Below are 110,983 nucleotides of genomic sequence, written 5' to 3'. Positions count from 1 at the left end.
GTCTATTGATTGTGTTATATCAGATTGAATAAGCATCTGAGACCAATTTCAACAACCATCCATAACCAGTGGTCAGTTTAAAAATCCAACCAAAGTAAAATGTTAATCTTCCTTCGATATGTAATAATACGGGATTTTGTCAAACGTTCAGTTACATTACTGACGTATTGATATCCAACGAACGAAATCTCCAAGAAGATATATCAGATTATAATTCACAGAACAGAAAAAAAATTCAAAAATTAATTCATTTAACAAAAAGACCTCATCATATTTGGTGTAAATGGGGCGTGTAAATGAGGCACAGCAAAAATCAGATGGAACTGAAAATACTATAAAAGTTATTCTCATGGTACTCCAAACGGACCATATTCAAAGACAGGATATCTCAAGTCAGTGTGACAAATGTCACAACTCTCCAATTCATTAAGGTGCATCGTGTTGGAAGACACCAGCCATTTTCCATCGGACTCTCCCGTCCAATAGTGGTTACATATTTAAAATTGTCGCATCGTGAACCAGTACGTAAAATGGAACTCCGCAAGGCACAAAAATATATGAACATTTTCCACGTGAAGAAGAAGATACAAGAAAAACAATTGTTAAAAAGTTCGGAAATGGGATATAAGGTTTCAATAGTTGATTAAGTTCGTGATAGACTATGTCAACAGCTATTTATATGATCCAATCACAAAATCATTCAACCGTCTCCGTGGCCTAGTGGTTAAGCGTCCGCCTACGGAGCGGGAGGTCGTGGGTTCGCTCCCTGGCCGTGTCATACCAAAAGACGTTAAAAGTTGGTACAAGTAGCTCCCTTGCCTGGCGCTCGGCATTTAAAGGGTAGTGCTTGAAAAAGTGGTGTACTCAGTACTGGTTAAACCCAGGAAAGTTGTACCCCGTGTATCGGTGCTTTACAACGAGCACGTAAAAGAACCAAGGGGTCTCTTCGAAAAAGAGCTAGGGTATCGCACCCGGACTTCCTTGTATCCCACCACTGTCTCTTCAGCGTGCTGTCCCTTCAGCAAAAAACAAAGGACCCCGTTGGAAATAAGTGCTTGCACTTTCACGGGTTATCCTTGACCGCAAGGTCTAAAGAAATACATGCATAGATACATACAACCGCCCAGGGAACCATCCCAGTGGCCCAGGGGCTTTTCGAAAATCACAATGGCTTTGCACGACAACAGTTTCCAGATAGATATCACGCTGGCTTCCAACAAGTACAGCAATCATCATATCACCCTAAATCAACAACAGCACTTCCCCCGTTCATGAGCGCGGGTACCCCTATAGGGAGCAGGACTTTTCAACCCCAAGACTTTTCAACCACTTCTCAAAACGAAGACTTTTCAACCCCTACCTGTTTGGACTTTTCAACCCCCAAATCAAAGATATTTCAACCCCTAGTTGAAATATTTTGATAGCCATATTGAAGACTTTTCAACCCCTATGTTGGATGAAATTTACAAAGGCTTTGCCTTGATTTACTAAGCACTTGATGGTTAGGTTTTTTATCAAAATAATATTCCGAACATTAACAATGGTACGGTAAAGTAAGATTTTGGTGCCTGGTTACTCCGAACATGCAATTGTTGTATTATTCTGAAGGATATTACATATTTCAGCGAATTCACATATATTATGTACAATGTTGTTACCATACTTGTGTTCTTTAAATAACAAATTTGAATAATTGCAAAAGAAAATGAATGCAAAGAAGAATTTACGGAACATTCTCCTTTTTGTGCCTGTAGAATGCCAATAAAAACCTGAACTTGAACATTTATAAAACTTTTATTGCTTAAACAGTGGAAACTTTTTTTTGTAGTACCATATTGCTATTTCAGTACAATTTGATTTTAATTCTTGATAATGTATTATCTAAAAATTCAGAGTTTGCGGGTATAAATAAATAAAATATATTTTTGTTTGGTTTTAAATCCTGAAAATCATACACAAAATGTATCAAGCTGCCCATAGTTTGGAATGATGGCCATGATATTAAAGTGGATTATACTTTGTAGTGATCAGACTTGTTTTAGGGACGGGGCTAAATTTTGGGATTTTAACGTGAACTATTTGGAATACAATCGTGAAAGTATACCATAAGAAAGAGTTTTTCATGGACTTTACATAAACCAAAGATGGATTTAAAATGACTGGGAAAAATAGAAGAAATAAGAAGAAAAGGTAATAGGAATGTAAATGTACCCTTGGAAGATTTTAAAAATCATTTCGAGCAGATGTTTGCGGATATTACCCATGAAATAAATGAGGAGGCTGAAAGTTTTAATGACAACCATGATTTCAATGATTTTAGTACTGTTTTTGGTGATCTAGATCACCAAATAACATACGATGAGGTTTGTAAAGCTATAAAATTGCTTAAGAAGAATAAATCACATGGAGAAGATAAATTGCTAAATGAGTATTTTATAGAAGCATGTGACATATTGGGAGGATATATTACAGAAATTTTTAAAATTATTTTAAACTCTGGGAATTTTCCAGTCGACTGGACTAAGGGTATAATCGTACCATTACATAAGAAAGGTGATAAATCGGATGTTAAAAATTATACAGGTATAACATTGTTAAGCAATTTTGCAAAGTTTTTTACATGTGTACTTTATCAGCGAATAACTAAATGGTGTGAAGAAAATAATGTAATTTCTGATGCACAGTTTGGTTTTAGAAGAGGCAGGTCTACAGTCGATGCAGGGTATATTCTTCAGTCAATTGTGCAAAAATACAATAATTAGACAATATTGTGTCAAGAAATCTTAGAATTGCTATCACAAAAATACGTATATGTTCGCATAATTTAAGAGTTCTGAGTTCATACTGGCAGATATGATAGATTAGAACGGCACTTACGTCTTTGTCAAGTATGTGACTCGAACGAAGTAGAAGACGAATTTCATTTTATATTTAAGTGTACACCTTATGTCCAATTAAGACAAACTTATATTAAAGGTTATTATAGAATAAGACCTAGTATGTTTAAAGTTGTGCAACTTCTTAATACACAAAATACATCTGAAACATTTAGGTTAAGCAAATATATATCGGAAGCATTTAAGGTGCGTTCTACTTTATTAATGAATCAATAATTATAAGCCTTGATACACATTTTTATCTCAAGCAGTAGTATGCTTTGTTAACATTTGTAACCATTGGTTACTATTTATGTTGATATATACTATGTGAGTCTGTTTTATTGTTAGAAATTGATCAATTGATATCATTTGTTCCAACATAAACTAGTATATAAAAAGCAAACTATTGGTTATTGTATTGTATACTATTTTAGTTTGATTGATTCGTGTTTTCTATTCCAGTTCATCCTTAAAAATAGATTAATTATAATACTGATTTAATATTTCACACTACATTGTATAATTGTAATTGTAATTTATTAAATATGTATATGAAACACAAAAAATGTATAGTTTACGTGTAATAAAATTCTGTTCTGTTCTGTTCTGATATTAGAACCTTAATTAACTGTCACTTTCAAGTTACTATAATCTCAATTAAAGGTGTTATGAAGCCCCTTAATCCCTTAAGGAATTTATGACCATGTCACACATGTTGCCCATTAATGAATGTGCGACCTTCATTCCATTCTTTAATTGCATATGGCAGATTTCACGTTTTGGTGACCAAAAAGTTCCCGGCGAATATTGAGTTTTAAAATTTAATGCAGTTTTGTGATTTCAACATAATCTTTTACAGCAATTTCTTATCTATCATATTTTAGAACATTTGCAATGATTTATTCATGCATTTTTATAAAAAAAAAAAAAATTGTATCACCATACCATTTGTGCTAGTGTTACAATATTGCCGGTAAAAACTTGTTTTTTTTTTTTAATATTTTGATCCAAAGAAGTATTTTGTCTTGCACTAAATGGTTCATTTATCTATAAAACAGATTGTACAGACAAAAAATAAAGATTGTTTCGTTTTTCTCAAATAAATTTATTGAAACAAACCCTAAATGGACAACAAGACAGAAAATGTTTTCTGCAAACATAGGTTTTCTTTTTATATCAGATCAGATAAGCTATAAACATAAATGTTTTGTTGTGGTAATATAAATGTCTCTAGTATGGTGCAATTATCATTACCTTTGATATTAAACATATATATTATAAATTGTTAATTGCGAGTATGTGCTAGTGTTACCACAAGACAGAATGAGTAACATTAGCAGTATGTCACATTAGCAGTTGGACAGAATGTTTCACAACAAAATAAAATACAGACCTACCACAGACTGTTTGAGCATGATACAGTATAAAACAAACTATATAAATGTTTAATAAACACAGTCAATTGATAATCACAAAAAAATCATAATAATCATACAAGATTTGACGAAGTTGCAGTGTGACAGACGTACACATTTTATGAGCTTCTACAGTTGAAAATAGTTTCTTTGACTCCTCATTTAGTTTAAATGTTGTTATAATGTTTTACTCATTTGAGATTTTAATAACCTGTTGTTACAATATAATTCTATTGCTTCTCGTATAGTTCCTACTAGTTTTGTTCATGCTGATTTATAAATACACTGCTAACCTAAGTTTATATGGTGTCAGACTGAATGACGAATCCTGGAAACACTGTTCCCGCAGCAGTTTGATTAAACAATCTCCAAAAAACCAACAATAGAACTAAAGATCAGACTGTGTGTCTTAAAGGCCTAGTTTAAGCCTTTTAAAAGTGACCCTCCCCCTTTTAAGGCCTGATTTAAGGAATATTTGGCATGATAATCCCCTGCTGTACATCTCCTTCTAATCACACTGGTTTGACAGTAGGGGCCAATTTCCTGTGTTTACCGGTAGGTTTATCGGCTCAGGACCATTAAGGGTCCATTTCTATCTTAAAATATCCCATACTGCGCAGCAGGATACTCAGATCGGAGATCTGATAAGACAATTAGGCAATTATGCACCAATCAATTGTAACCACGGCCCCCCAGGTCTGGGGTATACTGGGGATAGCCGGGGAAAAGGGCCGTGTTTTTACTTTCCAGGTGGCCCCGCATGGCCGTGTGAGTGCGGTGGTTTTGTCTTAGTGCCAAGATAGCGGAGATATTGACTTATATAGAGTCTCTGGGGTGCGAGGGGCATTTGGCCGGGGTTTTACTATCAGTTCGTCCCCGCAGGGCGGGGATTTTACCCGGGGTTTGCTGGACCGAAAGTCAAAGTCCCCGCTATTCCCCGGACCTGGGGGGGGGGGCGTGGTTACAATTGACTGGTGCATTAGATTAAGATCCATTTACAGAGGTTGTGTACATATACACAGTGTCATAAGAGATTGATCAGAAATCTTTACCCCGAACTGTATATGCCTACAGAGTGACATGAACACTGATCAAAAGATCTTATCATAAAAAAGGCAAACAAACATCCAGAACTTTAAAACCTGTAACAAGAACCACCCCACCTGCAGTAACCTTGCATATAATCCAACCCGACACAGCAAAGGACAATTCTTATAAAATAATGTTTAATGTAAGTAAATTGCAACAGTCAAACAATTCAGACGATTTACACATCATCTTCTTGTCTTCAAGGGTATGGTTCAGAAAGAGATAATAAAATTATTAAATACTTTCTGTTGAGATATGAGAGTGTTCTAAGTTATATATGTCTGCCTCTAACACAAGAAGTCGTGGGTTTGGTTTGATCCCCACCAGGGGTACTTTCTCATTGCCTCACAAAACTAACACAATACGTAATGTTTTCTACCAAGGGAGCAGATTTGAGAGATTAAATTCACAGAGCTGTCTTCACCATCTTACAAACTAAAACAAAACACTCGAACGTAAATGCCATAAATTCAAACATTTTAAATTTTTAGCAACAGATCATTTTAGATACTACTTTTACTAACACTTCTTATTGTTTTGCTACATTCAAAAAACAGTTTTGTTTGAAATACTACAAGAATACAACGTCAGTTTATTATCTGTAAATCTATTCATCAGACTCCTTCCACATGGAACAACATTTAGTTTGTCAACTTGCGCCACAATACCACTGGTCATAATGCACCAGTCAATTGTAACCACACACCCTAGGTCCAGGGGTGGGGTTCAGGGAAAATAGAAAAAGTCTTATCAGATCTCCAATCTGATAAGACCTGCTGTGCAGTTTTCAATGTTTTATTATGAAAATGGACCTAAACTAGGCCTTTAACTAATTTATCGTTATCACTGGCATTCAGTTAATTATACCCCCCAAAACAAAGTTTGGGGGGGGGGTATACTGTAATCGGGTTGTCCGTCTGTCCGTCTGTCTGTCCGTCCGTTTTTTTTTGTCCGGGATTCATCTTTGTCGTTATTGAACAAATCTTTTTCAAACTTTCAGATATTAATGGCCATGATGTAAACTTGCGCATCTGTGAAATTGGTACGGGTCACATGACCCTGACCAGAGTTATCTCCCCTTGATGTGTTAAAGTAGGCAAAATAAGCCCTGTCCGGGATTCATCTTTGTTATTATTCAACAAATCTTTATCAAACTTTCAGAAATTAATGGCCATGTTGTAAACTTTCGCCTCTGTGAATTTGGTACAGGTCACATGACCCTGACTGGAGTTATCTCCCCTTGATGTGTTAAAGTAGGCAAAATAAGCCCTGTCCGGGATTCATCTTTGTTATTATTCAACAAATCTTTATCAAACTTTCAGAAATTAATGGCCATGTTGTAAACTTTCGCCTCTGTGAATTTGGTACAGGTCACATGACCCTGACTGGAGTTATCTCCCCTTGTAGGCAAAATTAGCTTTGTCCGGCCTAACTCCAGGGCAAACAACCTAGACATGGAGGGGTGGGGGGTATTCGTTAGCCTATGGCTTACAGTTCTAGTTTAATCTGGGACAGTTTGAAATTGAATAAAAACAGTCACTAGATTGAACAGTTTTAGAAGCACAGAAACAATGTTCTTAAACTTTTATATACTCTGAGGGGGGGGGGGGTTCAAACAGGAATCCAAAAGTAACACCAGGGGAGATGTCCTATTGTCCAATAGCACACATTGTTCTGTCCAAAATGTAACACTAGCATTCAGGTGACTAAAATAAGGTAAAGATACAATATATAACACAAGTTTGTGTCAAAAATAAGATTTGTCAAATAAGAAACACAATGAATCACAAAATGAGCATACAAATATTGACTTTCATCTCAAGCATTCTCTCTTGGTGATGTCAAACTCTGCTTCTGTCCTATGTAACATTAGGGGAAATGGATCACAAAAAAAACAAAACATAAATATGTGTTTTATAAAAAAAGAAGGTTTCTGTCCAATGTAACATTTGCAGTTATGTCCATTTGTCACGTTATCATCTATATTTCTGTCCATTTTATAACGTTTGCATTCTTAATCCTGTCCAATAAATAACGATATCAAACACAAAAGCGGTATGAATTCAATATAAACTACGTACCTAATGAATGAATACTTACAAACGATAGTTTACAGACGACATTGTTATGTTCGAATAATTGACTCTGGGAAAGTCATCAAATTTCAACGATTTTCTTGCTTTATTAAGCGCTTGTCATAATGCTAGCGTGACATAATGTTAACGTTACATCGAAGGACAGAATGAGCCAAACTTGGATTAAGTTTTTATCAACGGTATTCACCACTATTTTTATCATTTCAATGTCAACTGTGAACCAGTCCAATATAAAAGTAATCGCTACCCGGATGTTAACCCTCAGTCGGTGTAAATTATTCACGAATAGAAAAGGTGCTATCGTCATGCTAAAATGGGACAGAATCGATTTTGCGTAACATTAACACATTTTTAGACCTAAAAAACTTGGTCGGGAATGACCAATTTCTTGTTACATGCAATACTGTTTTTATCCGACACGTAGTCTTTGTTTTCAGTGATTTAATAAAGGTGTGGTTAGGCTTAGAACAGTTAGCAGTGGATCATGTCTGCTAATGTTACACAACAATTCGAGGACAGATTACCGTAACGTTATCACCATGCGCAATTACCGAAAATTTAAGTATATTACGAACGAAATGCAATCATTTTAGATATATTATTGTTTTAATTAACATTTCTTGCAAACATTATTCAACAGACAAGAATAAAATACATACCAGATGTTACTGAAAAGCATCCTCAAAAAAGTGGTATATTGGTACCGGGAAGATTTTCTGACTTTTTTGTCCTAAATATCGGCATATTTTTACATTTTTTTACCTTATTTAACACAATATTTTCATTATTTTAATACAAATCACTTCTATTAGGTGTTCTTATTGGGTTGGGAAAGGCAATTGCTGTATATATGACGTTGACATGCAATAACAATAAATGAAAGCAAATGGGCTAAATAATTGCCTTTTTTGTGAAATCTGCCATATATGAAAAGACAATACAATGCTTATACCATTTGTTTTACATATATACCACTTTATAATAGAATGTCCTTATTTTTTTAAACTGAGAAATAAAAAAAAACGTTAATAAAATCTTATGTTACACTAATGTAATTTGAAAGCATTTGGAACTCAATCTATAATTCATTTTTAACATATTTGAACTCAATGTATACTTTTGCATTTCTTAAACATTGTTTGCTAAATCATGATATTATGAAGAATTTTATTTAAAGTTCCAACTCATTTTATTGTCTTTTTTATTGATGACAAAATGTTTAAAAAAAAAGTGTTTAAAAAAAACTAAAAGAAAAACAAACGCTGTTTCAATTAATTGATGGAGCAGTACCATGCACATAATATATTGTGTGAGGATTTCCTCAGGGAGATAGGGAAGATTTATGGCTAAGTGTTTTCGTACGTACATTTTTACCTGTAGTATGTTATGTTCAACCATGATATTCACGTCTTAATTTAGTCCAAATAATTTTACGTTGACGGATTTTTTTTACGATTTTTCATATGGCAATCGGGATTCCGGTTTAAAGCATATTGCGTCCATAAAATATCATAAAAACAAGAAATATTACTAGATAATGTTGTTTTATATTAGTTCCGTACACAAAAATAAATATCCAACGAATAATTATGAGTTTGGTGGTGTTTTCTTCATTTCATTCTGTCAAAACATAACGCAAGGCTGCAGTTCACATATTTACAACAATCGGAGCACTTCGGTCATGGCCGAATTGTTACGATTGTATCATTCGGAATTCCTCGGCCATTATTTTCAAAAACAACCTCGGATGTATGCCGGTACATCTGTTGAAGTAGTCCGTATTTTTTTTGAATAAAAGCATTAATTAAATGTAGTGTTTAAGAGTTGTATTCATTGCTCTCAGTTTAAATTGATTGCCAGTGAAGTGTATTATTGCAAACATAATTATGATTCCCAAGAGTTAAGTCATAAATTTTAACTACTAAATAAGATTACTACGCGATCTATTTGCAGCGGACTTAAACGTACCACTTTTTAAGTATGTAAACCGACCATATACATCCGAGGTTGTTTTTGAAAATAATGGCCGAGGAGTTCCGAATGACGATTGTATTTACGAGGTCTATCACGAAGCTTGTCGGAGGTGGCCGAGTTATTACGATTGGGTCGAGTTGTTCCGCTTGGCATAATTGTTGTCTGTGTCAGTCAAGTTTCGTTTCATTGGAAAGGTAGATCATGTGTTTAATGCTTGTTTTGTGCAAAATAGCTTTATACTTACATGGTAAAATATGAATATAAACCTTTATTATCCATTTCAAAAATAAAATACTTTGCTAAATACAATTTCAATATTTTTCAAACACACCCAGTTTTTGCAAAAACCCGTTTGGACGTTAGGGATTGGAAGAATCCCGTATAACACGTATATTATTTTAGACTAGTCTTGATTAGGTTGAAAGATGTGCATCGAATAATGCAAGATAAGTAGATACAAAAATTTGGCAATGCTGGAATTATCAATATAAGTATCTTCCATGGCCGAGAGTGTAGGATATAGAGGATATTTATTTATTTCAGTGTAAAATCGTATCTTATTTCACGAGTGTCATAGAAAAACATATTTTCACGAGTGGCGAATATATAATAGCAGATAACGTAGATGTCATTTTTTTTATTTCCGGTTTGTTGAGAAAAAGTTCTCTGATTAGTGATGTTTTTTAAAGTTAATTATTCGCTCGGTTTTTAGTGAGAAGATTTTATGAACAGTAATTAATGAAGTTTTATTAGTGCATCTATGTTCCAAAAAATAACGAAAACACTTCTATTTACATACATAACCAAATTACTACGCCGCTATTTATTGAATGAAAATGTGAAAGGTCGAATGTTAGCAAAATATTTGCGGATACTCATTGGCTATAAAAACTTTTTTTCTTTATAGTTTAAGAGTGTGTTTCATGCTACATGGATATTCTAATAAAGAGTTGGTTGTTAATTTCCAAATATATGTTTATTCAAACTTATGTAACATTTCTTTAAATTATAAAGCTGCACCCTCACAGATTGACATTTTGCCGTGACAACATTTTTTTTTGCCTTTGAACGAGCCATTTATGCAAAAATGGATGAAAACCATATAAGACTGGTGACAAAAAATTGGATCGCAGATTTTTACATTTAACTTCAAAAATTGATATTTTATGCATTTTTCTAAATCGTTAGTAACGGTATATAAAACAGTAATTTTCGAACGGAATTATGAAAAACTGCGATCTGATCTTTTGTCAGCAATCTTTTAACATGTTTTAACATTGATTTGCAGATATCTATGCAAAAATTTACTCTTTCCAAGACAAAAAATTGTAAAAACGGTAAATCTGTGAGCGTGCAGCTTTAAATACTAATGATTTTATTTGCCAACATTTTGTTGTTCGAAGTGAAGTGTTCCGTTTTGATCAAGGGGAAGTAACTTCTATGAATTTAAAAGAATTTCTGGAAGTTGATGTTTTCACTCCCTATTTTTACCTATTTGTTGTAATTTCTCTGATAAAACTCCATTTTTCATTGAAAATCTTGAAAGAAAGGTTCATCCCAACCTGGGCGAGTTTTCAAAGAACACCCTGAGTGAGGGTTGGGATGAACCTATCTTACACGAGCAGCTATATGGTAGATGCCTTAATTTTTTGCTCTTCAACTCAACTGAAATCGGACGAAAAACGACCTATTTTGCAATATCGTTGAAGAACAATAGCCCCCCCCCCCTATTTTGTATCCAAAATTCACATATCGTTGGGCCGGATACCTTAAAGGTTCATACAAAATGGTACGTGTTGCTAGTACATCATTTCCGCGACGGTCTTAAAAACGTATTTCCTTAAAACTTACTTTACATATTCTTGCCTAAGGCTTAGGCTAGTCTGATGTTTCTTTCTACTATTCTATAAACTGGTTAAAGTATTCTTAAATTTCAAGATTAGGAAGTAAGTGACTGCAAAATGGGATTAACACTTGATCCCTCTTATCCTTGCGGGTCAGTCGGGTTTATCGCATTATCGTGTAACATTTCGATAAGCTGATAAGTATCATCTAAGGAAATGGATACCCAGTAAGGCTAAGTCTAATGCACCATAAACTGAAACTGATCAAAGAAAATCGTTGAGGATTTTGTTATTTCGACGGAAACATTTTAAGTCGAACAAGTAGGAATATATAGTACTATCCGTCCTGATTAAATCAAAGGAATAGGTTTAATTCAATTGACAGTGGAAATACAACAATAGTTAGAGGACTGTTCCGTCTAAATCGTTTATTCATGCATTCAGTTTTAATATAATTTGCCGAATTGTTATAAAAATTACAACATACTATACAAACGAATGCGGTGAGCGGTAGATACATGAAACAGCTCGCCACTGCTACAGTTCACGTGAATCATTGTGGAGTTGTAAACCTGGGCTCCCCACTGTGGCTGGAAACTCCTTGCTTGATTTATCTTTCTCTTATCTCCATGGTTTAAGTTAATTATGACAGTTGTAGTTCAACACCATACAAACGTTGTGGCATTTTAACTGCCCTTTTACTCAGTTTTTGTTACGACTTTCGGTGGGCCAATGTGGCCAATGTGTTCACGGGAATTATCTTTCATGCTCATAAAACAACAGTGAAGCAGCGTTCTACCTTGATGTGTTAAAGGAAGTAATGCAGGGAGTTCACTAGCTAAGCGATTTGTACCTTGGAGGTTGTGTTGATATTTGGATATAAGTGTTAGGCCTATGGAAGACTCAGGGTCCGTATTTATGTAGCATGAAAAAAAATTGTGTAGTATTTCCACTATTACTTCCTCTTAAATGAAAATGGAACTAAATATATTATGGATTTTTCTTCTTTGTTTAATGCAACGTGGAGCGCATGCAGAATACAAAGTTGTTGGAGAGACCACAGGTAATCTTTGCAATATAATCTTAAAACGTTATGCTATGTATAGATACCTATCAATATACTACTGATACTATTGATGCAATTTATTTAAATAAATTGGTTATAATAGTTAAACCATGCCTTTTTTCAGAACATTTTTATCAGTGCCCTTGCTAGGCCTAAATAGCAGGATGGGGAACCCCGCTGCCCGCTGTCTTTTTACTGCACCCTCTATGCCCTTTTGTTTGACCGAGTCAAATTTCACAAATAAGAATGAAAATAATAAATATACATATATTTGACATTAAAATAAAGGTAAAAGCTCAGGTGTTCATGCTCAATAAGAACATTGGCCCTTGCAAGTGCCCCATTAAGGCTCATTCAATGCGCATTAAAATTGCCCTTTATGACCTAGCACCCTGCTCTTTTCATAAACTGGCTGGAACACTGTGTATACATACGGAACTCTCAATATGTAATGAGTTGTATCTATATGTATATTGTTATGGTACTTGATATTTGTCCAATATGTTGTGTTGATATGTGTTGATGAAGGAAAGTACGACCCACAGCACTCTGCGAATCAGCGTCCCCGTTGACCGTTCGTGTATATGATAATATATGAGTTGCTGGATCTTAAAAGTTTTGAGTCTCAAAAACTACTTGTTAATATTGATATAGATTGATAGGCAAGCTTTATTTTCCAATGATTTGCTAAATGTAAATGTTGAAGCTTGCAGGCATATTCATCGAGCATACAGATATTTCATTCTGCACATTCCACGTGTCTGGTCAATCTGTGCACAGGCCTGTGTATTCCTAATTTGATTTCCAGACATCCAAAGATATTCACTTCGAAACTAAACCATATGGCCCAAACGTTGATTAGTTTGGTTTCTATATTCAGATCTTACGAATTGTAGCACACATTGGCTCATGTAACTGACTTATTTTAATTTATTTTTAAAATATTTCTCTGTATTTGGACTCTATTATACTGAAAAATACGTGAAATTTTAAGTACCATCTCAAATTGCTTATAAAATGAAGAATTGAATAGATAATTGATTAAACCGACAACCATGTGTCAGTGAACGTTTAAAATATCAATATTCTATGGGTTGTTTCAGTTTACCATGGACCAGATTTATAGGTCCGTGAGTTTACTAAGTCTAATTTTACTGATCAGGTGACAGTCTAGTATTACGTAGCCTGGAGCAATAAGAGTTATGTACCTTAGTTTAATTTACGCCATAGTTAACCAGTGTTTCGGTGTTTTGATGTCTGATATCACGGACCTATAATATAAGTCATATAAATTTTATATCCCTGCTGTTATTATAAATTTTAAACACTTCTCCCACATTGATCTTTTATGCCGACCAGGCACTCCTGCCTTTTACTACTGACACCAGTAAGGTTAGCTACAATAATAAGCGATCAGGGATACTTTTTATTCATTTTGACATTTCTTATGTATCCTAGTCTAAGATAATAGACGTGTTATACGGGATTCTTCCAATACATTACGTCTAAACGGGTTTGTGCAAAAACCGGGGGGGGGGGGAAGAACATTGTATTTGGTGTGAAGTATTTTATGTTTAAAATGGATAATACTGGTTGAGAAGCAGTTTTCGACGGAAAGCAGTTTCCGACAAATCACTTTTTCACGTAACTTCTTTAGATCTTCATAAAGAAGGTACTGTAATTCAACAATGTGGTAACTAGGCAATCAAAAGTTGAAATTCTTACCGAGACACGTAAGTAACTTTTATCATTATTTAATGTTTATTTTTCATTTTGTACACAAACTTGCACATGGGGGATCGGCACGCACAGCGTATTGCGCATGCGTGTGAACCTAATTTGCATATCTATGAATAGCTAAGGTTTTCCTTAATTGACTTATACAAACGATGATCATTGTGTACATATTTGTGAACACTGGTGTCATGCTTGTTTCGCACCTACATTCACTTAAATGTATACAAACAGGGTTCGAATTTAGACTCGCATACTCGCAAAATGCGAACGACATTTGCAAATTGCGAGTGACTTTTATTCAAGCTCGCAAAATTCTGCGAGTGGCTTTTTCTAGACCACAAAATGTTAAAAGGAAAGTAGAATAAACATGAACTTAATTCCGCTATGTAGTCGAGTGTAAACAGCATATAAGTGGCATGTTTACACTACCGGTATAAAGAAGACAGTACGGAGTCACGCTCTAGTAGGTTTTCAAAAATAGAACAAATACGGAAAAGGCCGAGTTTTATCTCGAATCTTTCCGGGATGCTCCGAGGCGTGCATAATACAAAGTAAATACGAATGACGTAATCACCTAGCTCAATCATTGGCTAAATTTAGTGCTTTTGCGCACTATATGTAAACCCCATCATCCTTTGAATATAATTCCGCCCAACTGTCAAAATGAATAGACTTCGTTGATCGATGTATTTCATGGTCCAAAGTATCCACGCTACATTTACTGTTGCTTTTTTATTTTAAATTTATTATTTTATTGTTTTTAATACTTATAGACTTAATAAAATCTGTAGCGTGCTTGTCAAATGGGTATTAAATTACCCGATGGCGAGGGTAAATATACAAAGTGAACAATGTCAAATTATTGGACAGCTTTGTTATCAAAAAGCTGCCAGCATCAGACGAGTCTTTCCATACCCCCCAAATAGAATAAGCCATCAACAAGTTCTAGTAGTCGAGTCACTCAAGATTGATACTTTTCAATATTCATAATATGTCTTAGGTGTTAATTTCTACATTAATTAGACAATATTATAAGGGAATAAAGCAAATAATAAAATTGCAAGTTGATTTGTCATTTTGCGAGTTGCCTCAAAATGCACTCACAAAATTTTGCGAGTGCTCCTCAAAGTTAAATTCGAACCCTGACAACACAAGTTTCCATCAGAAATGAATAAAAAAAATCATTGATATTCAGTCTCTGCCTCTTCGTAAATGCTGAAGAATTAAATAACATTTCTCTTATTACAGTCTTATATCTAGTTTATTAAATAAACGGATAATAAAAAGACACAACAGGCACGTTAAATATGCCCTGCATTCAAATTGTCGGAAACTGCTTCTCATCACAAGCTAATCAGAACAATGTAAGTACCCTCTTTGCGCCCCTATTAGATACACTATATGTGACGTCACACATGTAAGAAATATATCGACAATAGCAGCTTGAATGTGAACAATTTTAGTAGATATTTAAACACGTATAAATAATTCAATAAAAACGTTTAAAAACTGGCGGAAACTGCTTCTCAACCAGTAAAGGTTTAAATTCATATTTTACCATGTAAGTGCAAAGCTATTTTGCACAAAACAAGCATTAAATGCATTAAAACACTTGATTTACCTTTCCATTTAAACGAAACTTGACTGACACAGACAACAATTATGCCAAACGGAACAAATAAACCCAATTGTAATAACTAGGCCACCTCCAACAAGCTTCAAGAGAGACCTCGTAAATACGTAACAACCCAGCCATGGCCGAAGTGTTCCTAATGTTGTAAAACTGTGAACTGCAGTCTTACAAGTGTCCTTTATGTATATATCGTTATGTTTTGACAGAATCAAATGAAGAAAACCCCATCAAACTCATAATTATTCATTGGTTATTTATTTTTGGTGTATGGAACTAATATAAAATAACATTATCTAGTAATATTTCTTTATTTATAATATTTTATGGACCAAATATGCTTTAACCCGGAATCCTGATCGGAATAACTACCCACTTTTGGTACAAAACAATTTGTTTGTGAAGGATTTGCCTTATAAATCCAAAATTGAAAAAAAATTATTGGTCTAGTACAATTATTTGGACTATTATGTATTTCTGTCTCGAGTCTGCCATAGTAAAACAATCGTCAAAGACTCGTTGGCGGCCATTTCGATGGAGTACCAGTAAGGTATATTTGGTAGAAAAACAGTGCCAGGTGTTTTCAATGTTGAAAATTGACGAGTGTTTCGGTGTTTCAATGACTGATATGATGAACAGTTATGTTGACGGGACCCAATTTAATGGTTAAAATAATCAGCTCAAATTTTTTACAGAAACCATTTTAAAGCTACAGAAAAAGAAACGCACATTAAACAACACTACATCTACATTAGTAGGCCTAATTTGAAAAAATGTACCAACTTTATTCTGACTAGTATCAGAAGAAATCAGCAGAGATATAACCCTAGACTAAGCAAATAATATAGTCATGTGTGTAGCTGACTATACGCAAATATGCACTTGCGTACTGAAATTTGGACAGGTCGAAGTTTTTGTCATACCAATTTGTCATGTCCAAAACCCCGAATTTGAAATAAAAACTGAATGGGGGGTAAAGGGGTTAAGCATTGATCTGCGTAATCCAAAATTGGCCCCAGCTTTGTGCCTCATAGTGTCTAGTATTTTCCGCTTGTGGCACACAGTTTACTAAAAATATTACTTACAATCCAAAAAAAGTTAATTGGCTGAAATGTACCACATGGTAATAAGATCCTTGCATGGGACTGGTGGGGTCAGTTTTCAAATTTAGGAAATGACCTGACTCAAGTTGGTGGAATCTTCACTATTGGTCTTAATTGGATCTAAGATTAATGTAGCCAATTGGATTGAGTTGTGTAAATAACCTATAACTACATAAAAAAATAAATAAACTTAATTAAGTATGACCACAGGATTGACTAAATTTGATATTGAATACCACCTATGATCAATCAATGTTTTCAACATTATAAATAGATTCTTCATCTACTGAAGACTTACCATTTGAGTTAACCCAGCAGCTGGCTATTAACCACAAACACTACTTACCACATATGTTATTTAATTAATATATGCAAGAAAATAATTACTAGTACAATTTGGAATCACAGGTCTAGATCCACATTTTAACAGGTAGTTTAGTATTCAGCCAACATAGATATAACTTAAATCTAATTGTAGACTCTGAAAGTTTTGATTGGACTGTATAATTGATTGACCAATAGACAGAATGGAATCACTGAGGCATGTCTAAGGATAAGACATATAAAAACTACTGACCCTGACCTCCACAGCATTTTCAGAAAGGTGTTTTGAATCATGGGTGTACATGTAGATTCACTTATTAACACATACTTTCTTCTTGGACCTGTACATCATTTTAAGAAAAGGTAAGATTTATCCTAGAACGCTTCTTTGGGATATATTTTCCTTAAAGAATAACCCCAAGGTCACGGAAGAATAACCCCCAGATTACATAAGCAGGATGGGCCGTAACATCTTATTTGGCTTAGCTACACCCCTTGAAATGTTGGGGATAGTTTCATTAAATGAAAAAATACATGTTGATAAAATATTAGAATAAGCAAAATTCTTGGCAATCTCCCAGTGATCTTGAACACCAGCACCATTGCAAACACTAATGAAATAAAACAAAATGTTTTAGGTCAAGTTGAAAAAAGAATTTCAAAAGTTTAATTATCAAATATTATGATCAAATTTATGATTTTTTTATCACATAAAATGCAAATGGAGCATTTATATTTTAGGGTAATTTACATCATTAACCCAGAAATGATATATTGCATATCCAGTTCAGAGTGATGGCATCAGCTGAGTCTGAAGGGCTACACCTGATAATGTCTGTCATAACACCAATTTTGATAATCTTCTAGCGGATAATGATTAACATGAAACATCTTAAGTGGCACTTACATAGCATGTACCTGTCATATTTTATTTATGGGTGATGAAGATTCTGATTTTTTTGTTACAAGCAATCATTCAAACCAATAGCTGAGTTCAAGAAATTTAACCTGTCTTTAAAAAGTATTGTATGATATCCATAACTAGGAAAAAAAACATGCTATTTTTTTTTTGGTTTAAGGCATACATATGAATTATTGTGTACATAATATTAATGAAATCATTTTTATTTTTTTCAGATGTCGATTTGCTGAAGAAGTCACCTTATTCACAGAAGGTACACATAAAGAATGGTCTACGATACAAAGTGTGGACATTTGATGAAAACAGTATTGAACCAACAGTGTTCAAAAACTTACATAAAGTATTTAACAAAAGAACTAGAGAATTGACATTAGAAGCTGCCGGCTTCTCAAATAAACAGTCATATTCTACGTTGTTTGGATTTTATTTAACATACAAACAACTGCCATTGCTTGAAGTAAATTTAGACATAAGAAAAAGAAAAGTTATATTACGTTACCAAGGAGCTACGTCTTTTCAACGGGTTACTTTGCCAGTTGAAGAGCTACGAGATTGGCGTTTATTGTCCTTCGCTGTGAATAGAACCCACTTCTCAGTAACTTCAGGGTGTGCAGTAGAAAGATCAGTGAGACTTAATCAGAAAGTTACGAAAATCCCTAAAAGAGCATTTCTAGTAATCGGAAGTGACAAATCTGGAGGGAACAGATTTGGTGTAAGTAAAAATCTTAAACTTTAAAGTTTATGAAACCAGGCAAGGATTGTTGTAGCTTTGATATTGTTGTTGTCATTGGTATCCTCAATCTTTTGTAGAATATGGAGCATTTACGAGAAGACCCCCGGAAATTTATGGGGATTTTTTTATTTATATCTATTCATAAAAACTGTAAAGATTTCTTATCTTTGAGTTTTGAAAGGTAAATCTTTGTAAATGAAGAAAAAAAGACTTTTCAATTTATTTTCTCACAAAACAAAGTTATTCTTTTTCTATCGACATATGAGATGTATCATCAGTGTTATTTATTGTTGATATCAATCATGCTAGATATATTTATGTCTGTGCACCAGGGATCGCTCCTGAAGGCTGTATTGCACCCAAGGTACCTGCAGAAGACAGAACTCAGCTGTTTTAACCAAGGTAATTCATTCCGGTGTCAAGACCTATGAACATAATTAAAATATAATTCTAGACTTTAGTCAATTAATGGTACGATATTACTGTGGTGTCACATTATTGTTCTAATTTTTAAATTTTATATATTGCGCAACATAAAATTTGTCAAAAGTATCCACTGACAGTTGCTCAATAATAAAACAAGGCTAATGTCATTTAATATACCCGTCATACTACAAAGAATAGGCAATTAAGGATCAGCTTTTTGATAAGTCTCTTATCAAGTTATTTTTGAACCTAAAAGAAATATGAACACATTAAGGGAAATAATATAAGCACACCAAATGATATGTATGGATGAAGATTTTAATGAAGATTATTAGTTCTAGAAGAAAAAATTATATCAATTAAAAATTAAAACATGCAGTCAAGATCAGTAAAAAAGCTGAACTTACTAAATGAATGTTTCAGCATTTTCTGACATTACTGTAGGAGTCAGTCCTGTTTCTCTTGTGTGTTATTAAATCTTGGTCATAAATTCTTACATCTGTTTTAAGTTACACATAAATTTGTAACTGTTACTCAAATATGAGTTAAGTATGCTTCACAAATCATAAAAAACTGCTCCCTGCTTAGCGGAGAATTAGAGGGTAATGATGTGGTTAGCCGCAGACCATTGAAGTAATCATCCTTGCTATAAAGCCAATCTCCAGGTAATACAGAACAGTACACAAACACAGGAAGGAAACAGGAATAAGATAATCAGTTTCTGCAGTCTTGATTTTGTACGGAAATGGCAAATTCGCTGGTTTTGTATTTTAAGCAAATGCTAGGACTTAGATGTTTTTTATGTACTTGATACTTATTGTCGAAATTCTTGTGTTTCTATTTCCTGTTATGTTTTTTATGTACTTGATACTTATTGTCGAAATTCTTGTGTTTCTATTTCCTGTTAAGTGTTGTTTTTGTCTGGCATTTTTTATTATTCAAGAATAACGACATAAGAACTAAATGTTGTTATTCTATTATTCTAAATGGTAATTGTGCAGTTAAACTAGGATAACAATTATATTTCCTTTAACAACAATGTTTCAACATTATTAAATGGTTTTTAAAAGTAAACTTTAAGAAATAATAGTTTTAATACAAAATCTTGAATCTCTTTATTTCCTTTAAAATTTAAGCTTTCAGAAGAAAAGACAAGAAGCTCTTTAAAGAACCAAAAAAGATCCTTTATTGAAATGGCTCAGGGATACAAAACCCTTATGCCAAACTGTAAAGGTTTTTTCAATACAATATTCCTAACTCAGTTCATTTGACTTAAATGTTCTTTCTTTCAATGTGCATGTGTATTACAGTTGAGGTGGGAGGTGGTTATGAGACTGGATACGTGAACGATGAGGCTGTACACGCGGACCGAATCCTTCTTCTGGAACAACAAATCACTCTCCTTAACAACCTTGTCAACAAACTCAAGGCACAGGTATACAGTTGTCACGGTAACAGTCATGGATTGCAGTAGAAAAGTGATCTTTATCAGTAGATGTCTTCAATGGATCCTGTTTTCCAGAATGATAAAACTATTGATCATTGTTATCAACTATTTAGCACAGGACACATTTTAGAAGGAAATCATACATTGGAAGACCTAGTTAAATTTAGTTAAATATGAAACCATTCTTATCATTGTTGCAAATTACACTATTGAATTGTCTCTGATGCACAGCACATCTAAAATAACCTAAAAATAAGAGATTAGTGTATACACAATGCATTTTATAAAATAAAGGTTTCTTTCTCTCCACAGAATGTTGAGCTCACTGCCCAGGTTGGGGATCTTCAGGAACAGTGTGGAAGCGAAGATCCGTGTAATGGGGAGTGTGAGTGGGGAGGACGCGTATATGACCAAGGAGAAACATGGAGCCCAGACACCTGCACTGTGTGTGTTTGTAAGGTATGTAGGTGTTGAGTGGGTGTGGCAGGGCTGGGTATATGTCCAAGGAGATACATGGAGCCCAGACACCCGCACTGTCTGTGTTTGTAAGGTAGGTTTGGATGTTTGTGGCTGGGCTGGGTATTATACCGTATATGACTTAAGGGAAACATGGAGTCCAGACACCTGCACTGTCTGTGTTTGTAAGGTAGGTTTGGATTTGTGTGGCTGGGCCGGGTATCTGACCTAGGGGAAACATGGAGTCCAGACACCTGGACTGTCTGTGTTTGTAAGGTAGGTTTGGATTTGTGTGGCTGGGCCGGGTATCTGACATAGGGGAAACATGGAGTCCAGACACCTGCACTGTCTGTGTTTGTAAGGTAGGTTTGGATTTGTGTGGCTGGGCCGGGTATATGACCTAGGGGAAACATGGAGTCCAGACACCTGCACTGTCTGTGTTTGTAAGGTAGGTTTGGATTTGTGTGGCTGGGCCGGGTATATGACCTAGGGGAAACATGGAGTCCAGACACCTGGACTGTCTGTGTTTGTAAGGTTGGTAGGGGTGAGATTTTTTTTTAATATTTCTGTCTACCGGTAAGTGGTGCTCAAGGACAAGAATAATATTAAAGAAATATTGCTTTTTTATCATTACTTACATATCTTTAAACACAGGTGTTACATTTTAGTAGAAATGATGGTGCAGATTTTTACATATGATTGGTTTATGATTACATAATTGTACATTATAACTTTCTTTTCAAACTTAACTTTCAATGATTTATCATATTTAAAAAAAAAACCAGGATAGTTTAACGAGTATTACAACTTCTCTTTTCATTTAAAGATTTATCATATTTAAAATTTAATGAGTAAAGTATTTTATTCTTTTACAGAACCGTTTCCCAGACTGCCTGGTGAGAACTGATGTGCCATCATGTCAAAGTAAGTTTAAAGAGTTAGTCTAAGACCACATTGTAAGTTGTCATTTACTGACTCTATTAACTTTCATTATGTATTATATTGGTTTGTATCCAGGGGCAGATCCATGATTTTGTGTAAGTGGGGGTGCAACTTTGGCCATGTTCCACATCACCCAGAACCAAATGAAATCATTGTAAAACTTTTACACTAATATATATATGTTTTTGCTACAGCCCTATTTGTGAACAGCATTACTACATATTTAGGTCAAACTAAGTTCATTTACTTCTGACAATGTTCTTCGTGTTAGTTCAGAACCTTCTTCGCTTCAAAATAATGGCTCCAAACATTGACATTAAACTCAAAAACAGCAGAAAACACTTCTGTTACAGTATTATGGGGTTTGTTCATTAGGTTCCAAATGACATATAAAACATAGGTAGAACTTTATGGTCCCTTCGTGTGCTAACCCCACAATTAAATGTTGTACCTTTGCAGCCCCATGTATGACCAGTCCATGTCAGAACTACGGTCAGTGTGTGTCCGTGAACCAGTCCAGTGTTGTTGCTGATGACTTCCTGTGCGTGTGTCCATCTCCGTATGACGGGCAGTACTGTGAGCAAAAGGAGAACCCATGTGTGTGGCCCCAGAACCCGGGTATCTGTGACCAGAACCTTCTCCGCTACTACTATGATATGGACCTGCAGGACTGCCTGCCCTTCAACTACACTGGTTAGTTGATAACTTAATAATTCTAGTGCCAGTTAGGCTTATTTTACGCTTTAAATGACAGACCTTAAAACACTTAATTTCAATATTTAAGACTTCCAATACATGGGGTATAACTTATAAAGGCTGTTGCTAAGTAAGAATAAAGTATATACATGTATGCACATATTGTGCAGAATGGCTGTGTCAAAGATTGGAATCAATGCGGCAATACAGTCCACAATTAAACATACGTCTATGATTCCCCAACAGGTTGTGGAGGTAATGTGAACAATTATGAGAGCCTGGAGGAGTGTCGGGCACTGACCCTGATTGGGGCGTGCTGTTTCCGTAGTTACTCCATCCGGACAGAGGATGTTCTCATCAGCTCACAACAGGAAGTCTTCGGCTGCAAGGTAATTAAAACTAAATCACCTCATGACCACTTTCTGTAGCATGTATTTTATTTTTATTTTTTCTTTGGCATATTATTTAGTCATTTTCAAGCCAGGTTAAGATGTTGAATAGAAACAGTTTCAAAAGTGTATGTCTGATAGTCTTTTGCCTGTCAGCCAAATGGTTTAAAGTGGTTCCCTGATCATGGTAATATTTTGCCATCAAATAATAGACAAAAGAACATGTAGTGGTTTCAACCCAGACCCATATCAACTTGGAGCTCTATTCACCATTCACCATGGAGCTAATAGTTAACCACAAGTAAGTTATGAACTGTTCTATTTGTGACACTGTTCATACATCACTTCCAGGAGATAAGCCTATCCGAGTGTCAGATGACACACAGACAGCTGGTTGGAGACAAGAGGATTGAGGTGATCTCGTTCTTTCCAAACATCACATGCCAGACGGCCGGGTGTGGGCAGCGAGTGAGTGCTGAGTGTCGGATAGATGACCGCACATACAAGGTCGGGGAACGTGCGATACTTGGCTGTCAGGAGTGCACTTGTGAGCGGTCAGGGCAGTTTGTTTGCAGGTAAGAACCCGACAATCACAAGGTCAATACCTAATAGTAGAATTTATCTTTCTTAATTTATGTTAGACAGTGTTTAATAATTCATAGCATCTTGTCCATTTAGCCACTTAGGTGTCCTTTTTTGACTGATTGATCGAGTTTAAATGATTTTTCAGAGAGCCTCTTTTTTCTTTGCAATTATTTTTTCCTTAAAGGCTGTCATTTTATGCACATAATTTCTACAGACAAGTAGTATCTGTAGAAGGACATGCATTAAATTTTATTTAATTGGTGAGCGTTACTGGATTTGTAATTCATTAATTAATGAACGCAATGATTGCAGTCAATTCAGTGAGGTAACCGTTTCTTTTTCCAGCTGTGTACAGCGTGCAGTACGGAAGGAGATTCGATCGATGTCAGCTACAGAATTGGCACAGTTTCAAGCCGCGATCCAGGAGCTTCGTCTTGTTGGCCCTGACAACCCCTGGGACGAATTCCGTGATCTCTATATGCGGCACACCATGCACTCGAATGGTGGGCCTTACTTCCTGCCCTGGCACCGTCTGTTCCTACGAAAACTTGAACAGAAGCTACAGCAGATTGATTGCAGTATTACTCTCCCATATTTTGACTTCTCGACAGATGTGGGTAGTTTTGAAGAAGCAATTATTTGGCAACCAAATTACTTTGGAGGGAATGGTGTTATAGACAGCTGCGTTCCAGATCATCAGTTTGGGTTGCCCGGTTCATGGAGACCTTGCATCAAGAGAAACTTCAACACAAAGGTCAAGTTACCATCTTTACTAGAGCTATCACTAGCTCTTGCCAGTGAGGATTACACTGAGATGAGCATGTGTCTGGAGTCATACGTCTCGTACATTCACACATACATTGGAGGGGACATGTCGACAAGAGCCGCTCCTTACGATCCCATCTTCTACTCCATCCATGCATACATTGATATGCTGTACTGGCAGTGGCAGCAAAAGCCAGGAAACAAGTTCAAGTACCCTCCAGCATTTGGGAACATTCCCATGGTGCCCTTCAACGTGCCACCCAGTGCCATCTTTGACCTGGAAAACGACCTTTGTGTCACCTACCTCTGGCCGGGACAAGGTGGGTATAGTTTACCGGGTGCCTGTTCCACAGACATTTTGAAATTTAAATGACTTCAATTTAAAATATTTTATTTTTCCAATAAATAGCCATATTACTGTAGTCACTCAAAAGTTAATGAACATATTTTGTGTCAGTTGGCATCTTCTTTCTCTCTTTCTTGCCTTGTTTCTAATTAAAAAGTCTATTCCATCCAGTATGAAGTTGAATTGGCAATAAAAAAATGTCTGTTATGACAAATCAAAATGTTGAATTGTAAGATTTAGTTTTCAGCAATGATGTTAGGCAATTGTTACTTTTTAATGTTATCAAAATTCCTGACATTTTGTCCTCAACATATTTATCTCAGGTTCCCAGTGCAACTACACGAGTGACAGTGATGATGGGGACCGTGACAGAGGGGACGTTATTCCTGAGGGGGCCACAGACTTCACTGGAGGATTTAACTCCCTTGGTTACGATGCCAAGGGATATGACCGCAGAGAGTTTAATAAATATGGATACAAGAAAAATGGTAACTTATTTCCTTTTATATTCTGTATAAACATGTAGCTTATGTTCTTTTTCAGAAAATTATACTCGATGACAGGTCGTAGTGTAAGTGTTGTGACCAAATATTAATAATCAATGCCATTTTTTTTTAAATGTTACTGGTGGCCAAGAATATCTACATTTCATGCCCTTGTGCCAAATTATTGTAACTTGGTTTGTTTGAATCTAGCTGAACATTTTAAATCCTGCATTGTAATTTGCAAACTTTCCCACTCACGAATTGGTATTGATAATAAAGTATACTTTTTATTTATTTTTTATTCTATGTGTCAATTTTTACGTACTATATTTTATTCATGTATTAATCATCTGCTTCCCTTGCAGGATACAATCGTGATGGATATGATGTTGACGGTTATGACACTGATGGTTACAGCCGGTTTGGTTATGATCGTGATGGTTACAGTCGCTATGGTTACGACATAGAGGGTTGGAATAAGGATAACATGCAGGATTTGTCGGGAAGATATGACGCGTACGGTTACGATGTTGAATGCCTTGATATAAGAGGTAGAGTTGAATTGAATAAAATCAATGCTATAATGCATTGAATTTTAAATATAGAGTCATTCTTAAAAAAAAAAAATGGTTTTACCATCAAATTTCTTACGTTCCCGGCAAGGGAAAAAATCCATTCAATTTTGATCCATCTCCATCCCCCGAATATTCTTACAACATACAGTCGAAACTCGATGGCTCGATATTCTAGGGACCGGCAAAAGTTTTTCGAGCCTCGAGAATATCGAGCCAAGCAGGATTGCTTACAGAATGTTATTTTTTCATTTGTTACATAAAGTCTTATTTACCTCGTTTGTTATTGGCTACGCAAGAGAAGGAAGAGTATTTATTGGGCATATTTACGCACCCTAAATTTCGTAATATGACTTATTCGATTATTAGAAAATATCATTTTATTTTTTTATTTATAATAAAAATACAGTTATGCGAAATAAGCAATTGGAAACAGTGGGTAACACAAACATAGCTCAAAATGCATAGTAATTTAGGGATGGATAACAATTAGAGACAGAACTTAAAGTGATGGCATGTTTATTCAAACTGTTAAACCATTTAAATTTGATAATAATTATAATATCAGTCAAGCAATTTTAATCGATTAGCGCCTTCTGCTAAATGAAGCCAATCAAACAAATCAAGGTGTGAGATTCTTAACTGAACCCGCGAAAATGACATAAGTAAATAAAAATCGGTCTTTTTGATTTGGTTCGAGCCAACGAGGATATCGAGCCATGAGATATCGAGCCAACGAGTTTCGACTGTATATATATATATATACTTTATACAGCGCTTTCAGACTAGTTTAGATAAAATGCTAAAAAAGTAGAATACTGAAAAAAATGCACACACAGGAGCATTTTATGACAATCTGAAAATCCCCCTGGTTGAGAACAAAATCGTCTGGTTTCCTGGGCCAAATCCCATTGGAAGCCTTCGAGAAATATCGTTTGGCATGTACGAAAAGTGATGAATTAAAATAAACAATTTAGATAGGCAATACTTTTATATTGATTTAGTAAAAACAAGCTCAAATAACAATACAAATCTGAAATAGAAATTGAATTAACATAATATAGACGTTAGAAATGTGTAAAACAGAATTCAAATAAAAATTGTGCTTGATAATAATTCCTGAATTAAAATTGATAACGCAAAAAAAGTGTGTTTAGTCTTTTTATCTGGCAGTACTAATTAACCAAGCCTGGATTATTTTGCAGGCTACACTAGGGCTGGTTATGACAGGTATGGGTTTAACAGTCTAGGGTATGACAGAGAGAGATGTAATATATTCTACAAGGGCCCGTTCGCCCCACTCCAGTCTCGGCAGATATGGGACATCCTGCTACGCCAACCCAAAGCCTTCCTGATGAGCCTGTCCCGCACTTGCCCCGGGCTCGAGCCTCTCCCCGTCAACTGGCTACAACAGTACTGGATCACTGATATCAAGGACGTCTCTGGTAAAAGGAAAAATAAGAATTAATTTAATAGCCCTTGTAATAACATAGATTGCTTTTATTTTACGAGGTTTGTTCTTGGTGATTTTTGGTTTGGGCCAATTTTACAAGGTTTTTAACTTCTTGATGCCATTATTTAATCAACTAGCTAGGTTTTACATTCGAGACGTAATTGATTCACAGAAAATCACTAAAACTAAACCTAAACGAATGTTCAACAATCTCTATTACCTAAAGCTAAAATATTGGCTATAACTTGGTTTAAGATATTTACGAATGGAGTCATATTAGCAAAAGACACAAGTTAAAAATGTTCACAGACAGTAGTCATGTTAGCAACAGACACTTGTTAAAAATGTTCACAGACAGTAGTCATGTTAGCAATAGAAACACATGTTAAAAATGTTCACAGACAGTAGGCATGTTAGCAATAGAAACACATGTTAAAAATGTTCACAGACAGTAGTCATGTAAGCAATAGACACACATGTTAAAAATGTTCACAGACAGTAGGCATGTTAGCAATAGACACACATGTTAAAAATGTTCACAGACAGTAGGCATGTTAGCAATAGACACACATGTTAAAAATGTTCACAGACAGTAGTCATGTAAGCAATAGAAACACATGTTAAAAATGTTCAGAGACAGTAGGCATGTTAGCAATAGAAACACATGTTAAAAATGTTCACAGGCAGTAGGCATGTTAGCAATAGAAACACATGTTAAAAATGTTCACAGACAGTAGGCATGTTAGCAATAGAAACACATGTTAAAAATGTTCACAGACAGTAGTCATGTTAGCAATAGAAACACATGTTAAAAATGTTCACAGGCAGTAGGCATGTTAGCAATAGATACACATGTTAAAAATGTTCACAGACAGTAGTCATGTTAGCAATAGTAACACATGTTAAAAATGTTCACAGACAGTAGTCATGTTAGCAACAGACACTTGTTAAAAATGTTCACAGAAAGTAGTCATGTTAGCAATAGAAACACATGTTAAAAATGTTCACAGACAGTAGGCATGTTAGCAATAGACACTTGTTAAAAATGTTCACAGACAGTAGTCATGTAAGCAATAGACACACATGTTAAAAATGTTCACAGACAGTAGGCATGTTAGCAATAGACACACATGTTAAAAATGTTCACAGACAGTAGTCATGTAAGCAATAGACACATGTTAAAAATGTTCACAGACAGTAGGCATGTTAGCAATAGACACTTGTTAAAAATGTTCACAGACAGTAGTCATGTTAGCAATAGACACACATGTTAAAAATGTTCACAGACAGTAGTCATGTAAGCAATAGACACATGTTAAAAATGTTCACAGACAGTAGTCATGTAAGCAATAGACACATGTTAAAAATGTTCACAGACAGTAGGCATGTTAGCAATAGAAACACATGTTAAAAATGTTCACAGACAGTAGTCATGTAAGCAATAGACACATGTTAAAAATGTTCACAGACAGTAGGCATGTTAGCATTAGAAACACATGTTAAAAATGTTCACAGACAGTAGTCATGTAAGCAATAGACACATGTTAAAAATGTTCACAGACAGTAGTCATGTTAGCAATAGACACACATGTTAAAAATGTTCACAGACAGTAGGCATGTTAGCAATAGACACACATGTTAAAAATGTTCAAAGACAGTAGGCATGTTAGCAATAGACACACATGTTAAAAATGTTCACAGACAGTAGGCATGTTAGCAATAGACACACATGTTAAAAATGTTCACAGACAGTAGTCATGTAAGCAATAGAAACACATGTTAAAAATGTTCAGAGACAGTAGGCATGTTAGCAATAGAAACACATGTTAAAAATGTTCACAGGCAGTAGGCATGTTAGCAATAGAAACACATGTTAAAAATGTTCACAGACAGTAGGCATGTTAGCAATAGAAACACATGTTAAAAATGTTCACAGACAGTAGTCATGTTAGCAATAGAAACACATGTTAAAAATGTTCACAGACAGTAGGCATGTTAGCAATAGAAACACATGTTAAAAATGTTCACAGACAGTAGTCATGTTAGCGATAGACACACATGTTAAAAATGTTCACAGACAGTAGGCATGTTAGCAATAGAAACACATGTTAAAAATGTTCACAGACAGTAGTCATGTTAGAAATGTTCACAGACAGTAGGCATGTTAGCAATAGACACACATGTTAAAAATGTTCACAGACAGTAGGCATGTTAGCAATAGACACACATGTTAAAAATGTTCACAGACAGTAGTCATGTAAGCAATAGAAACACATGTTAAAAATGTTCAGAGACAGTAGGCATGTTAGCAATAGAAACACATGTTAAAAATGTTCACAGGCAGTAGGCATGTTAGCAATAGAAACACATGTTAAAAATGTTCACAGACAGTAGGCATGTTAGCAATAGAAACACATGTTAAAAATGTTCACAGACAGTAGGCATGTTAGCAATAGAAACACATGTTAAAAATGTTCACAGACAGTAGTCATGTTAGCAATAGAAACACATGTTAAAAATGTTCACAGGCAGTAGGCATGTTAGCAATAGATACACATGTTAAAAATGTTCACAGACAGTAGTCATGTTAGCAATAGAAACACGTGTTAAAAATGTTCACAGACAGTAGGCATGTTAAAAATAGAAACACGTGTTAAAAATGTTCACAGGCAGTAGTCATGTTAGCAATAGAAACACATGTTAAAAATGTTCACAGGCAGTAGGCATGTTAGCAATAGACACACATGTTAAAAATGTTCACAGACAGTAGGCATGTTAGCAATAGACACACATGTTAAAAATGTTCACAGACAGTAGGCATGTTAGCAATAGAAACACATGTTAAAAATGTTCACAGACAGTAGTCATGTTAGCAATAGAAACACATGTTAAAAATGTTCACAGGCAGTAGGCATGTTAGCAATAGACACACATGTTAAAAATGTTCACAGACAGTAGTCATGTAAGCAATAGACACATGTTAAAAATGTTCACAGACAGTAGGCATGTTAGCAATAGAAACACATGTTAAAAATGTTCACAGACAGTAGTCATGTTAGCAATAGAAACACATGTTAAAAATGTTCACAGACAGTAGTCATGTTAGCAATAGAAACACATGTTAAAAATGTTCACAGACAGTAGTCATGTTAGCAATAGACACATGTTAAAAATGTCCACGGACAGAAGTCATGTTTGCAATGGACATACATTCTAAAAATGTCTCTTCTCTCTGGATACACAATTCTTTATTTATGCACCTTGATTAACAGAGTAAAAGAAATTATCATAATCATCCATATGAGGTTCTTTTATCAACTGTTTTCTTTTAAACAGCAAATTCATTTCAAAAAACATTACATTGGACGACCTGTAAATAATTCTATGTTTTGCAGATATGGTGACAGAAGATCGTAGCTCCAGTCATGTCAAGAATTCTGCCAGGTTCTGTTTTGACATTGATGACTTTGTCACACCATGTCAGTGTGATGCCGACATAGGTGTGTGCACAGTAAACCCATGTCAGACAGAGACCTGCCCCTCGTACCCTGAAGCCTCGTGTAGACTTGACTTCTGTGGCTCATGCAGTGCTCGCTGGCTCGTCAACGGGAAATATGTGGACTGCTATGAAAAGAGAGGTATACCTTAATGCTGTCTTTAGTAATGCTACATGTAATCTGGTAATGTGTTTATGTTCCAATTTTGGGTTTTGCCTCTAAAATTTACTGAAAATTAACATTTGAAACGCCAATGGCTATAAATAAAACTGTTAAACAATCAGCAAAATGACATCCCACTTTTCATTGATCAGTTGCTGTCTGTGTGTATCGAAGATTTCTTTGTGCAAAGTTTTATGCATACTGTTTGTATTAAGTGACATACAATTCTGTCGGGTTTTTTTAGGTTTCTCTGTGTAAATTGGGGATAAATTCCAGCTGACAGTCAGTTACATGCCATTTGATTTAAATAATATATTTCTTTGACTGTTTTCTTAATGAAGATGAAGTTCACACAATTTAAACGGATTACAGATTTCTGTTTGCCGAACCCATGTGAGAATGGGGGTACATGTCAGCAGTCCATCTGGCCCTCAGAGCCCCAGCTGACTACGTGTCTATGCCCGCCCGGCTTTGACGGTCACTACTGCCAGTATACTGCCCTTGATGTCTGTGAACTGCCCCGCAGTACAGGTGGCCTACTTTAGAATGTTTGTTGTTGATGTTAAGATTTAGATTAGTTTAGTTTAATAAACACCATGAAATTCATACTTAACTAATTGTGATGACGGCAGATGTAAGCCATATATGATACTCAAGCCTCTTTTCTGAACAGTTGAGTCAAGGTCAAGATAGATATTATGAAAGAATACAGAAATTAATCTATGCTAATCTATGCTAAGCTAATTTTATGGTTTTAAGTTGATTTGTTAACATTTCTTTACAAAGATTACATTGTGTGTATTGCTTCAGTTTACAATAAGTTTTGATGAAGATTCCAATGCTAATAGATTTTACCCACTATCAGGGGACTGTTCTAAACAAGAGACCCGCTGGTTCTTTGACCGACAAACCCAGACATGCAAGTCCTTCATATACACGGGTTGCCGTGGCAATGCTAACAACTTCCGATCGAAGGGAGGGTGCGAGGCCCGATGCAGGATTGGGGCTTGTTGTTACCGGTACCCAAAACAAGATGGTGCCCTGATTGGCTATGATCTGGATGGATATGACATGTGAGTTACAATATGCAAAGTTGGTTGATTTTATTTTGAGTAATTTTTTTGTTAAATAGGATTTCTATTAAATAAGGCAGCCTTCCATTTATTCCTTGTGTAAAAATAATGGTATTTTGATAACATGTATGATGTATAAACTCGGTTTTAATTTGACCATCATTTTGTTTCATCTTGCGTTACTGATATTAGGTTAACCCTTAGTATTGGGCAAGTACTGTTGAAAAGCTTTTACTTAAAAATGCACTAAAAAAACGGTTGCTAAATATAAGGTTTTGGGTCAAGCTAGAGAGAAGATTAAATCATACATTTGAACATTTCCAAAGTTGCCTTTCATCTACGTTTTTGCAGGTACGGGTTTGACGTAGATGATCGGAACAGGCGTGGCGATGTGAGGCTTGAGTACACTGGAATCAAAACAGGGACAGGCAGATTTGGGTCTTCCAGATACGACTGGCTTGGTAGCAAACATTCACCTAAACTCTAGATACATTTAGCTTAAATCAGAATTTCTTATGATTGTACCTTATTTAGTTTTGTAGTTTCAATACTTTAGTTTTTCTTGGTACATTTTTACCTTCCTCAACAGAGAATTACACTTTTTGAAGACGAACATGGACTTTTTGTCGAAACTTGTTTCAACTGAACATTTTCCTGAAAAAAAAGATAAATGATTTAAAAGTATTACTGTAAGTCTTTACATATTTGCTCAAACACCACTATAATATATATTTAAAGGAGATTGCGTTGTTTTTCTGTACCAGGATTTGACCGTAATGGCTACGACATAGCAGGTTATGACCGTTGGGGACTAGACAAGGGAGGTTACTCAAGGGACGGGTATAACCTCACGGGGTATGATCAATCTGGGGAATATGACGGCATGGTTGACTATGACAAGAATAACTATGATGCGGAGGGCTACAATAGGTAAATACATGAACTATTTACAAGTTAAGATGGTGTTTTGCAACAGGAACTGTTATACTACTTTTTGCAAATAAGCTAAGCAAAATGTGATCACCATCTATTAAACAAAGCATGGTCTCCATTTGGCACCGAAGAAGTAGTTAACATGTACCTCCTCAATGGCGTCTAGGACAGTCAGTTTCATCTCTTCAAAGAATTTCATTTTTCACCTAGTTATTATTTTGAGTTTATTTAAAAGCCAATTTCTGGATAAATGCAAAGTGTACATGGATTTTTTGGTGGGTAACTGGCCCTTCTCTTCCCATAGTTAATGATTTGTGAAATAATACGCCAAATCCCTTATGGCAGCAGATGGTTTTTCTTTAATGTATGAAATCAATTGAGTGACCACGGTGCTTTTACCAGTAATTCTAAATTTACTTGGTGGTTTTTGGCGATGCAGAAGCCTCGATAAGTGAGCTTTAAATCCTTGAAAACCCAAGTTAATTTGCAGACAGTATTTAAGGCATGATATTCCAATCATTTGTATTAGAGTGACAAATAGTTCTGTTATTTGAGGCCATATTTATACATATATAAAAACATTATAATACGATGATCAGATCTAAGCTTTGTCCAAAGAGTTGGTAATAGAGGTTTTTACTGCACCTTCACTCATTCATTCCTGAGCTGAGCCCTGAGTGGATTTTTTTATGATGGTGACGTATGTTCCAATAGAACGTACCGTAGTTATTTCTTATTTTATTCATCAGTTTATGTATGTATATAATATGTTATATATATATATATATGTTATTTTATATTGTATAAAAAATTGTCTTTCATCATACAGGGCAGGTTATTCATGCTCAGGTTCTGACCGTTCAGGCCTGAATGCCTGGGGCGTGTACACAGAGTACACGTACCGGTGTCGGACAGCGACCTTGGCACAGTGCCAGGGTATAGAGGACGGGCGCACTAGAGTCATCAAGTTCTCCCGCGGGCAGCAGTGTGATGATGTAGCTTGTGAAGAGCAATGTGGCTGCTCATATAATGACAAAACATACAGGTAGGCAAAAAACATGCTTGGTTTCACCAAATATAAATCAAATGTGATATTTTATATTTTACATGTGACTATTATTACACATGATGGGTCTGGACATAATTAATTTATTCATTCAAAGCCTTACGTAAGAAGATCAGGATGCAAATGATGGTGTGTGCATGTCTTTAACAAAAATATATGAGACCCTTAATAATCAATGCTTGTTAATCTAAGTTGTTTTTGGTTTGTTTTCTCTAGGTTTGGGGAGACGTTTATGGGCGGTTGCGAGCTTTGTAAATGTACATACTCAGGTAAGATATTCTCCAGATATACTTGTATGTTTGTGAGTTTGATGACCATGAAAGCGGTTCATAAAATTACATCTTTCTGTATAAGATAAAAGAAAATATATATTTTCTTCAGCTTTGAAGATGTGGATGGCAGTGGAGTCAATTTCTTTATTATTCAATCTTAAAGCGGCCATGTTAAAAATGTAAACAATTTTTGGTATGAAACATGTCCACTATGAGAAAATGCACATATATACCAAGTTTGATTACCGTATTCTGGCTAAGCTTATTAGTAAAACTGACTTGGAAAAATGATGACGTTAACAAAACAAAAGAATCTTGATTTTTTTTCTATGACTAGAACAAATATTTGCCATGTATCCATAAATTCATAACACTTAATATTGATAGGTGCAGTGGAATGCTCTTGTAGTGTTATAAACCGCAGAAAAGAGATACGGGACATGAGCAAAGAAGAGCTGAAGATGTACCAACACACCATCAGAGAACTGAACAAGATGGAATTACCCTCCAAGTGGTATACGTTCAGCCAGATGTATGCTGACTACAAAGCCCAGGCAGTAGGAAACTCTGCCTCACTTCTCTGGAACCGATTCTTCTTACGAGAGGTTGAGAGGAGGCTACAGGAGAATGGTGAATGTTCCATCAGAATACCGTATTATGATTGGACAGTGAATGCTGGAGATCAACAGAGGGCTCGGGTTTGGTCGGCAGAGATATTTGGCGGGAATGGACAAGGCATTAATGACTGTGTGCAGTACCATCCGTTCAAGGACTATTACCCACCTAGCTGGGTGCCCTGTCTGAGGAGGAAGTTTAACACCGATCAGCCTCTACCAGATACCATAGACATACAGAACGCTCTTAATGAGCCAGATTATGACAAGTTTAGGCTTAATATGGAACTGTTTCTGGCAATGTTTAAATCCTGGGTTGGCGGGCACATGGATTCAGACAGAAGCCCTTATGATCCATTGTACTTGTCAGTGGCTGCTTTCATTGACAGATTATTCTGGGACTGGCAAAATAAACATGAAGGTGCGTTCCTTAACTACCCACAAAAGCTGAGGTATATTCCCATGATGCCCTTCAGAGTAACTCCAGATGATGTTATGGACAGTAAGAAACAGCTGTGTGTCACATACTTCCCATTGTCTGAGGGTGGTGCCTGTGAAATTACCCAGCCAAACCTTGGGTACAACTCTATGGGGTATGACAGGCATGGGTTTGATCGTGAAGGATACGATATTGAGGGCTATAATGTGTACGGAGTGAACAGAAATGGTGATCAGGACTCTAGGGGTATTTATAATGTGTATGGATTTGACAGGCAAGGTTACAGGAGAAATGGTTATGACTCAATGGGTCTTGATAAGTTTGGGTTTTCTGAAGATGACTACAACATTGATGGCTATGATTCCAATGGCTATGACAAATTTGGCTATGATAGATATGGATTTGATCGCTCTGGTGTGACTCCCTTTGGTTTTCACAGAAATGGGACACTTCTTGCATATAAACCACCGACAACTTTTGATAGCTATGGCTTCAATAGGTATGGCCTTGACCGATATGGACAGAATCGTTCGAGGTATGACATTTATGGATTTAATACAAGAGGCTATGATGGAAACAACTGTAATCGCTACTTCCTGGGGCCGATGTTGATCCTGATCAAGCGTTGGGCCGAACTGGAAGTGGATAACGTGGATGATAAAACTATCCGTATAATCACAAGGATCTGTCCTGCACTCCAGAATCTGCCCGAATGGAGGTAAGTCTAAGATTTTCATGATTTCATAAACAATCTCAAAGTAAATCACCATATAAAGCCATTTTCCATGAACTAATCAGTTAAAATTTGCTAAGAAATAAAAATTATTTGTGTTTAGCGAATTCCACATGTATATGCATAGAAAATAAACATATAATGAAAACGGCTTTGCCTTACTGAAAGTAAACCAAGGGTTTGGAGTTTAGATATAGTGAAAACAAACCTCTTATATGTCTTGCAGACTTCTACTCTAATGCATATTGTTTGAACTAAAGTTTTAAGGAAGGAGACCAATTATCACACAGTTAAAGCTCCTTAACATTTGTTTTCTTCCAGGTACACTGTTAACTGGTTGCGGCGTGACTCCCAGCTTCCCCTGATTGAGGGGATTGTGGGACGGGCCCAGGAGCGGGCACAGGGCAAGGTACCGGCCATGAGGGAAACCAGTGTGACCAGTGAAGGGCTCTGGCTGCCTCTTGCACCTGACAGGAGGTGGGTGGATAAGGGAGATTATAAATCAGTTAAAATTGCAAGATTTACTTTAAACAATGTTTGCTTGAAGCCCAATAGAAATGTAAAGATTTATTTCCGATGCTCATGTTTAAATATTTATCACTGTGTGTTTTGATTTCTCAATAAAGCAACAATTTTTTTATTTTTTTTGTGGATGTGATGCCACCATGATGAAGTGTTTAATTAACAGTAAATATATTACGTTATTGCACTTATACTGTTTTAGCCTGTGTTTTGTGACATACTACTACACTGAGTGTCCATTCGGCGTGGCCCCATTGGAATGTAGTGAGAAGCTCTGTCAGGACCGCAGGTGTCCAGGTATGGAATATACACTTAAAGTTAAGACTATTTATGACACCATTACATTTTCAAATAGTCAAAAGTAGGGTACCAGGAATATTTTATCACAGATTTTTAATGAAATGCTTGTTACTTCCAAACATAATTTTTTTCTTAAATGTATGTATTTACTGAGGCAAAACTATCATAATATATTAAATGGAAACATTGAGCTTAAAAGGTTTAACACTGGGTGAAGTATAAATTCCATATCCAGGTTTTTTCAAATGTTTTATCTTATACAGTATAGACCTATATTGACTATCATTCCCATCTCAGGGTTCCCCGATGCAGTGTGTCGCGTGAACCGATGTGGCGGATGTAAGCATGAGTGGTACAATGGGCTCACGGGAAATCTGGTCCCATGTACAGGGTGTGTGGATCGTGCGGGTGTGGAGCGGCTCCAGGGAACAAGCTGGGCCTCCTCAGACTGTGAGACTTGCTCGTGCCAGGTATACAGTCATGAAGCTAGGACATGTGCTTATCTAAGGCTTATCATTGTAGAAAACTAATCTTTCTTTTGTACTACCGGTATATTATATGGAATAAGTATCTAGAGATGAGTGTTAAAGTAGTGTGTAATTCGTAAAAAAACTCACATTAGCTGGTGACTTTTTGGGTAAGCAAATTAACAAAAACATATTAATACTGACTTTTTTTTTAAATGATAGACATCAATAAAAGAGTGACTAAAATGGTTACCTTAATTGAAACTGGAAGTGTATGAAACTGTTGGACATTCAATTTTGCCTTACTGAAATTGTTGAGACACACAAATTGTTCATGATTGATGTTTACCTTTCAGGAAGGGCTCGTAACATGTGTGGAGACGAGCTGTCCTCCTGTCACCTGTAGCCACCCGGTCAAAATACCCGGCAGATGCTGTCTCCAGTGCAATGGTAGGCCTGCTTTCTACTGTCTGTAATGTTCCAGTTTATGTTCTTGTGTTAGAAGAGGTCAAGTAAAACACTCCAAGAAACCTACCATTTACAAAATGTAGTTCAAAATTTATTCATTTGTCAACAATTGTGAAGAAAGTTATTTTAATTTATTCTAAGTCACTCTTGTTGGCACTATGTTGCATGAGTATGGTCTTGAGAAGTGGAAGAAATATGAGTGCTCAGAGAAAAATACTTGTTCGGCTTGGTGACCACCAACCAAACTCTCAAACTCCAAGGCTGCATACCTGGGACACCATGGTGAGAGGCTAGTGCACTAACCACTACACTATCAATACAACCTACCATATGATCTGGGACATTTGATCAATTCAACCCCTTATATTCTCTCAAACATTAACAAAATTTCAGCAGTAAAGAATGTTAAGAATGCATAGTATTTCAGGTTTGCACCCTGAATTAGTATTTTAATAATTTTGCTACTAATATTGTTATCTATTATTACTATTTCAGACTGTGAATATGATGGAATCCTTGTGCGAGATGCTCAGACATTCACCCCGAATGAAGCTATGTGTAACCGATGCACGTGCAGTGAGGGGTCAGTGACCTGTGCGCACGTGGACTGTCCCAACCTGGGCACATGCTCCTCCCAGACGACCCTGGAGGGGGAGTGCTGCCCGACATGCCTCGACTGCGGGGATCGACAAAATGGAGACTCCTGGCGAGAAACTGCATGTCAGCAGTGCACATGTGTGGTATGTTTAATTTGTGTTTTTAATCAAAAAATATAATTAATTGTCATTCATTATTTGCTATCCAAGCCATAGGTTTATCATTAAATAAAGCTTAGTGTTTTCACATACATGTATTCTAGGATCAAATTTACTGCAATGCCACATTTTCTGACATGCTGTTACATTGACAAAATATTTGACAGGATTTGCCTGGTGATTTGACACAGGCTGTAACATATTAAATTTAAATTTGTTGACTTTTCTACCATTGTCAGTTTGGAAGTGTGGAATGTGAACGTATCCAGTGTATCCCGCCCGACTGCAGCCATCCACGCGTCCCGCCGGGAGAGTGCTGTGCCACATGTGATGGTATGCAGATAAAACAATCTCCTGTTACTTGCATATTGTAATATTGGAGAATACTAATTAAAAACTTTTCATTTATAAACGCAAGAAGATTGAATTTTTTTTTTTCCAGGAGTATTATTTCAAAATGATACATTAAACACTAGCCTAATTCATCAAGATAACTGAAGTTTATTTAGTTTCCAAATAGTGTCAGAGTCATTATTGTTGATTGTTACATTGAATAAGACCAAGACTTTAGAAATGCATTCATTTTATTTTACAACAGATTGTAGGGTAGATGGCCGTGACTTAATGGAGGATCAATCCTACATGCAGGACCAATGTACTCAGTGCCTGTGTAGGGACGGAAATGTACGGTGTGACCCGACCCCCTGCCCGCGCTCCACATGTCTTAACCCCATCACACCCCCAGGGGAATGCTGCCCCAGATGTGATAATGGTTAGTGCTGGTAAAAGTGTAGTACTGGGGAAATGGTGTAAACAGTACATGTACTAGTTAAAACCTGGGAAGTTTTATCCCGTGTATCGGTGCTTTATACTGAGCACGTTTAAGAACAAAGCGGTTTCTTTTCAAAAAGCTAGGGTATCCCACCTGACTCTCTTGTATCTTAGTCTGATACCATCCAGTCTTTTTATATCTGGATTTGACAGGGAATTGCAGTCACTTCCATCTTGTGGCATTTAAACACAATTTAAATTGTGATGGCATCATGGCAGGGCCAAGCCATTATTCAGCCAATATGGGTAGGCAGACCTTGATAAACTCAATTAAACTAACAAGTATTGGCATTTTATTCTCTGTGCTTTGGTATCTTACGTGCTTGGATGCTGAAAATGGTGAAACTCCATGATGAAACATGAAATATTGTTTAATCATAGATCGGAATGTGTGCATGTTACTAATTTTAATAGCAATTTTACTGTGTTTTAAAAGCCACCTGTATTATATATTCTGATTCAGCATGCCAGTACCTGGGTAGGGTATACCAGCACAGTCAGTCATTCGAGTCTCCAGAGGATCGATGTATGACTTGCACGTGCGACAATACAGTGGTGCGCTGTGTGCCAGTCGCGTGTCTGCGGATGGACCTGCCCTGTCAACGTCCTATTACCCTCCCTGGCCAGTGCTGCCCCACACAGTGCCCCAGTAAGCAAGCCTCATTTAAAAAAACACCATATTATTAAGGTTTTAAATTCTTAAAGGGACTCATGGTTTGTAAAATGCACTTCATTTATTACGAATAAAGTGTGTCAAATCATTAGGGGTGTTAAAACTAAGATACTGACAGCTGAAACCCTGCAGCAAATGTTCATATTTGCTCAAATATCGTTTTTCAAGACCACAATTTTCAAATGCGTTACTCACAGCTTTCAGTGATTCATTGTTGCCTGATTGGTTGATTGACTTATCGGGATGTTATCAATGTATTGTAAAAAGGTCAAAATATCTTTTGCTGTTGTATTTAAGTCCTTGTAACCTAGTGGTTATGGCGTTGGTTTTCTATTTATTCTTGGCATGGGTTCGCACCCCACTAAAACCAAAATATTTTTTTGTACTAAGTTGTATTTTTTCTGCAATTTCAATATCATACAGTAAAATAATAATAAAATAAGTGTTTTTGAATGAATTATTCTGAAAGCTAACTTTTGGACCAAAAATATGAGCAAGTGCCTTTAAATTACTGTTTTTAAAGTTAAATATTTTACATTTGTCGATGGGTCAAAAACAGCTTTGGATAATAACTACTAGTATTCATGCTTTTAAAGTTTTAAATAAAACAGTTTGTTTGCCTAATTGATTTGCTGGAAATGTATGATACAGGTATTTGACTTTTCGCCACAGTTAATCAGGTCAGTGATGTGCCTTGAAATGTTTATTGCTGTAGTTTTGTACTGGTCACCTTGAGTGTTCCTGTCCTGGGTTTGATTATCAGAGTGTTTTCTCATTGACTCTGAAGAAGAATCAAAACATGTTTTACTTATAATCATAATAAATCCAAAACTTTTAATTCTGTATGTGTTTTAAGCATTAGTATCAGCATACATGTATAAGTATCATCGTAATAAAATTATGTAAGCGGTAAAACGTGTGTTTCTTGCAGCGTGTTTTGCTGAGGGTCGAGAATATGAGACTGGGGAGAGGTGGACATCATTGCTGGACCCGTGTGAGACGTGCTTGTGTGACGAGGGGGTCCCCTCCTGCACCCGCCAGGATCGTTGCCCTAGGGAGTGTCAGCACGGAATCACAATGCCTGGACAGTGCTGCTCTGACTGTACTGGTGAGGGAAATGTGATGTTATTTAACTATACTAAGGGGTTACTTCTTGACATAGATGTTATGATCTACCTACTCAAGCAGGTACTCTGTTAAGGTATTTTTTAAAAGACACATAGATTTGACTTTGCTTTAAGTTAGGAATGAACTGTGTGGTAATATTTCCCTTGTTACAATAAAACTGATAAAAATAAAAGTAATTCATATTCTCTTTTACTTTCAGACTGTATATATCTGGGGTTGAGTGTGCGGGATGGTCAGACATTTGTTCGCCCTGGGGACAACTGCCAGCAGTGCATGTGTAATGGGGGAGAGGTCATTATCTATAAATAATATTACTTTAATTGGCATGATTTTTATGAGAACTAACAGATTTACTGCATAAGAAAGTTTACAATTAACCCAAACACTATGACTACAAGAAGCTACCACTAAATAGTACTTGGTTTAAATATATTCATGAAAATTTCATATTTCTTTCAATAAAGAATTTGAAAATACATAAAGCATTCACAGTAACAGCTATATCTGTTTGAAAACTATCATTAGTTTGCTTTCAATTTCAAAGAAAACAAGTCAACTCTTTCACAAATATGAAACCTTATAGGTGACATGTCGTTCCTTGGGGCCATGTCCCCGTCTGCCGTGCAGAGTAACAGAGACCCCTCCTGGAGCCTGTTGTGCACAGTGTGTTAGTAAGTAACATTTTCTCTTGTTTATCAGTTGCATGTTGGTATCAGATTCATAAGTTGCAGCTTTAAATAAGATACAGCGTTACAGAAACCAGCCCCAAAACCTGTTTATTAACTCACTGATATAGGGAATAACTAAGTTAGTACATTGTATACAAGTTATTAATAAGGCTCTAGTATCCTTTTCAATTTGCTGATAATTACTTTTATGATTTTTAGCCTGCAGTTACGAGGGACGTGGCTATCGCCATGGTGATGTTGTGTTCTCTGATGACTGTTCCACCTGTACATGCATGGACGGTGAGTTTTCATATTCAAAAAATTATGAGTATTGTTTCTGGGTGACCCCTATTTTGAAGGTTAAAGGTCAAGGTTATTGACAAATATTTGAGGGAAACCTCAAAAGGTTCTACAAAAGTTGTGTGTAGTTGGCATTATTTTCAAATGTTTGTTGTTTTAAGTTTCTTCCTTATAATATATAATTCAGTTCTTCACTGTTGTTGTTTTTTATAATTTTGATATGAATGTTTATTTTATGTCCGACATTCTAAGTCTCAATTCTTGATTTACGTTTTAAGGTTAGGAACTTCGGAAATATATTACCAAATGAACTTACCATCTTCCGCTAATGAGTTATGTAACACAGAAGAACTTTTAGCTTAGTCACTTATTAAAAATATATTTTCAAAAAAATTGAATGTAAATGTGTTACATATTATTTTAAATGGTTGTTTTATGTAAATGATTCATGTAGGTGAAGTTGACTGTGAGCGTGTGCAGTGCCCAGCGGTTTCATGTCGTGCTCCTGTCAGTGTCCCGGGGGAGTGTTGCCCTGTGTGTCGCCAGTGTGACTACCGGGGGCGGAGCTACGAGGATGGAGAGAGGTTCACACCCTTCAGGGAACCATGTCTACAGTGTGTCTGTGAGGTAAATCGATGAAGACATTACAGGGGTGGAGGAAAGGGGGTGGTGCTAAACAGTAATAATTTTTAAATATAAAAATGAATCTAAAATCCATAAAAAAATTTTTTATATAATTTGTTGAAAATAGAGATTATGTGGGGCAAAAAAATTAAACCTTTGCAATGGGGAACAAACTTAACACATTTATAGATGTGGACATTGTTATATGCATAATTCTTGCAGTAAAAGAGTCCTTTATGCTTCAAAATTAACTGAAATATCAGATTCTATGGAGTTTTATCCTTTAATGTTTAAATCATATGTTCTTCACTCGGAATAAAATCAGAGGGGTATTATTTGTTCACTTGCTGTGCCATTGTTAAGGGATGTTTTAATCTTTATATCCTTTCATTAATTGAAGGGCGGTGAGGTGAACTGCACCAGTCGAGAAAATGAGTGCCCCCTGTCACGATGCACACACCCACTCCGATCCTACACTGAGTGCTGCCCCAGCTGCAATGGGTGCACATACCTACGTAAACGCTTCCGTAACGGCCAGAAGTTTGTCCCACCAGGGAATGACAACTGTAAAGTGTGCAGATGCTTTGTAAGTCTGAATTTGTAAATCATTAGTCCCATCACTCAGGCTACAAGATTTCTTGAATTTTGTTCCTTTGTCGACTGAGCAAAAACAGACAAGCATTCTCTGTATCCTTCATAGCCAAGTTGAGCTTATCTGTTTTATAAATAATAAGAGTCAGGATATTGTGATAGCCTTGGTTTCATTGATGTCGGCGTCATTGTGCAAAAACAATAACATTGGCCCTATCTAAAAGGCTGTTCAGGATATTCAGCTCAAACTTGGTACACATGTTGCCAGAGATAGTATGCACAGCTTTATCAAGGCCAGTAACTCTAGTTTTAATAATTGTTGACTTATTCATCTTGTTTGAATGGGAAAAAGCACCAGACAAGTGTTGGCATTCACTCTGAAGCCCTTTTGTCAATGCCTACCTCACCAAGATTGTACTTGCAGGCCGGTTCAGTTGAGTGCAGCACAATGGGTTGCCCGCCGGTAAACTGTGATAATGCCGTGCTGGTAAAGGGCCAGTGTTGTCCAGTGTGCCCAATGGGATGTAACGTGATGGGTATCGAGTACAGGGATGGACAGACATTCAACGACTTCATGGACAGGTGTCAAGTCTGTACTTGCATGGTAGGTACTGCTTGTGTTATGTAATTCAACTTTTCATATTGTTAAATTAAACAGTTTAAGAAAATTTAAAATACACATTTACAAAGTATTACATGATTATTAGGGATGGCAACAAGTAGTAAAATTAATACTCGAGTACTCGGACGATCGTTCGATCGAGTACTCGGGTACTCGATTACTCGGAAATATTGAATATGTGTTCGCAAAGACAAGATTGTGAATACATGTATCGTTAATGACGTATATTGTGCGTTGGTCGTATTATTGGTCATTTTCACCATTAAAGTAAACTTCCATTACGTATTTTAACAAAAAATGATATAAAAAGAAAACAAATGTTGTTTCAGGCTTTTAATTTGTCTTATTCGTTTCATTTTATACAAGTATGCACTGCAGAAATGAATAACAATCAGAATTACAATGAACGAAAATTAATAGCATACATAAAAATAGTGAACAAAATTCAATACGAAGTTCAATTGTTGTTTACTTACACTTATTATTTTTTAAATGATAGTTTTTCGTACTCTGCAATTGTTGTTTATCTCATTAATATTCATAATTCTTGATTTAAAATATCAACCAATCAATTGTGATAATCATTGCAAAAATACTTAAAATAAGTATCGCAACAAATGTCAACTAATTGATTGAGGTCAATTGTGTACACAGCGGGGATTAAAGGGACGGTGAATTGTCCTATTGGCAACTAACCAGATCTGATATTTTTTTCTGTAAATCGTGTATTTGGTGGATTTTATAGATTTTTTTCCGAGTACTCGAGTAGTGATTTGGTACTCGAGTACTCGGACGTTCGATCGAGTACTCGAGTACTCGGGTACTCGTTGCCATCCCTAATGATTATACAAAATATTTAGATGAATATGATGATATATGGTATACACATAATATTTATGATGAATACAAAAATTATGAAACTGATGAAATTAGATAATTTCAGAGGCCTAAAAGCTCTAATGAATTTAAGGTTATTTATGTCATTCATTCCATGTATTGAATTGCAATAAATTATGTCAATAATTTCCCCATCTTCACCATTTAGATGGGGCAAATCCGGTGTATGGCCATGATGTCTTGTTCCCCTGTCACGTGCACCCATCCGGCCAACCGTCCTGGCAACTGTTGTCCATCCTGTACAATGTGCGAGTTGAACAGCGTGCAGTACAGGAACGGCGAGGTGTTCACGAGCCCACACAGCGTCTGTCAGGAGTGCACATGCAGGGTAAGCCAAACAAGAGGTTCTCTCTATGAATTTTGACATCAAGCATTTTAGATAACTTTAAGATAACTGTTTTTGATTGTCTAGGAAACATAATAAAGCAATTGAATAAAGCTTTTCAAACTGCTGGAACAAATTTTGGTCCAATTTTTATCAGAAAAGGAAACAATAAGAAAATATCATTGGTACCTTGAGGACAAAACATGTATATTTTCGTGCAATGTTGAAACAACTGTTTTTTATCGGTCATAAAATAAACCAGCAATTGATTTGATTTGAGAATCAATAAATGCCGTAAAAAGAAAATCCATCATTCAATACATTTACAGGATGGTTCAATCACATGTGAACGTAAGCGTGTTCTGTGTGCAGAAGTGAACTGCCTCGATCCAGTTCTTGACCCGGACACCTGCTGTCCCCGTTGTCAGGCCCAGACCTGCATGTATGCTGGGCGCCAGTACGGGCAGGGGCAGGTGGTGCCCGCCTCCCGGAATGCGTGCGAGGAGTGTAGTTGTGTTGGTGGGATGATTGACTGTGCCCGCAAGGAGTGCCTTCCTGTGACATGTAGAAACCCGGGCCGGGAAGCATGCTGTGAGACCTGCCAGTGTAAGTAGCTGTAAAAACAGTTATTCTTTTAGCATGATGTTGTTAATGTAACTTTATTTATTAACTCTGAGAATATTTCCAGTGACAAGCATTTGTTAACAATTGACAATTTACATGTAGATCTAGTAACATTTTCTTAAAAAACAATGTATATAAGCATAAAAGTGTTTACCCTATTTGGCAAACTAAAAACATGAATAACCCAAAAGTGTCAGGCCATGAGATTAGCACACAGATGTTACCTGGTTGTCTTGTGTTTGAATGTGAATTTGTATTACGGTACATATCAGGTAGTTATAGCTAGTTTGTGGCTATGGTTCAAGTCATAAATCCAGCCAAAAAAACTCTGACAGAATTTATTGACTTAATGTTTGCTTTTACTTATTCACAGTCTGTGAGTACAACTCTATGCGGTTTGAGCTGGGTGAGCTGTTCCCGAGTCCGGCTGATGCGTGCGAGGATTGTGTTTGCCAGGCAGGCTCTGTTGAGTGTCTACGACGAGTGTGTGCCATCCCAAACTGTAGTAACCCCACCTACATGCCCGGGGAGTGCTGCCCAGTCTGCTTAGGTATGATTTTGATACATATTGAGCATCTTAATATTGCATGGGTGACATTTTGCATTTTTAAACACCATTTCATCATCATACCTCATCCTGTCAGGGATTGAACGCTTGGCCATCTAAACACCTTTACTGACCCATAACCATACCTTGCCATGTCTGGGATTGGACGCTTCATCATTTTAATACCTGAAGAAAACTCACTTGTCTGGTTTGGTCACACACACCTGGGCCTGGACTCACACCGGTGACACCCTGGTTAAAAGTGAGTGTGTTGGACACTCATCATTATACCTTGCTCTATTTTCAGATTGCACATACCAGGGTTTGCAGTTTTCTGAGGGAGAAGATTTCTATAATCCCTCGCGACCCTGTGAGCGCTGCAATTGCATGTCGGGAAAAGTGGCCTGTGATGATCGGATGTGTCCATAGGCTAAAAACAATTCATCTGGAATGGTCATGATGCATTCATGCCATGCAGAATTGCAGCTCACTTTAGTAAATATGCACTGGTGGGAAAAATTTAAACTTATTAATTTTTACATGTTTCTTTAAAAAAGAAATCCCACTATAATGTGTTTTGAAATAATTTCTCATGTACATGAAAATATATTAAATATTGATGAAAAAAGACCATGTATTCTTATACCGTGCTCTTTCCATGTTAAAATAAACTATTAGACTTAAAAAGAACTCACATTTGTCAATAATGAATTACAAAATTCATGTATGCTATGTACGTTTTTTGTGTTTTAGATGAGTTTTGCAGATGATGCCTTTATTTTCACTGTTGTTATTATTATAACAAAGCAATGTTATCGAGAGTGAGACGTTTGCATATTAAGGGCCAGTTAACCATCATTACACACACACACATAGAGGAGAATTCATCTATTACTTTTTATCATTAGTGTATGCAGATATACACCTATGTATTTTCTGTATCACTGTATTTGTATGCCCATATGTGTAACCTTGTGAATACTCATTGTCTGCATGTCATGGTATTGCTGTACATTTATCTAAGTTATGTTGTAAATTGTTGTTTGAACATAGATTCTGATTGTTGTTGTTTTTTTCAATGTAGCATAATTCATAAATGTATATATTAAATCATTTCAAATTTGATTGCAAGTTGCATGTAATTTTGGATTTGGTTCTTAACTTAATTAATATACCCTTGTTCTGTACCATATAGAAATAAACAAATAAATATTATTTGTAATAAAATAATTCATTCAATTTCATTATTTTATAAATCATCTGGCCCCAATTTCTCGAAACTTCTTAAGTTTGACAGGCTTAAGTAGCTTATTTCAATTAGATAAAATATATACTGAAATTGAATTTTGATAAATGAAAAATGGTTCATTAGATCATCATAAATATAACTCCTATGCGAAGAATAAAACCTCTTTAAGAAGTTAATATTATGCAAATTATTAAAGAACAAAAATAGTGAGTTTAGCTTAGTCCTGTTATAATGGACTTACGAAGTTTCGAGAAATTGGGGCCTGATCTGGGAGAAGGGTTGTTATTGGTCCCAGATTTGATTCATAAAAGAAATAAAGAAGTATGTTAGAACAGCACAAGTGCCAAAATTGAAATAAATAGTTGATAGACTTCAAAGAGAAGGTATTCCATCCTTCATTAGGATGCCTTGTAGGGTTTCGCTTAAGCAATATGTGCGTTGAAAATTATATGTACAAATAGTATGTGTATTTTATAAACTTTAGGTTTTTCCATTCCAGAGGAGAAAAAAATGACTTTTAATTGAATATATCAATATGCAGTTGCAATTATTGAGTGTTTAATATAACTTTGAGAATTTATCTACTTCTTTTACTTAAAAGAAGATTGATATAATCTTAATCAGCAAACTAATCCTATTCCAATGATAACAATATCACATGGGGTTACCTGGCAACAGACTATATCATTGTAGTCAATGGGACTAGGAAAAGCATAGCTTAATGATGGATAGCGTACCTTTTCTTCCAATACAAGTCGTGTAATGTATGCATGAATTGAACTATGATGGAGTGTGACCAGTAACACTTGATACCTCATACATGTTTGTATTCCATATGTTTTGTACTTTTGTATTTTTGTATTCTATGTATTGTACATTTTAAAATAAACCTGTGGGAAGAATGTTGCATTCGTTGTTACATGCGAGTAACCCGCCACACAAACAGACATACCGACGTACATATTGACAGATGACGGACATACACACCGTCGGTCGGACGCTCTCGTACAGACAGACAGACAAACACTGGCTTGGACAAAAAATGTCGCAACTGTAGACACATGGCCTGAGGCCCAAATACTCAGAAAAGCCATATACAAGTAGGATTGGCAGTCTGAATAATAATCAATTATTCTTTCCGCAAATCGTTACTAGCTTAATGTGAACACAATATTTGTTTCAATGAAAAAGCATCATCAAAAGTTAAAATAAATGCTATCAGATATTAAATCAAATTAGGCCTGGATTTTTAAATATCTTTGAAAGTGTATCTACCAGTTGCGGTTAGGTATTTCTTCATAAAATAACGCAAAATAACTAGATATCAATGTAGTTTGAAAAAAAGTTGCAAACATTTCAAATGTGTAATGCAGTCCCCTTAAAATATATACAAAAATGCCCAGCTAATGGCATTGCATAATAAATATTAATTGACAATTAGACGTTAAATATATATCAAAATGCAGAGTAGGGAAAATAATTCCGGGCCTTTGAATTGACACAGTTGGTTGAGCATCTGACTTGCAAGTGTGTGTGGGGGTGGGGGTGGGGGAGTGGCTTTTCACAGTGTGTGTTATGCACCAGTCAATTGTAACCACGCCCCCTCCCCCGGGAAATAGGCCTTGTTTTTACCTCCCAGATGGCCCCACAGTCCCGGGTGAATGCGGTGGTTTTGTCCGTCTTCGCGCCAAAAATAGCGTGGAATGGGCCTTACCTAGGGTCGCTTGGGTGCGAGGGCATTTGGCGGGGGATTTATCAGCAGTTCATTCCCGGGCTGGGCTAGTCCCCGCTATTCCAAGGACCTGGGTGGGGGCGTGTATAACTGACTGGTGCATTAGGGACTGAGAGTTGGCCGGATGAGTCACATTGGTTATAAATTGTGCAAGGGTTGGGAATTCTTGGACGAATTCTAGCACGCGGGAGTTTATGGCACGGTGGTGATTCGCACACCTCAGAGAGAATGTGAGCAATCCAGAGAAGGTTTAATAGCTCATCTGATGGAGCATCTGAGTTGAAAGCAGAGGGGTCCTGGGGTCGTTCATCGGACTGGTCGTAAACTTTTATGAACTGGTAACATAATTGTGTCCAATATGTGAAATGAAAATGAGCTTCAATTAATAACCTATGTTCAACTATTAAGTTTAAGTAAGTCATAGGCATCTTCATTCAAGATCATTCCTGAAGAGTCACTCATAGTTGCATATTAAAAAGTTGTATTGTAATACTTTCAATTTGCACAGATAATTGAAATACCAAAGATGACAAATCGTAATCGTCTTAATTTATGGGGCCAGGCTTAGGGTACTGTACCAGTATACTGTATCTTTATAGTCAGTCTGCGTTATCTTAATAAATGCTAGCAAAATATAATAGCCCATAAAAATCATTTCAATGGCAAGAATTCCCATTTTTATGTTATAATACACTGGGTGGCGAGGATGGCCTTTTATAACCTTCAACACGACCAAATTGACTGAACATACTGTATAGAATCCAATACAGTGCGTGTGGTTGTATGGAGAAGAACGTCAGAATAACTCGCAACTTTTTGTCATACTTCAGCGTAATTTAAAACCATTTATTCGCACGATGTAATAATATGGACATCTGATATATGGATTAATTAATTTACGAAAGAATTGGTGCGAATCAGGACTTACACACATAAATGGTAATGTACATATATTTCGGAATACCTACTCGTTTCGGATACAGTACAGATGCGAACCGTACTGTAATTAAAATGCGGCGAATCGTTAGTCGCTGGGTCCATGGGCCGACATACCGGTATACACGGTATAGCCTAATGTTTGGTCTGTAAATAGCTGTTTTGGTCTGAATTATACGTAGCTGTGTATTGTACAATTGTGTGTGGGTAACATCATTGACGCTTTTTGTTTTGTTTTTTAAGGGAACATAATGAATCTCCAAATGTTAAAAAAGTTATTTAACGTACTTTATTTTTGGCTAGGTAAGAACCAGCGTTTAGCTGTTTGCTCATTTCGTTGCGGTTGCGGGTTAAATTCCCACACGGGACACACTTTTACTCCCAAGTTTACTCTGTTGTCTAATTTAAAGTGACTCGCTCATGTTTTTGGACCGTTTTTGTCGGTAATGCATTTGAAAACACTTATTTTATCATTATTTTACTCTATGATATCGAAATTGTAGAAAAAAAATACAGTTATATATCATAAAAAAAGTATTTTGGTTTTAGTGGGGTTTGAACCCACGCCGGTCAAGTCAAGAATAAAGAAGAAAACATCCGTCGAGACCACACAGCCTGCGGGACTTTAACAAAAGTAATGGATATGTTGACCTGTTAAAGATATATTGATAACATCACGTGATAATGTCAATCAACCAATCACGCAACACCACAGCCGTAATTAATTTTCAATTGCGTTACTAATGCTATTGAAAATTGTGGTCTTCAAAGACAATATTTGAGCAAATATCAACATTTGTTGAAGGGTTCCAGCTTTTTGTAATTTTTTTTTAACACTCCTTATGATTTGCCACACTTTATTTCGTAATTAAAAAAAAATGCAATTTTACAAACCATGAGCGAGTTACTTTAAGTCAAGAGTGTCTGGAACAGCCTGAAAGGTTTAGGGTGTCATTAGTGTAGTGTGTGATGGTAAGAACCAGCCACCCAGTTAACTCAGTTGATTAGAGCACTTTGCTAGTGTTCCAGCAGTCATGGTATCAAGCCCCACACCGTCAACACTTTTCATCCCATGTTAACTTAAGTATTGATGAAAAGATTTGGATTTATTAACCTAAAATCAGAATCAATGTTATATCACACATTTGTGCTGTACATGACCAAGAGCTCTTTATAAATATTAAATCATTGTTACAGGACTCGACAGATATACCTTCTACCATACCAGTCAATGAAAACATTGTAAGTGACAAACCAGTCTGCATCCACTGGTTCAGGCATGGTCTGCGTCTTCATGACAATCCCGCCCTTCTTGATGCAGTAGAGGACTGTGGCGAGTTGTATCCAATCTTCATTTTTGATGGTGAAGTGGCAGGTATAAAGTCTATGTGAAGCATATTTTTATAATAATGTGCATAAATTAGTTTAGTTATAAAAGATTAATTTTTATTTTGATAAACAAAGTAGGTAATTATTGAATGCAGTTGTGATCTGATTTATTTTCCTATCGATTGTCCTTAAATAAAATCAGCCAAATAACCACTTCAATAAGAAAAATGAATGTTTAAGCTAACTGTGAATCTTTTGTTAAGATATCATGAACCAAATGTGTATGGTATTGCGTTTGGTGATTCCAGTTTACTGAATCTTTGTCATGTCTGCAGGCACTCGTACAGCAGGTTATAACCGGATGCGTTTCCTATTGGAGAGCCTGCATGACCTGGATGACCACTTCAGCAATGAGGGTGGACGTCTGTTCGTCTTCACGGGAAATGTGCTAACAACACTATCTAATCTGTTCAAGGTGAATACTCAATACTTTTTCTTCTTGAAATTTAACTTCACCTAAAAAAATCTGGATTCTCGCTTGAACTTTACAAAGTCAATTAATAAAGTATTAGTCCAGCCTGCTTTGTAACCAATATATAAAACAACATGAATACCAACGCTGGTCAGCTTTTCAGGCAAAACAAGGGGCATAACTCTAAAAATTAGTAAAGTCAGAGTTATGGGCCTGGCCTTCCTAAGGTTGTGCATATTGTCTTTAGCAACATGCAACAATTTCATTTGAATTTCTTGAATGGGTTTTGAGCTATGGACAAGGTTAAAAAAATACACATCAATGATACCTCTGACATAGCCTTGGCGGCTATGACAACACCTCAACATTTTTTCTTCCAAAAATGGACAAGCTAAAAATGACAGATGATATCCGATTTGTTAATTTAAAACTTCAATTGAACATTAGCCATTTCCACTGATCAACAACTGACAACTGAATAATCTGATAATTGCCAGTTAAAGCTGAATTGTATTACCAATACTAACAGGAATGGTCAGTTTCAAAGCTGACGTTTGATGCGGACGTGGAAGCGATCTGGCACGAGAGGGACACTCAGGTGCGGCGTCTCTGTGAGGAGTACAATGTTGAATGTGTCGAGAAGGTCTCGCATGTACTCTGGGATCCTGAAGAGTAAGCAAAAAGATAAAGTTCCTACCCAGTAAAAGAAATACAGTGAAAGCTACCATTACTCATTACTATATTCAATATCAGCCTGTTTTAGAACTAAACATTTGCCATTTACCCTAGTTTGAATCTTTGTTATGAATATGAAGTATCTGATACTCAGTTATGTACATTTTGGTTATTATTTTGGTATCATTTAAAAAAAATTGCAAATTGAGCCCTTTGAAGTACAGAAACTTCCATTGTTTTGTACATAACTACCTAAGGTTCTCTTTTTCATAATCATAAGAGATTTTTGTCTGACAATTCAGATGTTTCAGAAATTGCCTTTTGTAGTCTATGATATTTACATTTTTTTTATCATAAATTAAAGATGGTGAACATTCTTTTAAAATAGTTTTGTTAATTATACATGTATTAAAAACTCTGGAATAACCGCTTATTGCATCTCTTGATATATATTTTTATAAGACTAAATATTCTATTTCTGACATTGAAATATCCATAAAAAATGTTAAACTTTTGCATTATGTTTGTATCAGCCTTTGTGGCCATCTTCTCCATCCTAACCTTGAATATCAAAGTAACAGTTTATGAAAAGAAGTGCAAATAATTAGAGACACTGTTGGCTCGGCTATGTCATGGACACACATCAAGGTTTTGCAACAGCATTGTGACATTTCAGGACAAAAATCTCAATATTTTTGCAAGATGAAAATTTCGAGAGGTTCTTCAGACCAAAAACGAATTGTTCATTATGAATTGGTTATAGTTTAAAATATGGATGCGTAAATGATGTGTCTCAGACACTACAACAGAACTGTTGGTGATGTTAAAAGATGGATAAATTATATATATATATATTTATTGTGTATACACTGACTATATTTTTCCTTTGTACAAATTCATTATAATCTGAAAGAAATACTATCTTAGAAAGTATATAAAATATATAAGTCTCTACTTGATTTCTCATATTTTCTGAATTCATTTTTCAGCAAAAAATTTGCCACATAGAAATGTTTATTTTGACTTGTTGTCTGATAACCATAGATATGTTTCTTGCATGAGTTATTAAACTCTTTTTTTCGAGCACAACAGCATAATGTTGAAAATACCATCTTTTTTGGGTACTAACCAAGCAGATGGAAACAAATAATATCAGAATGCAATATACCATAAGATAAGTTAGAACATCGCCTGGACCTATGATCAAAACCATTTAAACATAAACTTGAGATATACTTCTGTAAAACATGATGGAAATCAATAAATGGCTCAAAATACTGTGAAAATGGTGACAAGCATGTTAATATATTTCATGTTATAAGCAGAGTTAACTTGAGTATGAGCATGCTAGAGGTAAACACTTACATAAAGGCGGAAGACTTCATGAGGAATTAAGTACAATTTTTCCTGCAAACTGTGAACTGGACATCTTTATTTTCTCCATCACTGGAGGTATTCATCATTGATTATTTCTCTCGACCACACAGGGAGACTAGAGCTTCAAAAGTGCTATCTCAAGTTTTTGATTGAGATGAAGGAAATGAAAAGTATATACAATGTTAATGTTGATCTTTGAGAAATCATAAAATGTTTTTTATTCAGAATTTTAAAGAACAACGGTGGCACTCCCCCACTGACCTACTCCCTGTTCAATCTAGTAGCGACGGCGGTAGGTGACCCCCCGAGGCCGGTAGATGCCCCTGACCTATCAAAAGTCACTTTCAACGTTAAAAGCGACCATGAAAAATTGTTCGGCATTCCTGATTCCGCCTCACTTGGTAAGTAATAAGACAACATGTATAATACAATTGATTTTAATTATGTCTCCGACGGTGGACCTTTTTAAATTGCACCGTCCATCAGTGCGTCCATCTTAATTTTTTGTGTCCGGACTGTAACGCTCTCTTGTATGGTCAGATTTTACGAAAACTTGCTACATGTGTTAACATACCAAGATGACGTGTTGGGTGCAAGACCCGTGTCCCTACCTCTAAGGTTAAGGTCACACTTAGTGTTTGTTATCTATGGAATGTTGCATATAATGACAAAGAGTATAGGGGGTTGTGTCTGTGCTGTAATTTTCTCTTTTATGGACAGATTTTGAAATAACGTACTACATGTGTTCGACATACCAAGACAATGTGTTGGGTGCATGACCCATGTCCTGACCTCTAAAGTCAAGGTCAAATTCGTTCAATTCACTTAACACTTCACACAGTAGTTCAGGACCATCCTGTATCATAAATACAAATTATGGCCCTTATTGATTGCCTTAGGAACTTAGATTTAGTGCATATTGTGTCCGGTTAAAGTTTTAGAGCAAGTTAAGATTTTTATTAATAACTTCTATACCCTTTATTCATTTAATACTTCACACAATTATTGACAACCATCTTACAATTATTGAACAATTATTGAACATGACTCCATATTAACACTATATACAAATAATGGCCCTTGATTGACCCCTTTTTTAGTATTTTTTTTAACTTTTTTTTGACATGCAAATTTTTATATTTTTAACCAAGTTTTCACAAGTGAGACCTGCTTATTGGAATGATGTGGGAGAATGACTTATTTGGATGTGCCAGCGGGAGGGCAACGTCAAACACACCTATGGTATCTATTTTAGTAAGGTTTGACATATAGTGACCAAACTTGGTATATAGGAAGAGTTTATGGATACCTTTCATGGGATGGTGTTTGGGACATATGGACAAGGTCACTGTTACTAAAAATAGATAACAATTTCGTAATGAATACATAAAGTTATTGTTGACAAATTGTGAGCAGACTTGGTATGTAAGAAGATTTTATGTGGGACTTTCATGGAATTGCATTTGGGGTCCATAGGGTCAAAATCAGAGTCTCTTTAGCTAGAAACAGAAAAACAGATGAAACTGAATTTGACAACAAAGGCTTAAGTACTTCTGTCAATTATTGAAAAGATGATAATTGTGCATTGTGGCGTTTCTTGTTTACGTTTTAATTCATTTTTTTTATTGCTTTTGACAGGCACATATCACATCATTATTGTACATATTTCTTAGACAAAGCAGCATAAAGTTGAGTGTGCTGTCCTACAACAGCTCTTGTTTACTGTAGGCTTGACTGTTTTTATTATTTCCTGAAGGCCTGTCTTTCTAACTTATTTCTTGTAGGTGTGTTTGCTGAGAGTGAAGAACAGAATCAGCGCTTTAATATCTGGACAGGTGGTGAGTCAAAGGCTCTGGAACTGTTCCGGTACAGAATGAAGGTTGAGGAGATGGTGAGTGTATACAATGGTGTGTAAATGAGGCATGTGTTCATCTCTGACTCGTGCATTACTGGGGTGGTGGTTACAGGATCTGCTACTTATGTATGTGAATATTTGATGCCTGGTGACCCCATATTGTTTTTAAAGGCCTATTTTTAGGAATGTTTGGCGTGATAATCCTCTGCTGTGCATCTTCTGCTAATTGCACTGCTGTCACAGAAGGGGCCAATTTCCTGTGTATTCGTTTGGCTCACGGCCATTTAGGGTCCATTTTTATAATAAAACCTACCAAACTGCACAGCAGGATACTCAGATCGCAGATCTGATAAGAGAGATCAAGGCAAGTAGATTAAGATCAATACACAGAGGTTGTGTACTGTACACAGATTTGGGGGGGGGGGTCACTTATAGAAGGCTTAAACTAGGCATTTAAGTGAAATGCAGTTTTGAGATTTATCTTCTTAGCAGAGCTTATAAATACAAAATTAAATATCTAAAGTGTTATTTCGGATGAATACATGGATGAAAGTGCATTTAATAGCTCAATATGTTTTTCTATAATGATTAGTAACACATTATGAAAAGACATTACAATAGGCAGAACATTTTCCATTGCAGGCGTTCAGTTGTGGTAATGTGATGCCGAACCAGGCATTTCCAAACATTGCGGGGCCTCCACTCAGTATGAGTGCCCATCTGAGGTTCGGATGTCTCTCCATACGTAAATTATACTGGGGCCTCAGGGATGCTTATCTGAAGGTAATTTTTCAGTTGATCTATGAATCATTGACAAATGCATATATTTTATATTGTCATTAAAAGTAACTAGTTGTTCAGCAAGGATTCCATTGTCAATTTAATGGTGCAAAATATAGGTCGATACATGAAAAGTAAGACTAATGATCAAAAAAAAGTGTATGATTTTGTGTATAGATAAAATAATATTAAAGATTAGATATGTTTGCGATTTTTTTAACTGTGGAATTTGTGGACACATAGCTGCTAATTTAAAACAAACAAAAAACATTTATAAAGGCTAATATTTTTTTATCTGTACACAATCACACACTTTTTTGTTTTCCTGAACACAACTGGCCAAAATTCTTAAAATTGTGAATATTTTAATGCTGGTTCATCATTCTGTATTCAATAGACTAAATATCTGGCATGGAATATATTTATTTAAGTTACCTGAGCAAAAATAAGATAAGTCCATTTAAATTTTGCTCACCTCTTGTACATAAAAAATGTTTAAATCACAAAAGTTTGGATGCCAACCATTAGTGTCGAACATGAGAATTTTTTTTGGTGTTGACTGCAAATTCATGACCAGCACATATGTTTTATCCTGCATAATTAGCTGCTTATCAGCCACACACTTTCGTTAAGTTAGATAGGCTGCCTTTTTTAGTAATAAGTCTGTTTAATTATTTAATCTATCAGCTAAACCCAGGGAAGGCATTCACAGTATCTGCGATCGGTCAGCTGATGTGGCGGGAGTACTTCTACATGATGTCTGTGAACAACAAGAACTACGACAAGATGGAAAACAACCCAATATGCCTGAACATTCCCTGGTATGAGGATAAGGAAAAACTGAGGAGATGGGAACAGGTACATTACTAGCTTGTCTGCTGTTTGCTTTAGGTTTTGCTTTCAAAAAAACAACAACACCCCCATGACTGTCAAAGCCTCAAGTTGAGAAATCTGAGACTTTGTAATTGTGTTAACACTTTGAGGCCATACAAAATTGTTTCTATGTTTAGCCTCCCGATCAAGGCTTTTTGGTTTCCCAATCGAAAAAACCCCATCACATTTTAAATGATCAACGATCTTCCCAAACGTTTTAATTTCCTTTTACTATTATTCTGAGTACAGAACACAAGTGCAAACAACGTGCTTCATATTTTGTACTAGTATTCTTGGCATTTGATATCAGAAAATGATGTGTTCTGTGTGATTCCAATGATCACTACACTTTAATAAAGATTTTTTGGGGCTCATTTTTGCGCAGGAAATCTATCTTACAAATGAGAATGGTCCAAAATGGACGAAAGCATCTTTGGTGTCTATATTTCATGGAGGATGTCCCACAATTTTAACAGGCAAACCAAGGACATCCATGGTTTTTACTAATAGATGTTACCAGGTACTATAACAAAAATAACCAAACACATTCTGTTCCAGGGAGAGACAGGTTACCCATGGATTGATGCGATCATGAAGCAGCTGAAAAACGAGGGCTGGATTCACCATGTGTGTCGTCACGCGACATCCACGTTCCTAACCCGCGGGGATCTCGGACTCTCTTGGGAGGATGGACTAAAGGTGGGTACTACATATGTTATAGAGTTTTTCTGTGCTATGTAGTATTTCCTGTGTTATATGCTGTAAATCACTGTGTCCTGGACACTAGTATAGGTATGACGCAGGCAAAAAAATACAATTAAAATTTGGGGAGAATCGAAGGCAAAACAAGGCAAAGGTTATTCTAAACCATGCAATTTTAAATAGGTAGTGCTCAAAGCATGTTTCTTGCTTGATTACAGCTAGCTTTTCTTGTGGTGTACATGGAAGGACTTTCTCCATTGTAGGAAACAAGTAAGGTAGGCACTAAAATGTACCTAGAATGACTGTTTTTTCATGGTGTACCATGATAACCTCTTGAGAATGGTATGATTTGTTAAGCAAAATCCTTTTTTTGTACGTGTTTATTCTCAACATGTTAACTCCTTCAGCGAAGTATTAATGATGTGGCAAAAAAGTGTGAAAAAAACAATCCTATCATTGCAACAGTTTGTGCTATTGGTATGTTTCTCTGCTTTAAAGGCAGAGGGCATTTTTCACACCATTGACAGTGCACAATGATGCTACTTCACAGTATTCATGTTTATTTATTATTTTAATACTGAATAATATTACATAAATGATCTCATACAATAACAAAACTGTAATATTATTACCATTTTTTGCCAAAACAACTCAATTGAGGCCATGTGAGTTATGTCCCATTATAATTTAAAGTCAACAAACTAATATTTTTTTCCACTTATTTGTCTGAAGAGCCTAAAATAATCATCAAAATAAATTGTCCGAAGCCTCATACTATACCGTAGATCTGACACAGGCATTATTTATGGGAATATTTAGGGAAAAAATGTGTCTTATACACAGTGATTTCCGGTAGTACTTCCTGTGTTGTTCATACGTTAGTGTTGACACATAACATACACTTGAGTCATCCTCACTAGCATGGAGCTCTGGGTCTCCTAGGAGGAGTAGGCGTCTTACTCAATTAAATTTTGAAGACAAACTGTCTGGGTTTTGCCACTGCCATAGACAAGCTGTTCATGGCACAGTCTAGCAAAAATGCTTTCATGGCCTAGCTGTCAATAGGCCTGTCCTAACAATTTGTCAGAATTCTGCACAACGTCTGACAAAATGAATTTAAAACAAAATATGCTTTGTTTATGTTCAAACTTATAGAGTATCAGGGGAGCTTTCCACCATTTCTTATGATGGCTTATCCGTATCAATTTGTTGTTACAAATTTATTGTTTTTAATGTACATTTTGAACATATTTTATGCGTTCTGTACATTTAGGTGTTTGACAAGTACCTGATTGATGCTGATTGGTCAGTTAATGCTGGAAACTGGATGTGGATGTCTAGTTCCGCATTTGAGAAAGTTCTCCAGTGTCCAAAGTGTTTTTGCCCTGTGCGGTATGGACGCAAGATGGACTCTGATGGCGTCTATGTCAGGTGGGTGAGTTTTCAAATGCTTGTTTTGATCAGGTCATGCAAGTTTTACAGTCACCTGCTACTGCAATTCATTCATTTTATGTTTGCCACTCTGATAGGATTTGCTTTGTTTTTTAATTCTTTTGCCGGAAAAATGTGTCATCATTTCATCAGTTAAATAAGGCTCTGGGTTATCTTATTAATTGTATGATAAAAATGTGTGTTTTTTTATTATATGATTAAGATCAATTTTCTACTGTTTTCACAACATGTTTATATCAACACATAGCTAACTTCGGGAAAACTTACTTAAAGTTAATTGATGGTGCCGTTTGTTTGGGGGGATAGGGGGGGAGTGTCAGGGTGGACAGGATTGGACAGACTGAGATTTCATAATTTAAGCAACCCTGGCCATTTTGTTTTATGAAAATATCCTCATAATTAAATTTTATTATAATTAAATGACATGGATGGCTGATAAGTCAGCCTTCAGCTTACATGTAAAATAATGGTAATAAAAATCCTCGACATACATCACATGCTCGTTGTGATGGTTTTGTCCATTTATTACCTTTTTGAGCCTTGGATGGCTTCCAAATCATTTGTAGTATTAAACATTTTAATGATAATAACATTTCCTGCTAGATGTAACTTGCTAGTAGTTAATATCCTAATTTAGTCATATTTCCCTACAGACGTTACCTGCCAGTGTTGAAGGACATGCCCATACGTTACCTTTTTGAGCCTTGGAAGGCCCCAAGGTCGGTCCAGGAGAAGGCTGGCTGTATTATTGGCGTAGACTACCCGGAGCCCATGGTGGACCACAGAAAGGCTTCCAAGGATTGCTACAACATGATGAGCGAGGTCAAGATGAAACTGGCAGCCTCAGGCAAAGGTACTGCTAATTCATACATGCATATCCGCATATCCCCCAGTTGGGTGTGGGGGAAATCCCCATGAATTTCAAACTGTCCCCCTTCCTCCCGGTGGGAGATAAAAATCCCCTGGATATAAACTAAATACACATATATATAAAAAAAAATGAAGAGGCAATAATGACATAGTCACACCACAGTATGTGAGTGCTGCTGAATGTTAACAGACAAAGGAGAAATGACTTTATAAATTCCATTGAATTGTTTATAATAGGTTTGATAAATGCCAAAAGGAAACTTTTACAAGAAGTGATTGTGTAGTAATGATCAAAGGCAAAGAAATATTACAATTTGGGAAATGGAAGAAATTAATAATATTTATTCCATTCTCTTATTGTCTGAACGTCATCATAGCTGTGCAGAGTTTTTAAGGAAGGAAGGTAAACCAATTAAATTGTCTTGAAAACATAATTTTCTATGAATTTTTTTGTTCTGCAAGTGCATTACAGAATGACATGACCGTGTATGGTAAGAATATGATAAAATATGATATATAAAAATGTTACAGTTTAAGGTTTTCATAGCAATAAATATATGTGAATACATTTCGTATTTACATTTATAATTACTTTTGAAATTTGCCAACTTAGACCAGCAAAAAAAAAATCCGCCTGAATTTTTAGCCTTTTTGAAAAAACAAACAGAATGGTCTCCAGAAATACAGTATATATGCTAATTTCAATATTTTCTGATCATCTACACTGGTTTAAGTCACAAAAAGTAAGTTTACGTTTACATTAAAAGGTGTATTTAAATGAAATATCCAATACAGAATATGAAATATATTAGAGAAAAGGTTCATTATTTTTAGGCAACCATTTATCGTAATTCTATTTGGATAGTCACCCACTTGTCTTTTAACATACGTCTGTCAAGGATGCTATCTTTTGGGCCCTTATCACATAATGTGATGGCTCTACTTGTATTCATCTTTTTAGAACTATTGGAGCCCAACCTCCATCGTAATACTAAGAAGACTGACATTATTGACATCTGAAATACGTTTTGCAGAATTAGAGCACTGTGGTCCAGCCAACTCTGACGAGGTTAGCAAGTTTGTCTGGCTGCCCGGGACACACAAAGGAAACTGCTCCTCGGGCAATGAGGAGCTAAGCGAAGCAATACTCTGTGACGGACTCATGGGAATGAGCCCACAGATGAAACGGGGGCCTGGCAGGTGTGGCGGGGATGATTCCAACTAAATAGAGGTTACCTGTATTGCTACTGCAGTGAGCTCCGGAATGTTGAGAGAGAATTGCTGGGTGTTTGATGAAGGTTGCGATGGAGAGTTTTTAAAAACAGAATTGGATTAAGTTGTGAAATTAGGGTGCAAATATTTTTAAAATGATGTTTATTGCAGACAACATTTCATGATCTCTCTTTAATTATTACTCAGGGAAAATATCTGTACATCTCCTTTAGTTAACTCTTTATTGACATTTCCGTCTTCTGGTGATTGGCAACATATTTGGCTATCTTTTACATTTTCACTTCATTTCCAGTATGACATCATTCCATCATTATACATCTATCCAATGTCTTAACATTTTACATTAGAACTCCTTTATTCAAATTTTGAAAAAGCCTCTTTGTTGAAACATTAATAAAGAGTTAACTGCAGAATTTGGATAAATAATCTATTTCAATTTATTATAATTTACTTATTCCTAATTGTGATAAACTTAGTGAATGCAATCATGCAAATTTTCTTGGGTTTGAAAGTTAGCCGTATGGTTTTCATACAGCATGAAGCAACGAAAAATGTGATAGTTACATAAGTATTATATCTTCTGTTTAAACGATTATTGCTCTTTTCATTTTTATTTTGTATGTTGTTGTTGTTTTGAATTAAAGTGGAGATATTGTCATGGAAAGGGGATATTGTCACCTTGTTAACATGTGCGCAGCCATAGAATCTCTTGGTCATATTGTTATAGAATTATCATCCCTATGCCTATACTAAAGATTTTGTAATTCAATCTTGATTATATTTCAGTTTTTGAAGACACAGCTTCAAAAACAACAATTGTTTCATAAATATGCTTTATGATAATTATGTATCAGTTATCATTAATATTTTGAATTTTATGTGATATTTCATATGCAAGCTTATTAAATTTTTTACAGTTTTACCTATTTTGTCACATAATTATGCAATGCTGCTGAGTTTGGTCAAATGACCACGGGAAAATATAGTAATACGTATTTCTCAATAGCAAGGTGATTTGGCCTTTTATGATCTTTTTTTTTAAATTTCAAACACATGAAATTGGTGAACGGAAGAAAACATAAAATATTATTGCAACAAAATATAATTTCATTTTCTTACATCTTATTAAATCTGATGGGGCATTCTGCAATATTTCATTTCACTGAGGATATCACGCTTCTTTACATATTTCGAAAGCATTTATTACATTTTAACCCATAATGTAGGGTGTAATTTAAAATTATATTGTTATGTACTATATGTATATTCTTTGTTGTACACGTGCCTTGGCCGTTATTGAATAAAATTGAAACTGTTATCTATTATCATCTGGACCGAATTTTAGCTCAACTATTCCAAGAATAAGGAGAGCTAAACTACTCACCCTGGCGTCGGCATCACACCTTGGTTAAGGTTTTGCATGTAAGCACCTTTAAGTCATTATCTCAGTAAATACATCAGTTATTGCATTGTAACTTTGGATATGTATTGCCAACTATCTTACTTACTAAATTAATGAAGTTAGATAACAATTATTTGAATATAATGCAAATAATAAGCCTTTATTATTAGACCTAGAAATTCTGGTTAAGGTTTTGCGTGTAAGCACACATCTCAGCAACTACTCATTGCTCTACTGTATTGCATTGATACTTACAATGGTACTCAACCATCCAACCTACTAAATTAACCAAGTTAGATAACTCAAATTGGCATTTAATTTAATTGCCCTTTATTATTCGACATAGAAATTCGCAAGTAAATCACATTATAATGTGACTGTGATATCAGCAAGCCATATTGTGATGTAAAATGTTTGCAGCCGCCGGAGGGCCAGGCAACGTAGGTGGAGAATTTTACCAGTCGCAGCAATTACAGATACAAATATAAGATCCCACCGACCAAACAAAGTTTTTAACAGTGGTTGAATTTGACCTTTTCTAGCCCAGCACTTGATAGTGCTAGTCAAGTACGACACACCAGCACTGCCGAATACAGGGTGATTTCCAGTCAGATTATCTATTCTTAATTCAAAGTGTTCCAAGCTTCGGAGAACCGATATTTATTTGGCTAGCTGCTACAAACGCTTCACGTCATGAACGGTTAGCAATATGACGAAGGCACTGTTGTTTCTTGCAAGCACAGAATTGTGCTAGCGATCATTCATACCAGCACAACCAAGTACCCACTAGCAACCCCAGCAAAGTTTGAATGCATGTTACATTAGCAAATATGAAAGCGCTATTGTTTCGTGCAAGCACAGTTGGCTAGTATATATACCAACATAACCAAGTACCCGCCGGAAACTCAGCCATGGTGATGTAATGCTTTTTACAGCACGACGACGGTGCTGCTGTTATATGCAAGCACATGATTGTGCTAGTGGTCAAATATACAAGCACAACCAAGTACCCACTAGCAACCGCAGCAAAGATGGCATCGACGATGGCGCTGTCGTTTCTTGCAAGCACATGCTTGTGCTAGTGGTAAATTTCATACCAGCACAACCAAGTACCCACTAGCAACCACAGCCATGATAGAAGTAAGGCTTTTATATAGACTTCGCAACGACGAGGGCGCTGTGGTTTTGTGCAAGCACATGCTTGTGCTAGTGGTAAATTGCATACCAGCACAACCAAGTACCCACTAGCTACCATAGCCATGATAGAAGTAATGCTTTTATATAGACTTAGCAACGACGAGGGCGCTGTGGTTTTGTGCAAGCACATGCTTGTGCTAGTGGTAAATTGCATACCAGCACAACCAAGTACCCACTAGCTACCATAGCCATGATAGAAGTAATGCTTTTATATAGACTTAGCAACGACGAGGGCGCTGTGGTTTTGTGCAAGCACATGCTTGTGCTAGTGGTAAATTGCATACCAGCACAACCAAGTACCCACTAGCTACCATAGCCATGATAGAAGTAATGCTTTTATATAGACTTAGCAACGACGAGGGCGCTGTGGTTTTGTGCAAGCACATGCTTGTGCTAGTGGTAAATTGCATACCAGCACAACCAAGTACCCACCAGAAGCCAGAGCCATGATAGGTGTTACGTTTTTTATGTACTCGACGATGGCGCTGTTGTTTCATGCAAGCACATAATTGTGCTAGTGATAAATTTCATACAAGCACAACCAAGTACAAACTAGAAACTGCAGATATAGCAGCATTAATGTTACTGACTAGGCAACGACGTGGGTGATGTTGATCCTTGCAAGCACAGGATTGTGCTAGTGTTGTTTTTTCATACCAGCACAAACAAGTACCCACAAGTTACACACTAATTACATTCCTTAATTATTTGTCATATTTTGTCATTCATTAATTAAATAGCCTAGTTTTAAATATATTTCATTTCATGTACGAGCATTGTACGATATTAAACACATCGCTCTCCATAGGTGATTCGGGATCCTCGGATAAATAGAGCATGTGTTCATACTCATTGCAAGCACTGGATTGTGCTGTTTTAAACACCAGAACAAGCACAACTCGGTACCAGCAACGAAAGTGAACACAGTTATATATTGCTGTTCTAAAATGCCAATATCCCAGCATCAAAAAGTGCTAGTAGATGAAAAACAGATGCCCATAATAATACTGGTAAATCGGCATTTTCGAATCGACAACCCCCGCGTCCGGAGAAATCTGAAGTATAGAAAGACTTGCTGTACTAAAATACCAATATCCCTGCATCAAAAAGTGCTAGTAGCAGTAATACACTAGCCCATGATGATACCGGGAAATTGGCATTTTATTTTTTACTTCGTTTTGACAATTCCAAATCGGTGTCATGGCATTCTTTAGAGGAGATTTTTGTAAAAAAATGTGTCTATCCCAGCATCAAAAAGTGCTAGTAGCAGTACAACACTAGCCCATGATAATACTGGGAAACCTACATTTTATTTTTATTTTTCTGTTAAAACTTGACCTCATATTTTAAATCAAATCCATTATATGTCCTTTGAAGATATAAAATGTCCCTGTCCCAGCATCAAAAAGTGCTAGTAGCAGAGAATACCAACGCATGATGATACTGGGAAACCGGCATTCTCTTTTTCTGCTACACCGTATTAATAATAAATCCAGGTCCGTATTTTGTTTAATAAATACTTCAGATATAAAATGCCACTCTCCCAGCATCAAAAAGTGCTAGTAACAGATAACACTAGCCCATAATGATACTGGGGGTCTTGCATTTATTTTTTTAAATATTTCTGAAACCGTGGTCTTGAAAATCCCATCTCCATATTTAGATGATAATAGTATCCACATTAGTGTCAGAAAAGACTTGGTGCAGGGACTCTCTCGCCCCGCACCAGGACGTTTCCCGACCAACGAAGGTACTGTTAAAGACAACATTCCTTAAAGATGAATTAAGGCACTTTCCTGCAAGCACATGCTTGTGCTGGTTATAAATCCAACTAGCATCAAACAAGTACCCGCAAAAACGGTGACACATGTTAAAAGATTGTATTTCCTTTAGTCGAATGTTCCTATTCCCTGCAAGCACATGATTGTGCTAGTACAAATTTAAGACCAGCACAACCAAGTACATACAGACAATTAAAACCGAGTTTGAGTCCGCAAACGCAAACAAATAAATGAAACCAGTATAAATATTTTTCTTTCCTTTTTTTTAAATCCATTAGATAATCTTTGTATCCCGAAACAACAAGTCCGATAAAGCACGGCAGCTGAGAACTTTACGTTACTTAGATAATATATTATAATCCACTAAAGCAGCCATTTGAGCGATTTGATAAGGTCCGAGATTTCTTGGGTTTATATACACATCTCAAACATGTCGCAGTACTGACAGTTGACAGGTTTCTGAGTTCCTACTCAGACCCAATACCCTTAACACAGGAAAAAGGTAGCAACTGCCAATTTGTGCGCTATTGTTTGCTTGTTAATTGTCAATTAAGGGGCCATTGTCTCCCAATATACATATCGCACACAGCGGACAAACTGTCAAGACCCGGGATGTGAATTCGAAGGGCCTGACCAATTCTCAAGTTAATTGTCACACCATAACGAGTATTAGGGGTCATAAAGGGCCATTTTTGACCCCTGTAAGAGTGGTGTTTATTGTTTTCTCAGGACATGTGGGAAATTGCCTATATGTTAATTGATTGCTTAATTGACATGTAGTTAATTGGTCAGATGAACATTTTAATGGAGAATAAAACTTTTTTAAATCTGTTAAAACCTTCCGTTTTATTTTTTTTCTTACGGTCTTCTTAAACGACATCGAAATATTTTCACTAGAATTATATTTTACTATTAACGCTTAAATTGGTTCTAAATATATCAATTTGATTTTAGCAGGAATATTAAAGTTTCAATAACATCTTTTATTGAAGGTGTTTTATAACTTATTATATTTAAAGAAACAAACATCAAACTATATTCATTCATGCAGTTTTAAAGAAAATGTGCAAGGTATTTCGAATATTATATAATTGTTTAATACACTGCTTATTTGTGTTTAAACATAAAGTTTTGCTATATCTTATTCCTAATTGTTTTAATTTGAATACTTTCTAAAACTGAGGACATCCCTTTGTTGTTGATTTCAGTTATAATTATCGTTAAGATGACAAAATATGCCACAAAATATTAGGAAGACGTCAAACCCACAACAAAACCCGCATTGAACAACTTGAAAAGTCCCCCCATTCAATACGCCCTACGTAAGCAAACTCAGAAAAAAAAAACTTCAACATAAATTTGAAAATTAAAAAAACAACACTTTTGACGTTTGTGACTTGTATATGAATAACGGATTGTTGATGTAACGACAGAGATAATTTTTACGTTACGGGCCCATTAAGTTTAAATACAGTCGAACCCCGTTGGCTCGAACTTGCTTGGCTCGACTTTCTCGTTGGCTCGAGCTGGATATAAAGGACGGATTTCTTTTTACTCAAACAAAGCATTTCCGCATGGCTCGATTTTTTCTCGAGGTTTCAGGTATTCTCGCCGATCCCTCAGAAGATAATCGTCCAAACCAGGGCCTCGAGCTCTCAGATGAATTAATTTTGGAGTTTGTCCATCTTTGCAAAACTTGGTAGTGGGTAATTTGTCCTATATTCAAAATATTTCGACCCCGGCAGGACTCGAACCTGCAATTTTCTGATTCGAAGTCTTATCCATTAGGCCACGAGGCCGGTTCATGATATCCGATATCAAGTGAGTTCCTTAACTTTCGGTAGTAAAACACCCAGTCGACACTCGCATGTGATAGCAAATAAAAGGCACACGCTTTTGATATTAAATTAATTCGCGCACAGTAAATGCATGGATAAGTGGTAGCAAATATGCGCTCATGACTGTATTGGTATAGTGTGTCTTGAAAGTATTAGTGGAAAGTAAAGGAACACACAAAACGACCCCAAAAGATTAAGCGCCCAACGAGGGACTCGAACCCTCGACCCTCAGATGTCTGAGTTTAATTCAAACGTAAAAGTCTGATGCTCTACCGACTGAGCTAGCCGGGCTCTATTAAATCGGTATCGATTAGATAACAAATTATATTGTCACGTAACGTAAATTGTATCACGAATAAAGTTCAAAATCAAATAGTGTTACAGGTGTTTGAGGCTGAAATCCCCCCATACGTTTTTTAACCTTTTTTGTCACTTTCGACGGTTATCTAGCACAAAGGTCTTATATCTTGTATACTATGCACTTTTGCGCTCTAAATTCATCAACCATACAAAAAATAGACTAAATGCGCAAGGAGTTTGTCCATCTTTGCAAAACTTGGTTGTGGGTAATTTGTCCTATATTCAAAATATTTCGACCCCGGCAGGACTCGAACCTGCAATCTTCTGATTCGAAGTCAGACGCCTTATCCATTAGGCCACGAGGCCGGTTCATGATATCCGATATCAAGTGAGTTCCTTAACTTTCGGTAGTAAAACACCCAGTCGACACTCGCATGTGATAGCAAATAAAAGGCACACGCTTTTGATATTAAATTAATTCGCGCACAGTAAATGCATGGATAAGTGGTAGCAAATATGCGCGCATGACTGTATTGGTATAGTGTGTCTTGAAAGTATTAGTGGAAAGTAAAGGAACACACAAAACGACCCCAAAAGATTAAGCGCCCAACGAGGGACTCGAACCCTCGACCCTCAGATGTCTGAGTTTAATTCAAACGTAAAAGTCTGATGCTCTACCGACTGAGCTAGCCGGGCTCTATTAAATCGGTATCGATTAGATAACAAATTATATTGTCACGTAACGTAAATTGTATCACGAATAAAGTTCAAAATCAAATAGTGTTACAGGTGTTTGAGGCTGAAATCCCCCCATACGTTTTTTAACCTTTTTTGTCACTTTCGACGGTTATCTAGCACAAAGGTCTTATATCTTGTATACTATGCACTTTTGCGCTCTAAATTCATCAACCATACAAAAAATAGACTAAATGCGCAAGGAGTTTGTCCATCTTTGCAAAACTTGGTTGTGGGTAATTTGTCCTATATTCAAAATATTTCGACCCCGGCAGGACTCGAACCTGCAATCTTCTGATTCGAAGTCAGACGCCTTATCCATTAGGCCACGAGGCCGGTTCATGATATCCGATATCAAGTGAGTTCCTTAACTTTCGGTAGTAAAACACCCAGTCGACACTCGCATGTGATAGCAAATAAAAGGCACACGCTTTTGATATTAAATTAATTCGCACACAGTAAATGCATGGATAAGTGGTAGCAAATATGCGCGCATGACTGTATTGGTATAGTGTGTCTTGAAAGTATTAGTGGAAAGTAAAGGAACACACAAAACGACCCCAAAAGATTGAGCGCCCAACGAGGGACTCGAACCCTCGACCCTCAGATGTCTGAGTTTAATTCAAACGTAAAAGTCTGATGCTCTACCGACTGAGCTAGCCGGGCTCTATAAAATCGGTATCGATTAGATAACAAATTATATTGTCACGTAACGTAAATTGTATCACGAATAAAGTTCAAAATCAAATAGTGTTCCAGGTGTTTGAGGCTGAAATCCCCCCATACGTTTTTTTAACCTTTTTTGTCACTTTCGACGGTTATCTTGCAAAAAGGTCGTATATCTTGTATACTATGTACTTTTGCGCTCTAAATTCATCAACCATAAAAAAATAGACTAAATGCACAAGGAGTTTGTCCATCTTTGCAAAACTTGGTTGTGGGTAATTTGTCCTATATTCAAAATATTTCGACCCCGACAGGACTCGAACCTGCAATCTTCTGATTCGAAGTCAGACGCCTTATCCATTAGGCCACGAGGCCGGTTCATGATATCCGATATCAAGTGAGTTCCTTAACTTTCGGTAGTAAAACACCCAGTCGACACTTGCATGTGATAGCAAATAAAAGGCACACGCTTTTGATATTAAATTAATTCGCGCACAGTAAATGCATGGATAAGTGGTAGCAAATATGCGCGCATGACTGTATTGGTATAGTGTGTCTTGAAAGTATTAGTGGAAAGTAAAGGAACACACAAAACGACCCCAAAAGATTGAGCGCCCAACGAGGGACTCGAACCCTCGACCCTCAGATGTCTGAGTTTAATTCAAACGTAAAAGTCTGATGCTCTACCGACTGAGCTAGCCGGGCTCTATAAAATCGGTATCGATTAGATAACAAATTATATTGTCACGTAACGTAAATTGTATCACGAATAAAGTTCAAAATGAAATAGTGTTACAGGTGTTTGAGGCTGAAATCCCCCCATACGTTCTTTAACCTTTTTTGTCACTTTCGACGGTTATCTAGCACAAAGGTCGTATATCTTGTATACTATGTACTTTTGCGCTCTAAATTCATCAACCATAAAAAAATAGACTAAATGCGCAAGGAGTTTGTCCATCTTTGCAAAACTTGGTTGTGGGTAATTTGTCCTATTTTCAAAATATTCCGACCCCGGCAGGACTCGAACCTGCAATCTTCTGATTCGAAGTCAGACGCCTTATCCATTAGGCCACGAGGCCGGTTCATGATATCCGATATCAAGTGAGTTCCTTAACTTTCGGTAGTAAAACGCCCAGTCGACACTCGCATGTGATAGCAAATAAAAGGCACACGCTTTTGATATTAAATTAATTCGCGCACAGTAAATGCATGGATAAGTGGTAGCAAATATGCGCGCATGACTGTATTGGTATAGTGTGTCTTGAAAGTATTAGTGGAAAGTAAAGGAACACACAAAACGACCCCAAAAGACTGAGCGCCCAACGAGGGACTCGAACCCTCGACCCTCAGATGTCTGAGTTTAATTCAAACGTAAAAGTCTGATGCTCTACCGACTGAGCTAGCCGGGCTCTATAAAAGCGGTATCGATTAGATAACAAATTATATTGTCATGTAACGTAAATTGTATCACCAATAAAGTTAAAAATCAAATAGTGTTACAGGTGTTTGAGGCTGAAATCCCCCCCATACGTTTTTAAACCTTTTTTGTCACTTTCGACGGTTATCTAGCACAAAGGTCGTAAATCTTGTATACTATGTACTTTTGCGCTCTAAATTCATCAACCATAAAAAAATAGACTAAATGCGCAAGGAGTTTGTCCATCTTTGCAAAACTTGGTTGTGGGTCATTTGTCCTATATTCAAAATATTTCGACCCCGGCAGGACTCGAACCTGCAATCTTCTGATTCGAAGTCAGACGCCTTATCCATTAGGCCACGAGGCCGGTTCATGATATCCGATATCAAGTGAGTTCCTTAACTTTCGGTAGTAAAACACCCAGTCGACACTCGCTTGTGATAGCAAATAAAAGGCACACGCTTTTGATATTAAATTAATTCGCGCACAGTAAATGCATGGATAAGTGGTAGCAAATATGCGCGCATGACTGTATTGGTATAGTGTGTCTTGAAAGTATTAGTGGAAAGTAAAGGAACACACAAAACGACCCCAAAAGATTGAGCGCCCAACGAGGGACTCGAACACTCGACCCTCAGATGTCTGAGTTTAATTCAAACGTAAAAGTCTGATGCTCTACCGACTGAGCTAGCCGGGCTCTATAAAAGCGGTATCGATTAGATAACAAATTACTAGTATATTGTCACGTAACGTAAATTGTATCACGAATAAAGTTCAAAATCAAATAGTGTTACAGGTGTTTGAGGCTGAAATCCCCCCATACGTTTTTTAACCTTTTTTGTCACTTTCGACGGTTATCTAGCACAAAGGTCGTATATCTTGTATACTATGTACTTTTGCGCTCTAAATTCATCAACCATAAAAAAATAGACTAAATGCGCAAGGAGTTTGTCCATCTTTGCAAAACTTGGTTGTGGGTAATTTGTCCTATTTTCAAAATATTTCGACCCCGGCAGGACTCGAACCTGCAATCTTCTGATTCGAAGTCAGACACCTTAATCATTAGGCCACGAGGCCGGTTCATGATATCCGATATCAAGTGAGTTCCTTAACTTTCGGTAGTAAAACACCCAGTCGACACTCGCATGTGATAGCAAATAAAAGGCACACGCTTTTGATATTAAATTAATTCGCGCACAGTAAATGCATGGATAAGTGGTAGCAAATATGCGCGCATGACTGTATTGGTATAGTGTGTCTTGAAAGTATTAGTGGAAAGTAAAGGAACACACAAAACGACCCCAAAAGATTGAGCGCCCAACGAGGGACTCGAACCCTCGACCCTCAGATGTCTGAGTTTAATTCAAACGTAAAAATCTGATGCTCTACCGACTGAGCTAGCCGGGCTCTATAAAATCGGTATCGATTAGATAACAAATTATATTGTCACGTAACGTAAATTGTATCACGAATAAAGTTCAAAATCAAATAGTGTTACAGGTGTTTGAGGCTGAAATCCCCCCATACGTTTTTTAACCTTTTTTTGTCACTTTCGACGGTTATCTAGCACAAAGGTCGTATATCTTGTATACTATGTACTTTTGCGCTCTAAATTCATCAACCATAAAAAAATAGACTAAATGCGCAAGGAGTTTGTCCATCTTTGCAAAACTTGGTTGTGGGTAATTTGTCCTATATTCAAAATATTTCGACCTCGGCAGGACTCGAACCTGCAATCTTCTGATTCGAAGTCAGACGCCTTATCCATTAGGCCACGAGGCCGGTTCATGATATCCGATATCAAGTGAGTTCCTTAACTTTCGGTAGTAAAACACCCAGTCGACACTCGCATGTGATAGCAAATAAAAGGCACACGCTTTTGATATTAAATTAATTCGCGCACAGTAAATGCATGGACAAGTGGTAGCAAATATGCGCGCATGACTGTATTGGTATAGTGTGTCTTGAAAGTATTAGTGGAAAGTAAAGGAACACACAAAACGACCCCAAAAGAATGAGCGCCCAACGAGGGACTCGAACCCTCGACCCTCAGATGTCTGAGTTTAATTCAAACGTAAAAGTCTGATGCTCTACCGACTGAGCTAGCCGGGCTCTATAAAAGCGGTATCGATTAGATAACAAATTATATTGTCATGTAATGTAAATTGTATCACGAATAAAGTTCAAAATCAAATAGTGTTACAGGTGTTTGAGGCTGAAATCCCCCCATACGTTTTTTAACCTTTTTTTGTCACTTTCGACGGTTATCTAGCACAAAGGTCTTATATCTTGTATACTATGCACTTTTACGCTCTAAATTCATCAACCATAAAAAATAGACTAAATGCGCAAGGAGTTTGTCCATCTTTGCAAAACTTGGTTGTGGGTAATTTGTCCTATATTCAAAATATTTCGACCCCGGCAGGACTCGAACCTGCAATCTTCTGATTCAAAGTCAGACGCCTTATCCATTAGGCCACGAGGCCGGTTCATGATATCCGATATCAAGTGAGTTCCTTAACTTTCGGTAGTAAAACACCCAGTCGACACTCGCATGTGATAGCAAATAAAAGTCACACGCTTTTGATATTAAATTAATTCGCGCACAGTAAATGCATGTCTGAACACTTCTTTTACAAATAACAAACACCTTTGCCGGGGCAGGACATGCGATTTATTGCTTGAAACAGCGTGAGCAGTTCACTGGTATAGTACGTACAACATCGTTACAATAATATACATCTGATCAAATCGTTTTCTACAAAATATTTGCTTACAATTAAAGCGTTCTGTTAAACAACAAACTATATGAAAAGATATCATGGGTCAGATTAAAAACCAGAGATAAACTTCGCCCCAACAATAGAGTGTAAAATGCTCTGGAAAACTGTTCCCACTATATCTTAAGACTTGCGAAATAATATACTTAACATACCACATACAATATGCGAGTATTATTGTGTCATGCTTTAAGACAACATTGCCATATATCTGTACATTTTTCTTACAATATCATATCTAATATTGTAAAACAACATCAACTTGAACCTGATTGCCTGAAAAGTTGACCGTTCAGATCGCTGTCGAGCATAGAACTAATCGCCACGACCATTATCCCGCCTAAACCGCCGACCAATAGCCATTGGTCACCTGACTTTTACACCCGATTAAACCGCGCACTAATATTTGCGCGCCAAAATGTTAAGACAAAAGTTCTGCGCTATACTACGTAACGCACAGAACTAGTAAGTCTGAACACTTCTTTTACAAATAACAAACACCTTTGCCGGGGCAGGACATGCGATAGAATTTACAAATGTTAGTGAAGTCGGCAATCAAATTCAAATCGTGAAACATTCATAATTTAAGTTGTTTTGTGATGAACAATTTTTTTTCTCTAGACAATCATCAACATAGCCGTCTTTGGCCGTATCTGTCTTCCATCGACCGTGTCTCTTTAAACACCGGTCTGAAACTCCGTCAGCATTTGCTGCTACAGTAGCTCCACTTGCTCTTAAAGAATGAGTCCCCAAGTTTAATGTTGGAGCGACTAATTGTAACTTTGAAACTATGCATTCTCTAGCGCGGGTATAACTGATATTTTTGTTCTTTTTTAACAAAAAACATTTTTTGCCTGATCTGCATGCTGGCCTGAATAAAAACATATCTGAACCGATTACTAGCCCGGCACATTTCATGTGACGCTCCAACATAAAAACTGGACAAGCCGATGTCGAACCCTTTGCAATTAAAACCTCTTTTCCCCCACGATAAATGTCTGTTTTGCTCTTCTTTATGCTAATAACTAAGTGTTCACTTTCAAATTTAACGTCATTACAAGTCAGTGCACTAAGCTCATCAAAACGTAAAAATCCAGCATAAGAGAGAAGAATCATTGCGAGATCCCGTAGAACTATCACATCCGTTGATTCAATAAACATGTCACAAAGCTTTATCAAATGCTCAGAATTTACAACGTCTTTTTTCTTAATGGGTTTTGAGTTTAAACGCTTTGCACATTCAAGCATTGATTTTACTACATTATTCTCGGTTGGATCTGTAAAATCATTTACAGAGTGGTACCACTTCATGGCATAAAACACTGCCGAAATAACACTGGCAGATTTGTTATTGTCTATCAATGATGATAAATACATTGCAATATGAATGGAATGCGCTGGTCTATATTCGAATCCTTTCTCTATACAAAAGTCTATAAATCCCTTTGCTTGGTGGTGATATTTCAAAACGGTGTTGTCCGCCCTAGCAGCTAAAAGGTGGCTTGCCATTCTGACGACCACATGTTCAGAATTGTCAATAATCGCCCCGGCTTCCTCGAACTTTCGTTTTAGCGTTTGTCTCAAGCCAATACCTGCAATACGTATATATCATGATACAACATGTACGTGTTCCGTATTCGCTTATGATTTAGATACGCGTACGTCAGTCTGTACCTGTAAAACCGTAATCATGACGTTTCTTCTAAACGTCAAGCATATCACAATTTAGCGCCAATAATCTGAAACTCAAGGGATAGCGCATAAATATCCCGTTTTTCCCTTTTCCCTGTAAGACTGCGCCTGTAAGGGGAAATTCATAAACATCTTTTACAAAACTTTTAAAACAATGTTTCCCAATAGTGAGTAACGGCCAAAATGGAGCCGATATCCACCTAGGAACAACCACTGTTCCTCTGCATTTTTCAGCAACCATCTTGTTTAAACATTCAACGATACGATTCGGCGGTGGAACAATCCAATTCATCTCTCCTACACAGCTTTGCGTAAAGCAATCTATGGCTTCCGTACCTGGTACCCACCACCTTGAATTGAAACGATCACATTTATTGTTATAATGTGACGCAAATCTATCAACTGTAAATGGTCCCCATTTTGTGTCTAAAATTTTAAAATTATTATCACTTATTGACCAATCATCTGAATTTAAGCATCTGCTTAAATGATCTGCTTCTGTGTTATCCTTCCTCGGAATCCATTCTGCAAACAAAATTATGTGGTTAACATCGCATATACGATGAATATCAAGACATATTTCGTGTAAATCGTCTTTTTTGCTTCCTGAAATCAGAATGTACTTTACATTTTTGTTATCTGTGTAAACCAGAACATTTTTACCCACAAAATTGTGCAGATTACTAAGCATAATTCGGCGTACAGCTTCCAATTCCCGCCAGGTAGAACTTTTTACCTTCTCTGCATCAGACCAAGTTCCGTGTACTTTTGAATTTTCTGCTACATCAGGAACTTTAATGTGTGTATTCAATTGCGATAAATCTAAACATTTAGACTCACATTCGGGAGCCTCGAATATGGGAACATGTCTTTGAGACGGAAACCGTCTCTCGCTAACATAGCGAACATACTCACTTCCGGGAGCATACCTCTGAGACTCGACCGGCCTCGCGCTATCTGAGCGCACCTGCCCACTTCCGGGAGCATATCTCTGAGACTCAACCGATCTCGCGCTACCTGAGCGCACCTGCCCACTTCCGGAAGCATACCTCTGAGACTCAACCGGTCTCGCGCTTTCTGAGCGCACCTGCCCATTTCCTGGGGCTATGTTCGAATAAACTAAGCAATTATTCTGAAAATACCTCTTTTCCGAGAGCAAACCATCGCAAACCCAGTCTGTGCGTGAGCTGCAATCCGTTTCGTCATCTGATGACGTCACTACCACATCAACTAGTAAACCTGAGGTACGATTACCATCATGATAGAAATCTACCCGTGAACCCTTACCAGAAACTACTTCACTAATCACGAATCCGCCGTAGCCCAAACTGCTTGCGTCTGACCAAAGACTAAACTCAGTGGTTTTGTCATATACCAAAGACTTGCCTTTTATGTTTAATCGTCTTACATTTTCCCACCAAAACGTCAATTCATTTATGGCGTTTTCGTTTACCTTGACTGGAGCATTCCAACTAGCTCTACTATCAAAACAACGATGCAAATATCTGGTCATTCTACAAACGATCTTACCGAGCACACTTTGTAATGAAACAATTTGGCCAACGATACCTGCTAAAAACGCACTCTGACCAGATCCAGCTTATCGCATGCGAGCTGAAACTTTATAGAGTCTATCGCTATTTCTAGCCTATCTATCCGTTCACAAGAAATGAAAATTCTATTTGATTCATAGTCTAGCGTGTGACCTAACCAGTTACCGATGCGTTTCGGGTACCAACTGCATTTGTCTTCTGCCAACAAAAAAACAAATTCCCTTACTGACTGGTGAATGAATGAACTTACTAACATTGCTTTTGTTCGGTGAATGTGGCCGCCTATGTCGTCATCAAGGAACATAATAATCTTGTGACCTAGAGATCTCCAATATTTGACCAACACCCTTAAAGTTTTACTAAAAATAAACCCAGCGGTGGAAATACCGAATGGCAAAGATTTATATACATACCATTTATCCTCCCAACAAAATCCGAGATATATACAATGATCTGGGAAAATATCGATATGGTGATAGGCGCTTTTTAATCAAATGTGAATATGTATGTGCCTTTTTCAAATAATGTTTCTGCAACCTTAATGTCCTCGTATTTCATTCGAAACAGATGCAAACATTTATTAATGTGTCTACAGTCTAAGACGAGTCTAGGCTTACCATTTCTATTATACGCTACTGTAAGAGGATTCACTATATGAGGTTTCTCCTTAACCTCTGAAACGACACCCTTTCTAACCAGGGAAGCAATTTCTCCCTCTACAAAACTGGGATTAGCCCTTGCAGACTTATTATTTCTCATCTCGATTCTCTCTGGAATCACCTTAAATGGTAACTTATAACCATTGGCAACCACATCTAAAATGTATTGATTGTCGGACGTTTCCGACCACTTACTTAGGTGTTTCTTTAAACTACCGACTGGAGTTACGTCATTTATGCTAGAGTCCACCCTATCTTCTTTTAAAGGGTTGATGTCTATAGAAGGACTTACTTGCCTCTCCACTTCCGCTTGAGTAGGTTCCGGATGATTCGTACCTGAATCTTTTACGTCAGTAACCAAGCAATTCATAAAACTACTTATCTTGTTATTCTGCTGGATTGTGTTCTGCGGGCACTCCATTTTCCAATGGCCAGATTTCCCACACATGAAACACAATCCGGGACGCTGCCTGCTCGTCTGTGCGATGTGCAACGCCTGTTGTAATCCCGGCTGCTGTTCCGGTCGGCGATACGGCCAGTTCTTACGCGGCCGCTTCTTGTCCGACTTGGCCTTCCTACTGGCTCGAGCTTCGGCCTTGTATATGCGCTTCTCGTCATCGCTGTCGTCTGCAATGGGATTGGCCTCGTACTCCGAAACAACACGCCAACCCAACTCGGACGTGTCGGCCAAAAACACCAGTTTCTGGCCGTGTTTCAGCAATTCAGTAGCTAGAAAAACACAACGTAATTGGCGTTATAATGCGCTTTATATGAAGTACTTATTATTTATACATGTGTATATTGACTAAGATGCGCAATGCTTCCAATCTTATAAATGACCATGCATGTGGTCACTATAATCCGTGTTATGTACACAGATAAATTGTTATCGAAAAAGAAAATATCGATGTTATGTTAACCTTGAACAATAGCCTCGTGTGCGGCGGTTAAATTTTGCGCCTGGACGTGCGACCCTGCCGTTTCAATTTTCTCTAATACCCTAGAATTAATCTTGTACTGCTCCTCGTTACTTTTCCTTTTAAATTTAGGAATGTCAAGTAAAGACGAGGGTTTATCACTTATCTTAGATATCATCCCGCTGATGCTTCCGAGTAACTCCTGGTTGTTTGTCCTCATCACTTCCATGATTTTTTGTTCAATCCGTTTGTCCATAACATCTGACATTTCGGACGTCGCCGTGTTTCAAGCAAAAGTTGACCGTTCAGATCGCTGTCGAGCATAGAACTAATCGCCACGACCATTATCCCGCCTAAACCGCCGACCAATAGCCATTGGTCACCTGACTTTTACACCCGATTAAACCGCGCACTAATATTTGCGCGCCAAAATGTTAAGACAAAAGTTCTGCGCTATACTACGTAACGCACAGAACTAGTAAGGATAAGTGGTAGCAAATATGCGCGCATGACTGTATTGGTATAGTGTGTCTTGAAAGTATTAGTGGAAAGTTAAGGAACACACAAAACGACCCCAAAAGATTGAGCGCCCAACGAGGGACTCGAACCCTCGACCCTCAGATGTCTGAGTTTAATTCAAACGTAAAAGTCTGATGCTCTACCGACTGAGCTAGCCGGGCTCTATAAAATCGGTATCGATTAGATAACAAATTATATTGTCACGTAACGTAAATTGTATCACGAATAAAGTTCAAAATCAAATAGTGTTACAGGTGTTTGAGGCTGAAATCCCCCCATACGTTTTTTAACCTTTTTTTGTCACTTTCGACGGTTATCTAGCACAAAGGTCGTATATCTTGTATACTATGTACTTTTGCGCTCTAAATTCATCAACCATAAAAAAATAGACTAAATGCGCAAGGAGTTTGTCCATCTTTGCAAAACTTGGTTGTGGGTAATTTGTCCTATATTCAAAATATTTCGACCCCGGCAGGACTCGAACCTGCAATCTTCTGATTCGAAGTCAGACGCCTTATCCATTAGGCCACGAGGCCGGTTCATGATATCCGATATCAAGTGAGTTCCTTAACTTTCGGTAGTAAAACACCCAGTCGACACTCGCATGTGATAGCAAATAAAAGGCACACGCTTTTGATATTAAATTAATTCGCGCACAGTAAATGCATGGATAAGTGGTAGCAAATATGCGCGCATGACTGTATTGGTATAGTGTGTCTTGAAAGTATTAGTGGAAAGTAAAGGAACACACAAAACGACCCCAAAAGATTGAGCGCCCAACGAGGGACTCGAACCCTCGACCCTCAGATGTCTGAGTTTAATTCAAACGTAAAAGTCTGATGCTCTACCGACTGAGCTAGCCGGGCTCTATAAAATCGGTATCGATTAGATAACAAATTATATTGTCACGTAACGTAAATTGTATCACGAATAAAGTTCAAAATCAAATAGTGTTACAGGTGTTTGAGGCTGAAATCCCCCCATACGTTTTTTAACCTTTTTTTGTCACTTTCGACGGTTATCTAGCACAAAGGTCGTATATCTTGTATACTATGTACTTTTGCGCTCTAAATTCATCAACCATAAAAAAATAGACTAAATGCGCAAGGAGTTTGTCCATTTTTGCAAAACTTGGTTGTGGGTAATTTGTCCTATATTCAAAATATTTCGACCCCGGCAGGACTCGAACCTGCAATCTTCTGATTCGAAGTCAGACGCCTTATCCATTAGGCCACGAGGCCGGTTCATGATATCCGATATCAAGTGAGTTCCTTAACTTTCGGTAGTAAAACACCCAGTCGACACTCGCATGTGATAGCAAATAAAAGGCACACGCTTTTGATATTAAATTAATTCGCGCACAGTAAATGCATGGATAAGTGGTAGCAAATATGCGCGCATGACTGTATTGGTATAGTGTGTCTTGAAAGTATTAGTGGAAAGTAAAGGAACACACAAAACGACCCCAAAAGATTGAGCGCCCAACGAGGGACTCGAACCCTCGACCCTCAGATGTCTGAGTTTAATTCAAACGTAAAAGTCTGATGCTCTACCGACTGAGCTAGCCGGGCTCTATAAAATCGGTATCGATTAGATAACAAATTATATTGTCACGTAACGTAAATTGTATCACGAATAAAGTTCAAAATCAAATAGTGTTACAGGTGTTTGAGGCTGAAATCCCCCCATACGTTTGTTAACCTTTTTTGTCACTTTCGACGGTTATCTAGCACAAAGGTCGTATATCTTGTATACTATGTACTTTTGCGCTCTAAATTCATCAACCATAAAAAAATAAACTAAATGCGCAAGGAGTTTGTCCATCTTTGCAAAGCTTGGTTGTGGGTAATTTGTCCTATATTCAAAATATTTCGACCCCGGCAGGACTCGAACCTGCAATCTTCTGATTCGAAGTCAGACGTCTTATCCATTAGGCCACGAGGCCGGTTCATGATATCCGATATCAAGTGAGTTCCTTAACTTTCGGTAGTAAAACACCCAGTCGACACTCGCATGTGATAGCAAATAAAAGGCACACGCTTTTGATATTAAATTAATTCGCGCACAGTAAATGCATGGATAAGTGGTAGCAAATATGCGCGCATGACTGTATTGGTATAGTGTGTCTTGAAAGTATTAGTGGAAAGTAAAGGAACACACAAAACGACCCCAAAAGATTAAGCGCCCAACGAGGGACTCGAACCCTCGACCCTCAGATGTCTGAGTTTAATTCAAACGTAAAAGTCTGATGCTCTACCGACTGAGCTAGCCGGGCTCTATAAAATCGGTATCGATTAGATAACAAATTATATTGTCACTTTTGAATAAAAATAGACTAAATGCGCAAGGAGTTTGTCCATCTTTGCAAAACTTGGTTGTGGGTCATTTGTCCTATATTCAAAATATTTCGACCCCGGCAGGGTGCGCGCATGACTGTATTGGTATAGTGTGTCTTGAAAGTATTAGTGGAAAGTAAAGGAACACACAAAACGACCCCAAAAGATTGAGCGCCCAACGAGGGACTCGAACCCTCGACCCTCAGATGTCTGAGTTTAATTCAAACGTAAAAATCTGATGCTCTACCGACTGAGCTAGCCGGGCTCTATAAAATCGGTATCGATTAGATAACAAATTACTAGTATATTGTCACGTAACGTAAATTGTATCACGAATAAAGTTCAAAATCAAATAGTGTTACAGGTGTTTGAGGCTGAAATCCCCCCATACGTTTTTTAACCTTTTTTGTCACTTTCGACGGTTATCTAGCACAAAGGTCGTATATCTTGTATACTATGTACTTTTGCGCTCTAAATTCATCAACCATAAAAAAATAGACTAAATGCGCAAGGAGTTTGTCCATCTTTGCAAACTTGGTTGTGGGTAATTTGTCCTATTTTCAAAATATTTCGACCCCGGCAGGACTCGAACCTGCAATCTTCTGATTCGAAGTCAGACGCCTTATCCATTAGGCCACGAGGCCGGTTCATGATATCCGATATCAAGTGAGTTCCTTAACTTTCGGTAGTAAAACACCCAGTCGACACTCGCATGTGATAGCAAATAAAAGGCACACGCTTTTGATATTAAATTAATTCGCGCACAGTAAATGCATGGATAAGTGGTAGCAAATATGCGCGCATGACTGTATTGGTATAGTGTGTCTTGAAAGTATTAGTGGAAAGTAAAGGAACACACAAAACGACCCCAAAAGATTGAGCGCCCAACGAGGGACTCGAACCCTCGACCCTCAGATGTCTGAGTTTAATTCAAACGTAAAAATCTGATGCTCTACCGACTGAGCTAGCCGGGCTCTATAAAATCGGTATCGATTAGATAACAAATTACTAGTATATTGTCACGTAACGTAAATTGTATCACGAATAAAGTTCAAAATCAAATAGTGTTACAGGTGTTTGAGGCTGAAATCCCCCCATACGTTTGTTAACCTTGTTTGTCACTTTCGACGGTTATCTAGCACAAAGGTCGTATATCTTGTATACTATGTACTTTTACGCTCTAAATTCATCAACCATAAAAAAATAGACTAAATGCGCAAGGAGTTTGTCCATCTTTGCAAAACTTGGTTGTGGGTAATTTGTCCTATTTTCAAAATATTTCGATCACGGCAGGACTCGAACCTGCAATCTTCTGATTCGAAGTCAGACGCCTTATCCATTAGGCCACGAGGCCGGTTCATGATATCCGATATCAAGTGAGTTCCTTAACTTTCGGTAGTAAAACACCCAGTCGACACTCGCATGTGATAGCAAATAAAAGGCACACGCTTTTGATATTAAATTAATTCGCGCACAGTAAATGCATGGATAAGTGGTAGCAAATATGCGCGCATGACTGTATTGGTATAGTGTGTCTTGAAAGTATTAGTGGAAAGTAAAGGAACACACAAAACGACCCCAAAAGATTAAGCGCCCAACGAGGGACTCGAACCCTCGACCCTCAGATGTCTGAGTTTAATTCAAACGTAAAAGTCTGATGCTCTACCGACTGAGCTAGCCGGGCTCTATAAAATCGGTATCGATTAGATAACAAATTATATTGTCACGTAACGTAAATTGTATCACGAATAAAGTTCAAAATCAAATAGTGTTACAGGTGTTTGAGGCTGAAATCCCCCCATACGTTTTATAACCTTTTTTGTCACTTTCGACGGTTATCTAGCACAAAGGTCGTATATCTTGTATACTATGCTCTGTTACGCTCTAAATTCATCAACCATACAAAAAATAGACTAAATGCGCAAGGAGTTTGTCCATCTTTGCAAAACTTGCTTGTGGGTCATTTGTCCTATATTCAAAATATTTCGACCCCGGCAGGACTCGAACCTGCAATCTTCTGATTCGAAGTCAGACGCCTTATCCATTAGGCCACGAGGCCGGTTCATGATATCCGATATCAAGTGAGTTACTTAACTTTTGGTAGTAAAACACCCAGTCGACACTCGCATGTGATAGCAAATAAAAGGCACACGCTTTTGATATTAAATTAATTCGCGCACAGTAAATGCATGGATAAGTGGTAGCAAATATGCGCGCATGACTGTATTGGTATAGTGTGTCTTGAAAGTATTAGTGGAAAGTAAAGGAACACACAAAACGACCCCAAAAGATTAAGCGCCCAACGAGGGACTCGAACCCTCGACCCTCAGATGTCTGAGTTTAATTCAAACGTAAAAGTCTGATGCTCTACCGACTGAGCTAGCCGGGCTCTATAAAATCGGTATCGATTAGATAACAAATTATATTGTCACGTTACGTAAATTGTATCACGAATAAAGTTCAAAATCAAATAGTGTTACAGGTGTTTGAGGCTGAAATCCCCCCATACGTTCTTTAACCTTTTTTGTCACTTTCGACGGTTATCTAGCACAAAGGTCGTATATCTTGTATACTATGTACTTTTGCGCTCTAAATTCATCAACCATACAAAAAATAGACTAAATGCGCAAGGAGTTTGTCCATCTTTGCAAAGCTTGGTTGTGGGTAAATTGTCCTATATTCAAAATATTTCGACCCCGGCAGGACTCGAACCTGCAATCTTCTGATTCGAAGTCAGACGCCTTATCCATTAGGCCACGAGGCCGGTTCATGATATCCGATATCAAGTGAGTTCCTTAACTTTCGGTAGTAAAACACCCAGTCGACACTCGCATGTGATAGCAAATAAAAGGCACACGCTTTTGATATTAAATTAATTCGCGCACAGTAAATGCATGGATAAGTGGTAGCAAATATGCGCGCATGACTGTATTGGTATAGTGTGTCTTGAAAGTATTAGTGGAAAGTAAAGGAACACACAAAACGACCCCAAAAGATTAAGCGCCCAACGAGGGACTCGAACCCTCGACCCTCAGATGTCTGAGTTTAATTCAAACGTAAAAGTCTGATGCTCTACCGACTGAGCTAGCCGGGCTCTATAAAATCGGTATCGATTAGATAACAAATTATATTGTCACGTTACGTAAATTGTATCACGAATAAAGTTCAAAATCAAATAGTGTTACAGGTGTTTGAGGCTGAAATCCCCCCATACGTTCTTTAACCTTTTTTGTCACTTTCGACGGTTATCTAGCACAAAGGTCGTATATCTTGTATACTATGTACTTTTGCGCTCTAAATTCATCAACCATAAAAAAATAGACTAAATGCGCAAGGAGTTTGTCCATCTTTGCAAAGCTTGGTTGTGGGTAAATTGTCCTATATTCAAAATATTTCGACCCCGGCAGGACTCGAACCTGCAATCTTCTGATTCGAAGTCAGACGCCTTATCCATTAGGCCACGAGGCCGGTTCATGATATCCGATATCAAGTGAGTTCCTTAACTTTCGGTAGTAAAACACCCAGTCGACACTCGCATGTGATAGCAAATAAAAGGCACACGCTTTTGATATTAAATTAATTCGCGCACAGTAAATGCATGGATAAGTGGTAGCAAATATGCGCGCATGACTGTATTGGTATAGTGTGTCTTGAAAGTATTAGTGGAAAGTAAAGGAACACACAAAACGACCCCAAAAGATTAAGCGCCCAACGAGGGCCTCGAACCCTCGACCCTCAGATGTCTGAGTTTAATTCAAACGTAAAAATCTGATGCTCTACCGACTGAGCTAGCCGGGCTCTATAAAATCGGTATCGATTAGATAACAAATTACTAGTATATTGTCACGTAACGTAAATTGTATCACGAATAAAGTTCAAAATCAAATAGTGTTACAGGTGTTTGAGGCTGAAATCCCCCCATACGTTTGTTAACCTTGTTTGTCACTTTCGACGGTTATCTAGCACAAAGGTCGTATATCTTGTATACTATGTACTTTTACGCTCTAAATTCATCAACCATAAAAAAATAGACTAAATGCGCAAGGAGTTTGTCCATCTTTGCAAAACTTGGTTGTGGGTAATTTGTCCTATTTTCAAAATATTTCGACCACGGCAGGACTCGAACCTGCAATCTTCTGATTCGAAGTCAGACGCCTTATCCATTAGGCCACGAGGCCGGTTCATGATATACGATATCAAGTGAGTTCCTTAACTTTCGGTAGTAAAACACCCAGTCGACACTCGCATGTGATAGCAAATAAAAGGCACACGCTTTTGATATTAAATTAATTCGCGCACAGTAAATGCATGGATAAGTGGTAGCAATTATGCGCGCATGACTGTATTGGTATAGTGTGTCTTGAAAGTATTAGTGGAAAGTAAAGGAACACACAAAACGACCCCAAAAGTTTAAGCGCCCAACGAGGGACTCGAACCCTCGACCCTCAGATGTCTGAGTTTAATTCAAACGTAAAAGTCTGATGCTCTACCGACTGAGCTAGCCGGGCTCTATAAAATCGGTATCGATTAGATAACAAATTATATTGTCACGTAACGTAAATTGTATCACGAAATAAGTTCAAAATCAAATAGTGTTACAGGTGTTTGAGGCTGAAATCCCCCCATACGTTTTTTAACCTTTTTTGTCACTTTCGACGGTTATCTAGCACAAAGGTCGTATATCTTGTATACTATGCTCTTTTACGCTCTAAATTCATCAACCATACAAAAAATAGACTAAATGCGCAAGGAGTTTGTCCATCTTTGCAAAATTTGGTTGTGGGTAATTTGTCCTATATTCAAAATATTTCGACCCCGGCAGGACTCGAACCTGCAATCTTCTGATTCGAAGTCAGACGCCTTATCCATTAGGCCACGAGGCCGGTTCATGATATCCGATATCAAGTGAGTTCCTTAACTTTCGGTAGTAAAACACCCAGTCGACACTCGCATGTGATAGCAAATAAAAGGCACACGCTTTTGATATTAAATTAATTCGCGCACAGTAAATGCATAGATAAGTGGTAGCAAATATGCGCGCATGACTGTATTGGTATAGTGTGTCTTGAAAGTATTAGTGGAAAGTAAAGGAACACACAAAACGACCCCAAAAGATTAAGCGCCCAACGAGGGACTCGAACCCTCGACCCTCAGATGTCTGAGTTTAATTCAAACGTAAAAGTCTGATGCTCTACCGACTGAGCTAGCCGGGCTCTATAAAATCGGTATCGATTAGATAACAAATTATATTGTCACGTAACGTAAATTGTATCACGAATAAAGTTCAAAATCAAATAGTGTTACAGGGGTTTGAGGCTGAAATCCCCCCATACGTTTTATAACCTTTTTTGTCACTTTCGACGGTTATCTAGCACAAAGGTCTTATATCTTGTATACTATGCTCTTTTACGCTCTAAATTCATCAACCATACAAAAAATAGACTAAATGCGCAAGGAGTTTGTCCATCTTTGCAAAATTTGGTTGTGGGTAATTTGTCCTATATTCAAAATATTTCGACCCCGGCAGGACTCGAACCTGCAATCTTCTGATTCGAAGTCAGACGCCTTATCCATTAGGCCACGAGGCCGGTTCATGATATCCGATATCAAGTGAGTTCCTTAACTTTCGGTAGTAAAACACCCAGTCGACACTCGCATGTGATAGCAAATAAAAGGCACACGCTTTTGATATTAAATTAATTCGCGCACAGTAAATGCATGGATAAGTGGTAGCAAATATGCGCGCATGACTGTATTGGTATAGTGTGTCTTGAAAGTATTAGTGGAAAGTAAAGGAACACACAAAACGACCCCAAAAGTTTAAGCGCCCAACGAGGGACTCGAACCCTCGACCCTCAGATGTCTGAGTTTAATTCAAACGTAAAAGTCTGATGCTCTACCGACTGAGCTAGCCGGGCTCTATAAAATCGGTATCGATTAGATAACAAATTATATTGTCACGTAACGTAAATTGTATCACGAATAAAGTTCAAAATCAAATAGTGTTACAGGTGTTTGAGGCTGAAATCCCCCCATACGTTTTTTAACCTTTTTTGTCACTTTCGACGGTTATCTAGCACAAAGGTCGTATATCTTGTATACTATGTACTTTTGCGCTCTAAATTCATCAACCATACAAAAAATAGACTAAATGCGCAAGGAGTTTGTCCATCTTTGCAAAACTTGGTTGTGGGTAATTTGTCCTATATTCAAAATATTTCGACCCCGGCAGGACTCGAACCTGCAATCTTCTGATTCGAAGTCAGACGCCTTATCCATTAGGCCACGAGGCCAGTGATTATATCTGATATCAAGTGAGTTCCTTACCCGCGATAGTTTAATATAATGGAAAGTTTGTAATAATATTATGGAACGTTTGTCAAAAGTTTAATTTGTCACACAGTTTGTTTTCATTTATTAAAGTGTCTTTCAGTGCAGATGCCAAAAGGTGGTTGAACTATTTTCAGCACACATTTAGGTGGTTAAACCAAAATAAAATTACCATGTAGGTTCTTGTACAGCAAAGGAACTGTCAGGAAATTAAAATACCACATTTAAATAAAATGTTAAAGCAGAAACCATTGCAAAAATATGTGTTTTTGGAACTCAAACGTCCTAAAAAGTATCAAATTCTCGCTTCCCACATTTGTAAACAACAGACTGGCCGAAGGTTTTCCTTCAATAACTTTTTTATTCCGTAACCTAAACGCATGAGATGAAAAGCCGAGTGAGGCATGGTAAATGTTGAGCCGAATGCGCGTCATGATATTTTTGAAATATATACTTTATACCACTTAGCAGGCGAAAACAGGTTCCAAAAATCCTATTTCGTCATGGTTTCGCCGCCATCTTGCATACCAAGCTCCAAAACCTCACTTAAAGCATTGCAGATTCGGAATACGTGTACCCCCCTGCTTACCTTTCGGTAGTAAAACACCCACTCGCATGTGATAGCAAATAAAAGGCACATGCTTCTGATATTTGATTAATTCGCGCACACTAAATGTGGGGATAATCATTTTACATTTTTTACTCTGTTATTTAATACCATGCATTAATTTATTTATTTCATTATACATAGAATGACCGAGCTTATTGTAAAAAGAAAACAATAAATGATATTCAATTAATTTATCTTTAATTTTATAAGTATTTATCGGAAAAAATGCATACTGGCAAATTATTTGATATGACAAACAAAGTAACATTTTTTTAATGTTCATTTACATTATAAGTATTTCAGTTTAACAATATTGATAAATAAAACTTAGGTTCAATTGAATTTAATTGTTCCAATTCACTCTTTAACTTCCTTTTTTGAGTACGAGTTCGTTTTACATATTAAGATCGTTCATTTTTAGTTCATGTTCCTTAAGGGCCAGGTTTTTTATGAATGCAGTTACTTTATAGTGCGAGGAAGAACACCATGACTTAAATTTGTAAATAAATTGCAATTTATCGTATAACCTGTAATAGGGTTCTAAATGTTACTCAAACAATGGGTTTGACACATTCTATTAAATAATTGAAGGCATGGTTTAAGAAATATTATTGAAGTCCTTTAGATATTAAAATAGTATTTGAACGATCTGTTAACTCATAGTTTAACGTGTACGGTATCTCCGTGGGTACACGCGAACATTTGAAGTTGATATATATACTTTAGAATCAATATAAAATATTGGCCTGTAATATGTTCTATCTAATAGGCCATCCCCTGTAATTATTAACATCAGATTCTGAACCTTTTTTATGAAGTATTTAAGTAATATCTTAATCACTCTGCCCATTCTTAATCATAAAGGTTTTACGTCATTTCATCTAACTATTACAAGCATTATAACATATACGGAATAGTTTAAGTGTAGGGCAAATTCCCCTCTATCATATTATGTCTAGATGGACGAAATCCCCCGAGCATTTATCTTTTATATTGTTTGAGTAGAATGTATTACCGTGATATATTACCCGTGCGTACGTGTTATTTTAAACGCGTGCCTTAAATGGTAATGCGCGTGCTGGCGATTGTTAGACATATGGGTACGCGCAGGTGGAAGTAAATATATGTTTATGATTAAATTCAATAAAATATAGTTGGTGTTAATATAAACTCAGTAGACGCTTTAAAGGGAAGGAACTGTAATACTAGAAGTAAGTTTGTACGGATCAAACAAATATAGCTATTGAACTATCGATTGACTTAAGCAAACTGAACAGCATTATACTGACTCAAACTTATCTGATCTCAACTACATGTATCTACATGGAAGTTAAATTAATCACATGTATATATTTGTATAATTTCAAAAAAACGGGGATTTTAAATCGGAATTAAGGTATATATAACTTGCTTTCAAGACGAAAGATTATTCAAGATACATGTACAATTTTACCCGTATCTCACGGTAAAACTGTGCTATAAATCGGCCTGATAAATGTTCTGTTTAAAGGAATGCATGCAATTAATGTTCTAATTTTCCAAATGAACACATAAGACATGCCATTTGACAATTTGAAACAGGTTTTTTAAAAAAAACAGATATTAATACATGAGATAATATGAAAACAATCCCTTTTATTGATATTAAATCATGTTATATAAAGAACAATAACAAATATATGTTGTGTCATAGTTATATATGAATGTTATTGACTATTTAATACGGCGAGGGAAGTAGTTATTCTTTAACTTTTCTCCGTGCAGATATAAAGTAACATGCCACCAAAACCAAGCCTAAGGCCGGACAGCGGGAAAACTAATGGGTAAGAGTGACTTTAGCATATTAAAGCAGCATTCCGCCTGGTTCGTTAGCAGTTAACAGTAAACAAAATAATCTGAAGATTGTATACAGTTTTGTTTAGTTTCAATGGATTTCCTTTTAGCTCGATTGTGACAAAGCTGATAGCTTATGGAATCATTTTCGAGTCCGTTTACTTATGTCCATTATGAGGTTATGAAAATTTACACCTGGTGTCGATCGAACCCACAACCTCCTTGGTGCGACGCGGACACCTATACCACAAGACCACTCTCAACCTGGTTAAGATCTGTCCAACAACCTCCTTTGTGAGAGGCGGACACCTATCAACCGTTATCACTAGAGTACTCTCATCCCGGCGGCGATCGAACCCACAATCTCTTGTGTGAGAGGCGGGCACCTTTACCACAAAACCATACTCAATCTGTTGGGGATCGAACCTACTACCTCTTGGGTGAGAGGCGGTCACCTATATCACAAGACCACTCTCACCCTGATGGGAATTGAACCCACTGCCTCTTGGGTGAGAGGCGGACACCTATACCACAAGACCACCCTCACCCTGATGGGAAGTGAACCCACTACCTCTTGTGTGAGAGGCGGACACCTATACCACAAGACCACTCTCACCCTGATGGGGATTAAACCCACTACCTCTTGTGTGAGAGGCGGACACCTATACCACTAGACCACTCTATTGTTTATATTGAAATATTTATTTTGGTATAAATTCGTACATTTACATAATACATTGTATACACGCATGCGATTAAAACGAACCTTGACTAAATAAGAGAGATTTGTTTTAAATATCGATTCGCCTTTAAATCATCCGAGCTACTTTCTGTAACAAACTGTTGAGGTAAACACTCATTTAAGATTTCCATGTTGATGTTTTTTCTTCTTCTTTTTATGCTGTCAAATACTTCTGAATGAAATAGCTACAGAACATTATTTTGCTTAAAAGATGAACCTATTTATTCATTTCTTAATGCCGGATAGTATGCTCTTCATGGGCTTAACAGGATTAGTTTACAAATGTTTCGTATAAGTATCTTACATTAATAACTGTCACCGGTTACATTACTGTATGTTTAAGTGGTGTTAAAATTGGCTATTACCCATGATAATTGATCATGATTTCGAAGTCAACAGTCTGCCTTTTAATTTAAGACTGCAAGTCTTGATGTAATTATTATTACCCGAAACAGATCAGTCACTGTAAACATCTTAAGCTAATCATAGTTTTTGATAACAATAGTTTCAATGCCCAGCGTTTGTTGGTACAGACGACCAGTATCGTGTTATCTATAACCAAATCAGGGGCGTAGCTAGCCCTCTATTCATGTGGATTCATAATTGTGCTAGGGGTGTCCGGGGACATGCCCCCCTCGAAAAGAAATGAAAAAATGGTGCAATCTTGTGCATTCTGGGCGTTCTGATATGCTTTAATTAGCGGTGGAAAATGGACAGTTTTAAGGTCATGCAGTCAAGAACGCATACTGCAACTTGGGCTGATTTATTTTTAACTTTTGTTTCTGTCAGAATCATGTGTATTCAGCCGCGTACTCGCTATGCGCCCGCAAATGAAATATCATGTGAAAAGTACCAGTCAGTATAACCGATTGGTGGACGCATGCCTATAATCAAGTTTGTATTTGAAAATAACAGTTCAATCCGTTGTAGCTCGAAGCCCCGGGCATTGAAAGGACCGACCCAGGAAGAGTATGAAGGACTCCGGAAGCAGCTGGTTGCCAGGGACGCCAACATAGAATATCTGCGGAACAACCTGGATCCGTGAGCATTCTATTTTGTTTACGATATAAGTGATGATTCTTTAATTTAAAGTTTTTTTACTATAAAATTAATATCCCAGTGATGTTGGTAAGCTTTTATTCGGCACTAATGATATATCCAAAGTTTAATTGGAAACGCGTCGTGTAGTGTGAACGTTTACAAAAACAAGCCCGAAATTGCAGGAAATTTCATCAGCTTTAACTTTCTGGACGCTTTTGTCTATATACTCGATTACTTGATACTATACACTTTATTAAAAAAATACGGCTGACCACTGATCTACTGAAATCAATGTATTGGAAACTTGAGAAATACTGCCTTCTTACTGCAAAATATAATGGTGACCACTTAAGTTTGTCAAAAAAGGTGTCTTAAGATAATTTTGATTTCAGACAGGCGTTCGCAAGCAGTCCAGGTGTTCAAGACTACACTGTACAAGTAATAGTTGACGAGAGCATTAGAAAGTACGCACAACTTATGCTTGCAGTTATCTTTCTAATAGTTTGATGCTCGGTAGATTCATAACATGGGGAGAGAGCTACAGTGAACAATACTTATCATCGTCTAATGTATACCTACTTATGTAAAAATATACTACCCAATGCTATTTCGATTACATTATTGCCGTTCGCTTCGGGTGCGACAGGTCCGAGTTTAATCCCCGATCGCAGTATACCAAAGAGCCTTATCATACTTGGTACCAGTTTCTCCCTTGCCTATCGCTCGGCATAAAAAGTGTAGCTTTGAGGCACATGTTGGGACAAGTGTGAGGTTGTGCGCACATCAACTAGTTTAAACGCCCCATTGACCTCGTATTCCAGGGAACTCTTCTTTTACTGACCTTTCCAAGGCTGTAACCCCAACAGTTACTGATAATTCGAATGTGGTACATGTGTGGCCTGTCTGTGTAGTATGTACGTTTTGTGTCCCGCGTTCAATGTCTTGTGAGCTCTAACCATGTGCCTCTTAACGGGGATTTTGATGAACTATTTCACTACTGGGCTTTTCTCTGTAGTTTTAGATTAAACTTATTAATCACTCTCGTTGGAACGATGTTAACCAAAAGAGTGGTCTTGTGTTGGGGGGGGGGGGGGGGGAGTTTCCCGAAAGAAACCAAGTTGACCGCCTTGGGGACCACAAACCAAATGCGCCCAGGCTTGGAATCGAACTCGGGACGAGTTAATGAGTAGCGAGTGCGCGAACCTTTGCGCTAACCAGACAACCATAATTGTTCAATTGTTTTCTTTGTATATTGTATTCCTTTGTGTTATTAAATGACATTAATTATTGTTTGTGTTTCAGAGCAGAGGAGGTTATATTCAAACTCAAAAATGGACTCCCTGTAGACAATAGGTAAACAATTACTCCTTTCTATTACGTAAAGCAAGTGTCGTTGTTTATAGTTCTGTAGCCCGCATGTCTCGAGCATGACTACACAAACGTTTTCTTTCTTTCTTTTTTATTTAACTCCGCAGTACTAAATTCTTAATGTTTTTATTTACAGCAGTGAAGAACTAAAGAATATGAAAAAAGAGATAGAAAGTTTGCAGAGTAAGATGCGATCAAGGTAACGTTAAAACATCTTACTGCTTCAATAATAATATTGGTTTACTTAATTGAGGCTCAATTGTAATATTCATAATTAAACAGACATATTTCGGTTAGGATTTAAATTGTGTCTACATATGTTTTGCTCTAAATAGACTTCCGTATTTTTTTTCTGATCTACATCATATCATTTAACCAAACAACATTATTCCTGTTAAAAGATCTGGCTTAATTCATACACAAGATGATTGTAATATTTACAGCGAATATCTGCAAGGTTCTCTCCGCAGTAAATGTAAGGAACAGGCGCACGAGATAGAAGAGCTGAGACAGCGACTGGCAGGCACGGAGGAGGAGCTACGGTAATGGGAACCATGGGTTTGGCCAAGATAGCGTTATCTTCACTACTACTGCAATGAGGGCAGAAGACAATCCCAATACTGGTGTACTTTATATGTGCTGCCCGCAATGTAGTATTTGGAACTGCCAATGACAGCTTACACACATTGAACACGTCCAAAGAGCATATTAATTGGTTACATCACATTGGCAATCTCACAATAACAAAACAAAATAAATCTTGTATAACATATCTAAATAACAAATTGCTTGCAAACAGCTGTTATTTAGCTCCCTTGAACTTATCCTGCATAAACGTACACTAATGGCCAAAAGTCTTGTCCGGTCTACAAAAACTACAATATCCAAAAGTCTTGTCCGGTCTACAAAAACTACAATATCTGTTTTGTTTTATATCGTACACTCATATATTTGGTATTGATGGAAAGAGGACATTAATATGCATTCAATGAAAAAAGAATTTTGGAATTTAAGCCAGTACTGCCGGAACAGTAATGTGTTCAAAATTGGCATTGATGATTTGCAAGGCACAAATGAAACCCATACCGGACACGACTTTTGGCCATAAGTATATACAAAAGGGAGATAAGCACATTTTTAATCATCAATTTGAGTTGTCTTTGGTGTGATGAAGCTTACATAAAATTAACGTCTTCATCCATCTAATATCTAAAATTTAATCATTTCATTAATAATTGTCCAATCGCAAATTCGTCTGATGGACATGTGTTATAATTGTCTTATAGTTCTGTTGATAGGGTGCTGTGAATTTTAGGTACAGGAGAGTTATTTTTTTTTGTAGGATGGAACGTTCAACAAAACATGAAGAAATGAAAGCTTTGAAGACTGACGTGCATCTCCTGAGGTACCATGACTATTGAAACATATATGTACATTAGTCTATGTCCGTTGCTGTACGGTTTAGTTATTTGTATTGGACAAGGGCGAGGATAAACAAACACAATCTGTTCAAATCAACATCGGATTCACTCATGGGACTGACTATATAACATCAGCATCATAAATTAGAGAATGATTTTATTTTTTATTTTACCCGTTTTCTTTTACGTTACAGATAGATATATAAAGCTATTAAATTCATTTCAGGGAGGAAAAGTCTGTTCTGGAAGGAAGAAACAAACAGCTTGAAGAGGATATAAAGTAAGAAGATATAGATCATGCAACATTTCAATTGACCGTATGGAAATTGTATTTATGGGTTGTGTACTACGGTTAAACAGAATTTCTTATTATTAAAGGGTAGACGATAACTGTTCATGTAGCTTCTTTATTGCAGGCGGTGGAAATCTGAACTTAATGGACGTGGTGTTGCATTGAAAGCGGAGAATACAAAATTAGAGTAAGGCACATTTTCATTTGCTAACCATTGACCGTTGATTGACACCTCTTGCATGGTGTATGAATCTAATGTGGCAGTACGATTGTTCCGTATCTTTCATCGTTTTACTCATGAGCCTGCCTTATTTTCAGATCAAACTATAGTCAAGCTTTGGCAGAATTAAACGCTGTTAATGAAGAACTCAACGAAATGAGGTCAGTTTTCATTTTTAGTTCGTTGATAATATTACATAGTCGGAATGTCCGATTTTACTTCAACTAAAGGCCTAGTTTAAGAAATATTAGGTTAGCTATGCATCCCTGTTTATAGACCTGGTGTCACAATAGGTTGCCGAATTTCAAGTGTATTGTGTATGTGCTAACAACCGTTTAGGACTGTACTCAGAGAAAAAGGATGCACAGGTTTTTTTTTTACATATAGATATTCATTTGTCCGGATATATGATCAATGATAACAGATATTAGAGTGCAATATACTTTACGACCAACAAACAACCTTGTGTAAATACCTCGGATTTGGTTTGGGGTCACTAAAAGGAGACGTACACTTAGTCTTTAACACGTTGGCGATCAACTTCAAACATAATTATATTTCAGAAAACAGGCAGAGGAAAATAAAGATCTTGCAAATCGAAACAGATTTGAAACCAAAGAAAGGTACAGTTACAAGTTCGGCAATGCATTGCCTACACAGTGACATTTGAGTTATGTCTTGAATCTTAAATCCGATGCACTATTTTAGTAAGATTGCATAGAATATAATTAAAGACGCACAGAAACGCAAGAACGACAAAACTGGTTGTATTTAAAGGTTATTCTAGTTCATTTATAATCATCAAGTTGGTAGTTTTGAAGAGTTGTGTTTGATACTGCTTTAGCTAATATTGTTTTGACAGATACGAGTTAGAGATCAAAGTCGAACGAGTTACACTCGAAAATGATGAATTAAAATGCAGAATAGAGGACTGCAGAAGGTACACCATTATTATATAGGATTTTAGTTTTTAGAGCTCTGGGAGGCTGCTGCACCCTATTCTTTTTGGTATCACCCTTCTGCCCTCATGATGACTAGCATGGGCGCCCTTCTGCCTTCATATAATTTAATGCTTAAGACGGAAAAATGTTCTTTTTATTTTGATAAAAACTGATAATGTGATAATGTAATTGTAATAACAAACAAACTTATATTTGACAGTTGAAACCTTATAGTATTTCAGTAAAACACAATCCCTATCATTTGCTGTCAAATTCATAATATTCAAGCTCTCAACAATTTTATACAATGTGCCCTTTTCTCACTTAGCACACTGTCCATTTTCTGCAGCACCCTGTCCATCTTCTGCAGCACCCTGTCCATCTTCTGCAGCACCCTGTCCATCTTCTTCTGCAGCACCCTGTCCATCTTCTGCAGCACCCTGTCCATCTTCTTCTGCAGCACCCTGTCCATCTTCTGCAGCACCCTGTCCATCTTCTGCAGCACCATGTCCATCTTCTGCAGCACCCTGTCCATCTTCTGCAGCACCCTGTCCATCTTCTGCAGCACCATGTCCATCTTCTGCTGCACCATGTCCATCTTCTGCAGCACCATGTCCATCTTTTGCAGCACCCTGTCCATCTTCTGCAGCACCCTGTCCATCTTCTGCAGCACCCTGTCCATCTTCTGCAGCACCCTGTCCATCTTCTGCAGCACCATGTCCATCTTCTGTAGCACCCTGTCCATCTTCTGCAGCACCCTGTCCATCTTCTGCAGCACCATGTCCATCTTCTGCAGCACCCTGTCCATCTTCTGCAGCACCCTGTCCACCTTCTGCAGCACCCTGTCCATCATCTGCAGCACCCTGCCCATCTTCTGCAGCACCCCGTCCATCTTCTGCAGCACCCTGTCCATCTTCTGCAGCACCCTGTCCATCTTCTGCAGCACCATGTCCATCTTCTGCAGCACCCTGTCCATCTTCTGCAGCACCCTGTCCATCTTCTGCAGCACCCTGTCCATCTTCTGCAGTATCCTGTCCATCTTCTGCAGCACCCTGTCCATCTTCTGCAGCACCCTGTCCATCTTCTGCAGCACCATGTCCATCTTCTGCAGCACCCTGTCCATCTTCTGCAGCACCCTGTCCATCTTCTGCAGCACCATGTCCATCTTCTGCAGTACCCTGTCCATCTTCTGCAGCACCCTGTCCATCTTCTGCAGCACCCTGTCCATCTTCTGCAGCACCATGTCCATCTTCTGCAGCACCCTGTCCTTTTTTAAAAATGGCTTAAACACTAATTATAATTTCATAAAAGGAAACGAAATTAAAAATATTTAAGAAATATCAAATGTTCATGTCCATTATATACATATTAGTTGTAATATTACGCTTACAATTTCAGAGAACAAAACAAATTGGAGTGCAAAGTAGCCGAATTGAAAATGTGAGTGGATTTGCCAACATATGATAATCATATTCACTGGTGTAAATTAAGTTTTCGAACTTTAAAACATTCTTTTTTATTGAAGTACAGAATAACTTTTTACGATTTCAACTATAGAAATGTCAAATAACCTTCGAAATTGTTATGAATACAATTGGGTGACAATTTTTTCTGCCGATGCAAAACTTGATAGAGGGGGTAGGAGGGTGGGGGTCACTCGAAGAAGGCTTAAACGTACTCTAAATCTGGCGAGAGGCTCCGTCCCCCTAAGTACACATATATTTTACAGTAACAACTTTATTTCAGTAATTGTCATGAAGCATTTACAAAGCTAGAAGACAAAGACAAGGAACTGAAGAATAAAGGAGGTGACTACAAGCAGCTTATAGAACGGAAAGAGGAGTAAGTACCTGTCCACAATGTTTTGAACAGAATCACATTCAATGGACGATGAACAAGACTTCGGTGTCAGATAACGGTTAATCATAACTGTATCCATACAGAACTCATTAGAAACTCACACAAATACTCGTTTGATAGAATTTACTCTCTCCATTTAATCCTCTTGGTTTACTGGGAATCAATTTAAAAAATATAACAACCTTATTAAGGTACGTTTCGATGCGTGTGGTTTTGTAACTCTATTTGTCTGTTAGGCCTTTGTGCCTCGAAACGGAGCCCTTGTTAAAATACTTTGCTACTTGGCTTGACCTTGTAGTTTTCTTTGTATTGTTCATATAACACACAAGCTTTAGCCGCAAACCTGACACTATGAGATCTTACCAACTATGGTGCACAAGGAAGGAAAACTTTCTGCGAGCGTTCTGCAACCATTGAAAAGAGATCAACTAGTGGTTGTACTAGATGTGTATTTCGTTATAGGACAATTAATAAACTACGCCGGGAAAGTAGAACGGTTGATCCAGCTGGTGATGCGGTACAGTTACAGCTAAAGGAGGCACAAAAAGAGATTGCAGAACTGAGAACAAGGCCAGTATAATGACTATTTATACGCTATATATATGGGATGATTCATTTACGAAGACAGATGCAAATACCTGAGTTGCGAATAGTGACTGGAATTAACTCCTTACCCTTATATCCTCTTTTAGCATATATGCATACCAGAATATGTCTGAAATAAGTTTGTTAAGAGTTGCCAGGGCTTTAGCTTTCTGTAAGTCATGCAAGCCACGGCCTACACGTTCTTTCAGAAAAATCGAAAACATGCGAGACAAGTGGTATACATGTACTTGAAAATAGATTTTTTTCCAATAGGAAATATACGAAAAAGGTACCACCAACAATTTAGCTAAAATAAATATAGTAGACAAAGCCACATTGAAACAGCCTTAACTTTACTTTAGCCGAACTACACTTCTTCTATTCAGGTTGATCTTATTGCTATGTTTTTGTTTCAGATTTTCTGGGGTTGTTTCTGCAGCTGTTAAAGATGTTGAAATTGAAGACTTAAAGAGTAAACTGGAAACTATGAAAAGGTAATTAAGGTCTTGTTACTTGATTAAATTAATTGATGAATACAACAACATTCTCGTCAATAAAATATTTCATAAAGAATATTTACCTTTAATTTATCTTTTATATTAACAGGGAAAAGGACAGATTAGAAGACAAGGTAGCAGATTTAAGACAGTGAGTTTCGTTTTCAAACATGGAAATCTCAACTACTAGTATCTGAAATAGTAAATATGTCAAAGTTTGCTGATACCAATGATGTGTGTATCCTTTAACGACTGAACATACAAATATATAGTTAAAGAGTGTCAGTTGAGCGAACTCGATCCTCACCAAGGCATTCTGGGTTCGAGTATTGGCCCGGGCGTAAAAGTGTTTGGTTTTTGATCACCAAGTCTTAAAATACAAGTGGAGTTTAACGCAGGGTATTCGGTTTCCCCCACACAACAAAATCACAGTATCGCGCAGTATCGTGCCAACAAGACTAACTTAGTAGTATAAGTGAATGTAACTTTATTCTGTCACTGTGAAATAAATAAAGCTTGACCTGAACAAGAGTATCTCCATTCTCTGTAATAGTGAAAACTAGTATTTCGTTTTGGGTTTGATTGCAGTACCTGCCATGAAGCGTTTACAAAGCTGGAGGCGAAAGACAAAGAAACGAAGAAGAAGGAGGAGGAATACAAGAAGCTCATTGAACGGAAGGAAGAGTAAGTGAATACTCGTGCCATATAAGGTGCGGTGTATATTTGTGCTGCAATGGGTTGAATTTGACTACATTGATATACTTTGAATTGTTAAAAACATGAATATTCCATTGCCCTAGTCTTTTTCTACATGTTAGCATTACGACGTAAAAATCGCGCCCGAGCGGTCGTACTGCATGACCGAATTAAACATGAGGATCAAATCTTAAATGAATATTTCTGGTGAAAATTTCCAGGTGCAGATCCAAGATTTGTCGTTAGATGATTTTTAACTTAAATGGCATAACCTTTCGACTTGTGCCCCTCCCTCGCAATCGAAATTGTATTTGGTTTAAAGTGTTGGCATGGTGTTGGGGGGTCCTGCCCCAAGAAAAATTATTAAGTTGTAGTCCAAAAGGGTGAAATTTGGGCGTATTTTATTACTTATTTCTCCTATATTGAAACAAAAAGTAATTTAGACAACTTTAGGGGTCGCCATGTTCGCCCCCTCACACCCCTCCTGGACCCGCTAGTGGTTACTAACGTGTGGCAAGGAAACACGTTTTTTTTTATCTTACATCTACTTAAATGCCGAAGTCAATAAGATAATTATGAAAAATGTTATCATAATGAGGAATGCAATAGTGCTATGGAGGTAATTGTCTCATCCCTCTCTCTCTCTCTCAACATTTCAGGACAATCAACAAGCTGCGGAGGGAAAATAGGATGGCAAATGTGTCCTAGATGGAGGAAATGGATTCTATGGATTGTACTTAAACTGTGCTGTTTAATAAAACGATCTTACAAGACAGTCACTGATGTATCGATATCTGGGTGTGAAAATAAACTCATTTGGCAAATCGTAGTAACAAAATGCCACATATTTGTGGGTGTCTCGTGGGGTCACGGACACTACGGACCATGGACATTACGGACCAGACATTACGGACCAGATTTAGGGACACTACGGACCAGATTTAGGTACATTACGGACCATCTTCAGAAACTTACGGACCATCATTTATAATGTTTTTAAATATTTTTTTTTAATTTATTCACTCATTGGTCTTAAATTTGTTAATAAATACTTGAATATTAGTGCTCAGTATTAAAATTATCTTTAATGTAACTGAAAAATCCAGGAAATTCCAATGTTAAACATCAATGTATTTTTAATAAAATATTATAATAATTTGAATAATAATGAACGAAATATGTGTTTATCCTATAATTGTAAATGTGAATATTAATGTTTTCATATGTGATCGATTGCTTTCTGAAATAAACTTTGAATCGTCATATTTGTTTGTTTTCCGTTTCAACTGTTTTAATTGAAAGGTTCAGTCAAGGCGGGGAATCCACGTGACCAAATGGTTGGTTTCAGTGCAAGATGGCGTCACCAAAACGCTCGACTCGAGCCGAAAATCAACGTTATATCTATAATTATGTATATTGTTTATTTAATATATGCTCGATTTATTTTGGTAAATAAACTGTTTTGGAAAATACTTCTGCTCGATTTATTTTGGGAAATAAACTGTTTTGGAAAATATTTCTTCTGTTGCTTTTAACTGATTTAACTGCCGATCTTTCAAATTTCGTTCATTATTGTTCACATAATTGTTATAAATGCATAGTTCTTTAACACCTTTTGGAATTTCACAAGATTTTATATTGAGATCTATTCGAACTTCACGGGATTTTTCAGTTTTATGGAAGATATAACGTCATACTGAGCACTCATATTCAAGTATTTATTAACAAATTATAAACTAATGAGTGATTAATTTAAAAAAAAAAATGTTTAAATCATGGTCCGTAAGATTCCGAAGATGGTCCGTAATGTCCCTAAATCTGGTCCGTAGTGTCCCTAAATCTGGTCCGTAATGTCTGGTCCGTAATGTCCATGGTCCGTAGTGTCCGTAATTCGTCTCGTGTAAGGTGCATGACTGTCGGTCATAGGCAAAGGTCACAGACGAAGGTCACTTTTCTATATTGCTACTACTTTGGTTTGTCTGAGCTGTAATGTTACTAAGGAATGCATCTGTGGAAAATTAAAATGACTGTGGTAATTTGTCACATTTGCTTGTTGTTAATTTGGCTTGTTTTGACATCACTGTCATGTATAGCCATCAAGTTTCATCCAGAAACATTACAGGTCAAATAACCATGTTTTTAATCCTAGTCATAATTATAAGGTAACATCATTAGATGTATTATTGATGTGTGTACTTTGAATTAAAACTATCAATTCAGATTTCAAAGAAACTAGGTATCATAGACTGACTATTTACCATACCCATCCATAGTGAATGGAACTATTTACCGTACCTATCCATAGTGAATGGAACTATTTACCGTACCTATCCATAGTGAATGGAACTATTTACCGTACCCATCCATACCGAATGGAAATATTTACCGTACCCATCCATACCGATTGGTACGATTGGTAATATTTACCCTACCCATCCATACCGAATGGTAATATTTACCCTACCCATCCATACCGATTGGTAATATTTACCGTACCCATCCATACCGATTGGTAATATTTACCGTACCCATCCATACCGATTGGTAATATTTACCGTACCCATCCATACCGATTGGTAATATTTACCCTACCCATCCATACCGATTGGTAATATTTACCCTACCCATCCATACCGAATGGTAATATTTACCGTACCCATCCATACCGAATGGTAATATTTACCGTACCCATCCATACCGAATGGAAATATTTACCGTACCCATCCATACCGATTGGTAATATTTACCGTACCCATCCATACCGAATGGTAATATTTACCGTACCCATCCATACCGAATGGTAATATTTACCATACCCATCCATACCGAATGGTAATATTTACCATACCCATCCATACCGAATGGTAATATTTACCATACCCATCCATACCGAATGGAAATATTTACCATACCCAGGGGCGGATCAAGGAATTAAGATTAGAAGGGACGTAACTTAGTGGCTTACGTTTTCACTTGCGCCCCTCCGTCAGAACCGAAATTTATTTGGTTTCAGTGTGGGTACTCCCCAAGGAATTTTCAACAATTTATGGTTATTACTTTTTTCACCTATATTGAAATAAAAAGAAAACTTAGGTGATTTACGGAATGGGAGCACCAGGTGCAAACCCAGCCCCCCTCCCATCCGCTTGTGATACCCATAATGAGAGGACATATTTACCATACCCATCTAAAGTGAATGGATATATTTTGACAATATCATCTAAGCACTCCACACTGAATGGATAAGAAAATTATTTCACCATACTCGTCTATACATGTACTACATGAATACATTTTAAAATACCCATTCATACGGACAGCCTCACACTATTGTTGTTAAAGTGTTACAAAAACGATTTATTGACATTAATTTGTTTTATCATTGATGTTCTCTACTGTTTGGTACTATGTTAAGTCAGACGCAGTAGACATAAGTATAAGTCTGGTTTATGATATCAAATATTATTAAATTGGAACTTTAATAACCCAAAAGTTGGTAGTGCTGGCCAATAACTGCACTTGTGGCGTGCACTTGATAATACATCCTGGACGTTACAAATAATTGCCATAAAATGTCAAATGGGCTATTCACACAAAATATTTTGGAGACTGATAAATTATAAAGGGATAAACGCCGCCCCTGCCAATTTTGGCATGAGTTGAAAGAAAAATTCCCATGTGATATTCAAGTATATGTAATTTTAACATATTAATAATCATAAATAATATGAAAGACAGTCTAAATGCACGAACATTTTGTCCATCAATGGATTACTTGGCAGGTGGTCTTTTGTCATATATTAAAAATATTCAGACCCCAGCAAAACTCGAGCCTGCAGTCTTCTGATTCGAAGTTAGACGCTTTATCCTATAGGCCACGAGGCCCGTTCATGGTAACAAATATCAAGTTTCGTGAGTTTCTTAACTTTCGGTAGTAAAATACTCACCCGACACTCGCATCTGGTGTCAAATAAACGGCACATCCTTTCGATATTAAATTAATTTTCCCACAGTCAATGACTGGGTAAGAGGTAGCTTATATGCGTGCACATAATGCTATAAAGTGTCTTGAAAGTATTTGTGAAAATTAAAGGAATTCACAAAAAAATGAAAAAAATAAGCACCAATGAGTACCTCAAATTTTGATAGTATTAAAAATGTGGTTACATGCAAAACTTAAACCAGAATTTCTAAGTTGAATTATAAAGGGCCATTATTTGAATTTTATTAAAAAATAATTTATCTAACTTCAAGTAGGTTAGATGGTTAAGTATTAAACATTGTGTACAGTCTCAATGCAATACATCAAGTATTTGCTGAGATATTAACCTATGTGCGCTTACATGAAAAACTGTAACCAGAATCGTTAGTCGAATAATAAATTTAGACTTTAGACTTAGCCAAGATTTTGTGGTCATAAACAATGTGTCCAAGTTTCTGGTTCAGAAATGTGAATGCTAGAAAGGTCACACAAGAATCTTAGATGATGGACAAAAGGCGATTACAAATTCTCTACTTTGGCCACTTCATGGTCAGGTGAGCTAAAAATCAAATCACCAGAATAGGGAATGTCCCTTAAATTAAACCATCAACCATGGAAATACTAAATAATCAGAGACTAGACCATTATTACATGTAAATACTTTATATTTTGTGTCTTAGCAATACAGTATAATTAAAGATAAAAATGCAACTATCAAAATGCTAAAATACATTTCATGAACAGTTCATGGTACAAACAGTAAAATATTTCAATTTTCATATCTCAAATGCCAAGTCTCCCAATATAGGAAGAGTGTATAAAACACGTAATAAAATTGTAAACGTCTATATAGAAAAAGAATAAAACCAAGCTTAACATCTTCAGCTAAAGTATGCCTTCTTTCATTGGTGTTGGCGCAGATGTCTCTTTAACATATCATTTCTTCTAAAAGCTTCACCACATGTCTCACATTTGTATGGCTTTTCTCCTGTGTGAAGCCTCATGTGAACCCGTAAATGAGACCTTTGAGAAAAATCAGTACCACAAATCGGACACTTGTACGGCTTTTCTCCAGTGTGCATTCTTATATGGGCCTTTAAATGAAACTTATGTGTAAAAGCAGCACCACATGTCTCACACTTGTACGGCCTCTCTCCTGTGTGTAGTCTCATGTGTCCTGCTACATGAGTTCTACGTGAAAAAGCTGCGCCACATATCTCACACTTGTGTGGCTTCTCTCCAGTGTGAATCAGCATGTGGTCCTTTAAATGGGATTTATTTGAAAAAGCTGCATCGCATGTCTCACACTTATGCGGCTTCTCTCCAGTGTGTATCCTCATGTGTCCTTTTAAATTAGACTTCTGGGTAAAAGCAGCACCACATGACTCACACTTAAATGGCTTCTCCCCTGTGTGAAGTCTTTTGTGTTGATTTAAATTCAGGGATGATAACAGAGCCAAGTTGCCAATCCTGAAAATGTCTGCGTGGGGTTCAGGGGGCCGCCAAAGGCCCCCGATGGGTCCAGGGCAAAGCCCTGGTGGGGGGACAAGGGGGGCGAAGCCCCCCGAAGCTTTCCGTATTTCAGGGATTCTAATACCCTTTTTGCCTTAGAATAGTGTTCAAGGAGTACACCTTTCGGTTTGGTAGATATAATTATGTACAACACGAGACATCCACAATCAGAACAATTATCAGGAATCTTAGCAGTGAAGTTTAACACCTTTGTCTTTAAACAAAGTTAAATTTACTTTATTTTACCTGAAGTCACAGGCATTAGACATGTACCTGACATTTTGGTTCAGTTGTCCACTTCCCATAAAACTCAACTGGCTATGATCAAATGCTTGTGTATGAACAGTCTACACTGTGGGATGTTTGATTTATAATAATGAACAACATATCGATTATGATGCTTGCAAATGTTTATTGTAAAAGTGTTAATTATTCAATTTTTATGTATCATAAAAAGAGTATTTATTCCATTTTCTGCACATTTGATGAGAATATAGTGTTATTAATTATTATATATATTATTCCAAGTAATATCCAAACGGGACTTAAATGCTTTGGCAGCGTAGCTGTTGTGGACATGGTGGACTTTGACGTATTCTGGTCCCTAAGCCAGATTATTTCCCCTCATGGTGTTACATGAGTCCAGTAGAACACAAACTAGATTATCCCACGGCAGTTCAAGTCTCTCAAACAGGCTTTCAAATTCTATGAAAATTGATTCAGAATCAGCCCTAGTGATTTTTAAGGAGGCCAAATGTCTCAACACTATTTTTTTCTCTATAGCAGAAAAATAGCTGCAACAGTTTTCTCATTGTGTTTGTTGACTTGTCTTAGTTGAAACAAAACCGAGATACATTAACTCCTCCACATGTTCATCATTGAAATGGCTAGCCACTCCGTAAGTCATCTTGTATGATGCTGTACACCTTTGAAGTTTTAATTCGCTGAGAGCTTTTGTATCTTTGGCAAGTGTCTTAAGTAAGACACACTACTGTGGTGCCAGGGAGCATGTTCAGCCATAAATCCAAGTATCATGGCCTCTGGATTAAATTGTCAGTCATTGACAGGAATAACTGGATGCACTGGCTGAGGTGTCTGTTCATCCCTGACTTTTGTAACCATCAACATAACTGGAAATACAAATTACAACTATAGAATTTAAATCTCACTCAAACTGGGTCCTCAAGAAGTTTTGTTGAACTGTCTCAAATAGAAAATAAAATGACTGCCTCTACGTAATATGTATTACTACTACAAAATATTTATTCATTTTTTTTGTTTAAATTTGAACCAAACCAATTTTCATTTGAACCTCCCATTATGGTCAACAGCCACTTCTTATTGAGAACAATGCTTCAAACATTATGAGAATAATAAAGAAACGGTTTACAGCGTAAACTTCAATCGGCCAAATAAAATTTGTAAAATAAAAATCGATTATTATGACACAATCCGAATCGGGATGTCCGAAATAATGCTACATGCGCAAAATTCATAATCAGTTTGATCACTTTCTATTAACTTAAATAGAAACGTTTCGGGAATTTCTCTTATTAAAAAATGGCAAATATACCCTTTAAATCGACGAATCGATGTTTTTAAAAGTTGGTGGTGGTCGTTTTTCTCCAATTTTCCAATACCCGTTTATTCGTCTTCGTCGTCTGTCATATCCGGATACGACCATCCGGATACTGTCTTCTAGTCCCATCGGTAATTTCCGTAATCACCGGATGCTATCTTAACCAATCATATAGCTCGATTGCCAAGACGTAAATAGGTTCGTTAATTTCCGACTTTACGCTTCCGGAAAACTCACCTTTCGTACCCATATTGTTCGAACTGAGCTCGATTCGCTCCCTGTACCCCTCCCCCCTAGAAAAAACTCAACGGATTAACATTAATCTCAAAATCGATCCGTGAGGCCTTAAATCCGGAATTCCGGATTAATCCGGAATTTTATCATCCCTGAAATTAGATCCATCTGCAAAAGTCGCAGCGCATATATCACATTTGTATGGTTTCTCTCCTGTGTGTATTCGCATGTGGATTTGCAAGTAACATTTTTGGGAAAAAGTAGCATTACATGTTTCACACACTAATGATTTTTCTCTAGTGTGCTTTTTCATGTGGCTCAGTAAATGCTTGCTATCCATAAAATCAATGGAACATATTCCACACCTGAATGCGTTCGCTTCATTGTTCATTTCCTGTGACATTATACCGGTAAGTATTTTATATCTTGGTTCACAAGTACAAGGATTTCATAAATATGTTTATTAGTGGCTTCTCTCTTATTTACACACCATGTGTCTTTGAACAGTAATCATCCATGTTACAGAGATGCCACATGTTCAACTGCTCCTTTTCACCGCATAATCAATTTCAGATTTGTGCCCTTATATAGTATTTTCTGCCTGTAAGATCAGTGCTATATGTTCAACACTTATACTGCTTCTCTGCAAAGGGTTTTTTCTTACGTAACCTGAAAAAAAAATTAACAACAAATTAAAACAGAATCACGTTTACTGCATCAGCGAATGGTCTCGAAAACAAATTGAAAGAAGGGCAGGATTTTCTGACAACAAATTTTCGAAGTATGGAAACAGTTCAGACTTGGATGTGCAAAACTTGTGCAAACATCTCAGTGGTCAAAGCATTTCATAAAAGTAGGAATAGTTTACATAACATGTTGACCTTGTTAAAGATAAGTTTCATTCGCAAAGTAATATTGCATCACCATAAATTAAACAATGAAAGGATGTACCAGGTATTTCAGTTACTTGAACAGTTAATTTTTCTGATTTTGCATTCTCTCATAAATAAAATATTTAATCAAAAAAGCAAGACAAAACACATTGATGAGATGTTCTGGTTTCACCATAAACATTTTGGGATCCAGAGTAGCAGATAAGGTGCGTATTTGTGTAAAAATGCAATTAAAATCATAGAAAACACAATTATTTAAAAAGCAAAAAGACAGAATCACTCAGTTAATGAAGTAAAATGAGTGCATAATTATAAAAAAAAATTGGAAATTCAGCCACCTTAAGTAGCATTGCAACATGATTTTTTTTTAAATAATTTGACATGCAAAAACCTTACATTTCTGTGAATATACATATTTTGTGAGAATAAAAATGCAAGAATTATTCTAATATCTCATTTCAAAGTGAAGATATAGCAATTTGTATGCAGCCACCCTTCACCGCCATTAAAATGCACTAACTGAAAAGTCACGAAATCCTGACCAAAGTTTTTATTTTCATTGTAAGGCATGTAGAACTGCCCAAAAGGCTTTTTTTACTACATGCAAACATATAAACTGAATAAAACACAGCAAATAAACAAACTAAAGTAAATAAACAGTTTCGTTACAAACTGAAATGAGTTGTACATTAATTGAAATTACAGTTTTTTTTATTTATTACACTGCTATTTAATAATGGTATATTGATCAAACCAATTATTATATTAATATTATAATATATATAATAATGATTGTCAATTTATGAGTGAATTCCTTCGTTTTGCTGTTGTCTCCTGTTAAATGTTTTATAAATACTAATTTGTGGTTGATTATAAACATGATTCCCATTTGTAAGTTATAATCACATATAAACATCAACTCTGGATTTAAATAGTACATTTACATTACTTTAAGGCATAAAAAGGAAATGGGAAACATGCTTATTAATTTTCCAAATAAGCTTATGTTTTTTGTGTTTAAAAAAAATCAAAATGAAGCCTTATTTGCATTCACTAAATGTGTTGCCTTACTGTATCAATTTATTTTCTACATTATGTAATCTGTGATTTATATTTCAAATAACATGACCCATGATTGGAATAAAATTTATCTTATCTTTTCTTATTACACAAAAACAACGTTTCAGTTAGAAAACTACTGACGTAACCTAAATCTGGCATTTTTCTCGGGCTTTATTTTATATAAACACTTCTTTATTACATACTGTAAACATATTTGGGAAGGAAACGTTATGAAACTGGGGACAAACATAAACTTTGTGAAAAAACATTGTTTATTTTACAATTATTTAAAGAATAGACATATAAAATGTATTCATTCTGAATGTTAACACCTATTTACACAGGGTGTACTTGCAGTTTGAAGCTGTCAGCAACTGTTTTATGCATTAATCATCAAGCATCTGACTAGGTGAAAACTGTTGTTTCACTTTGCGGCAGCCATTTTGGATTTTTGTTTACATTTTGGCGAAGTCTGTAAATGGTCTAAGAACGTTCATAGTCCAGTTGTTTTTGTATCAAAAGTGATAAAAAACTATGAGAGATTCATCCCATGATTAAAAACAAACCAAATAATCCTTTGTACTTGCCTGAAAACATGAAAAAAACGTTTAATCAAATTTTCACTTTCGTTTTTCTTTTAGAAAAACCATGTTTTCAGTGAACTCTGACTGGTTTCCAGAATATTTCATCATCTAATTAACTATAAATAGCCACATGGTTCTCCGCAAATGTTGATATATGTGTTTTTAAGGGTGTATAAAATCGGTACCAGTATTGGGTCGCCTTCCGTGAAAAATTAATATTCATGAGATTCATAAGGGGAGATTACTACAATTGACTTGGCATCGCTACCTTAAGGGTCCATGGACTTGAAGAATTTTAAGAGAATAAGACTGCAACTAAACATATATGTATTAGGATTACTTGTTAAGTTTTGAATTTCGAATAGCGACATTTACCTTGTCATGTCTACTTGAAGAAACTCGCCGAAAGAGCTTTGTATAGACGAGTGCAGGATGAAAATCCACGGATTTTCCTTAATTAATGGAAAAATTACAACTAAGGGACGTAACTTATCTGCTGGCAATCGCAACTATTGGCAGGTATCCGGTACCCCGATCTCTTATATCTAGTATCCGTTATGCACGTTACTTTAACGAACTGAAAGTTTTTAACATCTGGACATTTATATGTTCCAAAAACAAAAACCGTAAACAAAACACCCGGATGCCGACTATTTGTTATTTGCTCAAGGTTTATATTAAAAAAGAGTCTTCCAAAAAACAATTATTGCGATGTAAGACTCTAAAATGGTGGCTATTAAGATCGACTACTAAATATATTTTGAAGGATAACACTCCCTTTTTAATATAGTATTGAATATCTCTGCTATTGTATTTTCTTTTCTCACGACTTTTTCTAAATATAATATACTTATTTTACTGTAATGCTT

General features: G+C 36.8%; 3 protein-coding genes, 1 long non-coding RNA gene and 41 other non-coding genes across 46 annotated transcripts; 3 read left to right on the top strand and 42 right to left on the bottom strand.

Moving 5' to 3' along the window:
- The first annotated feature begins 11,912 nt into the window (after positions 1–11,912).
- On the top strand, positions 11,913–48,648 carry LOC128238671 (uncharacterized). The gene is made up of 40 exons (XM_052954808.1): positions 11,913–12,360; positions 18,295–18,791; positions 19,145–19,214; positions 20,549–20,673; positions 20,998–21,144; positions 22,017–22,065; positions 22,543–22,776; positions 23,026–23,168; positions 23,520–23,743; positions 24,099–24,838; positions 25,188–25,352; positions 25,715–25,900; positions 27,127–27,366; positions 30,770–31,012; positions 31,406–31,564; positions 31,899–32,106; positions 32,458–32,567; positions 32,871–33,036; positions 33,869–34,084; positions 34,322–34,374; positions 34,765–36,148; positions 36,485–36,640; positions 36,888–36,982; positions 37,283–37,455; positions 37,809–37,902; positions 38,416–38,660; positions 38,915–39,008; positions 39,274–39,447; positions 39,970–40,155; positions 41,111–41,287; positions 41,507–41,598; positions 41,891–41,978; positions 42,195–42,275; positions 42,730–42,902; positions 43,300–43,485; positions 43,915–44,094; positions 45,158–45,337; positions 45,664–45,940; positions 46,332–46,508; positions 46,813–48,648. The coding sequence occupies exons 1-40, from the start codon at positions 12,267–12,269 to the stop codon at positions 46,932–46,934; spliced, it is 8,403 nt and encodes a 2,800-aa protein (XP_052810768.1). The 5' UTR covers positions 11,913–12,266; the 3' UTR covers positions 46,935–48,648.
- A 1,632-nt stretch (positions 48,649–50,280) lies between these two features.
- Positions 50,281–63,349, top strand: LOC128238672 (cryptochrome-1-like). Its single transcript, XM_052954809.1, has 12 exons — positions 50,281–50,425; positions 51,620–51,797; positions 52,087–52,226; positions 52,753–52,895; positions 54,501–54,676; positions 56,060–56,166; positions 56,773–56,913; positions 57,598–57,768; positions 58,342–58,482; positions 59,759–59,916; positions 60,591–60,790; positions 61,842–63,349. The coding sequence occupies exons 1-12, from the start codon at positions 50,423–50,425 to the stop codon at positions 62,030–62,032; spliced, it is 1,749 nt and encodes a 582-aa protein (XP_052810769.1). The 5' UTR covers positions 50,281–50,422; the 3' UTR covers positions 62,033–63,349.
- Positions 63,350–68,456: 5,107 nt separating this feature from the next.
- Trnak-uuu (transfer RNA lysine (anticodon UUU)) lies at positions 68,457–68,549 on the bottom strand. Its single transcript has 2 exons — positions 68,513–68,549; positions 68,457–68,492 (listed from the first exon to the last, which is right to left on the bottom strand). It is a non-coding gene; the product is annotated as a tRNA-Lys (tRNA).
- Positions 68,550–68,851: 302 nt separating this feature from the next.
- Trnar-ucg (transfer RNA arginine (anticodon UCG)) lies at positions 68,852–68,924 on the bottom strand. The gene has a single exon. It is a non-coding gene; the product is annotated as a tRNA-Arg (tRNA).
- A 237-nt stretch (positions 68,925–69,161) lies between these two features.
- Positions 69,162–69,254, bottom strand: Trnak-uuu (transfer RNA lysine (anticodon UUU)). Its single transcript has 2 exons — positions 69,218–69,254; positions 69,162–69,197 (listed from the first exon to the last, which is right to left on the bottom strand). It is a non-coding gene; the product is annotated as a tRNA-Lys (tRNA).
- A 302-nt stretch (positions 69,255–69,556) lies between these two features.
- Positions 69,557–69,629, bottom strand: Trnar-ucg (transfer RNA arginine (anticodon UCG)). The gene has a single exon. It is a non-coding gene; the product is annotated as a tRNA-Arg (tRNA).
- A 237-nt stretch (positions 69,630–69,866) lies between these two features.
- Positions 69,867–69,959, bottom strand: Trnak-uuu (transfer RNA lysine (anticodon UUU)). Its single transcript has 2 exons — positions 69,923–69,959; positions 69,867–69,902 (listed from the first exon to the last, which is right to left on the bottom strand). It is a non-coding gene; the product is annotated as a tRNA-Lys (tRNA).
- A 302-nt stretch (positions 69,960–70,261) lies between these two features.
- Trnar-ucg (transfer RNA arginine (anticodon UCG)) lies at positions 70,262–70,334 on the bottom strand. The gene has a single exon. It is a non-coding gene; the product is annotated as a tRNA-Arg (tRNA).
- A 237-nt stretch (positions 70,335–70,571) lies between these two features.
- Trnak-uuu (transfer RNA lysine (anticodon UUU)) lies at positions 70,572–70,664 on the bottom strand. Its single transcript has 2 exons — positions 70,628–70,664; positions 70,572–70,607 (listed from the first exon to the last, which is right to left on the bottom strand). It is a non-coding gene; the product is annotated as a tRNA-Lys (tRNA).
- A 301-nt stretch (positions 70,665–70,965) lies between these two features.
- On the bottom strand, positions 70,966–71,038 carry Trnar-ucg (transfer RNA arginine (anticodon UCG)). Its single transcript has one exon. It is a non-coding gene; the product is annotated as a tRNA-Arg (tRNA).
- Positions 71,039–71,275: 237 nt separating this feature from the next.
- Trnak-uuu (transfer RNA lysine (anticodon UUU)) lies at positions 71,276–71,368 on the bottom strand. Its single transcript has 2 exons — positions 71,332–71,368; positions 71,276–71,311 (listed from the first exon to the last, which is right to left on the bottom strand). It is a non-coding gene; the product is annotated as a tRNA-Lys (tRNA).
- A 302-nt stretch (positions 71,369–71,670) lies between these two features.
- Positions 71,671–71,743, bottom strand: Trnar-ucg (transfer RNA arginine (anticodon UCG)). Its single transcript has one exon. It is a non-coding gene; the product is annotated as a tRNA-Arg (tRNA).
- A 237-nt stretch (positions 71,744–71,980) lies between these two features.
- On the bottom strand, positions 71,981–72,073 carry Trnak-uuu (transfer RNA lysine (anticodon UUU)). Its single transcript has 2 exons — positions 72,037–72,073; positions 71,981–72,016 (listed from the first exon to the last, which is right to left on the bottom strand). It is a non-coding gene; the product is annotated as a tRNA-Lys (tRNA).
- Positions 72,074–72,380: 307 nt separating this feature from the next.
- Trnar-ucg (transfer RNA arginine (anticodon UCG)) lies at positions 72,381–72,453 on the bottom strand. The gene has a single exon. It is a non-coding gene; the product is annotated as a tRNA-Arg (tRNA).
- Positions 72,454–72,690: 237 nt separating this feature from the next.
- Positions 72,691–72,783, bottom strand: Trnak-uuu (transfer RNA lysine (anticodon UUU)). Its single transcript has 2 exons — positions 72,747–72,783; positions 72,691–72,726 (listed from the first exon to the last, which is right to left on the bottom strand). It is a non-coding gene; the product is annotated as a tRNA-Lys (tRNA).
- Positions 72,784–73,085: 302 nt separating this feature from the next.
- Positions 73,086–73,158, bottom strand: Trnar-ucg (transfer RNA arginine (anticodon UCG)). The gene has a single exon. It is a non-coding gene; the product is annotated as a tRNA-Arg (tRNA).
- Positions 73,159–73,395: 237 nt separating this feature from the next.
- Trnak-uuu (transfer RNA lysine (anticodon UUU)) lies at positions 73,396–73,488 on the bottom strand. The gene is made up of 2 exons: positions 73,452–73,488; positions 73,396–73,431 (listed from the first exon to the last, which is right to left on the bottom strand). It is a non-coding gene; the product is annotated as a tRNA-Lys (tRNA).
- Positions 73,489–73,789: 301 nt separating this feature from the next.
- Trnaq-uug (transfer RNA glutamine (anticodon UUG)) lies at positions 73,790–73,862 on the bottom strand. The gene has a single exon. It is a non-coding gene; the product is annotated as a tRNA-Gln (tRNA).
- Positions 73,863–79,564: 5,702 nt separating this feature from the next.
- Positions 79,565–79,657, bottom strand: Trnak-uuu (transfer RNA lysine (anticodon UUU)). Its single transcript has 2 exons — positions 79,621–79,657; positions 79,565–79,600 (listed from the first exon to the last, which is right to left on the bottom strand). It is a non-coding gene; the product is annotated as a tRNA-Lys (tRNA).
- A 302-nt stretch (positions 79,658–79,959) lies between these two features.
- Positions 79,960–80,032, bottom strand: Trnar-ucg (transfer RNA arginine (anticodon UCG)). Its single transcript has one exon. It is a non-coding gene; the product is annotated as a tRNA-Arg (tRNA).
- Positions 80,033–80,269: 237 nt separating this feature from the next.
- On the bottom strand, positions 80,270–80,362 carry Trnak-uuu (transfer RNA lysine (anticodon UUU)). The gene is made up of 2 exons: positions 80,326–80,362; positions 80,270–80,305 (listed from the first exon to the last, which is right to left on the bottom strand). It is a non-coding gene; the product is annotated as a tRNA-Lys (tRNA).
- A 302-nt stretch (positions 80,363–80,664) lies between these two features.
- Positions 80,665–80,737, bottom strand: Trnar-ucg (transfer RNA arginine (anticodon UCG)). Its single transcript has one exon. It is a non-coding gene; the product is annotated as a tRNA-Arg (tRNA).
- A 237-nt stretch (positions 80,738–80,974) lies between these two features.
- Positions 80,975–81,067, bottom strand: Trnak-uuu (transfer RNA lysine (anticodon UUU)). Its single transcript has 2 exons — positions 81,031–81,067; positions 80,975–81,010 (listed from the first exon to the last, which is right to left on the bottom strand). It is a non-coding gene; the product is annotated as a tRNA-Lys (tRNA).
- Positions 81,068–81,368: 301 nt separating this feature from the next.
- Positions 81,369–81,441, bottom strand: Trnar-ucg (transfer RNA arginine (anticodon UCG)). Its single transcript has one exon. It is a non-coding gene; the product is annotated as a tRNA-Arg (tRNA).
- A 237-nt stretch (positions 81,442–81,678) lies between these two features.
- Positions 81,679–81,771, bottom strand: Trnak-uuu (transfer RNA lysine (anticodon UUU)). Its single transcript has 2 exons — positions 81,735–81,771; positions 81,679–81,714 (listed from the first exon to the last, which is right to left on the bottom strand). It is a non-coding gene; the product is annotated as a tRNA-Lys (tRNA).
- A 233-nt stretch (positions 81,772–82,004) lies between these two features.
- Positions 82,005–82,097, bottom strand: Trnak-uuu (transfer RNA lysine (anticodon UUU)). Its single transcript has 2 exons — positions 82,061–82,097; positions 82,005–82,040 (listed from the first exon to the last, which is right to left on the bottom strand). It is a non-coding gene; the product is annotated as a tRNA-Lys (tRNA).
- Positions 82,098–82,403: 306 nt separating this feature from the next.
- Positions 82,404–82,476, bottom strand: Trnar-ucg (transfer RNA arginine (anticodon UCG)). The gene has a single exon. It is a non-coding gene; the product is annotated as a tRNA-Arg (tRNA).
- Positions 82,477–82,713: 237 nt separating this feature from the next.
- Trnak-uuu (transfer RNA lysine (anticodon UUU)) lies at positions 82,714–82,806 on the bottom strand. The gene is made up of 2 exons: positions 82,770–82,806; positions 82,714–82,749 (listed from the first exon to the last, which is right to left on the bottom strand). It is a non-coding gene; the product is annotated as a tRNA-Lys (tRNA).
- A 307-nt stretch (positions 82,807–83,113) lies between these two features.
- Trnar-ucg (transfer RNA arginine (anticodon UCG)) lies at positions 83,114–83,186 on the bottom strand. Its single transcript has one exon. It is a non-coding gene; the product is annotated as a tRNA-Arg (tRNA).
- Positions 83,187–83,423: 237 nt separating this feature from the next.
- Positions 83,424–83,516, bottom strand: Trnak-uuu (transfer RNA lysine (anticodon UUU)). Its single transcript has 2 exons — positions 83,480–83,516; positions 83,424–83,459 (listed from the first exon to the last, which is right to left on the bottom strand). It is a non-coding gene; the product is annotated as a tRNA-Lys (tRNA).
- A 302-nt stretch (positions 83,517–83,818) lies between these two features.
- On the bottom strand, positions 83,819–83,891 carry Trnar-ucg (transfer RNA arginine (anticodon UCG)). Its single transcript has one exon. It is a non-coding gene; the product is annotated as a tRNA-Arg (tRNA).
- Positions 83,892–84,128: 237 nt separating this feature from the next.
- Positions 84,129–84,221, bottom strand: Trnak-uuu (transfer RNA lysine (anticodon UUU)). Its single transcript has 2 exons — positions 84,185–84,221; positions 84,129–84,164 (listed from the first exon to the last, which is right to left on the bottom strand). It is a non-coding gene; the product is annotated as a tRNA-Lys (tRNA).
- Positions 84,222–84,523: 302 nt separating this feature from the next.
- Trnar-ucg (transfer RNA arginine (anticodon UCG)) lies at positions 84,524–84,596 on the bottom strand. Its single transcript has one exon. It is a non-coding gene; the product is annotated as a tRNA-Arg (tRNA).
- A 237-nt stretch (positions 84,597–84,833) lies between these two features.
- Positions 84,834–84,926, bottom strand: Trnak-uuu (transfer RNA lysine (anticodon UUU)). The gene is made up of 2 exons: positions 84,890–84,926; positions 84,834–84,869 (listed from the first exon to the last, which is right to left on the bottom strand). It is a non-coding gene; the product is annotated as a tRNA-Lys (tRNA).
- A 301-nt stretch (positions 84,927–85,227) lies between these two features.
- On the bottom strand, positions 85,228–85,300 carry Trnar-ucg (transfer RNA arginine (anticodon UCG)). Its single transcript has one exon. It is a non-coding gene; the product is annotated as a tRNA-Arg (tRNA).
- A 237-nt stretch (positions 85,301–85,537) lies between these two features.
- On the bottom strand, positions 85,538–85,630 carry Trnak-uuu (transfer RNA lysine (anticodon UUU)). The gene is made up of 2 exons: positions 85,594–85,630; positions 85,538–85,573 (listed from the first exon to the last, which is right to left on the bottom strand). It is a non-coding gene; the product is annotated as a tRNA-Lys (tRNA).
- Positions 85,631–85,937: 307 nt separating this feature from the next.
- Trnar-ucg (transfer RNA arginine (anticodon UCG)) lies at positions 85,938–86,010 on the bottom strand. Its single transcript has one exon. It is a non-coding gene; the product is annotated as a tRNA-Arg (tRNA).
- Positions 86,011–86,247: 237 nt separating this feature from the next.
- Positions 86,248–86,340, bottom strand: Trnak-uuu (transfer RNA lysine (anticodon UUU)). The gene is made up of 2 exons: positions 86,304–86,340; positions 86,248–86,283 (listed from the first exon to the last, which is right to left on the bottom strand). It is a non-coding gene; the product is annotated as a tRNA-Lys (tRNA).
- Positions 86,341–86,642: 302 nt separating this feature from the next.
- Positions 86,643–86,715, bottom strand: Trnar-ucg (transfer RNA arginine (anticodon UCG)). The gene has a single exon. It is a non-coding gene; the product is annotated as a tRNA-Arg (tRNA).
- Positions 86,716–86,952: 237 nt separating this feature from the next.
- Positions 86,953–87,045, bottom strand: Trnak-uuu (transfer RNA lysine (anticodon UUU)). The gene is made up of 2 exons: positions 87,009–87,045; positions 86,953–86,988 (listed from the first exon to the last, which is right to left on the bottom strand). It is a non-coding gene; the product is annotated as a tRNA-Lys (tRNA).
- A 302-nt stretch (positions 87,046–87,347) lies between these two features.
- Trnar-ucg (transfer RNA arginine (anticodon UCG)) lies at positions 87,348–87,420 on the bottom strand. The gene has a single exon. It is a non-coding gene; the product is annotated as a tRNA-Arg (tRNA).
- A 237-nt stretch (positions 87,421–87,657) lies between these two features.
- Trnak-uuu (transfer RNA lysine (anticodon UUU)) lies at positions 87,658–87,750 on the bottom strand. Its single transcript has 2 exons — positions 87,714–87,750; positions 87,658–87,693 (listed from the first exon to the last, which is right to left on the bottom strand). It is a non-coding gene; the product is annotated as a tRNA-Lys (tRNA).
- Positions 87,751–88,052: 302 nt separating this feature from the next.
- Positions 88,053–88,125, bottom strand: Trnar-ucg (transfer RNA arginine (anticodon UCG)). Its single transcript has one exon. It is a non-coding gene; the product is annotated as a tRNA-Arg (tRNA).
- Positions 88,126–90,035: 1,910 nt separating this feature from the next.
- Positions 90,036–101,977, top strand: LOC128238674 (synaptonemal complex protein 1-like). 2 transcript variants are annotated; one of them, XM_052954812.1, is made up of 20 exons: positions 90,036–90,168; positions 90,537–90,595; positions 92,278–92,388; positions 92,781–92,852; positions 93,691–93,741; positions 93,893–93,955; positions 94,200–94,298; positions 95,099–95,161; positions 95,404–95,457; positions 95,594–95,656; positions 95,788–95,850; positions 96,253–96,312; positions 96,552–96,629; positions 98,029–98,070; positions 98,377–98,472; positions 98,953–99,060; positions 99,492–99,569; positions 99,682–99,723; positions 100,161–100,256; positions 100,928–101,977. In XM_052954812.1, the coding sequence occupies exons 2-20, from the start codon at positions 90,549–90,551 to the stop codon at positions 100,974–100,976; spliced, it is 1,335 nt and encodes a 444-aa protein (XP_052810772.1). In that variant the 5' UTR covers positions 90,036–90,168; positions 90,537–90,548; the 3' UTR covers positions 100,977–101,977. The 2 variants fall into 2 exon arrangements, with proteins under 2 accessions (XP_052810772.1, XP_052810773.1); XM_052954813.1 differs by lacking the exon at positions 96,552–96,629.
- Positions 101,978–106,060: 4,083 nt separating this feature from the next.
- Positions 106,061–110,567, bottom strand: LOC128238681 (uncharacterized). The gene is made up of 3 exons (XR_008261753.1): positions 110,490–110,567; positions 107,336–108,244; positions 106,061–106,892 (listed from the first exon to the last, which is right to left on the bottom strand). It is a non-coding gene; the product is annotated as an uncharacterized LOC128238681 (long non-coding RNA).
- Positions 110,568–110,983: the final 416 nt, after the last annotated feature.

The sequence above is a fragment of the Mya arenaria genome, chromosome 6, assembly GCF_026914265.1.
Source record: "Mya arenaria isolate MELC-2E11 chromosome 6, ASM2691426v1".
Taxonomy (NCBI): Eukaryota; Metazoa; Mollusca; class Bivalvia; order Myida; family Myidae; genus Mya; species Mya arenaria.
This window is presented reverse-complemented; position numbering and strand designations above follow the sequence as displayed.

What these genes read in the sequence shown, in the direction of transcription:
- LOC128238671 (XM_052954808.1), top strand. Translation starts at nt 12,267, where the DNA reads ATGAAAATGGAACTAAATATATTATGGATTTTTCTTCTTTGTTTAATG. An exon ending in ACTCAGCTGTTTTAACCAAG is followed by an intron (nt 19,215 to 20,548) that starts GTAATTCATTCC and finishes TGTGTATTACAG; the next exon opens with TTGAGGTGGGAGGTGGTTAT. An exon ending in GTCAAGTCTGTACTTGCATG is followed by an intron (nt 44,095 to 45,157) that starts GTAGGTACTGCT and finishes TTCACCATTTAG; the next exon opens with ATGGGGCAAATCCGGTGTAT.
- LOC128238672 (XM_052954809.1), top strand. An exon ending in GTACTCTGGGATCCTGAAGA is followed by an intron (nt 52,896 to 54,500) that starts GTAAGCAAAAAG and finishes TTTTTTATTCAG; the next exon opens with AATTTTAAAGAACAACGGTG. An exon ending in AACTGAGGAGATGGGAACAG is followed by an intron (nt 57,769 to 58,341) that starts GTACATTACTAG and finishes ATTCTGTTCCAG; the next exon opens with GGAGAGACAGGTTACCCATG.
- LOC128238674 (XM_052954812.1), top strand. Translation starts at nt 90,549, where the DNA reads ATGCCACCAAAACCAAGCCTAAGGCCGGACAGCGGGAAAACTAATGG. An exon ending in CTTATAGAACGGAAAGAGGA is followed by an intron (nt 98,473 to 98,952) that starts GTAAGTACCTGT and finishes ATTTCGTTATAG; the next exon opens with GACAATTAATAAACTACGCC. An exon ending in ATTGCAGAACTGAGAACAAG is followed by an intron (nt 99,061 to 99,491) that starts GCCAGTATAATG and finishes TTTTTGTTTCAG; the next exon opens with ATTTTCTGGGGTTGTTTCTG.